This window comes from Tetrao urogallus, assembly GCF_951394365.1.
Source record: "Tetrao urogallus genome assembly, chromosome: 1".
NCBI classification, from domain to species: domain Eukaryota; kingdom Metazoa; phylum Chordata; class Aves; order Galliformes; family Phasianidae; genus Tetrao; species Tetrao urogallus.
This window is the reverse complement of record NC_136813.1, coordinates 137,989,450-138,111,345: the sequence shown is the minus strand read 5'-3', so window position 1 is coordinate 138,111,345 and position 121,896 is coordinate 137,989,450. Positions and strand designations below refer to the sequence as shown.

Below are 121,896 nucleotides of genomic sequence, written 5' to 3'. Positions count from 1 at the left end.
TGAGGGACATGGTCAGCAGGCATGGGCTGATGGTTGGTCAAGGTCATCTTAGAGGTCTTTTCTAACCTTAATTCTATGATTCTGTGTATTTCCTACCAAAAACAAACAAACAAAGAAAACAAAAAACAAACAAAAAACAACCAACTTGGAGTAAAGGTCATTTCATACTAGTTCTCTGAAACAAATGTGTGTAAGAGTGTATCTGATTGCTTCCACACCAGACCAGAAAACTCCTTTGCTGTACGGTTACTAGGGTGGCTTTATGACCCTCCAGGGGTCCAGGGGTTTCATGATTAAATCCTGTCCTTCTCCAACAGTTACGGTGGATCCCAGTAGCAGCTGAGATGGCCGCTGCACCAAAAGAGGCAGCAAACGTTATTGCCTTGGAGGAAATCCACATGGAGGGACAAGAACCCCCCAAAGGTGTGTTTGTGTTGACTGGACCAGAAATGCTGGCCCTCATGAAGCAGGGTAGAGGGAGGCTTCTGGCACTCCAGTTACCTGGACCTCAGACATCAGCTTCATACTTCCTCTCTCCCACTACAACTGCTAGGCTGCTAGCAGTGGCAGTGGGAGAGCTGCTTGTTTTGTTTTTTTTCAGCCACTTTTTTGTGTAAGCGATGCATTCCTCTGGTAATTATTTCATTTTAGCTTATTCTTGGGAAAAATGTATGTATATTATTCAGTCCCAAAAGCATTTTAAAGTAAAAACTTCAGTGGAGAAGCATCAAAACAGAAAACGCGGGGAAAAAATTAATGATTTTCTCCTGAAATTCTGTGCAGTCTCAGGATTTGTCCAGAGTTAGTTGGGAGATAAGTGTTCTGATGGAAAAATTTACATAGGTCTGACTTTACTTAAATATGATGTTGAAAGTAGACACTGAAAGATTTCTGGCAGCTCTATTTATAAATCCATCCCAGCACTGGACTTGCTTTGTCCCTTTAATGGGAGAAAAAATTTAGGAAGAGACAACACTGAGCCCAGAGCCCATGGCTGTGCTTACTGCAGTGGCAGTGACTCTTGTGGGTCTGGGGAAGCCCCAAGCCATAGCCCACACCACCCTCACCAGGGCAAGCGAGAATTTCCAGCCTTTCTCCTGGCACAGCCCCATGGTTGCATGTAAAACATTCCCATTTCATAAAACCTGAGGGTGTACTATTTAATAACTTGTATATATATATATATATATATTTTTGTGTGTGTCTTTCTTTCCCATTTGTGTTCAGGGCAGAAGACATTTACAGTGGAAGAAGCTGTGGAAACCATTGGGTTTGGGAGGTTCCACATTGCACTTTTTCTCATCATGGGAAGCACTGGGGTAAGTGTTTGCAACCAACACCACCAGCCTGATGAAACACTCCCCTCATTTTCTTTATTACTTTGCAATAACAACTACAAATCACCACAAAAACATATTGCAGCACATTTTTTTCCCACATATACCTTCTCAAGCAGGATTCCTGCTTGTGTCAACTTTGACCAAAATCAGCATTGGCCAACTCTGATATTGAACCTGTTTCAAGGCAAAAGCAAACAGGTTGACCCAGGGCATCCTGGCCTGTCCCCTGCCCTGGGGTTCCATCCCTCGACCACAGAGATTCAGGGTTACCTGGACCAAGTAACCAGGGTTACTTCCCAACTAACGACATGCGAGGGTGCTGAGTTAACAGTAAAACAGTGGTAAAACACCTGGTTTGGAAACTGGAGCCAGGCTAGGGTGAAGCTGTGATGAGGACATAGCAACATGATCACCACAGCTGAGGCTGGAAGGTCTGTAACTATGAATGATGGGCTTACTTCTTAACCAAAGCCAGCTGCCAGGAACAAACAGTCAGTAATTTTATTATTATTTTTTTAATAACAATAATTTTAAGAGATTGTTCTAGATGCCCAGATTCACAGACAGGTACTTAAAATAAAAGCAGCTTGCTTTCCAGTACTTTCCATCAGCACATCTGGTTGAAAGTCCTTCCAGACTTTCTGGGTACAAGCTTGCTCTTGACAGTGACCAGAAAGGAGGTTATAGTAGGTAGGTGTCAGCCTCTTCTATCAAGTCATAGAAATAGCATGAGAAATAACGGCCTTAAGTTGCATCAGGGGAGATTCAGGTTGGGTACTAGGAAGTAGTTCTTCTCCAAAAGAGTGGTGCTGCACCATCACAGGCTTCCAGGGAGGTGGTGAATTTGCCATGCCTGGAGGTATTTAAGAATCATGTAGACATGGCACTGAGGGGACACAATTAGTGGGCATGGTGGAGATGGGTTGGTGGTTGAACTGGATGATCTTAGAGGTCTTTTCCAACCTTAATGATTATATGATTCTGTACTGTACCTAGATATCCACTCTCTAGGTGCAGCTTCCTTCCATCCTGTCTCCTCTCCCCATCCCCAAGTGGGAATGTCTTGCAGACCACGCTCAGGGCTGAGACCACCAAGGCACCACAGCTTCACAGAGCCTGTTGCAGCATGTGACACCTCCATGACTGCAGGCTTGGCATAGCTAGGGGCCTTTCTCTCATAGATCCTCACAGCTTCCCTTCTTGTTAATGTATATACTTGTCCCTAAAGGTGGCTGAAGCCATGGAGATCATGCTGATAGCTGTTGTGTCCCCTCTCATCCGATGTGAGTGGCAGCTTCAAGACTGGCAGGTGGCTCTTGTGACAACAGTGAGTGACTCCTCCTCACCATGCAGGTCATCCATCGCACGGGGACTGCACATGGCACCACCCCAGGCTTAACAATGTACATTTCCCAAAGGGCCAAATAAATTCCAAGACCTCCTGTCAGGGACAAGAGCAGTGACACAACTGTAGAAACCAAGAGAACAATATGACATGAGCACACAACCACAACAAGAACTATAATGCCAGTACAGGCTCCTATTTCCTGATTCTTTGGAAATCCCTATAACCCTTTACTTTGAGGACCATGCATGGCTCTGGCAGTGCAATTTATCTTCTTGTTTACAAAGCATTTAACAGACACTTGATTTGAAGAGCAAAGCAGCCTGATGCTGCTGGGAATGAGTACCCCACAGCTGCTTCCAGTTCTCCATTGTAATGCTATAATGTGATGGAAAGTACAGCAATAATAGCAGAGTGGCACAATCCTAGGCTGCTGCAAAAAAGAACAAGCCCAAATGCAGCAGCTGTAGATTCAGAAACAAGTGAAGAAAAACTACTTACCTCTAAAAGGCCTCTCGTATGCAAGGATCTCCAGCAAGACACCCTCATTGCCTCTGACAACTCTTAAATGAGGTCTGGGAAGGGATGAATCCTGACTCTACCCGTTCAGGTCACTCAGGTGCACTGCATGTACCTGAGTTCCCCCTGGGTTAGCTCTGCCTTCCCACCAGATGCTCAATCATTGTTTCAGGCTGTGACTTAGCATTTCTACTACATCCATAGATGGTGTTTTTTGGCTACATGGTCTTCAGCATAGTGCTTGGGCTTCTGGCTGACAGATATGGCCGCTGGAAGGTAAGTGGGTTCAGGGGCTGTATGTATTCTTCCTGAGCCCTCTGACAAGACAAATACAGGACCTGCTATTGTCTGTCCCCTTTATCTCTTTGCTGTGCAGTGTCCTAGTAACACTGCTGCCAGGAGGAGTTGGCACATGGGGCACAAAACCCTTCCAATATACCTGAGCTTCTAGAAGCCAGGAAGCTGCTCCTCCCATGAAAGAATGATGGGCCGCACAAAAACAAACTTCATGGTGCCCATTCATGGCACTTTTCTTTCCCCTTGAGCTCAGGGCTAAGCCAGTCTCTCTCTTACCTTGCACCCTGGCTTCTGAAAACCTTCAAAATATTTGTTGTGCTGTCCCATACAGAGAGGACCCTAGACTATATTATCCTAATTTTGTCCTTTGCAGATTCTGCTGCTGTCCTTCCTCTGGGGAGCCTATTTCTCCCTGCTGACCTCATTTGCCCCCTCCTACATCTGGTTCGTCTTCCTGAGGACCATGGTGGGAGGTGGTGTATCAGGCCACGCACAAGGGTAAGGCCATGCTTCATGCCTTATGGCAAGGACAAGGACAAACTAGCCTTCATGGGGAGGTTAGCAGCTTTTTCCTACTCTGGTGGGAGCTGTTGGGGGTCAGAAGAGCACAAAGTAGGAGGGGAGGAGGGAAGAGTCCTGAAGCACAGAAAGTCAGGTTTTTGAATGTGTTATTTTCTTTGCGGACAAGGGGGAAATGTAATGAAAGCAAATGATTCTGAATCATCTGCAGTCAAATGGAAGGAACAGGCAGGCAATATTTGGTGCTTGGTCCCCACTGCTTATCCTAGATCGTCTTTATTTAAGACTGTTTCTATAAAGTGAGAGCATGGCTCTGCTTTTCTTCCTCCAAGGAGGCATCCAGGGGCCCAGAGATCCCACAGCTCATTTTGGCTGACCTTGGCAGAGCGCCCAGTGCCTCGTGCACTGAGCCTGATAAGCTGAGGCTGCGCAGAAACCTGGAGGAGACAGCCAGGAAGGGGCCTCTGAGGGGGCTGGAAGTGCAAGGGAGAGCAAATTCTCACATTGCCTTAAAGCAAAATGCTGTCCTGTTCTTTCATTGAGTTGTTGTCCGTCTACCTAAATTGCAGTTCCCAAGGACTCCTCAGCCCTGGGATAGTGGAATGGGCTGGTTTGCATTAAGCCAATGTCAGAGGTCTTATTAAGCACATATATTATAAAAACAATTAGACAGGTAACAGATGAGCAAAGACTGCTTCCTTGTAAAAAGGTCACAACAATTCTGCTTAGAGTAGCAAATTCTTCTTGAACTGATGTAAAACCTTCCCACTTAAATTAAACTTTCTGCCTTGTCAGGGTGAAATTGTGGAGATGTGGGAGGGAAGGAAAAGATCACTGTACTAAATGCCACCTCACTAGAAGGCTGACAAAATAAGTGATTTCTTTTGACTCTGTCAGGGAAACACATGCAGTATTTCAGCATATTCTGTAGTTCCTCATAGCCTGTGTTGAAATTCAGGGCAAGAAGCTGTGGGCTCTCCAGGAAGTGAGACAGTGACCTCCTATAGCAAACCTCTGGTGGCCTCTTCTTCACCTCCCGTTGAGACTCTGTGAAGACTTGTTTGAATGCACAATTTTTTTTCAAACCCACTGCCTGTGCAGGACAGCACAAATCAGCTTGCACTGACTGAAAAAGCCCTTTATCAAAGCAGAGTATGGGAGGCTGGTACTGCTGGAGGCCAGGACAGGGCAAAGCAGGCAGGAGGAACTTGCAGTTCCTCCCCTCATTGGTGTTGCATATTTTATAAGGCACCTCAACTGCTGAGATGATGGAAAGGGTCAGTGTGGGTCTCTACACCAGTGATGGTGTTGCTGATTTTAAATTTCCCAAAACACATTCAAAAAACTAAGTGTTTAGAGAGGAGACATTGCTTTATTTCTGTGCAGAGCACAAGGTGAGATATCCCCACAAATCAAGTTCCCCAAGTCTTCACATTGGCTTCTATTTAAGTCACGAGTTTTCATTATATGCCTACCTTATACATAAGTCACACCTACCCATTGCATGTTATTATAGAATGTTAGAATCATTTGAGTTGGAAGGGACCCTTAAAGGTCATCTAGTCCAACCCTCCTGCAATGAACAGGAACATCAGCTCAATCAGGGTGCTCAGAGCCCCGTTCAACCTGACCTTGAGGGTTTCCACAGGTGAACATCCACTAGCTTTCTTGACAGTCTGTGCCAGTGCTTCACCACCCACTTATTCAATGGTATTATGCAACTACAAGTTTATATTAACATATTTGAGTTTTCTGTGCTTGTGCAGAAGTCTTTAGTTGTTGTTTAGGAGGTATCCCACTACTGACTTTATACATGGCTGGGTTTTCTAAGGGCCAATCTCTACTGAACTGTTACTGTCTTGGACGTGTGCCTCTATTTCAAGGATGTCTGTTCTTACTGTTCTTATTTGTGAAAATCTTGAAGAGGAACATCAAGTCTCAGGAGGGATGTTCACCATAGATAAGCAGGACATCTGCAACCTAAAAGCAGAGCTTTAACCTTCAAGAAATACCTCAATCAGAGAGAAATATCAAATAATTAGTTTCGATACATCAGTGGAAAAAGGGTGGTCCCTCTGTCTCCAGGCATCCAGCTGGATGATGGCTGAGCCGGACAAATTGTTCTTTGATTGGTACAGAAATCGTTGTTGTTTCTGTCATTTGCCTTGCTCTTCTTTTCGTTAGGCTTATCATAAAAACAGAATTTCTGCCTACCAAGTACCGAGGATACATGCTGCCCTTATCTCAGGTAAGAATGGGCATATTACTGTTTCTTCTCATTTGTATTCCCAGCAGAATTGCTGTGCTGCTGTTTGGAAGGCAGATCTCCAGCAAGCCAGAATATCCGCATTTATCATGGGTTGAGTGAGTGCCTCCTGTACCATGGAGCACGTGCTGTGCATTATTAAGGATTCACACAGACAGCTGTGTGCAGAAGAGAAGCTATTTCTTCTCTCTTAATTGGATCATCCCAACACTGTGGGGGGACTTTGAGTGACAGCTGACATCCGCCCTTTTTGTTACCTTCTGATAACTGTGCTGCCTGCCTTAATGGGGTCGGTGCCAGTGGGCTGTCACTCAGGCTGCAGCAAGAGTGTCTGTTTTCTCCACTGGGAAGTGGAATGCAGTAGTCAGTGAGGAGCTACTCGAGGCAAAGAGTGCTTATGGCTTCTCCTGCACTCATCTCATCTTCCATTGGAGTGCATCAGGCTCTCTCCAGCATTCACAGCAAGAAAAATGTTTGTGCAAGCATGAGCCAAAAGGAAAATGGGCTGAGGAGGGGTCTCTGATCAGGGCCACTCAACATCTCCAGCTGGGTTGTGTTGGAATCTCACATAAGGTAAATGCAAGCCATTGGGACTGAATTGTGGTAATTATGTGTGATTAATGAGGTGGCTCCTGGATGAGGTCCTGGGCTGTGCCTTGCCTTGCAGGCCTCAGTTAGGCCTGAGATGTGCTGGAAGGGCTGTGACCATCCTTCCAACATGAGTGAGGTGGGCCCTTCCTCTAATTTCTGCCAGGAGAACTTTATGCATGCACAGATGATCTGTGAAGGCCTCACTGAAATTGTTAATGCATCTGGCTGTTGAAACGAAAATGTTGGTATACAGTCTTGGTGGAAGTGGTAATTTGCTTTTCATTAGTGTATATGATCCCAGGGATTTATTGCCAAAGTGCCTCCAGAAGATCAGAGATATATAAAAAGGGACAGTCTAGCATCTCTCTCCACGAATGTATTGTTTCTGCCCATAGATTACTCATGAACTTGCTGTGGCTTGTGGCGTGTGCTGCTGGAGCTTCTTTGTATGGTGCCCTGAAAGGGGCTCTTCTCCTGATGGTAACAAGGGAACCTGCAGATTTGGGGCCAGGTTCCCCATTGGTACAACTTGGAATTGAGTCCACTGGAAGCCCACCAACCTCCAACAGTGGAAATCTGTCCCCGTTTTGCCTTTGGTACTTATACATCTGCTGCATCCCCAAAGAGGTTCAAATGAGAAAATTCACAGGCATGAGTGTTAGCAGAGATGTGACTGGAAGGACAAAAGAGGCTTTAAGTACAATGGCAACTACATGTTACCTGTTTTTGTCCAGAGCTAATTAAGACTGTTCTCAGACATCCCTCCCCAGACTCTGATCTGTACTTTTCTCTTCCTTCATCCCAAACTCATCTTTGCAGACAGCAAGGGAAGGGATGAAAATAAACAAATTTTTGACATGTGTTCAAGCCTTTTAACCCTTTTGTTTCCCTTGGAAAGGTGTTCTGGTTGGCAGGATCCTTGTTGATCATTGGCCTGGCATCAGTGGTGAACCCAACCGTTGGCTGGCGGTGGCTGATCAGAATCGCCTCCATTCCTGGCATCATTCTCATCATGGTTTTCAAGGTAGGGAGAGCCTCTCCTCACTTCCCACAGCCACTGACCTGGCATCTCCCCAGTCACCAAGAGGCATCACCCTTCATCTTCTCAGCCAACTGCAGCTTCCCTGGGGGACAGCTGGAGAGAACATCCCAAGGAATGACTCGTAACCTTGCACTGATCTTGTCAGGCTCCTGGGCAGGATAGGGGATGTGGACAGCACAGGCTGCTAGGCAAGAGGCAGGAGGGCTTTCTAATACTGCTCCACTTTCAGTTCATACCTGAGTCAGCACGTTACAATGTGTCCACGGGGAATAACGCGGCTGCCCTGGCCACGCTGCAGAGGATAGCCAAGATGAACCGGGCAGCTATGCCAGAGGGAGTGCTGCAGGAACCTCCCAAGGTAAGCTCAGCCTGCAGCATTGCCTCGCTCCATTGTCCTGTCCCATCCCATCCCACCTCATCTCATCTTGGCTCAGCCCCTCTTATCCCATCCCATCTTGACCCATCCCATCCCACCCCTGGTCCACCGGGCACAAGGATGTGAGCAAGGTCACCAAGCACATTTCACTCCACATCTCTCCCTCACGACGCCTGGCTTCCTTCCCAGCTATTGGCAGTGGTTATGAAGAGGCCATTTTACTCTGGGAAAGACAATAATCTTGGCTTCCAAAAAGGAATCAGATTTTCCACTTTTTTTTCCCCCCATGATCTTCATTTTCACAGGATGAATATCATGCAGAGAAAAGATTTGCTGCTTTTAACACAAAAAGGGCTCCAGACAAAGTGCTTCTTTCCACCACTGCCTGCTCTCAGGATGTCTGCAGCACCACAGGACCCTGGTCCTGCCCATTGGGGTGTACCTGAGGGCTGTGGCCATAGGACAAGACCCTTCTGCTGGTCCCAGTGCCTTCCCCAACCACCAGTTCCACCTCTTCCAAGCAACTTGGGAGCTGAACACTTACACTGTCCAGGGCCCAGCTCTTTTAAGTCCCTTTCCTGGACCTTTTTGCTGCTTATTCAGTCCCACAGGCACCAAGCATTGTCCTCAGCAATTCATGCAGGATGGTGCCATTGTACTGGAATTAATTAGGATTAAGGCTTCCCTGTCTTTTAATTGAAATTATGTAAGGGAACCACATTGGCTACACACAGGGTTTTGCTTAGACATGCACCCTTCCAGGCTTCACCAATAATGAATAAAACATAGAAAGGCAATCCCATACCTGTCCCTGTGAACTTGAAGGGGTGTGTGGGGTGCTCTCTTCTCCTCCCTCTTTGCTTTGCAGCATGACCTCCCACAGCCATCTTCTGAAAAGGGGCTTCCTTTCTGAAGGGTGCAGTGCTATCTGTCCATCCATCCATGCCAGGAGATGGCCAGGGCAAATGCACTGAGGCCTGGGCACCAGCTGCTGCCACAAAGCATTTGCCCTGATGTGAAAGGTGCTTTTCTACCAAATTATTTGCAGGAAAGAAGAGGAAGATTCAAAGACCTCCTCCACCCCAAGTACTTAAGAACCACTCTGCAGATATGGATCATATGGTAAAGAGTGTTTCATATATATATTTATTTATTTGTTTATTTATTTATCTTGCTTATCATTCCCTCAGGACTGGTTGGCTTGGTCTACCCACTATGAACACGGTGGTGCCCTTGGTTTGCTTTCACTCCTTGTTGCCAGTTTGTTCATTCTGAGAGAAGATACATGCACTGCCCTCAGTGATAGAGGGCTCACACAGAAAACCTATGACTGGTACCGGTGCCACTGGCTGGGAAAATGTAAGATTGCAGAGAGATGGGCTTCATTTGCCTTGTTCCCTGTAGATGTATGCACGGGTAATATATGTTTCACTGACTTTGCTGGCTGGAATGGATATGTTTGAATAATAGGTCCGTGGGAACTCACTGACCAAAATCTTGCTAAACCAGGCCTTGAATATTTTATGTTTTTCCCATCAACTTGCAGGACTATTATGAAATCTCTTCTTGTTTCTTAATCCTCCTTTCTCTCCTGCTCACCCAGGAGGCACTGGTGTGTTCTCAGGTTTGTGTCCCTGTCTCTTTGTGCCCTCAGCATCCCCATGTCCACAGGCAGCTCATTTTGCAGCCCACACTCTGCAACTTGTTTCCGAAACTGCCAGCGGGGATAAAAAAAAAAAAAAAAAAGTGAAAATTACTTCTCAGCCTGCTTATGATGAGGCGTATGCTGAATTATTTGATAATGACACAGTGAGGCTGCCACTACCAGTGCCCTGTTGTTGGCAGCAAGCCTGGGTGCGGTGTGAGCCTCTCCAGCTGGTGAGAACTCCTTTGGAAAATTGCTGTACAGAAAGAATGGGGAATAAGACACCCAGACAGCTCCTACATTTGAGCTGTAAGAACTGGGGTCTGGTTTAGTGGCTTGCTGCAGGAAAGGGCAATATGGAAATGCCTCCACCTACATACAAGTGATCAAAGGTGCTGTCTTCTGCATGATACAGCACTGCTACTTCCCAGTCTGGAAGTATCAGGAGGTTGGGTGAATGCTGGACAGCACATAGAATCATACAATGGCCTGGGTTGAAAAGGACCACAATGATCATCTAGTTTCAACCCCCTGATATGTGCAGGGTCGCCAACCACCAGACCAGGCTGCCCAGAGCCACATCCAGCCTGGCCTTGAATGCCTCCAGGGATGGGGCATCCACAACCTCCTTGGGCAACCTGTTCCAGTGCGTCACCACCCTCTGTGTGGAAAAACTTCCTCCTAATATCTAACCTAAACCTCCCCTGTCTCCATTTAAGACCATTCCTCCTTGTCCTATCACTATCCACCCCCGTAAACAGCTGTTCCCCTTCCTGTTTATAAGCTCCCTTCAAGTACTGGAAGGCCACAATGAGGTCTCCCCGGTGCCTTCTTTTCTCCAAGCTAAACAAGCCCAGTTCCCTCAACCTTTCCTCATAGGAGAGGTGCTCCAGCCTATTCCCAGCTAGATCACTGCATTTCTTGCCCAGAGGCAGCAGTGCTTAGTGGTGCAACAGTCTACAATCAGCTCTGAAGGAGGAGCTGAGGCATGCAGGAGCATTTTCCTCTGTTAAAACTGGAGTGAGAAGGAGGCAGTGTCAGCAGTGAGCATCTGGCCAGTGCAGCAGTGTTATTGTCAGAAAGGATGTCAGTGTGTTAAGACTTACAAGCAAGCTCTTGGCATTAAACTTTTAATGAAAGGTTGTAGATTTCATGCCTTCTTCACTTATCCTTTCCTTTCTTGGAGTAAAACAGAAATGATAGGAAGGAGAAAAAACCACGCACACATGCAGCATTGCATGGGTGAGCTTCATAATATCATAGAATTGTTAAGGCTGAAAAAGACCTCTAAGATCATCTAGTCCAACCATCAGCTTATCCCCACCATGCCCACTGACCATGTCTCTCAGTGCCACATCCACACGGCTCTTGTGACATTGGCTCCACCACCTCCCTGGGCAGCCTGTGACACTGCAGTACCACCCTTTCTGAGAAGAAATATTTTTAATATACATCGTGAACCTCCACTGTTGCAACTTGAGGCCATTAACTTTTGTTTTGTTGCTGTGACCTGGGGGAAGAGGCCAACCTCCACCTCACCACAACCTCCTTTCAGATAGTTGCAGAGAGCAGTAAGGTCTGCCCTGAGGCTCCTCTTCTCCAGACTGAGCAACATCAGTTCCCTCAGCGGCTCCTGATCAGGGGGCTTAGCAGTCCTGTCTCCTGCTGCACAGCACAAACCAGTCTTAATGGCCAAGCACACAGTGAGCTGGGAGCTGGGATGGGCTCCTCCATGGAAGAAGTGCATGGACAGAGGTGGCAGTGCTTTGCTGTGTGCTGGGTGACCGCTGATTTGGTGGGTGTCATCAGGCTCAAGGTGATAGATGAGGGTGCCAATCGTGCATCACCGTGGCACTGGTGTGTACAGGGGGTTCCTAGGGCACCCCAAACCTGCTGCATTCCAGTGCCATTTTCCTTGCCTTCCCCACCCACACCACACTCCTCCCTACAGGCTTGGCATAGCTTTTGCTTACTACGGAGTCATCTTGGCCAGTGCTGAGCTGCTGGAGCGGGACCTGGGCTGCACCTCAAGGACACCTCTGAGCGAGAACCCTGGCCCTGTCTCAGAGGAAAGCCGCAGCCCCTGCTACTGCCGCCCCTTTGGCCCTTCTGCCTACCGGACCATGATCATCAGCACCGCGGGGGAGATCGCATGTAACCTCCTCTCCCCTTCTTGTGCTCACTGCAGGACTGAGAGCCCTAACACCTAACGTTATGATCTCTTTTCTGTCTCAGTAAATCCCCTGAACATTCTCGGCATCAACTTCCTCGGCAGGCGCCTGAGCCTGTGCATCACCATGGGATGTACGGCACTGTTCTTTCTTCTCCTCAACATCTGCACATCCAGGTAACTGCTCGCTTCCACCAGAGCCGTAGTCATTGAACTAACCTGGGGAAATTTCTAAGAAGGGTCCCATTCGAGATGGCAGAGGTAGACATCTCCTGAAGCCCTGTAAATGAGCCCCTGTCAGGAGGGTTATAGCTGCTCACTTAGGTACCAGCTGCTTTGTTGCTGTTATTATAATTTCCAGTTTTTTTCTGCCTTATGTCTAGCTTAAGCATGGCTAGCTAGAGATCTGCTTGCAGTTTCTTTATAGCAGTAGCAAACATGCACTGTCAATGGACTAAAAAAAAACCACTATACTTGCCAACAACCAACTTTCCCTTACTTCAAGCTTGTAAAAGCCTTAGCATAGTGAAAGCCTACCAGGCTGTGTCTCTGTCACTGTTCAGTGACACTAATGCTTTGCTTCACACTGCTTCTTTTAGTGCAGGTGTGACCGGCTTTCTCTTCATGCTGCGAGCCTTGGTTTCAGCAAACTTCAACACCATCTACATTTACACTGCAGAGGTGGGTCCTGCTGAAGGTACTTGGAATCACAGCAGCATTAAGATTGGAAAAGACCTCTGAGATAACTGAAAATCCTAACACCAGCCCATCACACCATGCTCACTAACCATGTCCCTCAGTGCCATGTACTTGAAGTGCCACAGCACTTGAGCCTGCTCTGGGGCATGGAAGCCCATTAGCCAGGAATGCTGTTGTATGCATTGACCAGCTAAGAGTCAGCTTCCCTGAACTGAGTATCTCTGGCTTCCTGACCACTCTGTTTTCATAAGTGAGATCAGAAAACTAGCTGGAGGTGACACGAGCAGCCAGGAAAGGAGTGCCCTTCTGGGCCACTTGTTGGTCACTACTACTAAATGTTATTTCTGAGGATGTTATACACTATCACCTTCCAAAAATCTCCGTTCTCTCTCAGTCCCGTTGAAGTTAGACAACAGACTACCACTGAAAGGAACCTTTTCCAGCACTTAAGGCTGGCCATTGTAGCTAGTATAAAAGTTTTTTACATGTATATGCTCAACTAATGGAAATTGTTGTGTTGTGTCTGCAAATAGTTTTAACCAATCAGAGAGCATCTCCTTCACACATCTTCAGAATGATTAGTCCTGTGGGTTACTTACACGTTGCTTTTGTATAAAAACAGAGTTGTGTGGAATTCAGTTTCTTCCTTTTAAGACTGAGTGGTAAGTGGTAAGAAGCTGATAGCAGTAGTTAGCTTGATTGACCTGATAGTGTGCCATACTTCTTTTTATAGCACACTATTTTTAAGCATGTACCAGACTTTACTAAATACCAGCTTTTAAATAGTCCAGAATTGGATGCTGTTGATGTGAAAACTATTGCTGAAATAGCCATACTGTAAACCACAAATACACAAGATTTAATCAATGATCAAAACCAAACTCGGAAAAAACTCTTTCCAGACACATCCCAGACTTTTCTGGAACTACATCACATCCTCTGGCTTGGCCCAGCCTTCTTTAAACAAACACTTAAATGACAACACTTGCTAAAATCTACTGACATGAATGGGACTTAAATTAAGCAAAGCATAGGGTTAGGATGTTTTCTATCAGGATTTTCCCACAGCACTGAAGCAAAGCATATACTCAAGTGTTTTACTGACATGGGTGTCAGGGAGATGTGAAAAATACACAAAGCACATTAGGACACCAAGCTGTGTGACGTGGCTGGCATGCCCGGGGGACAAGATGCCATTCAATGTGACCTAGACAGACTTGAGCAGTGGGCCCAGCTGAACCTCATGAGGTTCAACAAAGGCAAGTGCAATCAATGTCTTGCACCAGGGTCATGGAAACCCTCACTACCAGTACAAGCTAGGGGATGTAAGGATAGAGCAGAGCCCTACAACGTCTGTTGTGATAGGACAAAGGGAAATGATTTCAAACTAAAAGAGGAGAGATTTAGATTGGACATAAGGAAGTTTTTTACAGTAAGTGAGACACTAGAACAGGTTGCCTGGAGAGGTGGTAGATATCCAGTCAAGGCCAGGCTGGAGGGCCTCTGAGCACCCTGATCAAGCTGTAGATTCATGGCAGGGGAGTTGGACTAGATGAACTTTAAAATTCCCTTCCAACTCAAATGAATCTATAATTCTATTTCTCTAAGCCTGGATGTTTCCTATCAGGATTTCCCTTTCTTTTTCCTCCTTCTAAACAAAGGTGCTGCTGATGTAAGTAAGTAGGCTGTCTTGAAGGCTGCAGACAATCTCTTTTTCTCCTGCTTTCCAGACACATAGTCAGACAATATAAATTGAATTCTCTCTTTAGCACCAAGCCTATGGTCTGTGACTTTGGCCTGAGCAGCCCAGTGCAGACGAAGGAAAGGTGTCTGTGTATATGTTGCCTTCAACTTCTACTTTGGACATGAAATGGCAGAATTGCGATGGAATGAATGAGATGCAAAGGAATCTTTAAATCTTTTTGCATCTTCTCCCACTGACTGCTCTTGATAATGCAAGGGTCTACATGAGGAAAGGAAGAAAATAAAAAAAAAGGGGAGTGGAATGAGAACACATATCACTGATTATTGTTACACTAATCTGATTTCTTTCTAACCTGCGTCAGGTTTATCCCACCACAATGCGAGCCTTGGGGATGGGAACCAGTGGGTCACTGTGCCGTGTTGGAGCTATGGTGGCACCATTCATATCACAAGTAAGAACACTGTTGACAATGCCGGTAAGCCTTGAGTCTAACATTACCGTCAAATACACAGGGATGTCCCTGAAGTTAATAGAAAAGGGGGAGACATTCAATCTCGGTGTCTGGTTTGCTTTTTCAAACTGATTTGTTCTTTATCTGATATTTATGCAGAGCACTTGGACAGTCTTTGCCAGACGTGGATCTTGCTATTATTTGCTGCTTTCTGAAAACTCATAGATTTCACGAGTGGCATTTTCTGGATGTTACTGAGTCCCCCAGGCATTTGCAACCCATTGCCCACTCTAATTCCTAATTAACTGGTGGGCTCCCACAGCATTGAACAGACGTTTGAACTGTTTCTTTCTTTCTTTTAATCTGCAGGTTCTTATGAGTGCATCTTTCCTTGGGGCCCTGTGTCTTTTCTCATCTGTGTGTGTTGTGTGTGCAATCTCTGCCTTCACGCTACCCATTGAGACCAAGGGCAGGGCACTGCAGGTTTGTATGGACTCTCCAGGAGCTTCTCCCTGCCTACAGGCTACCTAGAAACAGTAAATCTTGATTCAGCCAGAAAGGAAACCAAAATCTTCTCAGGGTTCATAAGCCAAAACAAGAACTGAGAGATAAACAGAGGAAGATACTGTCATAACAACTGAAAGCACTGTTACCCCAGTTGCCTAAATTCATTTCTCACAGAAGAACAGCAATGCCTGTCCTAGCCCTAGCTCCCTCACTATAGCATGTTAGCTTAAATTAGTGCAAGCCCTCCTTTGCTATCTCTGGTCTCCATCTGAAGTTGCTGCAGGTATTCTCCTGCAGGCAGAGAAGATAGCAGCCAACAATTAACACCTTAAAGTACTAAAGCCACTTTGACACCAAATTCAAGTAAAAAGCCCTTGCTCCATCAGCCCATTAACCTAAACCCTATGGCTAGTGTTTCCTATAAGGCTCTAGAGGCAGTGAGACAAAACAGTAAGCCCAAAAATCAAGAAGGAAAGTCAGTTATAGGCAATTTAGCTGTAAGGCCATGGGAATTTTCGTGTCATAGAAGAGGCATGTCCTCTTCCTGCATGTTCTTCTGCAGTCTCACCCATACAAACCAGAAAATCATAGGATTGGTAATCCAGACTCTTTAGCAGCCTAGGGCCAGACACATGTTTGATTAACCTGATATCAGATTCAGAACCAGACTAAAAAAATTGTATACAAACACATACATACATACATCATATATGTATACACACACACAAGTTCATTGGGCCACATCTTAGGCTTCCACAAGGTGCATGGGACAGTTAGCCTTAGGGCTTTTGAGAAAGCAATTTATTAATAATGGACTGCTTCTTTAAATGAGTGCCTTTTAAAAAATAAGGACTACCATTTATGATGTTTTAAAACATCTATATGAAAACAAATTTAAGAAAGGAAGTGGAAAAAGCAACTTCTTCCTTCGTGCAGAACTATTTGTGTACCAGGAAAAGCTGGCATCAGATCTAATATTCAACTTGCAAATGATCCTCTAGTCTGCCTTTCAGAGATCACTGTGCGTGCAAAGCCATACAGGCATTGCTGAACTGTGGCTAGTGGACATATTGTCCGAGGGTGTCACACAGCAGTCATTCAATTCATGTCATAATTTAAATGCATAACATGGCAACATTCAGTCCTATGGCTCCAGACAATTGATGCATGTCTCAATATCAGGTTCAAACAAAACAACTGAATGAATCTTGTGGAATCTAAAATGAAATGTAAAAAGCATACAGACCCACAGTCTGGCTGGCATTGTTCTCAATGAGTGAGGAGCTGTGACCATCAGGGTTGCCTATTGGGACAGATACGATTCACTGGCGACACTGGACCAGGTGCGCTTGCAGCCCAGGAAACCAACCATATCCTGGGTTGCACCAAAAGAGGAGTGGCCAGCAGGGTGAGAAAAGAAAAACGGAAGATTCAAAAGCTGTGGATGCCCCCTCTTTGAAAGCATTCAGTCAGGGTGGATGTGGCCCTGGGCAACCTGATCTAGCACAAGGCATCTCTGCCCTTGCAACCAGCTGATCTTTAAATCCCCTTCCAACCCAAACCATTCCTTGATTCTAATCTCTATCTACACCTATTTCAGTTTATTAGGACAGCATCAGTTTATTCTTGAAGTAGCTACAGGAATTGTCAATCAGAGGCAAAATATTTTGGACACATATTCAAATGGATATTATTTTCCCTCTGTATTCATTTCTGCTGTTTTTCATGTGCATTCTGTTAATTTTATGGTTTTTGTGTTGCTTTTTTTTCCCCTCTCTTAGCAAGTAAAATGAAAGCGTTTGATGTTGGATTGGGTACAAAAGAAAAAGAAACCTTTGGAATCCATCATTTCCTGTGAGCCACATTTGATGTTGATTGCTTCTCCATACCATTTCCATTATATAAAAATGGAACCAATCAGTGTAAGAGCTATGATTTGCATAGACCAAGGGTAGCTTCCTCAAGTAGGTTCCCCTTCTTATGATTCAATAAAAATGTTTTCTATCCCTGTCATGAAGAAAGAGAAAGACTCTTTGCTAGTGCTATTTCTAATGTTATGCCACACACACACACACACACACACACAAAAAAAAAAAAAAAGGAATGAAAAACATCATCCCTAATTGATTAAATGGACAAAGAAGAAAAAAATACACAAGGACAACAGGATTTTTGCCATAGCAGCTTGGGAGGATGCAGTACTTACTTTTAAAAAACAAAAGAACAAATGTTTGAGGAATGCTATTATCTCACCTGCATCAAAAGCTAAGTTTAACATCTCAAATGTCACTGCAGTGGTAATTTCAGAAGGTCCTTAGGGTGACATTTAAAACCACAAGATGAAAGCTGAGTCAGATTTTTTCCCCATGGATTATTTAAACAAACAGAGACAAGATCAAACAGATCACTGAAAAAGTTGTCTTGTCCTTGTGCCTGATGGTAGCATCCAAATGAGGCTCTCAGGAAGCATCTGGTGAACAGGTTAGCAAATTGAAGTTCTTTGGTGACCTGTTTTAATCACTTTCTGTACTGAGGCATTTGTGATGTCGCAGGCTGACAGAGCTATCCCGATCCATCTTGTTTACTCTGGCTTGCCATCTTAAAGCACACACATCACTTGCCCATTCAAATCTAACCGTTTCAATTGTCAGCTTCCATGTCTCCACAGTTGATGCAAGACTCAGCCAAGTCGTTGGCTGGCCATCAGTATTACTGATGATTATTATTGGGCAAGTGGCACCTGCATTGTTTATCACAATCTCTTCCTCCAAGCTAGTAAAGAACTGTGTAAAACAAGTCTTTTTCTTTTTTCTTTCCCTTTTTACATTTTTCCTATGTATACACAACTGGTTCTCAATGACAACAGGAAATGGACTGATGTAAGGTAATTCCTTTTAGCTTCTGTCCCACCTCCATCACGGGAGATATCTGTTTTGATCTATAGTGCTGCAGATTCTATGAACTGTTGCAGTACAAGAAGAAAAATGTCCGAATGAAAAACAGACTGCAGAATAGTCTTATACTCTTAACCACATTCCCCAACAAAACATACTGTGACTTGTGAGGGGGGGGTTCTTTCTGAATAAATTATTTTCAATTTGTTCCACTGTTGCTGTACAATCATTTAAAAAAGTTTTCACTGTTATGAGGGGAGAATCAAAAGAAGAGAAAGCAGCAACTGGACTGCAAGAGTACATTAACATTCCTCTCCAGTATCTCTCACTGAGAGAACAACTTGTAGATGAAGCTACATAGATGTCAAACTTCACCTCTAAGTGCACCAAGCATTCTATGAAACTTCTGCTTGCAGCTTCAGGTCTAGAGAAACATTCATCAGCTTTCTCTGGAAGCATAGCTAACTTGACTTGGGTATCTAGGACTTCTGTAACATTAGATGCAGCAGTGACAGAGCCTCTCATTTCTTAACTCTGTGCTTCTGCAGCACAGTGTTATGCCTGTTATGTTAAAATGGTCTCCCTCACCATCTTGTTCAGCTCCTTCACTTTCACTTCTCGTTTTTTCCTGGAACTCTGGGATGGTAGAGCTCCTGCTGCAAGCAACTCGCTTCAGGCAATTAAAAATAATAATTTTTAAAAGGATAAATTAATAGTTACTCTAGGAAGCTCAACACCCAGTCAAACCATCACAGCACTTCAAAAGCTGTATTGACCGTCAAAGGCCAGCTGCGAGCACAGCTGAGTGTTCTTTTGAAATGTCCACAGCATTTAAATATGCAGGGCCACTCTAGGATAAAGGCAGGTGAACAGCTTCAGAAGGTAAAAGAAAAAGATGTGCCCTTTTGCTGAGGGTATATGTACACAGCAGGGAAGAACAAGCAGCACTTCTGTTTAGGCTTGCGAGGATCTATCCGTAGCACCCATATTAGTGCTACATAACAAGTAAAAAGCAGGTCTGTGTAAACACAGATGTCTTCATAAATCCATCTGCAAAACTCTGGTGCAAATCAGCTCAATTTATCCAAGAGATTGTCTGCTCTTCCTAAAAAAAAGACAGCTTCCACTTAAGATGACATACGTGAAGAGTATAAACCAATAGCTGAGGCAATCATAGACAGGTACTTTCAATCTGCCATTGCTGAATGCAGAAACAGCCATCTACATTGTTATCACCACATCTGGAAAGCAGAAAAAAAAGTAAATCCCAACATCATTTGTCTTTAGTTTCTGGTGATTTTAACAAGGACAGATGAAGGTTCAAGGAACTGGATCTTTTTTTTTTCCCTAAAGCCCTCCCCTCTCCTTTACACTTGTTTATTTAACACTGGCTGCATTCCCACAATAATATTTAGAAATTTGGAAAAACAATAAGATCTTGTGGACAGAAAAGACACTTTTCTTTCCCCCCTAAGCTTACCAAAAAGCTTGATAGTTGCAAACAAATGCTCTTTCCCTTGAGTCTTCCCCTCTAACATTGAAGTCCATTAAACAGAAGTACATCAAACTTGTGAGGCACCTTTTAAACAACATAGTGTATAGGAATGGCACTGTTTCTTGCTGACTGTGGGAAAGTGGTACACAAAACGAAGCACTATGTCCTTTCCTTTCTCTATTAAAAACTCTCAAATTCCTTTTTTTCTTTAAGTTATTTTTAATACGCTCTCCCTCACATTTTAAAATTAACCAATAACTTCTTTAGGGGCAACTACACTTTCATTGTATCAGTCAGTATTGCAGGACAACAATATTACAACATCTGTTTTCATGGCTTGTGTTAAATACAGTACAAAGAAACCAAATCATGGCCAGCCACATGCCTTTGGTAAAATTAAATGTCTGGTGAGATCACATTTTCTTCAAACTCAGAAAACCATATGTTGAACCTATGTAACATCTTAAAGTTCAGTTCTATACAAACTTCTTTTCTTCTTCAAAGTAAAGTTAAACAGCTGTCATCCCATACAAATCACAGTTTCTGCGCAGTTCCAGAAGTATGCTGCAAACTTGGAACTTCAAGGAAGCTCTCTGCAGCTCTGGATCTCCCCTGGAATTGTGTTTCAGATAAGGGGTAGAAAGTCAAGTAAATGTCCACAGACCTCCAGGTCAAAGCAGTCACGACTCTTCCCCTTGCAACAACTGTCAGTGATAAATACCCTTAGTTTTTAAAAAACGTTCCACATGCGACTCATTTAAGCAACTGACGGTCTTCTCCTTTGAGACGTTTTTTCCGAGGCTGTACAATGTCATCATCTGAGTCATCACTAAGTTCTGCATTATCTTTTTCACTCTGGCAGTTAGATTGTACAGGGAACTTCCTCCCAGGATAAAGGCTCTTTAGTAGTTCTTCAAAGTATGCTTCAAGTTTCATGCCGGCATCAGCCACTTCTGAATCAGGCTGTTGGGTGAATTAACAACATCAACACGTCATGAAATAGCTTTATACTCGTGTTCTTCAGGTGCTCTTACAAGCTACAAAAGTCAAACAGCATTGAGAATATATATAGGTATGTCTCAAGGCTGCTAAGAGAACGGCTACATGAAATGCTGTAATTTTTCTAGGTTACAGACCTAGCTCTAATTATGGCAAAAACATTACTAGTAATGGACAATGACTGCATCTCAGAAGACCAGGCAGTCCTGAAGTCATTCATACCCACCATGGCTGACCTGTTTCCTGAAATGGAGGTCACCATAGCAGTAAGTATACCCAGCAACTGCCCTGGATGAGAACCTAAGTGAAGACACTTAGAGAAACCTAATTTTCATTGTTAATTCTCTCTCTTTTTGTCCACTCATATCTGCACCCCCTTTTCAGCAAATGTTTCCTTACAAACAGTGAGGGTTTAGACAACAGTCTAAGTCATTTAGTCTCAGGGTAAATAAGGGTAAGACTTCTGAGAACGAAAATTCCAACAAATTTAAGATATAATGCAATGAGGATTAAACCAAGTTTTCAATCAAACGCTCACCACTAATATCTATGATGAACAATCATTTTCTCCTTACCTGTTTTCCTGCCATTTCAGTTAGCATGTTTGTTACAGCTCTCCTCCCTTCAATAGAAGGATCTCATTTGCATACTCATCTAACATCATTGTAGTCTTAAATGTGATCTACATTTTCTCTGGGCTCTTATCATCAATGTAATTTAATTAAATAAGTAAATTCTAACCCCCCGTAGTTTTCCTGAAAGTATATAAGCCTACAAAAATAGATAAAGTGTCTAATTGTCTAACCTCATTAAATTCAGCACAGTTTTGGAAAATCAGTCTGAAGTCGGCCACAAAATCTTCTGGCTTTGTGTAGAACGAATCGTTCACTTGAAGTCTATTCTTGATGGTTGACAAGTCCATAGGCTTTTTGATTATTTTGTAGTAATCAGGAACCTAAACAAAGATGAAAAGTTTTACCATATGCAGTCACGTTTGTTGCATGTTGTTTTTACAGACCTTTACATCTGAGGGAGAGGGGAAAATGTAGCCTCATCTTTTGAAATATGATTCTAACATACAAAAACGGTACCTTTTACAAATACAGTTACTGGAGTAGCAGTGACACATGCTAGTTTTACTGGCTAAAATACATACACCTCTCCCAACATCTCTTTTAAAAGAAAAGCAAAATAAATAATAAAACCAACTACATTTACTACATAGAATAAAGCAAGTGATGTTGACATTGTATGTCAGGTGAACCATCCATTAAATCTCACTCTCAAGACTGTCATATAACAAATCTGGCAACCCATTCAGAGGCAGTAAATTTATTGCTTAAAGAGCCATTCAGTGATGAAATATATTCTTAGAAATGGTGGTAAACTACAGAGAATTATTTTGGCATTTCAGATGTACTTTCTTACTCAAATGGAATAAGAAGAATGTATTGGGGCATTATTACTTATTGATGAAATCTTTTTCCACTGACATGTCTTGAGGAACATAAAAGAGGCACGTTCATTGGACTACACCAGTAGCATTTCTGTGCATCCTTGAACTACAGTTTGCTTTTTTATTCCACTGCCTGATGAACTCAAGTTGTTTTTAGCATTTTAAATTCATAAACTTACAGCTAATAATAAGGAATTCTGTTTCTAAGCAAGACTCCAATCTTCAAAATTGGATATTTTTTTAAGAAATAAATATGTCTTCCAATTCATTTTTTAGTGATAACACTCAGCATTGTGAAAACAGCTGACAGTGTTAAATATATTTCTTGTGTCTATTTTTGAAGTACTTCTCAAAGTAAGACAAAACAGATCTTGGGAAATTTTGCTATTAACTTCCTTCCAACCCAGTGCTTCATCTTTCATAGAATCTTAGAATGGCTTGGGCTGAAAGGGAACTCTAACATCATCCAAACCTGCTGCCGCAGACAGAGTTACCAAGCCTCTACATCAGGCACCAGCTCAGGCTGCCCAGGGCCCCATCAAAGCTGGCACCTCCAGGGATGGGACATTCACAGCTTGTCCGTGCAGACTGTGCCAGAGCTGTCCAACTGCCCTTCAGACAGTTTTAATAAAATTAAATACGTTCAATACACTTAATGTCCACAAAACTTGACTTCTGATCATGAGCATAACAATGCCATTAGGACTGTGCCAATTATGCAACTGATTAATAGAAAATGCAAAGGAGTAGAGTACGTACTGTAGAAGGAACTGGATCCTGAAAAGCAAGACTCATTTCATGACAGTAGAGGTATAGCAGCAGTCTTTCACACTTCTGTGTCAAGAAAAACAGATACACAAATAAAAAGCTATACAATCTATTCTAAAATAATGACTATATAAAACACCGAACAGATGCTCAGTACTCCTCCAGTCTTCTAAGCAGAAAAAGTGAGCACAGAAACTGTATTTGGAAACAAGCCTGTCATAACTAATGGTCTACAGCATTCATTCTCTGCAATAGATACTCCGTATTTTTATTAACACTCAAATACATGTTACAAACTTCATATAGTTACTAATAGTATTATTTAGCATTTCCCAAGTGCAACAAACATTCAATGGGATAGAAATAGCATATGTAGCTGTTAGTTTATTATAAACATTCAGAGAAATTAGTAATATTTTTCCTGATTGGTGCATAGCTGCTCTGTGCAAAGCCCACTGTGGTTTTTGTTAGCAGTGGGGAGAAATCAGTTCTGTGTGTACCTGAGCATACTGAATGGAATTTTGAACCTTGAAAAAGATTCAGAAAATAGTTTTTCTGAATTTATGCTTGATGATCCTCCACCGGGATATTTATGGGAATTATAATTTGCATTTAAAGCCAAATACTAACCCAGTAAGTTATTCCCTTTTAGAGTGTATCAAATACAAATAACGGCTCTATATGTAGACTATAGACCCAAATATAGTCAAGAGCCAATCTATACTAAATCTGGAAAGCAGAAAGAAAGAAAAAAAATTTCTCAAGGCAAGGTCACTGTGTATGAGGTCAGTGTTGGAAACAGTGCTTGGTAATTCCTAGAACACATTCCCAGTCCACAGCATGGGACAACCACTTCTCAGTCTTTCGAACGTGTTGTTTCTATATGAAGGCTGCTAACTTCTCAGAGTCTACTGAGAAAGATACTTCTCCATTTTACTAACTTTTTTTTTTTTTTTTTAAATGCATACATTTCTCAGTAAAAGAAACAACAGGACTCATCCTTACCCTACGGTCTATTGGTGCCAAGCCCACAGTGTCTTCCAGTTTTCTTTTTTCAGGGTTGTGAGTTGGTTTATCACAATCATATTCAACTTCTGGCTTAGACAAATCCCGACAGAATGTACAAATCCACTCTCCACTAAATAAGACAGACAGATATATTAACCTCAGTGAAGAAGCACATTCTTGACAGAAAACTTTCCACAGACTTCTGGAGAAGTTTTTCATGTATGAGTTGGTATTTTTGCTGCACCATGCCTTGTTTTGTTGCTTTTGTTTGTTTGCTATTTTTTTTGTTTGCCTGTTAAAACTACAAAAAGCAGAGACAGGCACTGCTGGCAAAAATGTTTCCTTAGACCCTTCTTTCCTTTTAACGGCATTGGTATTATTAGTGGTGTGACAGTAGGAAAACGGCTTGTCATATCAGACCAACAGTGACTACTTTGGTTAGTGTCAAAACTTCTCTCTTGACCTGATAGAATTCAACTGAAGCATTAAGAGCTCTGCTTCCTAGCTACAGAGAGAATGGAGGATTCATTTGCAGACATTGGTCCAAGAGAAGGAAAAGTATTAGAGTTACATAGCAGAAACCGTATTTTTTCTTTACGTGCTTGACTGCAAGATATTTCTGCTCTACACAGATAACTCTGGACAAGATTTTTTTGAGCTGTTCCATATTTTATCTAGGAAAACCCTGTAGATTTAATTGACAAAGGAAGAAGCAGAAGACCAAGCAAGTTCTGGAAGCTGACTACATTTATCGACTCTCATTCAGTTTGTGAGCTTCTGTAGGTTTTAGAAAAGCTATGAATAGTAAAGACTTCTGGGGAACTTGCACCCTTGCAGATAACCACAAGAGGGCTGAGTTGTACTTCAAATAGCAGACACAATTCAGCAATAACTGTTTATGGGAAGCCAACTGCATGCATTTACTCCAAAATCTTATAATAAAATCTTCACAAATGAAAATCAGTTTCCACAGCAGCTTTCAGTGCATTTTGATAGTAAAGCAGAGACTTTCAAAGTTAATAAAACAAGCCTGTCTTACTGGTTCTCAGAGTAATTCAAAGATTTCCATCCTCTGCTAGTTTTAACATATGGTAATGAATAATGAGTGCTTCCTTTCAAAGAGACTTAACTTTCAAACAGTTCAGCTTAACGAGCTATTTACACGATACTGACATTTCTGTGCACGGACCAGCATCAAAGGTGTTATGTGACACAGACAAAAATAGATAAAAGTCATGACCTGAAGATCTCACAATACAGGAAAGGCAGAAGATGGAGGAAAGGCACATTCAAATATACGAGAGTAAGGGAAAGTACAATGGGCTACAGCGAAGGAAAGAAAAGATGCAGTGACCTTGTGAATCTACAGGGGAAAGTGTTCTGTCTACCCGAAGCAAGAACAGAAAGCAATCACGAAAGAAGTTGCTGAGACCACTGAGGTAATAATTAAGGATTTTTTTGTGTGTGCTTTTGAAGGAACTAATGGTTAGAGACCAACGTTTGTCAACTATTCCATTGCTGCAGGAAAAAACAAAACAAAACAAAACCAAAATAAACAAACAAATCACCATGAAGATGAGAACAAAAACGTGATACATTCTGAAGCCAGGAGGAAATTTAAGCTAACTATGGTTCTGAAGTCCAGGAACATATTGCACTTGCATTAATATGCACCTTTACAAAACTGAACACTTCTCAGAAAAGTTCTTTCTGGCTCTGTTGTGCCCTGGACATTTCCATTTTCCATTGAACAATCCAGTGAAAATGAGAACTTATAAAGATCTATTTTTGAAGCTTTTATTTTAATAGAAGCAAAGTCTTGTGAATAAGTAGTAATCTGCCTACCTACATCCTCACAGATTTTTTTCTTCCTTTCAGAGAGGCACAAATGTTTATTAGCTTAAGTGCATACTGCAACTTTGCCGAGTTTTGCTTACGGCACAAAGCTGCAATATAACATCATTTTATTTAAAGAAACAGCCCTATAATTTGAAGTTTCACAAGGTAAGAGAAACATTTTTATGTGCCAATTTTAGAGACACTTAGAAGACATGCTTGTAAAAATATGCACATAAGCAGAGATGAGCAGCATACAAACCAAACTTGTTATCCAAATGTTTTATCCCAGCAAACTGTGCTGGTATTGAAGAAGAAAACCCAATATTTACATAAAAGTATTAAACAGTGAGCATGTTATGACAGATGTCCTGTCCTTTAATAAACTTATTGCATGGCATTTCCAAGCTGCAACATTGCAAAATGCTATTTATCCTATCAAAGACACAAACTCAAGAAGCAAATGTCAGTAATGTTTATAATGATATCTTATGTAAGACCGAATTTTGAAACTCAAGGAGCTGAGAGTTGTTTTCTATCGTCCACTCAAGAAACCCTACTGCTTATTTCAACACAGAGTGCAATGTTTCTAGAAGATGTCAGGCACTACATCCCACGCTTGGATTGTAGCCATATTTAGCATTATAGTAAATGATATATTTAACACAATTTTTCCTGTTGCCCTTAAAAGATTCTATGATAGACCAGTAATTTCAAGGCCCACTTATAAGACCACAGCTAATAATAATGGGTGCCCTAGATGTAAGTGATTGCCAAACAACTGAAAAGTTTTATTACAGATTTTGTGGCTGCAATTAAGTTAAATTGAAGTTTCAATGCAAATTCCCGTTTTCACCAATTAATAAAGCTGCAGACTTCAAAGACAACAGAGATTCCTTTGAGGCTCAAACTCCTATTGAGTTTCACAATGCAGAACTCACATCTCTTAATGCAAGTTTAGTTGAAATTAAAGGGATCTTAATTACCTTGGAAAGTTCATCAATGAAGGGACATGACAGGAAAGATGGAATACTTTGGGACATTTCTCACAGCAAAGGAGCTCCCCACCATTTTGACATACTGCACACCAGTCTTCATTGGGATCATCCTCTTTTCTGCCCTCTCCAGTGTGTGAGGGGCCTATCCATCCTATCTTGGCACTGGTTGTATTCTCCTGCAGTATCCTTGGCCGATCATCTGTGCTGTCTGGGGCATCTGTTCTTAAAACAGCTTCATCAGAAGTTGAGTTATGATTACCATCTAACAGCAATGAAGTCAGTATGCTTCTTGAAAAGCTGGTCTGTAAGAAGAAACAAGGGAAATTGATTATACTGCTTATTTGAATTTAGGTGTCCCCAGCAATGACTAAACTGACCAGAATAGCACACTCATATGCAGGCAGCCATACAACACGTAACATGTATGCAAAAATTACAACTGTTCTGTAACATCAAGTACATAACCACAAGAAATTAGCTATGAGAGGCATTTCTGGCATTTTAAATACCACTCCACTAATAAAACAAATTTTTGACATCCCAAAGTCTAGCAACCTTATTACTACACTATGATTAGAAGAACTTCTTAGCACCACATGAAAATTCGATGTTTGTATTATCACAGAAAGGCCAGGGTTGGAAAGGACCTCAAGGATCATGAATCTCCAACCTCCCTGCCACATACAGGGCCACCAACCTTCCCATTTAATACCAGACCAAGCTGCCCAGGGCCTCATTCAACTTGGCCTCAAAACACTCCAGGGACGGGGCATCCACAGCCTCTCTGGGCAGCCTGTTCCTCACCACTCTCCTAGTAAAGAAATTTGTATTTGTAAGCTATTTCCTGCTTTCCCAGGTTTTCAACAGATAATCGTTTGAGTGCACCAGCTAACTAAACTAGTGAAAGAAATAGTTTGATGCCGACTTTTACTTCTTCATTTTAAATCACTACCTTCAGCTTTTCAGTTCTTTTCTGAAAAAAGTCCCCAACAAAACATATGTAAATTATTTTATTCCCTGTAACACAAAACACCCTCCAAAGGCAAAGGTGATTTTTATTACATTCCGAGGCCGGGATTCCTCCTCTGCTTCTTGCTTCACAATAACAATTGGGAAATCAAAGTTCTCATTTGGTGTACTTGACTCCTGCTTAATTCTGATAGGCTCCAACATAACAACTGGGACTTTGTGTGTAGAATCAGCTCCCGGCGGCCGGCTGGAAGAGCTAGAACTGTAAATGACAGAAAAAGGCAAAAAAAAAACAAAAACAAAAAAAAAAACAGGAAATACAAAGTCAAAACTGAAAACTTACTGTATGTTGATGCCTTCTGAGACTTCTGAATGCTAATCCATTTTGCTTCTTTGAGCTATGAGCAGTGCAGTACTAATTTTATAGAATACAACATCCAAGTTCAATTTTTTGTTTTGAAGTGACATTACAAAAACGGAAAACTTGTAATAGCTTGGTTTCAGAACTACAGAATTATTTCCAACTTTATTTCCTGTTAGTAAAAGGTTTGCAAGTGATCTCTGTCTCTTTTAGGTCAGTCACAAAAGCACTTTCACTGAGCATCATCCCACCTTGGAGGAGATGCAGGTATGTCTTGGGGAAGGGAAGTGTGTCCCCAGAGCTGAACTCATCATTGTAAAGCACAGCAGCAGATAAGGGAGACAAAGCACACACTGGACTCTGTTTTTATTCACACAGTTAGTCATAGTAGAAAGAGAGTGGATAATCAAATTAAAAAATACCAGCCTCCTGTTTTTTTTATTGTATAATAATTTGATATCTAACAAATGAATTCAAATAACAGCAGATAAAACATATTTTAAAGTAATACACTTTTCTGAAAAGCATTTAAATAGCTCTCATGTTTGTACATTTTGAGTCCTTCAAAATATTTGCTACGTAAAAGGATAGAGCAAAATATATTGTATATTTTAAAAAAGCAATTTCATTTTCAGTTCAAGTAGGATCAATGTCATCTGATTCCTCTCTGCATGAAAAATTAATCTCATGTCAGATGTGTTCTCTAATTTATTGGAACATGCTAATGGAGCTGCTGTCTTCAGACAACACTGTCTCAAGCCTATTTGTTCATTTATATTCCATCACTAAGGAATAGAAACATTTTTTTCTAGACTCTCAGTAGACATCTAGTGCTCATTTAACTAACTGTTTAGTACCAGAAAATTCTTAGTAATTACTTTGTAACATCAGTTCCTTAAATGTGAACTCATTTATAGTTCTACAAGGAACTTCTAGCACACAATCAGTTCCTTTAGCTGATTTTTTGAATTTAAAACACCATTCTTTTAATAATATCAATCTATATATCATTCAAAGGGCAGATACATTATTAGATGTGCTATCAAAACATTACAAATGAAATTCAGTAGATTGCTCTGAATGTGATGCCTCCTATTTATTTCCATGAAAACGACAACAGATACAAAGAGCAAAATAACACTTTCTGATAGAACAAATTCTCAGCTACGAACTGTAGAACACACCACCCACCACCTCACTGTACTCACATCCACTGTTTGGTCTTTGTAAACGTTCATCACTGAATGTCATTGGGTGCCATTTTTTTCAACATGGAGGAATTCAGTGCCACACCTTTGCTTTATATGCACTTGCATGTCAGACCATTGTGTCAGAGTACCTCTCTGCTGCCATCTCTCGCATGGCAACAAAATGGAATGGAATATTGGTGGGAAGGTTCAACCACTATTGCCATACCACCATGCCTCTGACATATTGGGCCAACAGAATAACACAGGAGATCTTACTTTCAGAGCAGCCCTCATACTTTCAGACTGCACTAAGTACTATAATAGCTGCCATACCTGTTAAGAGAGAAGCTTAAGTACATTAACATCTCTCTGCACTAACAATGGAAGAGTCTGAGGCATTTTCTACGGATGTGGAAGTCATACATTCTTTCTCTCCCACACCTTCCTTACCTCTCTCTGCTCCCAACACTGGAGGCACTGGGTGAACGTATTGGAGGATGTATGTTTGTTACACTGACACCTCCTAGGACAGAAGAATCAGATTAGAATGTAACGTATATCTATGACAAGTCTGATCCATTATTTGGAGAAGTATGTAGGTCTTTGTTCAAATTCCTCTTGCCTTGTTATTTACTTAATTGATATCTCATTTAGTACTAAATCATGAGAGAACAAGAAAAGAATAACAGAGTAAAGAACTATTTTTAGAACCCCACTGCTTGTATGCAGGCTGATGATTTGGTACCTTTGCCTGGTTGACGCCTGTACCTGATCACTGCAGTTTGTTTTGAAGTATTAAAGTCTAAAGTCTAGTATTAAAGTCTAAACCTTATTAAAGTCTATTTCTAGCTTCTATTTCTATGATTTACTATAAAACTTCAAGCCATATTAGCTGGTCAGTAATATGAGGACTCAGGACAGGAGATATGCAGATATGAGAGAGATCCCTGCAAAGCTTCTGGGGGTCAGAGAGGAAAAGACTTGTGAAGGGTGATTTTCCTGAGCAAAAGTATCAGGCTGTTTGCACTGTCTCTGTTTATGAGAGCATCTGTACTCATCGTCCTCCTTTCTGAGCTAGTCTGTCCAAGTGTATGAACATCAAGTAAAAACATACTGGGAATTCATGCTCACAGAGCCTCATTACAGGCCAAATCAGGAAATGGCCCATAAGGTAAGAGTAAGGAGCAGCCACTGATTCTACCAGGCATGGTGTCAGGAATTCCCTGGGTCTTCCAATTCTACCAGATTTAGCTACCTATACCAATAACCTTTCTGGTCAATTTCTGTCAGTACTACATTGCTGGTAAAAAAGATTTTGTAATGTTCAAATTGAGCTTCGCGAGTGACCACTTGCAGCCATTGTCTCCTGTTACATACTATCTTGCTTTATCAAATACTTGTCTCTTACTAAAGCTTCTAGGATGTTATCTGATATACCTGGAGTTTTCCACGGATACACTTGCATTTGCAATTTTCTTGTGTCTGCTATGTATTTACATTTACCTATGTTTTAAAAGTCTGCCAACTTTGTTCACAATGCTAAAACAGTCCCAACTTTAACTCTTACTAGGCTTTCTACCTCTTTGCCTTTAATATTTCTTACTGTCGATATAAAATAGAAGCAACCCCTTCTGATATCCATGTTAACGTTGCCATGTTACATTCTACCATTACACTACTTAAATAGAAAATCATATCACAGTCCAATTACCTGAAATGCCTGGTGATGGTACCGATGAATTTGGTGACTGCACAGTTCTGTTTGAAGGGGGCTTTGGGTGGTTCTGCTCTGCAGTGACATCATCCTTCCTCGCAACAGTATCCAGTGTGATGTTTCCTGAACAATCAATCTACAAGATGGTTAACAGAGGAAAAGCAGTTAAAAGTTAAAATACAATGCCTCTGCCATACTTTCTGTTTTTGGAGATGAAGACTGAGATGAAGACCATCTAACTTTAGCCAACCAAAAAGTAAAAGTAAAGTGGTTACTTTAAAACAGGTCATTTCACTTTCTCTAAAGAGAGAAGTGGCCAAACCCAGTGTTCCACATCATTAGTTCATGCTGAAGTGATTATAGAAGTGCCATTTTTTCCCCATCATCTATTGAGATAGCTTACATCAGACACATAGCTTTCATACACTGAAGAGGATATGAAATTTTTTCTCTTCCCCCTCTTTCAACAGGTTTACATTACATAATCTAAAACCAATAAGCAATAGACAAACTCTCCACTAAACCATTAATTTTGAATGGAACTGGAAGAACCTCAAAAGACACTTAATTCTATCTGCCTCACATATCTTCCAGGTAGGAGGCACACATATTCACTCAAAACACAGACAACAAGACATTTGTTCTTTTTATTCATGGTCCAGGCCAGGCAGCAAAACTTTCTTTTAGGAACTGCAAATTTATCAGTCTAGCTTTCTGTACGAACTATATATCCTGATTTGGTAAAGAGAGATAACATTTTGAGATGTTAGTTAGATGCTGCATTTGTTTTGTTTGTTTAATAATACGTGAGATCATGTTTGATCAGAAAACAGGTCACTTTGGTGTCAGTTTTCTCAACTATCCAGCCAAGTAACAAACCTACAGGTAGCAACTCCATTGGCCACTCTTTACATGCTACAGTTCTCAGCATTGGATGCAGAATTCTCTGCTAGGTCAGCATACATGCAGTGATTTCGGCAACACATCTTCATAATACAAACTTAACCATGTGCAAGTAGAAGAGTTTCTAACAGTGGTGTGCACAAAAATCAGTGTGCTGAAATGTCTCAGATTCTGTAGTTTTATGATTGTGTTGTGCACTCTATCTTTTTACTCACAGACACTGTAATATCAATGCATTCTTATTTTTAAAAAAACCAACATTTTTATCTAAGAGTTTTTTGGGGAGATCAAAAAACAAGAGGGAAACAGCAAGTTATGATTTGAAAACTGTGACGTTTCAGGTCTCTATAAACATATATAGGCTCTGCAGTTATTTGAAAGAAGAAAATCAACCAAACAAAGCTCAACATCTAATATAGACTTCTAACAAATAAGGACCAATCAGAAGAAAAATGAAGAACTTACGATACTCCTCCAACACCTGCTCACATGCATGCTAGAGGTAGTATGAAGGAAAGAAGTACCAAAAGGAAGTACTATAAGGAAAATTTGACTCCACTACATCAATAATAACCACCCACAATAGCACTTTCAACGAGTTATAATGAATTCATTGAGCAGTGGATGGTGGTAAAGAGTGCAATATGAAGCAAGCACATGAACAAGCCCAATTACTGTTACAACCTGGAATTTTATTTTTCTTAGCATTCTTAATGGCTGTTTCCCAAAAACAGTTCTGAATACTGCCAAAAATATGTAGGCAATCCTGCATCGCTTTCTGGAATTATCTCACTTTGATAACCAGCAGAAGAATTTCAAAACAAAAAGGATTTCTACTTTTCAAAACCATTAAAGCATGCTTCAAAATAGAATCTGTAAAAGATTGGTACGGATGGTACACTTACATCAGGAAGAGATGGCAGATTGTAGGAGCTACCCACTGGAGAACTCAAATCTATCACAGGAGGACCGTATGTCTTCCCATCACATCCTGCAGCACTAGTGACTGTGGGGCTGGATGGAGTAGAAGTTATGCTGCTTGCTGTTGAAATGGCAGTTGAACTTTGTCCATTACCGACCTGCCACTAAAAAGATAAGATGATAATCCACAAGTCAGTATTTTTCCCTCTACAGAATACATACACTACATGTCCTTGCTCTAACTCATCAGCTAAACAAGCAATCTAGTACAGTAAGTTGAATTCAAATTTAAAATCCCAATTTACTCTGAAGTTATCCAATTTCAACAACCAGTATTACAAGATGAGGAAAGATGACAAGTGTTTAAAAACCATGAAAAGAAGAAATGAATGTGAATTCCTAAATTCAAAGATGTTGAGTATCTATTAATATTTCATGCTGCACTGACAGCGTTGTAGGAGGAATGTAATGATTTTAGTGAAATTAAAGCATTATAATATGATGAATATACAGCTATCCAGTACTTCTATTAAATATCTACATTGTACTTGGATGCAATCAATAATTTAATGCTTTCTTTAACAACTTAAGGTGATTAAGAATTTGAAATGCTGAATAGATTTCCACCTACCTATACATTTAACACCATGATATAAAGTGTACAGTCAAGTCAAATTAAATTTAATTCTCATTTAGACATATGCAGTTTTCAAGAAGTGAAATGGAATTTCATGGCAACTCAAGGCAAAATTTGATTCTGCTCAATTCCTTTGGTCAGTCACTCTATTCCCTGGTTTCTGCTTTGAGAAAGATGCTAGTAGATAATAAAAATAGTTGAAAGAAAGGCCTGCAGACAGGTCAATCTTCTTTTGAAATGCTCAAATGGAACTGATATAGTTCTTGTTACAGATTCTCTGCGATATCATGCAGCCTTCTTCAATTCAGTTAAAATTAGTTCTCTGACTTCGTAAGCATTGCAGACATTAATGGTACTACTCCACTTTTCAGGTGGTAGAACAGACTCATTTGATTCTACCCTGCTTGTCTCTGGAAATATGATGCCCTCTTTCCTTTAAAATACCAAAGAACACATTAATGTACTTTTTAATAAGGACTTGGCTTCCCAAATAGACAGAAAGCTTCTGAAGTATTCGTTCCTGCCCTAGTTCAACTGTTGATCAGGTGGGCATCAACCATTTTTACTCAGCAAAGGTCACCTGACTGTGGGGCTTTTTTTTTTCTTTTTTTTTTTTTTTCTTCAAATCAGTAAGGTTTGGCATACTCCAGAGATGCTGGCAGCTACAACTTTTCAGTCAAGCTTTTACCTGGTAGTAAAGTCACTAACATTATGACGAACAGGAGGATTTGCCAATCTGTTTATTCACTGTGGTGTGTAGACTACATTCTCACATACGTAAGTGGCCAGAAAGCACAGTAATAGCAAATAACTTAATGAAACATCTACGTATTATACACAATGGCTCACTTCTGTAACAGTTCAGCTGCTTAGAACCGTCAGAATGAAAGAAACTTGACAGTTCTCATTAAGAAAACTGTGGATATCTTGTCACAGAGAAGAAAGCGTTCTCTGTTCCAATTGAAAATCACTCTTGAAACATAACATAAATGATGATATAAAGCACATTTGATGCTTTATTTTTACACAGTAAGTGAAATGGGAAAGAAACTCTACCTGCTTCATAGCTTGCTGTGCCAAGAATGCCATCTGCAATGGGTTGAGCTTTATTGCTTGCCTTGGTAGGCTCTGATTTTGGGGAAATCTCATCTGTTGCGCAGGAGGAGCTGCACCATTGGACTTGGAGCTATGATTCTGAAAATGAATCAAACGTGGAGGTGCCTGCATGAAGAAAAAACAGTTCTATAAGTTAGATGATACTGATTCAATGTTCCAGTTTTTTTTTTTTACTGCACTTAACTCTTATATTTAATGCAAACAAAGAGTATCACCTAATTTATCCAAAAATTAATGCTAAAAACAAGACCTAGCATGTGGTTTTGAATTACTCTGATATAACAAGTGCAGATGCACTGAAACAGCTAGTGAGAGTATTTCAACTTTGGAAGTTATATAGGACAATCACAGTATCATGCAAAAAATAAAAATAAAAAATGACAGATTCATTTTATAAGCATTTGAAAGAAATTCAATATATATAGCTCAGTACTGTATATCATCACATACCACGTCATATATTTTTATCAACAATAACAGGCTGAGTATTACCATACATTCTGCCAGTCAAGTATAGAATGTCCATTCAATTCTCAGTAAAGAAAACGTTCTCTAACCCTTCAATATAACCACCAGCTAAAGATGAAAATCTGAAATTCTATATTTAAACATCACTGTTTTTAATTTTTTTTTCTCTTTCTTCACTTTCTCCCTCATCAGTGAAAGGCTGCTTAAGGCTTCAACTCTAATTAAGCTTTGGCCACACAGATTTTCTCCCTACAATGGTGAACAGCATCTCCATAGTCCTTCCATGTCATCCAACCTCACGTCCAGTGACCATACACCTTCTTTTTCCTCCTAAGCTCTAGAAGAAGATCCCTGCACAGCCCAGCCAATCTTCTGCCCCATCAACACAACTTCCAGCATTTTGGGATTGACTGTTCCTGTGATCTTTAGAGGAGGTGGTACTTGAAAGTGACCAGCACTGACATGACCCCAATACCTTCAAAAGCATTTTCATGCAGTTTCCCTTCTTCCTTTGAGTAGAGAGAGTGGTTGTGGTGGAGTTCAGCTGCCCACCAGGGTGAAACCACCATATATGAGAAAGAAAAATCTCTGGAAATTGTCATAGCTTACCTGATGAGAAGCAGGAGGCTGCTGCACACTTCCTGGCATTCTTGGATTTGGCAAACCTACTGGACCTGCTCTGCGCTGAGCTTGCTGTCTCTGAGCCATGACTTGTTGCTGCATGTGCTGGAGACGGAGCTGAGCCAAGTTTATTTGCATTGGGAACTTAGATAGCTGATTTGAAGGTAAGCTGCCTGGTGGCTGCAAACTTGTTTCTGTCCCAGGGTTCTTGGGCATGTGTGGTGGGGTTTCTTTATCTTCAATTACCAGAGAACCTGGTTTAAAAAACATAAATTAAATGAATACTAAAATACTGCAGTTAGCAGAAATGCTATTTTTACAGTTTTAGATTTTTTGATACCATGAGGCTATCATTAATTATTATAATGCAAAGAATGGGTAAACATGAGACAAAGTACTCACTTCATATTGTTTCCCTGCAAAAACATGGCTGTATTTTATAATGAAAGAGAAGGAGATATTAGCAAACTGTCTTATGCTACAGCATGCTCTAAGAGGTGAATTCTAGACAGCTGCCCTGGCCCCTCCAAAAGAGCAAGGAAACAAAATTTCATTCATAGAGATGAGAGCGTTGTGATCCAATCATTTGATTTAAAAAAAAAATTAAAAAAAAATCATAAGTATTTTTATTTTTAAGTATTGTAATACTTAAAAATTCTGTGGTTTTTTGTTTGTTTGTTTGTTTTTTGTTGTGTTTTTTTTTTTTGCCTCTGAATCACCACAATGAAATATGCAAATGATACACAAACCACCAATTTTAGGATGTAATGGCACCTCCAGGATATGTTTCCTCTCTGTTGATTTAGAAGGAAATCAACAGGAAGGAAACTAGAGAGGAAACTTCTCTACACTAATGCTGGTTGAAAGGCTTTACCCAAAGAGACCAACAGGGCAATTCTAAAAAGCTCTTGGGTCAAAAGCTGGCTACCACAACCACAACCACGAAAGATGAATTTCAACAAAAATTGAGTTTGCTTTACAGTCAAGGGAAGAGTATGCTGATTATACGGTGGGGGGGGGAAGAAAGAAAGAAAGTTACTTAGTTTAAAAAAGTGATATTGTTGAGCTTGCTAAGTCCTGTTAGTGGATAGTCCTCTAGAACTCTAGTAGAAAACAGGAAGAATCTATGTCCTTGTACAGAGCAGATAAAGGAAGTTTTGTAAAGTCCTTGCATCAAGTAGATAAGGGAAGTTCTGCTTTGAATCAGCTAATTTTGTAAAAGCAAGTATTGTGCAATCAAGGTAAGAAGCTAACTGAGCATGTGTGAAGATTGGGTTCAGCCAGTGAACACAGTGAGGAAGGGTCCTGGGACCACCATCACAAAAAAGACTCAGCAAGTGCAGGGAGGCTGAACCTAAAATTAATGATTTTGGGGGAAGTACTGGATACACGTGTACTGCCAGGGAAAACCTTTGCACACGTAACACAAGTAATGTATATTAGCTGAAGATCTTTTGTTCAAGGCAAGCACAATTAAGTGGAAGGGTCCCCTTCTGCATCCGGTGCTGAGAATAAAGAATGGCTGCCTTCTAACATTTCAACTTGAGAGTTTCATGAGGGACTGATTCATGGTAGCAGTCTGATAATCCCCATCATGGTAATATTTGACATCACCCTCTGCCACTTCTCTCCCCATATCTGCACATCTCTACAGATCCTGTGCAGTCTAGCCTGACTCATTTTTGAAATGGTTATCCAAACGAGGAAGAAACACACTGTGTATTATATATTCCATTTTTCATCCCAAGGACCAGCAACTATGAAAAAAGCATCATTCTGATTCCCTAGCCAGGCACGTAAAGGAAAAAAGATGTGCATGCACACAGAATCAGTCTAGGCTAGCCAAAACACTGTAGTGGAGAACAGGACAGAAAATTAAGATCAGTCATACTGTTTTTGTATTAACACTTAGTAAATTTAGCGTTGCATACACTTTAATTATGCTTCAACCACATCAGAAACATTAACAAAAATATTAATGAAAATGAAAAACCTTACCAACCTATTGAGTAATACCCCTTATTAAGCCTATAACAGCTTTAGGCAATTAATTTCCCATAAAACAGGCAACTTGTGGAATTAAAAAATATTTCATTTTTTAATTACCCTCCAAAATACTTAGTGCACAGATGTCATCACACTGTCAGTAGCATGCAGCCTGACTAGAATTCAAGCCATTCCTGGAGTAATTTATTTACTGTCCTTGTTTCAGCTGAGATAATCTTTTTCATAAAGGCTTGTTTGGTGCTGTGTTTTGGATTTTTGATGAAAATAACTTAATAATACAAGGATTATATACTTGTTACTGAACAGTGCTTACACAGTCAAGAATTCTTCTGCTTCTCATGCTGCCCTGCCAGTGAGGAGCTCAGAGTGTACAAGGAGCTGGGAGGGGACCCAGCCAGGACAGCTGACCCAAACTGGCCAAAGGGATACTCCATATCATATGCTGCTGTATGAGACTGAAAAAGTGTTTGATGGCTCAAACAAACAAAAAGGCGCCTTACAAAATGGAGCCTTCATGACTGTACAAAGAAGTTGCTGACTCAATTAGTCTTAAGGGCTGTCTGAGATCAAAAGAGCAGACCCCTTCATGACTCAAATTGGAAGCTGTAATATCTACAGACACTCACTTTATGGAGGCAGATTGATGGGATGCTTATCTTCACTTCCTCTCGTGGTCCCTCATCTCTGATAAACATCAGAAAAGGAAAGCGGGGATGCATAACCACCAGAGATCCTCTTGGAAAACTCCTGAAGCTTCTAGACACAAGGGTTGTCACCCCAAGGGTAGTCTCAGATGGACCGACTACATCACCATGAACATGTGCATTAATGTCTGTCAACTCACCACCCATGGAACAAGACACTAGTCTTAAGACAATGCTGAACCAAGGGGTGGTGAAAGATATCTATCTTTAAATCTCTCTTTCTTTCTTTCTCTTCTTCTCTTTCCTCTCAATCTTCTTTTACTCGCTTTACTTTAGTAGCCATTGTCTAAATTTGCCTTCAAGTAAACTGTCTTTATCTCAACCCACAAGTTTCCTCACTTTCACCTTTTGGATTCTCCCCATCCCACTAGGAGGGAGTGAGTAAGAAGCTACGCGGTGCTCAGCTGCCTACTGAAGGAAAAATAAGGAGAAATTTCGGGAGAACAAAGGAAGGATAGGGGATCCCCACAAAACAAGATAAAGTTGAGAAGAAGGGTTTTGGTCACAAGGATCTGGTTAAACAAATTTATCTTGCAGGAATATGGCAGGAGATGCTAGCTTAGCACCTAAATCTTGTGTTCTGGACAGAACAAAGAGAGATATACTTTATAGGACACAAAGATAGTTCTAGCTGGGCAAAACAACAAACTCTGGATCCAGGGGCTACACACTGGGGGGATGAGCGGATGATAGGCAAATGGAGAAAAATGTGAACCTTGATTACCTTAACCAATGAGAAATGGGGGAAGGGCTCACAAGCATTGGGGTACCTAGATAAAAGGGTACCCCAGTACTTTGTGAGACTCCACAAGGGTTTGCCCCAGTGGACTCTCCCTTTATTCAAATAAAGAAAGCTGAAGACTCTCCTTTGTCTCTTATTGGAATAAAGAGCAGAACAGAAATTTTCCTATCACTACTGTTTGAACCTTTATACATCTGTAGAGCTGATAGAGCTGATGAAAGGCAGAAAAGGTTCAACAGGTATCTCCCAAAGAATTCTACACATAACAGAAAAATAAAAGGTGGCCACTAAGGCAGCAGTAGAGAAAGATATGGCAGACAACAGGAGTAAAAATAAATAAATAAATAAATAAATCCTAGGGAGATCTTTGAGCTTCAATTCCTGTTCCCAGTCTGATGAGTTCCTAGGATGCTTATTTCCATTAAACATAGAGGCTTTCAGGTAATCATATACATGGACTACCTGCAAAGCTTCCAGATTTTGGTGTTCAGTACAGTCATAAAACCCTAGCAGTTTATGGTTATAAGACAAAAATAAAAATACTGATTTGGAGATCAGAGAAAACTTCCCAGAAGGTATTAGGAGTACAGATGCTAAATTTCTACATTGCAATTCTGATAAAAACATGCTTTCTTCTGAAGTGCATTCCTAACTTCAGGAAAGAATATCTTAAAAATAGACAACTTGCCAAAACTATTGTCCTCTTTCCTGTTCTATTTTTCTGTTGCATTCACCCCTTCTGAAAGGCTTATTGCTTATAATGACAAGAAATATGGGTTTTTGAACATGTTATGCTGCTGCTAAGGGTATCAGTTTAGGAAGATTGGATTTAATTAAAAGAATGTGCTGTAAGATGCAGGATGAGACTGTCTTTGGGAACTCTTCCTTAGGTTATAAATCAAGCTTATATAATGCGTTTTTGGCTTCAGAACCTAGATAGCATGTGCACTGTCCAACAAACTGCAAGTTGCTACTTTCATCAATGATGGAGTAAGGACCTCGAATATTACAAGCATCAGTATTTGGAGGGACCATATGTATTACCCTGAAGATAAGGCAGGAAAATAAAGTTAAATTGAAGATGGATGGGCCCTATCAGGTCATACCAGAGAAACCACATTTAGAGAGGAAGTAAGCACCTAACTGAGCATGACTAGGGTCAAAAGTTTAGGAGCAATGAAGACTGTCAGCCTTCCTCCCTCAGTCCTCACAACCACCAAAAGGACCCCAATGCTCTAAGGGAGAGAGTCATATGTTAATCAGCTCTAAGAAAACAATGACTAAATAAGAAAATATTAAGCATACGCATGAAATTCTGGGGATAAATATGAGTATGCATGAGCACGACCAATAAATGTAATCTGCACATAAGCCAAGGTGCACATATTGGTCGGAGCCATCCCCTAGATGCCCAGTGATGCAATAAAGAAATACCTGCTTGCTACAACTCACGGCCAGGTTAACCTACCGACATTCTCAGCATCAATCATCATCACATATCACATTCAAGCAAGGGACGTTTGTTAACGTTTCATCGAAAGTATTCATATATAATACTTTTTCCACACAACATCTTAAATGTCTTCTGCAGTTAAGTAGATGATTCTAAAAAAAATAAAATAAAAACAAAGAACTGACAAAACTTTATCACACCTAGATTGAAAATATTTTGAGCCCAGAAGCTAGGATCACAATGAAACTGGATGGTATTGTTAGTCACTGGTGAAGCATCACACCTCGCTCGGAGAAGATAGCGTAGTCGATATGTAATCTAGAACAAGAACAAAACATAACATTTTCCTCTTCAGTTAAAGCCATTAATATGAACTACTGAAAACAAGCAAACAAAAAATCTTCAACAATCCCCCAGAGAACTGAGGTAAAAGAGAAGTTTGTCCAAACAAAAATTTAAAAGGATTTAAAAAACCCAACAAAGTAATCAATTACTGCATAAAGGCAAGTATTTTTTTCCCCTCCATAAATGCATATCTTTCCACAAATTCAGCTTTACATAAAATTTACTTGCAGACAAATAATGAATTAATTGCTTCTTTTTTTCCTCCAAATCTAAGCTAACCCATTCATTTAAAAAAAAAAAAAAAAAAAAGTATTCCATCCTCTTGATGACAAGCGTCATCAAAAGAGAATTTTCCTTAGTAGCAGATACAAGGTTTTTTTCAGAGAGCTTTGTCCATTACAGGCTTATCATATTTTCTTTCATATATTTCTTTGAAAATTCTCAGATATTTTCACACTCTTCAGACTTCTTGGTTCCAAAAGACTAGACTATGATTGGGATACACAGGCAGAATGCTGGAACAAATCTGAGTTTATCTAGCTGCTAGAAAGAAGATTTTTTTTTTTTTGCAGATATTTCCTAGAAATATCTAACACAAATGTTAGAGTAACACACAGCAGATACAGAAAAAGCTTATCAAGTTCCACGCTTCTTTTGTCAAAATTTCATTTTCCTTTCAAATATTTTTCTTACGGACTTTTCCAGGAAATCATTACAAGAGATACATTTGGCCATATTACCTAAAAGGACACCAGTTATCTTTCACATATGAATTTTATATGAGTTTCCACTTTGCTCCTACATTTTGTTTCATTTAGGCAGGTTGATTCTAGACCAGATACAAAACATTTAGCAAGACTTACACATCATTTTGTATGCTTGTTTTTAAATCACTGTGGAAAATTTAAAGTGCACTTTGAATATAGACCTCCTAGTACTTCTGTACACTGCCAGAAACAATTATAATACGCTTGAAAATTTCTACTCTCTTAACTCATCACAAATACTAGTTGCAGAAAAATTTTATCATAGCTTATTCCGTGTATTATTTCTGTGTGCAAACATATATTACAAATAAACTCAGAGTTAAGTTATCTCCTATCAGTAATGACAGTAGTCAAAAATGTTTTGTTTATGACAGAGGACTAGGCAAGGAAATTGACACCTTACTGAACTGTTTAGGTGTGTTATTCCCTTGGAGTACAGGTATTTTCTCAAAATTATAATGCTGAATTTAAGTCTGCTGGATATTCCTCCTATGTGTTACATGTGGTGGGATATCCCTCAGTAGAGGCTTCGTACGCTCCTCTATGAGTAAATGTGTGTTCCTGAACAGTTCAGATGTCCATAGACATAGCTATTCAGACCCCAAATAACTCTGACCTCCAGCAAAAATCTGAAGCTGAAGTTTCACCTGTTCCTTTGAAAATTCACTCTCATTTGCAGAAGCTTTATGGGCTAGGATGGTCTTTTTCTTAGGATTTATAACATTTACAATCTTAAGACACCTGCAACATAAAATGTTTTCTCACCCATATAGCAGAAGTCTATGTGGCAACACTAGGCAATTCTAAACAACATTACTTAGTGTGCTGCCCTTTTTTCCATTCAGCTAAAAAAAGTTACTTGCTAAGGATGTATAAGACAGGCTCAGTGAATTTAACCACTTGAAATAGGTTGAGAAAACAGCCTGCAGCATTTTAATGGGTATCAAGCAAACAAATGAACTCATACACACACCAACAGATTCTCAAATAGGCAGTGAGGCAACAAAGACAAAATGAAAACTTGCGTTCCAATTATAAGAAATTGGGAGACGATCATCTCTCCTCAACATTACCACAGCTATAGAAAACAGCTATAGCTATTTTCTTAATCTGGAAAGTACAATCTAGAAATCCCTGGATAAATGATTGATTGTCATCTTTTTTCTTCATTTTTAATTTCATGGGCAATCTTCTCTTTGACTGGTTGGTTGTTACTGTTTTTCAGGATTCTTCTTCATCACAAGCAGTCAATGAGATCATACACGTGTCCTTACAACACTGAAATACTTAGTTCCATAGCAGTTTGCATAAGAAAGCACAAGCCACATCTTCACTTTTATCATCTTAACAAATCAATTTTTGAAGACTTTTCACAGAAGATGGCTCTAACAGAACAAAGCAATACACTATATTAAATGCTGGATATCAGGCTTTACAATATATAAATACCTTCTTTATCTAAACTCAGAAGCTGTAATATATACTAATAAGAATCTCATTAATAATTTAGGACATACAGTAATTTTGCCCAGTCTTTCATGACTTCAAGGTTTTCACTTCAGAAAAAAGGAGTTTAAGGCAAATTCTGAACATCTACAACAATACTATGGTAGCACAACAGGAGAGAATCGTGACGAGTTAAGCTAAATTATAATAAATACATTTATGCTTTTGAGAGAAAACCAAGAAAAACTGATATACAAATATTCCAAGTAGTATGAAGTCATTAAAACGCCTAATTCTTTGGTGTCAAAGACAAATGTGTGCACGCATATGACCTAACTATAATATTTAAGGAAAAAAAGAAATCTATCGTCCTCGTCTTACCAAGCGTTTACTGTAGAGTAGAGCTGTGCTGCTTCCACTGGAAACTGCCCATTTGGAAAAATTCATGGCATGTTCCAGCTGTTTAGAGAGACCTGCCACTTCCAGTTGTTGTTGCATAAGTTTCATTCGATGCTCTTTTGCCAGAGTCTGTAAGCAGAAAATTAGTTATAGTCAAAGCATTCAACTTACAGCTGAGATACATTTAACTTACATGTTTGTGACTCAATGATCAAGAGATCTCTCTTAACTCTTCTAAAAAAATACTCCCCTACATCTTGACTATAGCTATCAGTCAAAAAAGCCATAATATTTATTCAAGATATCAAGGTTTTGCATGTAGATCTTCATTTTTTCTTATGACACATTTTCATATATATATATATATATATATATATATATATATATATATATATATATATATATATATATATATATATATATATATATATATGCCTATATATACAGTTTTTTAAGAACTCATTTTCTAGGCATCAATTTCAAACAACCTCCTTTGATTTTCTATTAGATTGCAGAATTTATGGAGTTCTGATGGAAAGACTTTTCATGCACGGTGCACAAAATAACGACCTACAAAAGCATGGAGGAAAAAAAACAGGTTCAGAGACAACTTTGATTATTAATATATATATGCATATATATATATACACACACACACACACACATATATATATATATAAAAGACACGATTTACAAAGAAATAAAGGAACATGAATAAATAAGTAAACAAATACGCTTGCTCAAATGGCTTGTGTGGGACTTCTCTCTGCTTTGGAACTGCAATAGGACATGTACAAACAGCTAATACTAGAAATTGATTTCAACCATCACCAGAAGAAAAAAAAAAAAAAAAAAAAAAGGAAAACTGGCTTTTTTTTTTTCTCATGACAGAAATGAAATTACCTCCAACTGATGCAGCAGAGCTTTTCCCTTTTTGTTTATTTCTACCATCAGCGTAAATATGGCAACTTTAATATCCTGTTCCACCTGCTTTTGATTCTGATTCATCTCAAGAATTCTGCAAGTAAACAGTATAGAAAATTATATTCTTTAGGTCACAAACCCACCCTTCAAACACAGAATTTTATACTTCTGTGCTACTGGAACTAGAATATTCCTTGATTATATGCACCAATTAATACATAAACAATCAGACACTTTTAGTCAGGAAAATTACTAGAAGAAACAGAAAGAACAAGTACCAGTGAACTACAATAAAATTAATCCACTGATGGCAAGTTCTAAAGACCTAAGTCTGTAAAACCTTTATCAATGACACAGATAATGGCATCAAGTGCACCCTCAGGGAGTTTGCAGATGACACCAAGCTGAGCAGTGCAGTCGATACATTGGAGGGATGGGAAGCCATGCAGAGGGATCTGGACAGGCTGGAGAAGTGGGCCCATGAAAACCTAATGAGGTTCAATAAGGCCAAGTGCAGGGTGCTGCACTTAGGTTGAGGCAATCCCAGGTATTTATACAAAGTGGGGGAAGAGCTCCTTGAGAGCAGGCCTGCAGAGAATGACTTGGCGTTCCTGGTGGACGAGAAACTGGATGTGAGCCAGCAGTGTGTGTTTGCAGTTCAGAAGGCCAACTACATCCTGGGCTGCATTAAAAAAGGGGTGGCCAGTAGGGAGAGGGAGGTGATTGTCCCCCTTTACTTGGCTCTTGTGAGGCCCATCTGGAGCACTGCGTCCAGGCCTGGGGCCCCCAGAACCAGAAAGATGTGGAACTCTTGGAATGGGTCCACTAAGATGATCAGAGCACCTCTCCTATGAGGAAAGGTTGAGGGAACTGGGCTTGTTTAGCTTGGAGAAAAGGCGGCTCTTGGAAGACCTCATTGCGGCCTTCCAGTACTTGAAGGATGAGTATCAACAGGAGGGGGTACAATTGTTTACAAGGGTGGATAGTGATAGGACGAGAAAAATGGTTTTAAACTGAGACAGGCAAGGCTTAGGTTATATACTAGGAGGAAGTTTTTCACTCAGAGCGTGATGACGCACTGGAACAGGTTGCCCAAGGAGGTTGTGGATTCCCCATCCCTGGAGGCATTCAAGGCCAGGCTGGATGTGGCTCTGGGCAGCCTGGTCTGGTGGTTGGTGACCCTGCACATAGCAGGGGGGTTGAAACTAAGTGATCATTATGGTCATTTTCAACCAGGCCATTCTATGATTCTATGGTAAAACAAGGGTTATTATAGTTATTTAGTTAGTTACATTTAGTTATTTCAGTAGTAATGCTCAAGTTGGTAACAGGGCATACTCTTACATCGTGAAAAGCACTGCTAAAAGACAGGGGATAATAACACTAAGATGCTGCAATAGAGGAGAATGGTTTCTGCTCTGCTATCTTAAAGACAGGCAAAGAGAGGAAGACTTCAAGTTACACTCAGCATCTTCTACTGTGTTGAATCTTCCTGTAAGTGCTGAAGAAGCAGATACAAAGGACTACTGCTGCATGAGTTTTACAGATTTATTCCTCTGCTAGATTTGCAGTAGAGTGAATTCAAGCCCAAAGAACAAAAGTATTACATAAATCTTCAAATGTGTGTCACAAGCATTATGAAAACATGAGTCATTATCTCTCACTTTCTAAGGGATCTACACTAACAAAAAGAGCGCACTGATGATGAATATAAGACCGCCTCCTGCACAGTTTATTGCATAACTTGTTTCACTGCACCCAAGTTATTGTTCCCACGGGTTTGAGCAGAAGAGTTACTTAACATAAGCAAGCACATTACAAAGACACCCAACGCAATAAAAAACTGAAGCTTTTGGAAGGCCAAGAAAATCTTACAATCTTTCTTTCTGGAAGCCTATAAGGACTGAGGTGCAAAATCTACTAATCTAAACATTTCAACAAATTACAGTGTATATTAAAGTTGCAATCTGTCAGTTTCAACCTCAAAATCCAGTACATACCTGTTCTGGATCTGCTTCCCTGTACATTTTATATATTTAGTCTTCTCCATCAGTTTAGTGATTAGAGTCTCAATGATCACTTTCTGGTTCTGAAAAGCTTCTTCTATAAACTGGTACCTGTAGTAAAGAAACAGTGAGTATTTATACATGCCAAAGGTAGGATATAATAAAAAGCAGACTGCCCTACAAAAGGCTTTGTAACATGAAGAAAGATGCTGTTCAGGTCAAAAATTTAACTGCCATTATGGAGGTATACGTCAGGAAATGTTGACCTATTTTATTTACAGCATATTCCTTTTAATTTTGACTTTAAGTTTTTAGAATTATGTTTTTCATAAAATTGAAGGGATACTGTGTGACCTTGTCACAATTCTATTGAAAGAAAAATTAATGTTGTGCTGTAGCTATTACTCCAAGTGAAAGAGCACATAAGCTATTACTTCATGCAAGATAAGGATGTAGAAGCAGAAGAAAGAAGAGATTGCTGAGTCAGTAAAGTCAGTAACACTAAATCAAGGAATTGAAATCAGCAACAATTTGTGGGGAAAAAAAAAAAAAGAGGAGACGTTCTGAACAGGATATAAATTGTAAGAGAAGGAGAATTTAAGAGGAAGACAGCAATTCAGCAACATGAACATTTAGTTGGTTCCAAGAAGCAAAACTGGACAACACTCCTCCACCTACTGATGTCTGTCTGCCTTGTCAGCCAAGCAAGTTCATTGGGTGGTTACATTTAGAACAGTGAACATATTAATGTTTAACCTATGAGCACATCTGTCCCAGGCCAATACTGTTATTTGTTAACAGAAAATTACTGTCCTGTACCCAGGAGTTGTATATTATTCCTCTTTTCATCTTCTACGGCCAGTAGGAAATGGCCAAAGAACAGAAACCTAAAATTTGAATGTTATTAAACAGCATTCTCAAAGTACAGTATAGTTAAATTTCAGATTTACTTTTCTTTTCTGAAGAGCTCTTCATAGAAAAATCGTCCATTTGCTCCATTCTAAATTTCTTGGGTATTGTTTGGTTATATAAACATCTTGTTGAAGGACAAATGGAAAAATTACACATAAGCATACAGTTACATAACAGCCTCTGTGCTAAGGTCTCTCTGAAAAACTGCACAGCAACAAATTCCATCCAAATAAATTGTCAGTAAATAAAGGTCTTATTCTTAAACCACCAGAGTAAAAACTGAAAGAATTAGGTTCAACTCCAAACTATCACGCATTTGCCAGCCACGTTCTTTTCGACACAATCTCAATTTTTTCCCTGATCAGAAAATTTAATTTTTCACCCAATTGAATTGTATACTGCTACAGACACAATTAACTTCAAGTTGTCTTCCTGCAAGCAAGCTGTATAAAACACTGACTTTGTTTTCATACCTGTGCTCTTTGTGTTCTAGTAACTGACAATCTCGGCAGGTCAACTTGTCACACGTTTCACAGTACAGCTTCAGCTGCTCCTTTTTGTGGAAAGGGCAAAACACAGGTCGCTGACTGGTCACACCAACTGCCTCTATTGATTATAAGAAGATGTCAGTCCAGACTCTTGAAATTGTTATAGATTTGCATTATCATGTTTTTCCTTATTATGCTCCTCATCTATATGCTAACCAGAAGTTACTTATGTTTCCTCAGAGAAACTAATGTTTCTCTAAACGGGTTGGAAGTCTCAGTTCTTGAAGTAAATACAAATGAGCATAGGAAACATCATCACATATTAAAAATGATATCTGTTCTTCTATGCAATGTAACGAGAAGAAAAAATACTTTTCTTATGACTTGGGCTGTATACTGAGTTCGTGAGGATTATACAGCTTGTAATGACACTGCAGCCCTTTCTTCACTGCAGACCAGGAAGGCCACTTTTCTGTACCCATTCATTTGCTTATCTTAATAAAAATCTGCAGCGTGATTTTCTGATCTATATTTCACCAAAATTATTTGAAAATGACTAGCACTCAGAGGAGGACTGAATATTCCCATTCATTCCCTTCCTATGGCATTTTTCTCAGCAAATTACGCTCAAAATAAGTCATACACTACTCTTATCCTTTCCACGTACATTCAGCAGTCACTTCTGATTAACTAGTATGAAAGTGGGATGTAAATATAGCACCCAAAATATACTATACTGGAAACTACCCTTTGAGAAGTAGATTACAGAAATGATAAATCCTGCCACATATAAAATCCACAGAAACTGACATTGAGGAGTGAAAAATAAATACATGTATTTATAATAATAGAAAATAGTTCACAATAAAATACATAATTACAAGATCATCTATGTCCAAAGGACTTAATAGAACTTAGACTGAGTAGAACATTTGTCAGCACCCTATTACTTTTGTAAGTGTCCTAATGTTGCTCGAAGACGAGACAAAATGAGCATAAACTGAAACAAAGATGGTTCTCTGTAAATAAAAGTACAACCTTTCTCACCATGAGAAGAGTCAGGCATTCACAATGAGAACACTCAAAATTTCTTATAGGCTGTACTGTACACTGAAACAATCTTTGTTTTCAAGGCCCAAAAGGATAAAGCCTGAACAACCTGATGTGACCTCACAGCTGAATTGTTTTAGGCAGGAGGCTGGACTAGATATTCTCCTGATGTTCCTTTCAACCTCAAGTTTCCCAGATCCTACTGAGGAAAAACTCCTAAATTCATAACATGTTTTCCTTGAATTTCTAAAGCAAAACATTTCAAACTTAAAATATACTTAGCTAAAATGTGAATTCTGGCACACTCCATTGCTAAAAAAACATGTCCTTATTATCAGTGCAGAAAGAATTTAATTTATTAGTTCTCCCTTTGCTGTGATATTACAGTAAATTAACATAACTATCTGGTAGATCTCTAGAAAAACTAGAGGAGCCAAATACATGAAGAAGTATTTTCTGTGGTTAATCTGTAAGCCAAGACAATAAAGTGCAATCACTCCAGATGAAACATCACTTTTATATTTATACTGGCTTTATATTCATATTGGTATGTATAATGTTTAAAACATTTCAACATAAAAATTGTAATTAAATACTAATCTGTAGGTTTTCTCACCACTATGTATCATATCTGATAGAAGAAATTGACTATTATACTTGCAGCCATGACAAAAATTTGTCTTTTCAGTAGCTACATTCTAATGAATCTAATTCTTAACAATAACAACAAAAAAAACCAACAGTTTTCTTTTGTTAGCTGAGCCATTTCAGAGATTCTCTTAAAGAGTTTAAAGTGCTTCCAAAGAAACACCAGAGTTAGTTCAAATGGTTGCAGCCTTCAGAATCAAACTGAAATAAGTGAATGGGAGGCAGGAACCAACACTTCCTGATCCAATCAGAAAGTAAAACTTATTTTGTTAGTATTCATATGTACCAAGAGTTTACACCGCACTGAATCTGTCCTTTTGCATTTACTAAGATTAAGGGACAGTATTTTTGAAATGCATCATTTTAAAAATTAAATGTGTTGACTTAATTTGGTTTTCTGATGCATTCTTTGTGATTAACACACATCCTTTGCAAAATTACAAATCAAGAATGTTACCTGGAGATACTTCCTCTTTCTGTCTTACAGTATGATCCTTCGTGAATTTAACCCTCTGGTGAGCTCTGATGCAGGTCTTGCACAACCATTCCACACATTCCACACAAAACCCATGAGCTTCTGCATTGTCTTCACAACTTGTGCAGACCTGACACGAAGAGAAAAAAAATGGCAGCTATGAAAATAAATATAGCATATGCATACAAGCTATTATTCATATATAATCAATGTACTTCTGTAGTTTCCCTACAAGAGTAAAATGGGAACGGAAAACTGCCTGAGGTACAGGAACACTATAAATAACTATATAAAAGTAATTGAATGTGACTTGTCAAAGAAAATGGTCATTTTATCAGTGCTACTCTAGAACATTTACCTGACATCACAGAAGTCAAATCATTACTTTCCACCTGACACTGCACACTTAGGAGTTGTATAATGTTTACTCTATAGTAAATATTTCACAAGAGCATATTGTAAAGACAGAACACAATCAGCACTGCTCTGATTTTAGAAGACAGAAGCTTTAGTTTTAGTTTCTGTTCATCTACACAAAGTTACAGGAAACACACAAAGTAAAAAATAGCAGGGTTCCTCTCAAGAAACTCTGCATTGCTACTTTGAGACAGATTACAGCTTATTAGTAAAGCTACTCTTCAAGACATTTTCAGGAATCTGTAACATTTTTCAAACTGTGGCCTCTGGACTACACCCAAGTGATCTAGAAAAAAAAAAGTAATTTAGGATAACACCTGACAGCCCAGGGCAGCCTGGTCTAGTATTAAATGAGGAGGTTGGTGGCCCTGCATGTGGCAGGGGGGTTGGAGATTGATGATCCTTGAGATTCATGACCCTTGTGGTCCCTTCTAATCCTGGTCATTCTATGATTCTGTGATAGCAATCAAAATGTCCCTGCATGAAGTCAGTATCTCCGTAAGAAAGATTTCCTTTCGACCAACAATTTCAGCAACAGGTTGAAAACTAAGAGTGATAGACAACAACAATTTACATGCTCATAAAATTATTTCATTTTTAAGTCCTCCTTTACAGTCACATAACTCATCCTTCGCGTTCCCCTCTCCAGTCATACCTTGAAGCTTTTAAGCAACTATCATCCATTTCTATCAAGGTTTAGCACTGCTGCAAACAAAAGATTCAAGCTGCCTGATGATCACCTCTATCCTAGAGATCCCACCAACAGAATTAATGCTAACAGGATACAAGGGACAAAATTTTAGATCTTGGTTTTCCTTTTAGTTCCATTTTTAAAAAATTCAGCTTCTGCACCCAGACAATATAAAGAGATTAAAGCAGAGGCAACAATTTTTATCCTAAGCAGATATGTACAACTACGTCCCAGTTTGCCCCTTCCAGAAAATGAAGAATATTAGCTGATGAGGTGAACTGACTTGCCTCAGGCCACATAGCAAGTTACTGACAGAACTGGAATTTGAAAATACGAGTCCCAGATTCCCAACGCTGTACTTATTCTTCTGGATCGTGTTGCCTCTCACTGTAAATATCTTCTGAGAAATTATGTTACAACACAAGAGTGGGAGACCCTTCTTGTTCTCAATTGGAGTATGAGGCAGTTCATGTTCATAAAGGTGACCTGAAAAGGAAAACAAAAACTGGGCTTGTGCCCCTTTTTCTGTTTCTTTACAAAAAGGAGGCCTGAAAGTCTTACTAAAAAACCTTCTTAAAAAAATATGTTCTGCTTATTTTTATGTTTTTTCCCCATCATCTATTCAACAACAAAAATTCTATTGCTATCTAGACCAGTTAATTAGGGAAAAATATAAAAGGCATAAAAAATGTTCAAGAAAATGAAAACAATTAAAGGAAGTTAATTATAACTAGGAAGTTAAAAATTGTACTTGCCCTTAAATTTTAATTTCTATGACACTTCGGGGGGGGAAAAAATCATAAAGCCATACTGAATCCTTAGATAAGAATGTAAAACAAGTAAATAAGCATCGCTGAGGCATTAATTCAATGTTACATTTTCTCTGGCTGCAAAACCCATGAAGGAAATTCTCTGCCTCCTTTTCCAGTTTCTTCTCCTTAAAAGTACTGATGCAATCCTTTGCCAGGCTGGTGTAAAACCAGATTGACTGCATCACTGCTGCCCAGTGATCAGTTACACGAGCACTGCTGACTGAGCAGAGAACTTCTGCAGGCCAAGAAGCTTTTAAAGAACTTGTTGGCATAGAAGTATTACCATACTATGCTCCCAGATTGACTAGGAAGAGGTTTTGCAAATACACAGAATGAGAAGTAAGATTTTTCTTTAAACTAGAAAGATAAAAGAAATGAAAAGAAGATAAGCAGGAGAAGAAAACAGAAAAAAAAGAACACCAATCTTTCAGGCCTTTTCATTATTATTATTAAATCAAAAAAGCGAAACAAAACAGAAAAGGTGAAAACCCACTTAGTATTAAAAAATTAATAAATACATTATGCTCTTTCCAGGTCACCTTTAGCAATCTCAGGCAGGTAAGCTTGATATGTGTCAGACCATTCAAATGAGTTCAAAAGATTTCAGAAAGTAATCATTCTTCCTAGATTCCAAGATCTTTGTCTACTTTCTTTTTGCAATGTGTTTTAATTTTTTTCTGTCTGTTTTGACCCGTTATTGTTAGAAAGAAGACTGTGATTCAATAACCAGTCAGGTGGTGTGAAATGAACTGAAACTCTTTGTAGTGCAAAAATACATGTATTGCAACTTTATACTCCTCAAATCCACCAAGTAGAAGACAGACAGATTTATAAACTTCTTCATAGACATTATAACTCATGCTGTCAAAATAGTTCTGCTCTGTAGGTAAAAACTAAATTTGCTTCCACCCAGTTCTTATTTGAAAAATGCATTTTCAGATCGAGATTAGATTTTGCTAGAGCTCTGACTTATTAGAAGAAATTGTATACCTAAAGTACATGGAAACATAATTACCAGAAATATAAGCTATATTCTTACAAAATCCAAAACTATGTCACACTTATTTTGACTCATACAAGCATTCCTTTAGTAATTTCAAAGAAAACTCTCCCTAGTTAACTTGTAAGTCTTTATTCTGGTTAGATAGATTTATTTTTAATTGACTTTTCCTTGTAAGTATGTCTAATTCAGTTACTAGTTTTAGTATTTACAACCCTGGGAAGTGTTCACTCAGCCTTCATTCAATTTTAATGTAAGCTGAAATTACTCAGCATGTTCCAGGAAGGTTACGATATTTTCTGTTCTAAAAGCTTGTTTGTTTACTTAAAGACAGATTTGTATGCACGAGCTGAGGTAATAGAGCTGTCTTCTCAGCTGCTACTCTGTACTACCTACTCTTCCAATTAGCTTTAAGTATCAGAGACATTAAATAAGCAAAATTTTCGAGTTTTGAAGGAAAAGAACTCAGTAGCATTCCAGAGAAATATTTGTTCAACTAATATTCTGAATAAAAATTACTCCAGGCTAAATTAAATGCAATAGTAACCTTTACTTCAAAAAACACCGGTGCCAAAATTGATATTTCTTGGCACATACAAAAGCAGCAAGGACAACATCTGCCTTTTGGGACATACTCACCCATCTGTACTTCTAAATATGAATCATATCCTGACATCTTAAATCACGAACACTAAGGAACATATCCTTTCTGCAACATCCCATTACTGGCCACCTTGCTACTAAGCACATCACAACTATATCAAGACAGCCTATTATCCACTGTTCTAAACTAGCAACTTTCAAAGATGTTTTCATCATGGCTACAGCTTTGTTAAGGTGTTTAGCATACTAGTTCTTCTTTGGAAGAATACACGGTAGCTACTTTGGTATCATGTAAGTGCCTGACTTCACCCTGACAGCACTGAGTTTGGTGGATACTCCAGCTGTTGATACCCTATAGCTCAGAGGAGTATGCCCAGTTTTGCATGGTTACCATCAACTTCCAAGAATAACGAATCCTTGAATTTTCCATTCCTTATCTAAGACACAAAGGTCTCAATTACCCCCCACCTTAAAGTTTAAGAAAAATCTAGAGGAAGAAGAATGAAGACAAAAACTCTTCTTTGCCATCAAAACCAGTAGAAATAATTCTGTTTCTATCCAACTCCCCAGAGCAGTACGTCACAGGACACGTTATATAACTTACCCAGAGGTTATGACACAGGCCCCAAAGGAAAAAAAGAAAAAGAAAAAAAGGAAAACTGGAAAATGTCAGGACTGCTTTTGCCTAGCAAAGCAATTTGTTATCTTGCTTTTCTTCCTAACTGAAGCAATAAGGACTATTTTCTTTTACTGGCAGAGTAATCAAAGGAAACCAAAGGAAAAAAAAAGGAAAAAAAAGAAAAACCCCAAAAAACACCTTCAAACAATCCTACATCAACAGAACACTGAGATATTGCTTGTACTTCAGAGACTTCCAACTAAATTCCAGTTTCAGGTAGGGTATATAATTTCTAAGAATCAGAGCTGCAAAATGTCCTACTCTCTGAAGACAGCTAAATGGCTTTTGGAGACATAAGTCTAAGTCCTCCTTCTTGGGGATGAGGACAAAACGTATGCCTTTAATAGCCAGTGAGTCAGCATTACAAACCTGATTGGTACTTCCACTGACTCTTGACATACCCATTCACACAGGTAAGCACAAATTCCAGCTAAGCTTTCAAACAAGCGGACTAAACAATAAAGGACTTCTAAGAAGACATCCTCAAAACAAATAGATCGAAAGCCAATAATACATTTCCCTAGAACAAGATGAAAGGCAATTTCCAAGAAGTTCTTTAAGGCCACAATCCAAGTGACATTGGATTAGCTTAAAATTGACATCACATTGAAACAGTAATCTTTTTTTTTTTATTGTTATTACCAAGAATGCAGCAACATAAAGAAGCTGAATCATTTCCAAGAAGTTCCTGGAGTTTAATAAAATCTTGAAAAGATACTTGGTCTCTCTCATTAGTTGACAGTGAAGACATGTTATTTAGTGCGGTGTTTTGCCAGTGATAACGAAAAATAAAAGCTGACTGAAGCAGAGGATTGCATTTTACATTGGGATCTCCTGACATGGTGTCATTTAGGTCTCTGGATCAAAGAGTGCTGAAAGTGTCCTGTCCAAAGTCTAGAAATTTCCATTCTAATATCTATTTCTTGCATTTAGTTTTTATTATCACAATGCAATTTTAAATTGATAATTAAAAATAGCTTAAACAACCTTCTTCTTCACGTGCACTTTCATATATTTCAACTGATTTTCTGGAGTAGCTACTTCATATGATGACTAAGTACTTCAGGTCTTTTTCTGTATATGAATAGCAAAAAAGGCCATGCAGCAAGAAGCCAAGGACATGCATACACATCCAACACGTGTTAACTTGATTACATGTTAATGCACTTACCTGATTTGATTTTTCTACTGTGCTACTAGGAACCTCTGTGGTATCCTTCACAAAAAAGTTATCTATGATGTGTCTCTCTGCGCATTCCTGACCACAAATTGGACAGCGGATAACACCAACTGGGGGGGAAAAAAATCTAATTATGCTTGCGCAACTTAAGATTTATCAAACAACTTCAAAGACAGCTTGTAAGGATAAACACTTTGAAAGTCAACATTAATACTGTTCTATCCATTATGTCTGAGTAAGAAGCTTGTTCTCATTCGTCACTGAAGAAACCTTTTACCTGTTATTCCCTGATGATATGTTCCCTTAACCAAGGTCAAGTATCTCCATTTCAATCCTACTTTAGATTTGCTTTAATCTTATAGAAAATAAATTCCTTTTCTTCTAAAAGCAACGTATTCCATTGACAAATTGTTACACAATTGATTAAAGCAAACATTTATTAACGTGGAGTATTCATTAGTGAGAGTGAACAGTTCTACACACACCAGTAGCATGACACAACTGACTTCCAACTACAGTAATGAGAGAAACTGAAATGCAATAAATTCTAAGAGAAATTGTATAAAGGAACAGACCTGCATTAAAATAGCAACTACCTTCATAAAAAGCAAGGATATGTTAAGGAATAAATGAGCAAGGTCCTCTCCCTCTGTTCTGCAAGACACACTGGAGAACAATTCTAAGGTAGTACCTGCAAAGTCCTGTGGAAAATCTCTAAAACTGTTTGAATGTCTCAGTCATTGAAGGATTGCTTAGCAGTGAAGAAGAAAGGGAAATAGTGTGTTTTAGTTTGCAGCCGGAACAGAAACCAAAAGTGCTCTGCTGAGGAGGACGCAGAGTATGTCTAGAGGATGGATGGCACTACTCTCCCATGCAAATGTGGGCAAGGTTCCCTGCTGCAAGAGGTGCTAATGTGATTCATGTGATGTGAAAGAGTCTCAATGACACTGATTTCAGCTGGAGTAAAGGGTAAATGCTGAATTCCAACTACTCCCACCTCACATGCAAACTACAGATACGCATGCAATATACTTTTCTTACAAATAAAAAGGACTATAATGGTCAGGTGTGCACCTGCCACCTGGGTATTACTAGACCAGAGACTATACTGGAAGCAAGGTAATGGTAATCTGGATTTTCCTTCCACGCCTATCCACTCCCTCTTTTCCTCTCTCCACCTCTGTTCTCTCTCCCGCTCTTATTTTTTTTTTTTCCTCTCTCTTTTCAAGTTACATTAGAATGTAACACAAGGCATACATTCATGGCTTGTCACCAATGCAGTATAGAAATTTAAATATACGTATTCTCCATGTCATGTGCTAGGTATTGTAGTGGGATACAAATAAATATTTAACCAATCTTTTGGGTGTCATTTCACCTTAATTTAGCCTGAGGTAATCATGATCCAGTTGAATCACGACAGTAACATAATCCAGGTTGAACACAGAGCTGACAACCAGTAGCACAAAGAGTTGAGTTATCCCTCACAAGGAAAAAAAAAAAAAAAAAAATGGACAAAGTCATTCTCAAGACTTGGAGCTTAACAGTGAGTAGACCAGGTTTAAGCAAAGAAGACCTGCAGAAACATTTTTAAAGACACCTCTTCTACATGCCAAAACAACAGAATGCCTTATTAACACCGCAATTTCTTTATCTTCCGAGAAATCTCTGAAATGCTAACATTAGTGTATTGCTTTAAGGAAATTATCTACACTCACAGCTACCGAAAGGAAATGAATAAAAACTAAGTCAGGCTGAAATAATCACTTCACAGAGGGGCAGCACTGAGCTCTGTTCGCTGTGACAGCAACAGGGCCTGAGAGAACAGCACGCAGCTGTGTCAGGAGAGGGTTAGGTTGGGTGTTAGGAACAGGTTCTTCACAAAAGGGTGGTCAGGCTCTGGAACAGGCTCATCATGGCAATGGTCATGGCCCCGTGATGCTGGAGTTCATGAAGTGTTCAGACAAATCTGTAAGACATAAGGTTTCTTTCTGGCTGGTGCTGTGTGGAGCCAGGGATTGAACTCAATGATCTCTGTGGGCCCCACCAAACTTGGGATATTGTCATTCTCTGATCTAGGATGTAGGATCATGCAAATCCCACAGCACAATAGCGATGCAAGACCAAACCAAGACAGATTCTAGACCTACAGCTGTTATTTCAAAAGAAGCATGATTTTAAGGATTTAGAGAAGCTTATAGGTATAGTTTAATGCACCAAATTTAAAATCAGTAAATAATTCAGCACCTGAATATTTAACTAAATTGGTATGTGCTTAATTCTGTTCCTGTTTCACTTTTAAATTAAAAGGCAGAAGTGCAGAAATCATTAAAATATTTTACTTTCCATAAAAAAAAAAAAAAACTGAATTCCTTATGTTTCACACAACATTTAGATAACTTTTCCATAGTGTTATTCCAATAACATGCTAGAGATCTAAGCACATTATACTCAATTAGCTCTTCATTCCTGAAATTTAGCCAGCAGCTTCCCCCTTGTGTGCAAGGCATTTCACTTTCATCTGTAAGGCTGTGATACTAAGCCTGCTTCAATTGTAATTGCTATTTTGCAAGTCTGTGTTTCAATACACATCTCTGTGGCTTCCTTTGATAGACACATTCTATATTTTGGTTAAAACTTTTGCAACTTTTTTATACCATTTTCATGAAGGATAATAAAAAAATAATCCAATTCAGGTATGTCAGGTAGGTAATGCAACTCTTCAGTTCTTATTTTCTTCTCTTATTAAGCAAATCAATTTGCCACAGACAATAATACTCAATCCACACACTTGCTGGAAACACTTTTTGTAAAACAGAACATTTCATTACAGTGATGGTTACAAACAACCCTGTGTTCCCTCATTGCTCATTCTTGGTCCAAGCAAGACACAATTCTCTGGGAAAATGCAAGCAACTGAGTTGGTCCATGCATGTGTTTGGGAGAGGGGTACAGAAAGAACAGCAGCAGGAGGACAGTGACAAAATGGCGTCTGTCACTGACATGTGTATGAAGCAAAAGTGCACCACTGCATTCCTCTGTTTGGAAAAAGGGCACCCACTGACATTCATCAATGCTTACTGAACATTTACAGACTCCAAACAGTGGCTGTGAGCACAGTGAGGCAGTGGGGTGGTGTGTTTAAGCGCTGGTGACAGCAACAGTGGGTCACCTCCGCTGACGACTTCTATGAGCATGGCATGCAGGCCATGTTAATCACTGGTGAAAATGCACAGCTAATGGTGGTGACTACCCTGAAAAAGCGTTTTGTAGCTGAGAATTTGCTCTATCAAATAGCATTACTGTGCTTTTTCTATCTGTATTCGTTCTCATGGAAATAAATAGAAGGTATTATTTTCAGTGTAACCTATATAGTATTTGTCATTTTTGACACAGAGAGACACCCACTATGCACTTCAGCGCTGAAACCAAACGTTCCACTGGTCTTTTCACAGACTGAATATGGCAACAGTAAGGCTGAGAGACTGTGCAGATACTAGACTGAGATGGGAGAAGGAGAAAAAAAAACTGCTCAAACCTCTCAAAATCCTCCTGAGAAGTTTTTCTTGAATCCCTTATGCTGTCTAACCCACGAGCTGTTGGCATAATTTAGAAAAAGCAAAAAAACACTGCAGGGCAGCTTTAAAAGAGGGAGGAAAAAAAAAAAGGCTATCTTAACTGGCAATAAACAAAATTAATCTTCCCAAAGTCAGTTGCATTTTGCCTGTGATGGTAACAGTGAGAAATCTCCCTACTTCCATCTCAACCCATGAGATTTTTTGTCTTATTTTCTTTCCCCATCCTGTTGAGGAGGAGGAAGTAGTTAGCAAGGTGTTTGGCAGACAGCCACAGCTAACCCACTGCACATGAGTCTTACAGATCGGTCTTATTGGCTGATTTTATGCTTTAAACTAGAATTCTAATTCAGTTCATATGAAATCTGAAGAAGCACCTAGAAAGATGCTGGTCTATACATAATTTAGCAGATTTTATATGGAGAAGACACTGCTTTATACTATTACAGCCCTACAGAGATTTGGAAAATACACAACATGCCTATTACAACAGTCACGTGGCTTCACAAGGGCAAACCCTACTGCCATCCCTCTTTTGTTGCAGCCTAGGATACAGTTGGCCTTCTGGGTGCAAGAGCACGCTGCTGGCTCACATCCAGCTTTTCACCCACCAGCACCCTCAGGTTGTACTCTGCAGGACTGCCTCCAGTCTGTAGACATATCTGAAATTGCCCTGATCCAAGTACAACACCTTGCACTTGGCCTTGCTGAACTTCATTAGGTGCATATTAGGTTAGAGGGGGTGCAGAGGAGGGCCACAAGGACAATGAGAGGGCTGAAGCACCTCTCCTACAAAAACAGGCTGAAAGAGCTGGGGTTGTTCAGCCTGGAGAAGGCTCTAGAGAGACCTTATTGCTGCTTTTCAATACTTAAAAAGTACTTACAAAAAAGGTGAGTGACTTTTTACAAGAGTATAGCCACAGGACAAGTGGCAATGGCTTTAAGACAGAAGAGGGTAGGCTTAGATTAGGTATTAGGAAGAAATTCTTCACAGAGGCTGCTGAGACACTGGAACATGTTACACAGAAAAGTATTCAAGGTGAGGTTGGCTGCAGCTTTGGTCAACTTGGTCTACAAAAGCTGTCCCCACAAACAGCAGGGGAATTGAAATGAGATAGTCTTTAATGTCCCTTCCAATCCAAACCATTCTGTGATTCTGTTCTATAAATTATAATATATACTGCATGTACAGCGAGGATCCATAGAAGAAATTGGAAACATGCTTTGAAAACCACCTTCCTCATCCAGCTTTCAAGTATGGAGGCTTAACTAAAAAGACGGACAGGTATTCCCTTCCAGTCCTGACAGTAGTAACAAAATAGGACATCACAGACATTAATGATTCTTGCTTTCATCTACTAATACACCTGCTGCCATACTTTAGTGTATGAAAAAGAGGCAGATTAATTTAACAGCATTAAGTCAGATGGCTGAAGTAAACATAGGATTGCCCATGCAATCCTTTTGCTAACAATCCAACAGGTGGTGTGCCAAGCAGCTAATGCCTTTCTGAACAAGCAAACAGGCAATGACATTTTCCAGAGACTCTCTGGCTTGTATTTCATCAGTCACAATAATATACATTAAGAAGGAATAAAGTAAATAAAGACACACTGATACAGTCCAACCTTTTTTTTTTTTAGCCACATTCCACATATGCATGTTCATTGGTGCATCATTTTCCCATAAGCATTTAATTACATTTTAAGCTTTTTCTTAAGCTGCATAGAATGCCACTTCTAAATTAACCTCTGAAATAATTTCCTCCATTGAGTCCCTCTGCAAGATACTCTCCTAGTACTAAAGTGAATCCATTCAATTTTTTTGTGTGGGGGTTAACATTTTGAGGTAATCACACAATAGATTTCTAATCGTGCTTAGTTTTAATGTCAATTCTTCCTTCCTCTTGTTTCAAGACACTTCCTAAACTGTGCCATAAGTTACTTCATTACTTTCAGACCAGGAACTCTAGCTTTATACAACAATCTGTTCAAGAAGATTCAAGTTCTGAGTAGTAGGATATTAAAAGTTATTTAGCTGATTTTCTTCTATAAATTAGTAAGAAAAATAATTCTATTGAAACCAGAGGAGAAATAGACTACGCCACAAAAATGGGAACTACTTCATTGCTTTAAAGGAAAAAAATCCCAAATTATTTTGCTGCTCCTTCTCCCTTTAAAAAGTCCCATAATTTTCATTAAGGCAATAAGGGCAAAAGAGGAAAGAAAAATCTGGAGAGCTGGAGCATTACATATTATTAACTCACATAACATGGAATAGAATTTTTCAGATAAGTGGAAACTCACATTCCTGAATGGTGCAGCTCTGCCATTTATCTTGATTAAATTTGGGATAGGAAGAAATCTTTTAAATTCCATATGGAAGTTCTGATGCTAAACTAATTCTTGACCCAACCAGTTCTAAAGAGCTTTGAGATACTTGTGACTGAATTGAATATTGTGACTGAATTGAATAGTCAAAGACAGAAAGCAAACCAAAGAAATTCACTGCCTATCAGGAAAGAAAAGCTTCAAACTGATTCTTCACTTGTCTCCTTACATTAATACAAGCAGAGGGAGATCCTAAAAGGAGACAGGCAGGCCACTGAGAATTGAGACAAACTAAACTATTTTCAATGCACTCATTTGCTTGTGTCTACCATGACATTTTTGCAGAGAGAAAGATGTTTAAAACCTACATGCATGTTTATTCTTGCTTGGAGAAATTAAGTTGCCCCATGACAGATTTTATTTTTGTCAAAGTAATCCTATAAGATTTTTGTTGGCAGTGATCTTTTTTACTGAATGGAACAAGCATTTGCAGAGTGCTCAAATGGGCAGGTGGAAGCATATTACTTAACTTGGGAGGTGCTCCATAATCACCACTATGATTATCATGAGGATCACAGTAAGTGATCATAACCTGCATTTTCCATCTAGTCCTCTGTGCCAGGAGGTGCTCGTGCAGCTACACGGCGATCTGGATCAAGAGCACATGACTCTTCAAGGTGGTGAAGTAGAGATGAGCACTCTTTAGTAGCAGCATCCACTAAAACTGTGGAACCTTACACTCAGACCCTGCTTGAACCAGGCCTGGACACCACACTCCTAACAGAAGTAACAATAATGGCTGCCCTGCTCATTTATTTCTACCCTACACCAACCCCTCTTGAGCAACCACCGAGATTCATGTTGACATGGGTGGACTGGGGAATACAACATGGATTCATTTGGGGGTCTGGGGAGAGAAGTTAGTTTCCAGTGTACCAGCCCTCACTCTCCACAGATTCCTGGTGCAGTGTGCCTCTTCAAGGAATACTAGCCTACGTTTTATGCATGTAAGGCAAAGCATTCTTGTGCTTCTTCACAAATTGTATACTGCATCCATAGGAAAGCCACCTCAAGCCATTCAGCAAAATGGATTTAAGACATACATTGTATTATTTCCAACTCAACTCTCAATTTCCTGGGAGTAATTCGAGACTACCGAAGCATTCAGAGACAATAGGAGGAGACGGGTCTGCTCTGACCCAGTTTCAGCTCGTTTGTATCTCTACTGCAACAAACAGTTTTCAGAGCCAATTTCATTAAGCCACTGGACAATCAGCTGCAAATACAAAGCTGTAGTTTTGGTTGTAGATGCAAAGTGTTTTGCTAAAGGAAGAGCGAAATTAACAGTTCCCTTCATTCAATACTGATCAGTCCTACTCAAATGCATACAAATTTTTGACACGAAGCTCCATGTAATAAATAGAAGACCTGCAAGCAACTGGTTGCTAGTTTTGCCTAAAATGACATAGTCATTACAGAATAAATTAATTAAGCTTGCATAAGGCAGTTTTTCCTCAATTGTATAGAAGTCTTTATTGAAATATTAACTACTGAGATTTTAGAACAGAAAATACTAAGTGTGACTTACAGTTTTGTGTTGGTTTTTGCTTTGGTGTTTGTTTTCCCCCCTCCTCCCCCCCCCCAAGCATGCAGAATAGTTAATATTAAGGTATTTTAGAGACTGAAAACAGTGCCAGATAGAAGATTTACTGTATAACCACACAAAACATTTGGGCATTTCAGTTACAACCCACAGATTTCTTATCCTCTCCTTGTGTGGATGCACACCATTCATATTTGCAAGGTTTTTCATTAGAAATGCACAGGGTTGAGGTGAAACTGGATATACATACACAGGTTAGATTCTGCTGTTAAAAACAAGCACTTAAAACTTGAGAGACGGTATCATTTGCAATAACGTCTGAATCAATTTTAAAGGTAATTGCTGCTTTCCTCTTGTTTCTCATTAAGCCAATCCTGGTGCTGCAAAATTGGCAACTTCTTCAAACCAGTTTGTTCCAGAAAAAGCTGCTCCTATCTAGTTGTGACAGCCTGCTGCTGCTAGTGGAGGGAGGTAGGTTAAACCAACAAGCAAACAGTCCTCAAGGGAAAACCAGCACCTACTGCCAAAACAGAAACATTCCAAGCAACCACAAATCTAGCAGGCGAGTTTATCAAAATCCAAATGCTCTATATGCCACCTTCTAAAATGTAAATAAGTGAAAAACAGATGAAGAATACTATCTGTAATCCCCCCTCTGAAAGTGTTACAGGCCAGTTTTTATGCTGCAGTGCATTGACTTTCTTGGAAAGCACTGCAGAGCTGAATTAAAATATTTCAGCTGCTCTGTGAAATGGCTCATTGTTTTTGCCGTACATGCCCAAGCTTCGAACATTTCAGATATCACATACTGGACTTCATCTCATTGTAGAAGTGGACGTCAGCCTTCACAATTTTAAAATACCTTAGCAAATTCTGCATGGAGAGTTCACATTCACATCCAACGCTGTCCAACGCATTTTCTTCAACATTGTAATTATAAGAAGCATCATAATGGTAACAAAGGGAAATACTGCTATTGCAGGATAGGCAGTATTTAAGTACTAGATTATTAACAAAAAACACCTCACTGCCTTGCAATGAACATGCTTAAATGATGCAGAAGCTTCCAGCAATTATGCCAATTTTCATTGCTGGCTGTGGTGAGCATTTCTTTCATCAAAATTAAAATACATTCCTTCCAGTTCTGAAATTGTCAAGTATTTCCAACTTGAATTCATTACGTATCTCCTAAATCTAAGTACACAAGATGAAGCTATAAGCGAGGATTTTTAATATTCAGAGACATTCTCCTATCATTCTCTCCGAGCAGCGCAGCAGCTTGACAGTAACATGTTGAAAGAGGCTTCAATGCAGTCCAGATAGATACATTCTACTGAAATACCTTTACTATCCAAAAAAGAAAAAAACATTGGAATAAGAAAAATCGTTTTGCCAGAAAATGCAAATGCCAGAAAAGAAGATGTATCTCTCACTGCAGTTGTGAGCGTGACACTGCTAGTAGTCATTCGCTTTTACAGAGAAATTTCATACAGTCTGATCTTATCTTTTAGATTTTTCATCTACTACTGGTTGACAGTTCAGTAGATGCACAACAATGCCTCTATTATCAGAGAGAATACTTAGAAAGGAGGAGGCACAAACAGATGATCATTTGGGCAGTTGAAACCAGTCACACAAAGCCCTTTTGGAAGATGCTGAAGAAATTGGCTCTTTTAACCCTTTGTTGAAAAGATAAAGCTTTTACTTCATTACAGGACATAACTTATTCCATTCAGCTCCCCCATTTAGTCCCAACATTGATTTACTGTTTTAGAAAATACCATAATATTCTCATAAACACTAAGCAGATATGTTTTTTAAAAAGTAAGCCTAAAAAGAACTTTGAAGAATCTGAATCAAATTAAGGGAACCAAGCTGGAAGCTATAATGAGGACAATATATAAGTCTTCAGTCAGAGTACTTGTGAGAAATGTCATCAAAAGCAAAAACACTAATACAATTAGGGATCTTCAGCAAGTTTATCTTACTTTCTCTTGAATGCTCAGATGAAACCATGCACTTCTTTCTTTCACAGCTTTCCTCCCATTCTCAACAGGATAGGATCACCATCAAATAACAGGAAGCTGCTGATCAAGACCTGAGAGACCAGCCTCCCCGGCCCTCGCTTTCTGAGCCAGTAGCCTACGGCAAGCAATTCAGGTGCCTGAACAGATGTAACCTGATCGAGGAGGAAGGATATCCTGCCTGGCTTCCAGATACTCTTCCAAAAGGAAACCAGCCTCCTGTGGATTGTGCAGTACATCTGCTGGCCCTGGTTTGAATATTACAGAGATTCTAGAAATTCACAAGTGGCAGAAGTGATTCTAGTTTGGACAGCTGGACCTCACCCTGTCTGCTCTATTTCACACTGCTTTGCTATTACAGCTTCTGCAGCCCATTTCAAATCACCAGTACAAAAGGCTGCCACGAGGCATACAGAAGATAGCTCCGAACAAACTGCAGTCTGCAGCTCCAAAAGAAAACACAATTCAAATAACTTTAATTTCAAAACACAGAGCTATCAACTTCATTGCAGTGCTTGCTGCATCCAGTAGTATTCTGCTAAACTGAAAGCTGTTGCAAAGTTCTGCTCAGTTCAAAAACTCCTCAACACCTCTCCGTTGTGTTTCCTTCCTTATCACTGAAGCACAAAGCCCAGGAAGCAGATTCCTAACAGAGAAAAAGAGGGATTTAATATGTACTTACCAATAAATCCTGAGTATTTACAAAGGCACACTTCCAGCCTGCACTAGAATTAATGCTATTATGTAACAAGCACTGCCATTATTAACCTGGTAATCTTTTAAGGATTTCTAAATTAATTTAAAACAAAAAACTTGCTGTTGACAGAGGCAATGGAAAACACAAACAGTATCTGATGAAAATTCCCACTGACAATTTTAGTTAATAAGAGGAAAAAAGAAGGTACTTGCTACTTCCTGTTGTTACCATCAGGGAGGTATTAGAGCTCAGCAGGAAGTCAGTATTGGAATAAAAAAGTAAACATTCAAGCCACTTATTTGAGCAAAATGACTATAATTCCTAATTTCTGTCTATTGTGACTACTTCCCATATTCAAAAGCTTTTTCATATTAAAGCTTGAATGTCACAAGCAGGATTTTTGCATCTATGACAAAATAACTCTTAATAGCAGCACAGAAATAATACCAATTTACTATACCAGATTAAGTCCATAAAGTTTAGCTTTGCACTTGAAAGAGGTATAACATTTCTTCGGAGTGTTGCCAACATTTTAATACCTTGGGTGAGATTCACCCATCTGTGTGTCAGTTTACATGAAGAGCCCTTTGTAGTCAGTGTAGACCTAAGTAATGCACGTAGTTAGGTCATGACTTGTCTCATCCTAAAAGCAGGTATCTACATACGGCCAAGTGAATTGTATCTTAGAAATGCTCTACTTCTTTCAAATAATCACAAAATTACAGTATCATAGGGGTTGGAAGTGACCTCTGGAGATCATCTAATCCAACTCTCTGTTAAAGCAGGCTCAAAGCATACTGATACAGCCATCCACTATGGAGCACCCAGATGAATAGCAGGAATCCCTCCAACAGGAACTACAGAGGAAAATACTATGCATATTTACTAAGCATTGCTTATCCAGGTGCAGATGTACAGGGGAAAAAAAAGTCAACCCAATCTAAGCTAACTTCTTTGTGTTCAGTGTCCCATGGCACTGCTTCAAGGCTTCAGAAAACAAGATGACCACCTTTTCCCATACCCTCATCACTTCAAAATGATGAAGCTAAAAACAACGTGTATACATTGAAAGCCTCATGCAGACTATGCAGTCTCCAAGAACCAGCATTATGACGCACCAATGCTCCTGCTACTTGGATAGTGCATTAATATGAAAGTTATTGAAAGAACTAATAAAAGTGATCCCTTCCGAGTCAGAGGCACTCTTGACTGATCAAGGAAGAACAACAGTGACTTCAGAGCCCATGGTACTACTTGTGGTCTTGTTTCATACCTCCCGATATCCTCTCTTGGTGCAATCTGCCATGCAGAACTGAAGCATGAACTAAACTCTGTGCTGACAGATGTTAACATCTATTGCCATTACAGAAATCTAGCCTTCATATTGTTCTCTCTGTACAAAGAACAAAGCTTAGGGAAATGAATCTCCTACCGTAAGTGGCCTTCACAAACATCACTTACCTATTCTTTAGTCTGATCTACTTCCACCCTCTAATGCAGTGTTGCCTGGTAGGAATGATCACCTATTAGTTTAAACAATAAAGTTCTGGAAATAAGAGTTTTGCCTCCAAAACCAGTTTGGGAATGAATGACGAGTATGTATATACATTACTATTCCTGTTTTTAACAATCACAAGAGTTCCACCACAGTTTTGTGATCCTTAACCTACCTGACAAGAATAATGACAAATGAACAAAATACTCTACAAAGTAGAACAGCTATTCTGTTAAAGATCTGAAGTCAGATATCATACAAATGATAGCACCTATACTGTATTCTCAGTAATTTAAATCAGTAGAAAGGCAGACAAATAAAAGCCTTATTAAATCCGGTCTCATCTGAATGGAACTGGGGGCAAGGAAAAAAAAAAAAGCCACAAGAAATACCAACAAATTGGAACACAGTACAATCCTAAGGGTTGCTAAATTAGCTTTAAAAGGATTTTGGATTACCATTTAAAAAAAAAAAAAAAAAAAAAAAAAAAACAAAAAAAAACTTCCAAGACTACTCAGAGTACACAGATCTCTTGTACAAAAGGTGGAATGGAAGGAATAGGACAGTCAGTCAGTTCAAGCCATTTGGAATGCCCATAAAGTCTTCCCCATGTTGCCAAAAGAGCTGCTAGAATAATTATTTCTGGAATTTCACATATGTAGATTTTTGATTTATTTATTTATTTATTTATTTTTTTGAGATAACACTCGGGTAAGTTTTAAAGCTAATCCATTTTTTACTTCTTGCATAGAGAAGGGACTTAGGAAAAGTTAAATAGAGAACTTCTCAAAAGAGAAAAAGTTTCTTTAACACTTGATTGAACTATTCAGTTCAAGCAGGGTGTTGGTTCAGAGAACAGCTTTCTAGCCAATGGGTTATAACCCTCATGGTCCCACTGATGGAAACAGAAAAGTAGTTAAGGCCAAGCACTGGGCAGCTGGTATGGCCAACAGTTCACAGGCATGAGTGAGAACAACAGCTACTAATACACGTTGAAAGACCCCCTGAAGTAAGGAATTAAACTACTGAGGGCTAAAATTCAATTGCTTAAGCAAGCAAAGGTGTTCCTGGAACCAGGATTATGAACACACCAAAGCACTGTATCTGCCCTTGAAATGTGTTCCTGGAAGCCTGGAGGTAGCACATTACCAAGGTCTTGCTGTTAGATACTACATATCGTGACAAAGCTGTATGCTCTTTTGGCAGAGCTTGTCTGCTAAACAGGCCGTCTTTATCTCAGCTGACCCACTGTCCACTATAAAGATGATTCAAAGCCCAGTATAGATAGATTTGCATACATATACACATATTTCAAATCACACTATTGCTGTATAGGCTGATCTTGCACCCTATTCATTTCCAGGATTGGGCCTGTCAGCACTGGTCTGTTTGACAGAAGCACTGTACCTTATCTTTAAAATCAGAACCTTACTCCCAATTTATAATCCCAATTTTCCTCTGCCAGCAGTTCTACAGCTTACTGCTTTTCCTTCTTCCACCCTACTCAGTCCCCAGCTGACAGCAGTCCCTAACGAGCATCAGTGTCGCAAGTATTGGTACTGCAATTTAGCAGCAGTGTCACCTGATCTTCCATTGGGTTGGCTCACAGCATCGCTTCAACATCAACCCTGCATATCCTTAGCCACAGTGGCTCACTAATAGATGTCCAGAAGTGAATGAGGAGGATAAAATGAACTTTTAAGTTTATTATGTGCTTTCTGAACTAAAAGTAGGTATTCTAGAAAATACAGATGTTTTTTCCAAGCAAATATTTAAAAACAGTCCTGATTCTTATTGTGTACAGTACAGAGGTGTGTTTCAGCTCACTGGGAAAAACATCCAGCCACATCTCAAATTAAGTAAGCCTTTAATTTCAAATAGTATTTCAGCTACAGTTGAATTTTATTTAAATAGTACTAGATTCACCTAAGAGACCAGGCAGAAAGTGGAATGCACCATTAAAAAGGAGAAGTAGTGAAGTGCCACTCACTCACTATCAGAAGTGGGAATCTTCCTACAATCATCAAGCAAATGGCTCAGCTCTCCTGTCCGTGCACTCCTGCTTAAGGAGAGTTCAGCTCTGGAGTTGCAGAGTTCTGTTTTTGAAATGAAGATGTGCCTGTGATCGAAGTCCAGAGAAACAAGGGCCCCAGAATCCAGGAGTGCAGTTCCAACTGCTGAACTCTGCTCGCTGTCTGGCTTTTTCCACAGCTCCCTGAGAAACAACGTCACCCCCAAACTAACAAAAACTACACAGTTGGTCTGTCATCAATCCTCTATCACGTTAACAATGAATGTGTGGCAGCATACAGTCTCGCCACATAAAATCTTCAAATAACTGTTTATATAAATCCCTATTCTCCATTACTTTACACAATTATTTCCTGCTTTGTTGAGAAACATTTGTTTTATACTCTTTCTATCCTTTAGAAAAAGGAGTTTAAGTAGAAATTCAGTCAGCTCAGCTGTAACAGTGAGGTTCAAAGGGTACAACATGTAATGGGATATTAGTGGGAAGGTTCAACCTCTACTGCCATCCCATCGGCATCAGCCTCTGGTGTCCCAGGCCAGCGTCGTAAAATAGGAGGCGTTACTTTCAGAGCAGTCTTTGTATTTTAAGCAGTAAATGGCTCCACAGCTAACTAATTGTTGAGGTAAATTTCAACAGCGTCATTGGGACATTTTTATGACCTTTAAATTAGCCAAAGAGACACACACACACGCATACACACAAAAGCACATTTAAGCTGTTACAGCAGATGAAATTTAAGTAAGAGGCAATAAATCCATTAAGAAATTTTAATAGGCAAATGTTCAGCTTTAAGTACTATGGGAAACATCAGTAGGAAACTACTCAAGGGAGTAACAGCAAGTATTTTCACTCCAGATCACGAAAAGCTGGCAGAAATCACACTGCCATTTGCTTTTCCTGAACTAACAGTGGATGTAACAACTCCCTGCTCCCCTAGTTCATCCAAATCCACAGACAGCAGTTCCTTCCACACCACTGGAGCAGATTTGGTTCACCACTACACTGCAGGAAGGAAAGCTGGTAATCAGAACTTACACAGAGGAACTGCCTTTTAACGTAACTGTGATCTCAGAAGCAACACAATCTTTGGCTTGTTCCCTCCTTCCCTGCACATTATTCTGTATTTTCACAGGGAATTCCAGCTGCATTGTCAAACCCACTTCATTCAACAGTGCTGATAACCAAAGCCTAAGCAGCTACTAGAACTCTACATTTTGACTTCTTTTTCCATTAATTACACAGTAACCAAATCTTTGTTAACATTAAGAAATGATGGTATTATTCATAATTCGGCTGGATCGTAGGTTCAGCACATACACTACAGGGCCCAAATTAAAAATACAGTCACATTGAAACTTACTTTGAAATTCAATTGGTCTTGGTTTTCCCCTGCCTCATTTTTAGATTAGGCATAACAGGGAAAGTACCGGCCTCACAAGTTTACTAGAGATGGGAAATTCCATTCAATAGCATGGAAATTCCTTATAGAGCATTTTAATACAAGCTTGACACCACTGGCTTTCCCTGCACAGAAGAATGTCTTCTTTGACAATACTACATTCAGAAGAGTTTCCATGAAATTTCTTCCTTACATGTAACAAGCTGGTTAAAGTGGAGTGAACAAGGCCGTTCTATGGCATAGATGCAAGTCAGCAGGCCAATTCAAAAACCCACTGCACAACCTGCCAGCTCTTCAGTATGCTTCTGTAAAGAATAAACTGAACTGAATTAGGTTTGTCCCTGAGGATTTAAACCTTTTTTAAAAAAAGTGTCTCAAATTGGACTATTCAGAACTTGGTACAGTAACTTCTAGACAACTTCCAACTCCACTGGAGTGGCTACACGACTACAGAGGTTTTGATGCTCCTCTGATGTATCTGGTGGCTTCAGTGCTCCTGTCACCCATTGGATAGTTAAGGAAAAAAAGCAAGAGTATAAATGCACATCTATAAAACATGTTCTTTTCAAAAAGACTTACTCCTAAATCTCCTTAATTTTGTTATGAGTTAAAGAATTTATTTCCTGATGGTGCCACAATGGAAGTAACACTTGTAAAAGAATGCATAGAGGCAACCACATATGTGTATGTCTGTGGGAGTATGTGTATATATAAATAAAATATGTATTCTCTGTAGCACTGAAGATGGAGAGAATTCACTTTAATCAAGCAGCAATATGTGAGATGAAATGGAAATAAACATATGTAGCAGGCAGATCAAGACGTCTTAAGTCTTCCTAGACTATCAAGAGCTGGAAGAACAATAGAGCTTCACCGTAAGAAAGCTCAAATGAAGCTATTATGTCCTTCAAACTCACTAATAAGGATCCTAACTATCAAACCTAAAAAGGGAAAGATCACGTTACATACAGAAAATTAAGAAAATATAAGATATTTCAAAAGCTATGTCTTCATTATAAAATGAAGTGATGGCATCTCAAAGTCCAGATGACAGCAGATGCCAAGATCAGCTGAGAGTCTGAGGGTTTAAATCTATCCAGAGAAAGACTGAGCATGGCACATATCAGAACATGGGATGCCATCTGCATACATGATGGGATATCAAGGGTTAGGTCTTCATTCCACACCTTGCAACTTGTATCGGTAACCAAGTATCTCTAGGCATTAATCAGCTAAAAAACAAAACATGAACAACACTGAAATCCTTGTTTACTACCTGAAGTATTTATTCCTTAATTAAGAGCAAGTATTGAATGTATTTGAGTTGTTAGTCTGGACACTCCTCAAGAATTTATATCCTAGGAGTGCCCAAGCATTACATGCTTTAACAGCTTCATATAGATTAGTTTGCTAGTTGGTTTGTCTACAGATAAGGCAAAGAAGAAACACTCCCCTCTATTATTCTGGTTATTGACACTACGCAGATTTAATTAGTACGATTTAATACCTGCATAAAATTTCATATGCATTTCCATGCACAAGTTCTTCTACACATTAGGTCTTGATTTTATTTTTTTTTGTACAGGCTGAGCAAACAACAAGAAACAAACACCAAAACATATTTACAGCATGAAGCAAAATTAATAGGCTTAAAAAGAAATAGAATCTCAACCTAACTTTGTGGTTATTATGGACCACTGAGAGAATTTGGAAGAAAGCATCCTTGTCTCAAGGATTCTTCAGCAGGACCTGCCCAAGGCTACGATCAAGACAACAAGAGGAAGTTGTCTGGTTGAGTGACCAGAAAGAATCTGCTCTCAGTTAACATTTGCAAGTCATACTGATTTCTGCAGTTGTTTTGTAGTAAGTGACCACCATGCAGCCAGTATGCATGCTCAACAGCCTGCCAGGTGATGGTAGGCGTGTGATTGTCGCATGATCTGCAATCACCCAACAGCAGACCAACCAATGGGGGAGCACATGCCATTGCCCCAACCAGAGGTACACAAGAGCAGAACAAAGAGCACAAAAACCCAAAGAGTTCAGAGGTAGAACAGGTAGTCTCTCGCCACCCAACCCAGCCGTTAAGATCAACAAGATGTCACTGATCAACCCGAAGCCCCCAGGGGCTATCAGGACATTCCGGGACCCATGGTACTGACTCTCCCCAATTCATGATCCCTTCACTAGAATTCCTCTCTTCACTATTGCTAACTTCCCCATCTTCCCCACATTCCTTAACTCTTCAGACTTTGTAGTTATCTAGCTGGTTAACATTTGACCCTGCTTATGTCTTTATCTCCCCCTCCAGGTGTGTGTGTACATATGTGTGTGTGTATCAAATCATCTACTCCAACAACTGGAGTGAGACAAGCCCTCACACAAAAACAGTTCCACAGAAGCCCAGTGGTGTTCAGACACTCCATTATGAACACTCTACTACTTGGCCAGTCATTAAGCACCACTCAGCACAAAATTTGGGTAAATGGTGGATTCCTAATCACAGCTTCCTTGTATACACTGATTATTATTTGCACCATCAAACAATGAAGAAGGGTCATTTGAGAAACAAAAGGGAAACGTACAAGAAGTTAGCCAAGACTCTTAACAGCAGACAAGCATCACATTTGCAGACTCACTCTTGCAGCATTCCTCCTGCTTCATGTTTGTGCCCAGCAGCCTGTAGTTTGGCAGTGCAACCACAAAATACATCAACTACATCAAATAAGTTGCCAGTGGCAATTCAGAAAGCAAGCCGAGAGTTTTCCGGTGCTAACATTCCTGAAATCACGCAGTTGTCTTTGCAACACTCTATACCTCAGAAATACCAGAGACCAGAAACTCCCAAGTATTCTTTTCTATAGAAAAAAAAATATTTTATTTCCAAATGGAACACATGTGACAGTACAGAGCATATCTATGCTGCAGGTGGCCTCACCACCAGGTTACCCCTGTGGGAGGAACACCGACTTACATATACCACAGGAAACCCCTTGTGTCTCGACACCTGGCATTGCCGCTGTGCACACTGACCTGTGCGTCAAGTGTGCAACACCACAGCACTCAACTCACTCAAGATTCTCAGGTTTGAAAGATTTTTCCTCAGCACGCCCTTGTTAGCTGTTAATAACTTTGCAGGGAGTGAGCCAACAATCTCCCAGTTGTCTTTCAAGACCAGTTTTAGTAAAGCAAAAGAGCGTTTCTGCTTGGAAGTAGTACACTGAAGACAAAACGCTGATAAACAGGAGCCCACACATCCAGACTATACTCGAAAATCGGTTTGTTTTTAGCTCCCAGTTTCTCAGTTGATGTGGATATTAGCACAGCACGACGCGCCTTCCCAGAGCTGGCGCACTGAGGCATTTGTCAAATCAGAGCCTTTCCTTTGTTCAAGCCTGACTCCCTCCTGCCAGTCTTTCTCCAGGCATCTTTTTGTGCCTGGTACTACTCGGCACACGTGCATAAGCAGCCTTTCTGTTTACCTTTCAGGAGTTTTTCATAGTTTGTTATTCTGTTGCGGCTCTTACATCGGACACTGCTTCTAGCGAACAGCTTCCTTGCTGCTTATTTCTTCAGTGTAGTCACAGTATCTTATAATTTACATAACATGAGGAATTTATCGTCCAGCTTTCTAAGCTTATACTCTTCTGTTTATTACTTGAGATCACTTCTCATACACATTTCGTGCAACATATTACTGGTTGTAACAGATTTACACTGTTTTGTCCCTTCTTCTGTATTCTGAGACTCTAGGACTTCCTCCGTAACACATTATTCCTCACCATAATCAGCTTTATAAGGTGATACCATTTTTTCAGAACCTAAAATAAATTTACAGCTGCTTTATATCAGTTGGAAAAGAAAACAGCCAATACACACATAATTAGCTGGTATACATTCACTTTAAGGTAACCAAAACAGCAACAAGACCTAAGGAATGTGACAAAGACTGTGAGATCTATACAGGTTTCCTTTTCCCATTGGACAACTAACAGTAGGGTGGAAGCACATAAATAACTAGAAAGAAAGTAGGATAAAAATTTGGTATGGCTGTATACTTGAAGAATAGAGAGAAGTATACATTGCACTATTCATTCACACAGAACCAACTCACATAATCAAAGAGTAAATGGAGGTATCAGTTCACTGCTGCTACAATTCATTGTTTTAGCTGTCCTTTGTCCTCCTGTAAGCAGACGTTTGAACGGCACTCATCTTTTTATTCTTAAGATGCAGCTCACTTTATGCTCAACGACATACTTTAATTTCTGCTATATTTAAGCATAACATCTGGGAATTGAGCTATGCTGTTCATGACCTCGAAACTCCTAGGATGATTACACGCTCCCACAACCTATGTTGCAACTCCCGAGCTGGCAGCATCTCTGCCCCCATTTCTCATTTCCAAGTCCCATCTTGAAATATTCCATCATCCACCAAAGTTTGAGCTTTTCACGTTCCTCCTATGCAGGAGTTCACGGCTCTGCTCTGAGATGTACAAGCAACGGCACCTCCTGGATCCGACAAGTTTAAATACACCAGCTTTGAGTCTCACCGACTTCCCCCATTCTGGAAGTTCTGATGAGACAGCCTGACTCCTACCTAAATTAAATGTTAAAATTAAAGGCTGAATGAACATACTAACGCAGACATCCACGTCGAGGAAGAGGCTCAGCACACCCTGCTAACAAACATCCCAGGCCTGACTTTCTCAGGTAAACCCGAGCAAGGCTCCAATTGTCCCAAGCATTCAGAGGTTTTTTTTTTTTGCATACAACCGGAAATGGTTCAAGCTGTACTCCTTTGTATCAGATGTGCTAGCGGGATAGTAGAGACAGAAGCCACTGTGCCTTTAAGTACAGGTACTTAAAAGGACAATAGGCCAATACTTTCTTAATAACAGCAGTCTGGAGTTCCTGCTGCCTTCTGCAGGTAGAATTTTATACTTGAGCTCACAGTGCATATCCCAAAAAGCACAGCCACATCTATCCTATTAACTGCTATCATGAAAACCGAGCTTCTTTCTGCCTCCCCCTCTGCACGCAGCATTCTCCAGGACCTTTCCCGCTCTGATCAGAGGACGCTTGCGGGTACCCTTCCCTAGGATACAGCCGCAGGTCGGAGCGCTCCTCAACCATTTCAAATGCACTCGTAACACGAGCTCCCACAACGGGAGAGGAGCTCCCCAAAACTTATTCACTGTCCACTGAGACACGAACCAAGTTTCCCACGGCCGGGGGGAGCCGCCCGCGGCGCGGTGCGGACAGGTGCCACCCCGCCGCCCGGCGGAGCGCGGCGCAACGAGGTTGACATCCGCAGGACTTCCCCGGGTCGAGGTGGGAAATTCGAACGAAAGAAAAGGAACGCCGCCCCAGCCCCCTCCCCCCTCCTTCCCCGCCCACCATGCTCCCCTCGCAACACTCCGTCGCCTATCGCGACACGCGCGTCCCCAGCGGCCTTACCTGGCGTGCAGTGCAGGGGCGAGGGGCCGGGCGAGGAAGGGGGAGGCGGCGGCTCCTTGGTTGGGGCGGCGGGAGGCAGCATGAGGTAGCGGTCGGGCTGCGGCAGGCAGCGCTGGCACACGGAGTGGAGGCAGGGCAGCAGCTTGGGCTGCCGGCTCTGGATGGGCTGCCCGCACACGCCGCAAGTGTCCAACAGGTTGAGCGGGGCCGCCTCCCCGCCCCGCTCCGCCGGGCCCTGGCGGCTCTCGGCCTCGTTCTCCCCGCTCAGCGTCGCCGCCCCCGTCCGATCTACCGGGCACGGCCCCCCCCCGGCCGCCGCCGCCGCCGCCGCCGCCGTCGCCGTCGCCGCTACCGTAGCCGTCGCTTCTTCCATTGTCCCGAGCCGGTCGCCGGAGCGCCGAAGAGATGCGGGGCAGCCCCGCTGTCCGCCGCCGTTCGCCCGCCTTCCCGCGCCGACACCCCACCCGCGCGCGGCCCGCGCTGTTTGTGTGCCTGCCCCGCGAGGAGGCTGCCCCGCCGCGCCACACGGCCAACGGCCGCCCGCGCCCCGCCCCGCTCCTCTCCCCCTCCGCGACAAGCCCCTCCCTAGGCCACGCCCGCCGGCTACGTGCGGCTCGAGCTTTCCCGGCCCGCCCTCGCAAGAACCAGCCCCCACCCTCACGCAGGCCCCGCCCCCACAGCGCCCCCGCGCCACATAAGCCACGCCCCCATAAGCCCCGCCTGCTGTAGGCCCGCCCCCGATGGCTCTCATCCGCTTTGCCCTGGGGCTCGGCTCTGTGCGCGGTCCTCGCCGCCCAAAAGAAGCCCTGCACCTCAGCGCCCCACGTGCACTTTGTTAAAGACTTTCGACTGATGCAGCCCACGTCTCCTCGGCTACTGATCAAATGGCTACCTGCTCATGTGGGGCAAGTGGTCGGGCCAGAGGGGCCTCAGTCCTATCAGAGAGATTCTTGTGGTGGTCATACTTCAACCCCACCCGATGTGTGGATGCTTGTGGAAATTTTAGCCTGTGTTCAGTTTGGCGCATGGCATCAATGCCGCTGTTCACAGGCACATCACCCAACTGAATAGGCAATCAGTAAAACTTAAAAAGTACAGTTCTAGTTTGGACGCACCGTTTTGCTGAATCAAATGCTTGAATTTAAGTACACACACAGACGTAAAACATCATCTACATATTGGTCATGGGTCAGTCATGGGCTGATTCAAGCTCATGCCAGATGACTCAGTAGCCCACTTCCTGGCAATCCCTTCTAGATCAGAGATAAATGTCATTCCTGCTTCCAAATACCAATACAGCTATACCCTCTCAGCTCTTATCTTGCCAACACGCAACACCAGCAGCACTTCTCCAGAGCACCTTCTGCCTCCCAACCCAGCTCAAATCCTGTCCTCCTCTCCTCACTGCCATCTTCGCTGTCCAGCACTGTATGATGGTGTTCTGCTAGGTCCTTGTGACGGGAGCTAATGTGCCAAGAGTGTGTAAATGGTGAATGATGAAACAGGTTCAGGAATTAAAACTAATGATGACAGCATGAGTTCTGTAAGGTGAAGAAAAACAACAAAATTGCCACTGGGATAGGCAGGTGATCACTGAAGTGCATTTGATTAGTTTTAATGGCAAACGATTGGAAAGTCAATGAATAATATATTTCTAATGAGTGACAGGAAGCCATAAGTTAATCAAACATTTCTGCAACTAGAATTAGCTGTTTATCCAGTAGAAGGCTGGACAGCAAAATAGAGATTATCTAAAGGTACAAAGGCCACCTGCAGAGGATTTGAGCAGGTGCTTTGTTGGAAATCATATCCCCACAAACCACTTGTGTCCCAGTGATTAGTAATATATATACAATTTTGTTTCCTGCAAAATTTGTTTGCTTGGAATGTTTGCAAAGCACACTTGAACTCTGCTGTAAAATCTGTAATCTCATGACATCCAAATAGCATCTGTTATAAAATAAATGTTTGAACTTTTATGATTTGAATGATTTGAATGCTGCTCTCCTTGCTGTTAGTGAGGGAATTTTACTAGGAGTACTCAGGGCAGGAGCAAAAAGCGGTAAGAAAAGGCATCCCAATATATGCAGCCATTCGCTATAGGAAGACAACAGAGTGAAGAGAAAAGCCCTGGAGTGTAGAACTGCATTTCTCAAGCAAAATCTGGGAACAGTTATTAAGATGCTGCACCCCTTTATGCCAGCCTGGCTGCATGGTTTTCAGACCACAGCCACACTACACTGCCTCTGGTCATCAGGGTATGAGATACACTCTTTCTACCTCATGCTGGCAGGTTTTTGGTTCAGGTACTGCTGATAAGCAGACCTAATTGGAGTTGAACGAGTACGGAAAATTTGCAAAATAGTGCAGAATCATTCTATGTCAGCATGAAGAGACATGCCATATCAGGAACTACACCAACTGCCCAAGAACGTGAATGCAGAACAGTTGTAGCTGGAAATCTACTGATAAGAAAGAAAAGTGGCACATACTGTATGACCATTAAAGGAAGAAGTTGGACTACCAGCCAACTACTTTACATTATAAATATTTGCAGCTGATAGAGTTGGTTGAGCTCTCCCACATGGCAACGGGCTGCATGGTGGCAATCTCTCCTTGAGTACGGACACCTTTCAAGGTTACTCCTCAGTGTTGAGAGATCCCTTATCTGATCCTTACAGTGAAGCAAGAGACATTTCTATGCGATACAACATTCATTTATATCAAGCCTAAGTGGCATTGCATACACTTCAGGCTAGCTTAATTATTAGGCCTGTAGCAAGTAGTAGAGGTTTCAATGCCAATTAACCATCCATCATAGAGTGTTTGACTGCCACTTTTGTTTAATCAGTAATTCTGTTTAAATAGTGGCTAATAAATTCTTCTGGTTAACTTCACAAGGAGAAGTTGTTTCAATAATTCACCTGTGACAAAGATCAGTGTAGCTGGCAAGATGGCATATTCAGTCACTGAGCACTTAGGGATGCGTGGAGCTAACCCTTTGTCAAAATTCTTGGAAGAATGGGCACGTAAACATTGGGATAGCTAGAATAAAGTAGAGGAATGGACAAAACTCACAAGAAGGAAAATGAAAGACATTAACAAAAAGGGAATCATATGCAAGATATTGGGAACACATTTGGAAACAGCAAGTCAGGTAAGGAATGTAAAGAAAATGAAGTGAGAATGTTATGCTATAAGGTTGAACAAAGAAAGCAACACAAAAATCCTACTATTCCTGCAAATAGAACAATTACAGGAACAAATAGGGAAGAAAAGGAAAAACAAACTGCAGAGGGCAAGGTAGAAATAATGATAACTTGTGTCCACAACCCGTCAGATCCTTTAAAGATCCTGTTCATGGGAGGTTAGGATAAGGATATTTGGGATGACTCTGATCAAGAAAATGACAAGGATGAATTGGATGTTTCAGAATTTTTCAGCAGCCTCTAATTCATGTTACTCATTTGTGTTGAGTGAATTTATGGTAGTTCCTATTACTAAAACTGAGTTATCTGCCAGACGCCAAGGAGGTGACCAAAAGGGCCATTCCTTGGGATTCCCTTCAGCTGGCTAATTTGTGCGGAAAATGTAGGCATAAGCCTGGTGAAGATGTGATTAAATATCTGTGGCATGTCTGTCTAACCAGAGGAGATTGTATTGTGTTAGAGCAAAAAGAGGTAGATGGCTTCTGGGCACCGGGAGTGTTTTTAAGCAAGGGATCAGGCCCTAACACTAGATCATAGTATGTTGGGCAGGGGGCACAGATTATAAGGAATGAAAGGAGCCCACCAGTATACAAATACAATCATTAAGCAAATTATCTGCTGCCATGACAAAGGTAACCTGCATCCAGGTTATGAACAACAGAGGTGTACATGGCAATTACCCTACAGACCTTTAAGACATTAAACCACTAATAAGAGGAGTCACTGCTGTCCTGAAACTATACATCATTGCAAAAAGAGATGAGATAAAGAAAAACATAGCATGTAACATGCAGGACGACTAGCCTTGCCTTTGACCCAACCCTGACCTGGGCAGAACTGAAGCACAACACTGCTAATTATGGTTGAGAAATGTGATAGGAAAACACTTCAATTGGGCGACCCCATACTGAAGTGGACAGCAGATAGGCTAAACAAGTACAACAGGCTCCTCAGAATCCCCAGCATCCTATCTCAAAAATCCTCTAATAGAATAATAGATTTCTAGGATAGATGTAGTGAACTGTAGAGAAAATCCTTATCATTGAGTCTACCTCAGATAGATGTACAGGGCTGATCACCTGGAACTATACTTAGTCTAATCCATACTTTTCATAAACAAGGGTTACCGGAAAATTCAGAGAAAATCAAATAATCCTCTGCTCTGAAATGCCCCACAAGTAATCCTTTTACCTCTCTTATGGAGGAATGCCCAACTTTGCAGGAAAAAAAAAAAAAGAAAAAAAAAATGGAGGAAATCCTGAATGGCTGCTGTGCTGTCCTTCTGGAAAACTGAAGTTTGTCAATGAGATAATACAGGTGGCTTTCACATTTCTGTCCCAGCCAGGCCCCAAATATAACTAGTAAAATTTTTAATTGATGCAGAACTTCACATTTCAACATTTTTTCCCGTGACACAGATGTCCCAGACTGAGCTGCTTGGTGCTGCTTTGAAAAAGTCTGAAAAATGTCTTTGGTCTTAAAGCAGCAGACAATTTGGTCTAGTCATTGCAAGGAGCAGGCCATGACTCATTTGGCTCCTCAGTGCTTCACCGGGGTGACAAATCAATAGAGATAAAATGAAGACTGTGACAAGCTGATACAGAATCAGCTTAGAAAATGTGTAAGTCATGCTGACTAGGTGGAGGAAACATCCAGAAACAGATTCCTTCATCTCTTGTACCACCTTCCGTATTCAAAGAAGAATTTGAGAGTTTGCTATGCTACTTATTCTGTTCACAGTGTTTCGTTATATCCTTTGCTTGTTCCAGACACCCCAGTTAAAGCAAATTTTAGAATAGCTGTTATTCCCTCAGCATCTTGTCTTCTCTTTAGATATAGACTTTGTCACCATAGCCTAGGCCTTTGCCATTTTCAGTGTAGGTTCCTGCAAATTACTGTACAAAAAGTATATTCTGGAGCTTCAGCTACAGAATGTCGTAGCCATTGACTACCCATCAGGACTTCTCAAAAAAGGGCTCATCATTAGGAGCTCCATTCACTATTTTTAGACAATTTATTTGTTGACTTTGGTTTCTTCCTTTTGTCTTTGGTTCACTGTTTGCTTTCTTGCATTTCTAGATTTTCTAGCAGTCATGAATCCTTCCTGGATTACCACCAAGTGTTGGCATGTACATTTCCTCCTCTTGAGACAGCCATGTGACAGTAAATAATCTCTTTCCAAAGTTTTCTCATAGCCCAAAATAAAGCTCTGATGCTGGCAATGTGATCTGTACAATTCCATCCTTTTTGTGGCAACAGGGAAGGAAGTGGTAGAGAAGACTCAGCACTCAATCTATGTCATTAAAAAATGCTTCTGCCATTCTGGTCATCCAGGAGGTGGACATAGCAACTTTTTGGCCAGAATCCACAAATAGCAACACAAAGCAGTCGGTGGGGAGTCTTACTTCAGAATATACAGCATTTTCTATTCCAGCTTCTCGTGGTAAATGAGTGTTTTAATATATGGCTGTTTTCACTGATGAATGAAAAGCACAAAATATAAAAAAATGTTCACTGGAGGCGAGATAAGTACATTAGAAATTAATTTAGGAAGATGTAATATAAGTCTTCCCAGCAACAGTGATCAAGGAGAACTTTACTTACCAGAGCAGCTAGAATAAGCAGTGAATGAATATAATTCCTCACTAGCTAAGATGGCTGAATTAGATATCCATCTACAAAACGGCTTAGGCCTGTAGGTTGCTTTTTTGAATTCCACAATCACAAACCCATAAAGCTACAGTAAGCTATGTACTTGTCCTCTCCATCAGGAACAAATGAGAAAACATTGAAAAACCTGGCTCAGTGTTTTTTCTTAGGATTTTCAGTTTTATGTATTCCATGCTACAATTACCCAATGTACACACGCACAAAAAAATGTTTTTCCCTTAGTTAAGGAATGGTTTCTTAGAAATCTTCTTTGCATCCTATTATATACACCATTTACCTGAGTCAAATTCAGCGTGTGAAAAATAAGCACCAGCACTCAAGAATTGCTTGTCCAACTTCATCTCAGTTGGAAGCTCTCCATACCTGGGTTCAACCACCAACCAGATGTTCCCAGCACTCGATTCAACATCCTGTAAGCATAAACTGTGGATTAACGATGTCACTGCACAGCTTAATATTAGTTTAATGTTCAGAGATATTGCAGTGCTTTTGTAAATTAACCCTAGGATCATCTGATTAGGTATTATGATCCCCTTCACAGAAAAGGCTTTTTCCTAAAGGAAAGGCAATGTGACAATTCTGAATGTCCAGTAGGTAAAAATCACTAAATTGTATTTTTAGGGTTAACCTCCCCTTCCATGACAATTCCATGAACGCATGGAATGAACTTGGCTAACCATGAAGACACCGTTTAATGTCTCCTAGCAACTCTTTAGGCAATTACTTTATCAACCAGTGACATGTCCCATCTCTAAATCCCAGTGGACCTCTGGAGGTATGAGTAGGATGCTAGGATTGCCTGTGCAGAGATGTGGTGGCACAGAACTAAATCTGTCCCTTGCTTAAAGCCCCTGTGCTCCCTGTCTGTGCAGCCTCTGCATAAGCGGGGCATCCCAGCATTGCCAGTACAGACTGTCCCAGAGAGAATTTAAGAATTCACTTGCAAGTCCATCCCGAATGAGTTTTTAGATATTCGTCTAAATAATCAGGCCAACAGACCTCATTCCTAAATTATCACAGGGCAGCTCCAAATCCATCACATCCAGTTTCTTTTCTGACACATAAAATGCCAAAAATAGCTTTCTGCTTCAGCACAAGTAATCCTGTTGGGCATTAGACTCATTTCAAGGAACTTGGGAATTATCCAGTGGGGGCCACAGCTTCTGTTTGTTAAATTTCCGTAATCTCAGGAATTATAGGGTAGGGGGTATAGTTGTAGTGCCTGTGGATTCAAAATGCAGTGATAATTGAGTGCTTAGCTTCATACCTGTCTAAGCTCTTCCCTAGTCTTCATCTCTTTCTCTGATGAGGATTCCTACTAGGATTCTTGTTAGCATTATTTTTGTTGCTAGAAAGATAGAAAGTGTTGTAAACTTTTGTTAACTTCCTACTGTAAGTATAAATAAGTGTAAGCGCATTCATTCCAAAGAGAATTTGGATCAACAACACAGTTATATATCTCAAGTCATCTGATTCCACTGGGAGACTGCAATCTACCAGGTTGAGATACTGTCTTGATTTCATTCCTAGAATGGAAAATTCTAAATTTCTTTCTTAGGAGGTAGAAGGAGGAAAAAATCATTGCTTTAACTACCATTTTAACATCAGTAACAACACTAGTGGGTGAATGCGTGTGGAAGGGGAACTCCATGCACCATCTTTTTTCCATTACTCTAATGTGAATACTGAAAGCAGCACCTCCAGTACTGCCATCTTTATGCAGAGAACAAATATTTTGTTTAACACTAGATTCCTAAATATCAGAATATGCTTCCATTCTAATTAGGAAAAAGATGTTTTCCCAGTTTTGAAATACTTACTAAAGAAAAGATTTTGAGACATAGTTTGGAATCAATTAAAAAACTATGCTTTCACTGAAATAATTTGGTTTGAACTTCGGTCTTTCATTTATTATTACATTAAGTAAACATTATATCGCAATGGAAAATCTTTGGAATCTTTTTGTTTCAAAAGTTCTTAAGAGTCATTTACCAAATTTCCAGAAATTTTGTGCTGAAGTTAATTTTTAGCAACTTCACAATTTTCTGGAGCATTTCTATTAAAAAATTAAAGTAATAGTAATAACAATAAAAACAAATTCCCCGCATCCTTGCAGACTGCAAAGGAAAATGCTCACTCTTATTACTGGTACTCATATTATCACCTCACTTTCTGACACACCTGATTTTCAGCATACTTTCACAAGCTGTGTGATTTTTTCCCATAGATCTTTGGCTGAATACCCCCAGTAAGGTACATTTTGTTCTCTTCTTATTCTCACTGACTGTGAGAGGTTTGTTCTTTTTGTTGGAAACAGATCACGCTAAATTACTAAGAACAGCCCAGCACCAAAAATACATCCATTTTCACTTTGGTTCTGAAAAGTAAGTGTAAAATGGAGCTATGCAATCTCATATTTATTTTCTCAATGATTTTAAGATCAATTGTGCTCTTTTTAAATATAAAAGTTGAGTGGTCTGTTTGTTTGTTTTGTGCTTGTTGTTTTCGTTTTAATATTAATCTGTTAATCTACAGCAATATGTAATCTAAAGATATTCCTTCCTCATCACCGATATTGCTAATGAACACTCTTGGTCAAACTGAGCCCTTATTTTTGACCTGTGAGTCTCTTTTCTTTTATCATGGGCTTCCAGGACCATCTATATCCATCATGCTGAGGAGTCTGTTGAAAAGACTGAAATCTCTGTCTTTTACTTTGCTTTAAATACTGTGTGTATTCAGCAACATCCTGCTTTGCACACAACCATCATATCTGTATGAGGAATTTGCATCAGTGTGACTAAATTGATTTTGCTGCATCATTGCACGTTTGCTTTATGAAATAAGGCCCTCACTGTTAGCTGTGCTGAACTAACAAGAAGGAAAAGGCAACAAAAACTTTCTCTAAGGTTATTTGAAGATAGAGTTCTTAATACGCACACAGGGAAAGTAAGAATGGTTGGATGGTTTATACATGCTGTTACTCACAGAGTTGATTTTCAATGAAGCCAAGCTCATTAGAAAATGCAGAATCAGTTAATTTAAGCCTAAGAAGCATGTTGCAAATTTCCTAGCAGATATTGCCAACCTTATCTCATTTACTGAAAATTTTATTTGCAGTAGCAATTAGCTACCAAATAAAATTTACTTCTTAAAAAGCTTCTGAGCTACTTAGTTTCCCTCTCATTGTGTCTCAGGTCTCATTCACAAAACTAACACAACCTGCACTGGAAAAGCATCAGGACCAGCTGGAGCCGAGCCAGCTCATTGGTTTTATTACGCAACTTCTCTGAACAACCCTGGATAGATGGCAGGTCAGTGAAATACAGGATAAGCATGTCACAGACCTGGCTAAAAGCCACAGTAGATAGACACAAGATTGTCATCCTCGGAATAATCTCTTCTAAGCCCTTCAGCCATCTGGACTGAAGTCAATGCTGCTGCATGCGTAGGTCAAGGCTCTCACCTGGCCTCTTGGCTCTGAAAGCTGTCTTTGCTAGGGGAAACACTGCAGTCTGACTTGTGTAAGTCCCAGGACTAATCCCAGTCCTCTGCACAATTTTTTTTTCTATTGTCACTGAGTTATTGTGTTAATTAGGAGAAGATTATATGGCAATGAAATTACAGGCATAGATTGTATAGATAGGAACTTTATATAGACAATATCTAAAACTCACACATTTTACTCTCGACTAGCATGAGGCATTGATAGACTTTGGCAAATACTGAAAATCTAAGATTATTTCATTTTCAAAGTTTTTGTGTACACTTAGGATCTGAGGAAGAAGGATGGAAAATAGATTTTGCTTCACATTTCCTCACAAGATTTCCATCTATAGGCAAATTCCTTCCTTGGGTTAGCGTTTGATATACATCTCTTTTGGCAGTAGTATCAGCTGTTGAGTGATGCCACCATAGCTGCTCGAATGTTCAACCTGAGGCTGCAGAGACATAGAATGTTAAATGAGAACTATGAAACCTTTTGTCTTCCAATTTTCTTTCCTTTTGTTGACAACTGGAAAGAAAATCAAGAAAGTTAATCAATCCAGAGTGGATGTTCCAAATGTGCTGTCAGAACATGCACTAAAATATAGAATATTCTTTATTTCTCCTCATTACAATATGAAATCAAGGGATGCCAAGAGATTGAAGACCCTGGACTGTGTCCAACAAAGGGCAAAGAAGCTGGTGAGGGGTGTGGAGCACAGGTTGTATGAGGAGTGGCTGAGGAAACTGGGATTGTTCAGTATAAGGAACAGGATGCTCAGGGGAGAGTATATTGCTCTCTACAGCTACTTGAAAGGAGATTGTAGTGAGGCTTGAAGTGGGAGCTTCTTCTCCCAGGTAGCAGTGATATCAAAAGAGGTAATGGCCTTAAGTTGCACCAGGGGAGGTTCGGGTTGGATACTAAGAAAAACTTCTCAGAAATAGTGGTGAGGTGTTGAAACAGGCTACCTTGTGGTAGAGTCACAGTCCCTAGAAGTGTTCAAGAACTGTGTGGATGTGGCACTGATGGACAAGGTTAGTGGGCAACCTTGTGGGGGATGGGCTGATGACTGGACTAGATCTTGGAGGTCTTTTCCAACCCTAATGATTATGTGATTGATTTTCTGATTGACTACGCCAGCAGCAATTGTACTGTTCCATTACAACAGTTATGGAGTGCTGATGATATCTTACTGCCTACTGTTTCAGCTTCTAAGTCATAGTCTGCTTTTGCTTTAATGTAAATAAGTTATTCTTATTAATACTTACAAACAGTATTTTACAAAATAAAAAAAATAATTCATACGGTAATGGAAATATTCCCCTAATTATTACAAGCTCCAAATGCCCACCTGTGTATCCTGGTTCCACCTAGCCTTGCTCTTATTAAATACCCCAATAGAGTGGCTGTTGCAGGAGGGGATCTGCAGTGTCCCACCTAGTTAATGAAGCACCAGCCACAGGATCAGAAGCCCTGTGATTCACATGAATTTGTGGAAGACTAGAATCTAAGTGTTACATGACTCTGAGGCAGGCCCTTCTGGCAGATCTGAGGGCAAAGTTTACATGCTGGATGTGGCTCTGGGCAGCCTGGTCTGGTGGTTGGCAACCCTGGCCGTGGCAGAGGGGTTGAAACTAGATGATCATTATGGTTCTTTTCAACCCAGGCCATTCTATGATTGTATGATTCTATGCTAAAAAGCCATATTTTCTGCTCCTTTTCAGGAGGTGAAGATTAAAACTGGAAGCTTAATAATCCAAAATGCTGTGTGCTCACATATTGGCAAAATCGAAGATGTTAAGACCAATGCCTGCTTTTGTGTTTGTTGACTTGTTTTAATCAGCGTTCGTAATATTAATGGAGGAGTCAAAATGAGATTTCACTTATATTGATATAAACCTTCAGAAATACTGACAAGGAGAGAAAAATAGCATTATGCCTTGATTCAATTATATTTCCTGTGAAACCAAGCAAGTGCTGTTACACCTCTTAGAATTGTTCCTACCAAACACTGTCATATTTTGCCCCTTTTAGATTAGTACTTCAGTCCATATATATGTTTTTAATTTGGAATACTGTCAGTACTGTGAAGCCATATAATATTGCGACAAAAACTGCTTGTTCACTCACATGCATATTTCATTGTAGATCATACATACAAGTAAAAAGATAGCAGAGTTTGACTATAAATTGAAGAGCTTTGTAAGCAGAAGCTATCTATTACAGTCATAGAAATCTGACCTCCAGATCTGTGGAGCTGCATATTTATAACTTTACAACGCTTCAATAGATTTTAAAATAAATCCAGTCTGTAAATACAAGGAGAACTCTAACTGCAGTGTTGTGAAGTTGTGCAATGCAGCACTTTGGATCGGTTTTCTTCACAGAAGTACAATTCTATAGAACCATGGGCAGTACGTAACTATCTACATGTCTAATTTATTTCTTTTGCTTCTTTTTAAACAAGCCAACTCACAAAGGAATATCTTAGTCATCTGTAGTATCTTGAATGTTAATGTATTTTTGAAGATACCATTTGATTTTACAACTCAGATCAAAGATGCTGGTTCCTCAATTATACTCTGGAATTAAAGACAACCAGATAGACTTTTTCATATAACACCTACTTCTCTGAGCAAATTAGTGAATCTACAGTTCCATTTGCATTTGCACAAAAATAAAATTTTCCTGTCCCATGGGCATGTTGTGAGGGACCTCAAAGACTCACATACCATTGTAATTAGAAGTCATGTAAAATGTTCCACAGGCAGATATCCAAAATGATAAAGTGAAGTTAGAACTCAGAAGTAATATCTAATTTGCCATTATTGTCATTCAGTAGAAGATTAAAGCAAGGAAGAATATTGCTAATTTGCTTTTGCTCTCAAATAATGATTGTGTGCATTTTACTACATCTTGGGAAAAAAAACCTCACAGCTTAATGACATGATTTTCATTTCAAATACAGTCCAAATCAAAATTATTCCAAGTTATATGTATTTGAGAGATTATACTACATTAAAAAGAACATAAGAATATATAAAATTCATTCTATCACAGCTCCACTGAAGTAGCCAGAACTAGATCATGTTGCTTCATGACAGTCTGTCCTAATGTCCCTGGTCATGGTTTTGTAGAGAGACTGAAATGTTAGTTCATCTGTATAAAATATATTATTTCTTAGCTTCTACTTGACTAATCACAGGACAGTGCCAAACTGAGAAGGATTAATGTGAAAATATGCCTGAGTGGAATCAGTCTTGATATGGAAGCATGACAACTCTTTTTCCTTTGAGATAAGTAAACAAACAAAATAGGAGTGCTTAAATAAGATGCATGTGTATTACCTTAAAAAAAAAAAAAAAAAATCTAGTAAAAGAAGGTAGCTATGAAAAAGATGACATAAAGCCAGAGATACCTGTCCACTCGATTATAGGGGGCAAGATATAATTTGCTTTGAATTATTGATACTTGTCCAATAAGGCAGTAAAGAATTTTTCCCTTCAGCAGTTTTCTACAGGTTTGCCCAGATGTAGATGCTAAATATCTGATGTTACAATTCCTACTTTTCACCCCTGGAATATGATGCCACAGTCCAACTACTTCCATAGTTTTAGATTCAATTCTTTAATATTGTTCTTTTGTTTTCTTTTCTCATTTTCCCTATGTACATTCTTCTCTAATAGGAAAAAATACATATACTGTCTCTTTGTCATATCTTAATTTCTAGTAGTTCCAGAGATTACCAGTCTTCATCCATCAATATTTTTTCTTAAATGTATTTAGTGTCAATACTTCCTTCCATTTTAGTCTTCCATTTCTTTTTTTTTGCCACACTTCACTGCATTCTTTCCAATTTAGTGCAATCCTACTGCAGTCTTTGTGCTTTCCCGCTAACACCGTGCCAGCCCTGTACTGACTGTAATATAGCAATCAAGTCCCAACAGCATTACAGCAAGATCATGTCAGATCACAGTCATGCAGTAGTCATATCAGATATACCACACTGTTCTGATACAATTATCTGTGATGTACTGTAGCCAAGGCACAGGGTTATATTAAGAAAAATGCCTAAGGAATTTCAGAGAAAATGTAGGAAGCCAGAAAAAAAGCAATGTTTCAAATAAAAGGGAAGACTCTCCTCCTCTTCAACAAGGTAGAGGAAGAAATAAATGTTGTTAGTGATATTGCAAGCCACTGACAATTCAGTGATTTAGACTTACAAGTAACCAACAATTACCCCTCATACATCAGTCTTCATAAAGGCAATATTTCAGTCATTCCTTGTTCAGGCTGCAGTCCTGTGAGCATCACAAGCCTGATGCAGCATAGAAATCCTATAGTAGGGCAGTGTGAGGGAAGCACGGCAGGTAGGCAGCTCTGTCTTATGTACCTCAAGAGCTGGTGTGTTGGAACCAAAGAATCTTGAGAGCTTTGGGGCTCTCTCTGTAAGATGTTCAGCCAAGAAGGTTGCTGTATTTGGGGCTGAATAGGTTTAGATGAATGGAAAGAAGAGAAAAAGAAAATGACAACCCAGATAGAAACATCCTGTCTGTTAGGCCAGAGCAGGAGCCTATATAGCAAAAAGGCTGGACACATTTCAAGCAGATTTCCATGAAACAGAGAAAAATGTTTTATGTCTTAAGAAAATTGATTGTTGTGTCCAGAATCTAGCATTTAACCCCAAAAATGGGGGAGAAAGGAGCAAAGAGTAGAAAAGAGAAGAAAAGAGTAAAAGTCTTATTTAAAAAGCTCTAAATTATTTTCCAATGGACTTGTAGTGTTCGATTCAAAACAGGTCTTTCATAGACTGATCATGGAAATAGATATTATTTTCCTACAGTGGTTCACTCTAACACATTCTTACACAGCTGATTTCTGTTTTCCTTATTTGATCCTTTTTTAAATTATGTAGGAACAAAATAAAGACACAAAATCTACATAAAAGAGTACATAGCAAGACAGAAAAGTAAACCCTGTTGACTAGAGAATACGAAGTAACAGGAGAAAAATATTTATCTCTGTAAATTTTATATTTGCAATCATATAGCAAAACCTTTCAAACTGAGAAAGTACCATCTTTTAGATTTTGCTTCAGAATTCATCATTACAGAACAGTTTCTCTCATATCAAGTTAAAACATGCCAAAGAGATGGATTGCTTTATGCTACCAGTCTACCACGCTACCATTCTCTTGCAGAATAATATTACCTACGCCAAGGAAATGCAGTGCTAGTAGATATAGTAGGGAATACACCCTCTGTTGTTCTGATACTCATCAAGCATCCTCTAGAAATTAAATGCATTTCTCTAAAGCCATTGCAATTTGTTTTTCCACTCAACTGCACTGGTGCTAACAGGGCACATTAAGGCAGGTATTGATTACATGGCTTATGAGGTGATTGGGTTTGTATCCAGACATGAAATGAGTTGTCTTGAAGCACAATGTAGGGGGATTCAACTTTGCTGAGTCAAATTTCAGTAAAATAAATGGAGCGTCAGTGGTATTAGAGCAACTGTGTCACTGTACAAAATTGTATTGCTAAACATGCTTTGGGATAGTGTTTGGGGTTTCAGATGCATAAATCTTTATTTATTCCTATGAATATGATGTGAATCACAATGTGGTTCATGTAAACCACACCAATCTTCTAAATCCTTTAATAAAGATACAAAAGGATAAAAAAAAAAAAAAAAACCACCAACAGCAAAGAATAGAAACATTTGGAATGCAAACATTGAGGGTTTCAATCGAAAAAAATCTAGGAAACACCACTGTTTAACAGGCAGTTAAACAGACAGTAAGAAAATCTACCGTTGTTGCATGCTTTGGAAAATAGGGTTATTAAGTTCACTGTGAAGGGCTGGAACTGTTGCTGGAGATGCTGTTAAAATCTAGTCCTTCCCATAACAGACAGACCTACAAACTAGAAGGTACAAGAGCTGCAAGGGGAGGGAACTTATCATCTCGTTCTGGTGTTGGCTCTAAATAGCACGTTCATTGCTAGAAAATCTCAAGCACAGCCAGCTGTCTGTTGGTCACATGGAAACAAGGAAATTGTAGTAGCACCCAGCTATTATGGTTTTCTGAGACTGTCTATTAGGGGGCTCAGGGCAGCTCTCCAAATGTCAGAGATGTCAGAATATCAAGCAGACTCTTCTTAGATAGAAAATAAAATGAAGTATAGGTGAAAAAGAGAGCAAGATAGGGAAAGAAATGCAGAAACACTGCTGTGGGGAGACTGTGACAGCGAAACCCTAATCCCATTCCAGGCATTGCTCAGGATTTAGCCAATACAAGTGGAGGTATGAGGCAGCTTGGATTCCTCTTTCCCCCCGATGGTCAGGTCTGTCCATCTTTTGTATCAATAACTTCACAGTACATAAGAGCCATGGTGTACTGACTGCAGAGGATGTTAGAAGCAGAGCTGTACACTGGTAACCTTGAACTATGCAGAGCATAAACCTTGGCACAGCAGAATCTCATTTTTCTTGTTTGCAAGTACATTTCTTATCTTCTCTATAGAACAGAAGGTTGTATAGTGGTCATTAAAGATATTGGAATGCTTTTTTTAGAAGATTAAATGTATCAACTCTATTGTCCTATCTAAATAATATAAAATTGTATAATTCAGGACTTGCTGTTTGACACGTATTCTCAGGGGAGCTAGTGCAAAACAATTCAGACACATCTGACATGTCTGACAGGCCGTAGAGGAAAATATGCTATGCTTAAACATTCTGGTGACTACTTTGACAAAACCTAGATCTCTCTCTCACTTTGGTGCTAGGACTTAAAAAGTGACAAAAGATAGCATTTGTGTCAAGGGTGTGCTGATTTTATCCTCATTAAATAAGTGTACAGGAAGGCATATTGCATGTTTAACAAAGATTTAGGGTTTAACAACAAACTTTCGCAAAGGTTCCATTTACTATGAATAAGTATTTGCTACCACGAGCCGTATGAGCTCTGGGCACACAAGCACAAAGCTTGGGGGCTGCTGTTCCTTGGGTGTGAGCAGCCCCACCGTTGGAATCCAGACTGCAGAGGAGGGTGTTGTTCAAATACACCATAAAGAAAATCTCACACAGATATGCTGTATCTCAGAGCTGTGTTGAATGAGGAATAAGGCATGGAGGAAAAACTGAGGAGTTTGGATGGTCCAACCAAAAAGACTGAGAGCAAAGGATTTCACACTTGAAGTGAGCGGAGACAATTGGATTGTGACATCAGAAACTACGATCCACTGTGACTTGCTGCATGAAGAGGCTGGGTCTGAGATGAAGTGCGGAAGGCAAAGAACACTGATGGTTAGAGGCTGGAGGAGATATGGCAGATGAACTTATGTCTGGAGTATTCATCTACCTGATTACTTGTCACACCAGCCAAGAAGCAAAGCGTCAGTTCATGTTTCTCACCAGTGCTCATCAGCAAACCTCTTCTGGGAGTGTTTCACTCAGAGGATGACAACCCATGACTGGGAGTGGCACTCCATTAGTTCCATTAGCAGAAATCTGTGCTATTATGCAGTTCTCATTCTGCTGAGGAAAAAGAGGTATTGAGATGGAGTTTGTCCCTTTCCAGCTTGTTGTCATTCTTCCAGCTTTTTTTCTGCTTAAGAAAATAAATAATTTGCTAAAGAACATTACTAAGATTGCTAAGTCAAGCAATTGAAATAAGGAAATAGCAGAATCAAAAAAATTATGTTTATTCTGTTTAATTAATTTTTCCTAATGTGATGTTAGGAGCTTATCGCCCCTTCTTATCCCTGTGTGGTCTGATAAGTAATTAGCTCAAGCTCATTTACAGCAGAGAATATGCTAATACAACATAAATATTTCTTCCAGCACGCCTTCTTTCATATGTCTTCACTACACTAAGCAGGCTTGTTTCATGCTCTCTATGAGTTAGCACAGCCAAAAAATAAGAATGCAGCTCTGCTGTCATCCTGATTTATCTGTTGTGTGCAGCATGGCTCTGCCCTTGCACTGAATCTTGGCTGTTTCTAGGCTTTGTGCTCTGCTAACAGGGTCTTTCCCTGGTGGTGAGGTATCTAGAACATTTTGAAAGTGACTTATGGACCAATAACATTGAAGTAATTTCTCCGAATATCTACAAAATAGAAAGGATCCTTTGCTCACCCTGGGGATTAGCCTAACACTGCCTAAGAGGAAAATAAAAAACTAATCATATTTTTCAAAAGAAAATAGGAGCCCATATTTGTGCCTTGGCTCACATTCTCTCTTTCTTCAAAATAACCCTTAATGTGAGTTTTCATGAGCTATGGCTAAACCTTCCAGATTAGCCTAGAGAGATGAGTCTAGTATCAAAACTCTTTGTTTTCCCAGAAATAAAATTAATCCAATATCAACCCAAAAAAATGACTGAAACTGTTGAAGAGCCTTATCCATTCCCAACGCCTGCAGCCACTCCTCCCAATCAATACCTGGCACAAAAGCAGGGCAGCAGTGGGAATCCAAAGGAGGATGCGTTTATTGACAAGAAATAACAAAGAGCCCAACTGTCTATTGTTCCACACCACACGGGAGCCATGTTAGTGAGGCTGGCTGGGCAGGCAGCCCCAACCACTGCTGGGATTCTTATCTCCTACTATTATCTGCTGGGGCTGTTAGGGAATTAGCTCAACCTCATTCGCAGCAGAGGAGGTTCTAGTAGAGTGTGTGTATTCTAGTCTATTATGGAGTTCTCTGATTATATAACAAAACCGAAAGCCATCATGTAAATACTGCCTCATCATCACTGTGTTCTTTGACCCGCAGCTTTCATCTTGACATTTCCACTGTATGAAGGTCAGGGTACTTTATGGCATGATCTCACCTGTGCAAATGCTGTCTGATGAAGTGCACGCTTATTACAGGTGAGGCAAGTGTGAGCTATGGTTTATGCCTCAGTGCTGCTGTCAACCTTGCTAGCAGCAAGAGATCCAGGCAGTAACATTTCAGAGAGGGCTTTGATTCCAGAAGCCTGTTCTTCAGGCATTCCCATTCAGAAAAATGTGTTGGATATTAGGAAAATCTTCTCCAAAAGAGCAGTGAGGAGTTGGAATTGGCTAAACATGGTGGTGGTGGAGTCACCATCCCTAGAGGTGTTCCAGAACCATGTCGATGTGGCACTGAGGGATGTGGTCACTGGGCATGGTGGGATGGGCTGGTGGTTGGACTGAATGATCTTGGAGGTTTTTTCCAACTTTAATGATTCTATGATTTTAAATGCACACTTAGTTTGGTAAGAGCTTAAAAGGACGATGCACATTTATAAGCCACTCCGGCATAAGGCTCTTTACTTCTACTGTTGTATACGTATAAATACATAAGAGCTTTAGTGGGCAGATTCCCAGACTTACATATATATGTGTATACATATATTTAGTTGTTAAACTTGGAGAACAAGAACAACTTCATTTTGAAAATGAGGTTAAACCTCTGTGAAAATAGTGAATAAATTCTCCTTATGAATACATATAAGAAACGTTGATTCTCCTTTATGGAGGCAGATACCTAATATAACAGCAGTCTGTGCTCAAAACATAAGCACATACTGCTGCTCAGGACATAAATATATGTATAGTACAAGAAAATGGAAAAATTTCCCCAGATCTAATTCAGGCATCTGGGCTATATGTGGGTCTGATTTTATGAGAAAAGATTAAAAAAGCCATGAACAGACTGCCAAGTTTGGCTTAAAAAAGAAAAAGAAAAGAAAAGAAAAAAAGCATTGAAATTGTGTTTTTCTGTTAAACCTTAGCTAGAATGTGGCTAGGAATTGTAGCATATTCTGACTTTGGAATCTTCCTGTATTCAGGGCAACAGGAGTCCCTGTCCCTGGAGGTATTCAAGACCAGGTTGGATCGGGCTCTGTGCAGCCTGGTCTAGTACTAAAAGGGAGGTTGGTGGCACTGCCTGTAGTGGGGGGGTTGGAGATTCATGATACTTGAGGTCCCTTCCAACCTGGTCCATTTTGTGTGTGATTCTGGGTGAATCTGTGTGCCCTCTTACACTGACAACACCTCAAAAAACTTATTCAGATCTCAGCTTGAACTGAAGCTGGAACAACTGATACAACCTGACTGATAACTCGAATAAAAAACAACTATTTGTTTTATAGATGTTAGTGACCTTTTAGATAAGCAACAGATTGTACACCCAAACACTAATGATTAAACAGCAGAACTGTCTCTAAAACAGATAATATAGAGAGATGCAAGGTGGTTTGATTAAAGATCCCCCATTCAGCCTATTTAATAGAAAACAACCATCATTGCTTATGATGCCAGCAAGAATCAGGTACCCTTGAAGATACATGAAAGTCAAAAACCCTTTAATTGAGCATCATGTAATCTCCACTGTGGTATGACTTACCTGAGTCCTACTCCTGCCAGCTCCTCTTGGCATGTAGACTTTCTCCCCAGACTATTATGGATGTAGCAATCACACAACAGGCTCCTGGCAGAGTGCTTTAGCCTGGACGTCAGCTGCCCTCTGCTTCTCTGGAGTGAGAGTTTTATTTTCCTTCCTTTCAGTAAGGTTTGCAACTGCTACCCACAATGGCAGCTAATAAAACAAGGTAGCTAACGCAAGTAGTTTCATGGAGAAAACAAAGCAATTAGAGGGAATGTATTTGATTTTCTAGCAGCTCTTACCTTACTCTTACTGTCTTCTTTCTACAGCAAGACTGTAATACACAGTGAAAGCTAGTGTCTTCCATTGCTATCTATCACTTGTTGGTGTTTCTAATGGACACAGTTGAGATGATTGATCACTGTTCTTCCTGCAATGTTGGACTTTTTAAGATCTCTTATGAGTGTCTTCTTCACACACACTGGTCTCCAGCTGATCTTTTTATGAGGCATTCTTGGGGACTGCCATTCAGAGACTGGACACCAAATACACTCTGTGTTCCCTGCTGACTAATGAAAGATGGTAGGCTGTTCAATTCCCTAAGCTGATAATAAAGCCCAATATTTAGACTTTCGTATAGGCACTTTTTGTCTCGAGGCATCTATTTTCCTAGCACTTACGATGTCTTCACCTTTCAAGGTCTATTTTAGCATTAGAATTACATGTAGGTAATAATTCTAAAAGTCTTGGTTTTGTTCTGGTTCTCAGTATCTTTGACTTCCACATGTTGAAACGAGGTGAACAGTGTAGGATCTTCCTAGCCTTGCTGTCAGTTCCTTCCTTATTATTCATGAGTAGGATATGGACAAGGCAGGCAAGCTGTTCTACTTTCCTGGATCTGTATTTTTCTAATATGACTTTGATGCTTAGAACTAAGCTTCCAGGAATGCTTGCTTTGATAACTGATTTTTAATCCTGCCTGGCTTACTATCTTTTTGCTAGGTTATACATCTTCACAGCTGTTTTTCTTCTTTTTTTTTTTTTTTCCCTAGGTCTATGTCTCAGTAACAAAACATTATTAGCACAATTTATCCTTCCAAGATATGTGTAATCCGCCCATGGTTTGCTGCTACTTCTGCTGCCTACATGTTAGCTATGTATCATAAATGCTTAACAACAACAGAAAGCAAGTGCAGCCCTCAAAGTGAAACTGTCTATCACCTAGCTGAACTCCCAGACAAACCATCCATCCCTCCCTACAAGGGTGTGAAGATGGAGAATGAGCTGAGTGCTCTAGTTCCATACGGTGTTCTGAAGGCCACTGTTAAGTAATCTCAGAAAATCAATGAAACTGGTGATGAGCAAAGCCTCTCCTTGCATGTAGTCTTTGAGGATACTCTTTTGTGTGATTATTCAGTTTTCTGGGCCCAAGTCCAGAGACTGTTCTCCAGTTTTACGTCTATTATCTGCATCATCATGTATGGCATTTCACTGTGATAGACCTCCCCTATAGCATAGGGAAGAGAAAGAGTTTTCCGGTCTATTTTTTTTTTTTTTTTTTTTTTAATATTCTAAAAACTTCATGTTCTCCCACATCAAATGTTGTCTTTCCTTCAGATTTTATTCAACATCTTTTACAAAATTTATTTTGACAGTGACACTGTGGGCTTTTAGCATTTCTGCTACAAGCACATAATCTGTCATTGCATTGTTTCTGCTACCTATTGGACTATGACTTGCTTTACTGATACTACTGCTGAGGCCAGTAGCAATCTCCTGTTCTTTGAAATCACATTTCAGCAGAATCTAGTGTCAAGGTTGGGCTGAGTCCCATCGAAGACTTTTTGCCCACCTGTTTTATCTCTGTTGTATGCATTTCCCTATCTTTGCTTCTGATCAGACCATTTCCTGTTTAAACTAGCCACACAGGATTTTTGTAACTCGGTAAACAAGATCTGTGGTTTCCTAACATGGCATAAGATTCAGCTTCAAGAGCTAGGTCCCATATATTTCTGTTCGTCTTTCCTTGAACATTATTTTTCACTGATTGCTATGTTTCCATGCTCCGTTTTGCACAGTTCCACACTTTTCACCATCTTAGAAGGAAAGAGTTTTCATTTCTGAGTTCTTTACTTGATGATACATCCCTGTTTGGACTTACTCAATTTGTTGTTATGCCTGAACTGAAGCTGCTGCAGATATATCACATTGTCTCATGAGGCAGCAAGGAAAATTTAATGGCTCACTCCCACTGAAAGGGCCCTGCCCAACCTAAACTCCTTCCAATCTTAGCCACACGTTCCCACCTCCTCCTTGTGCTATGATGCTCATCTGTCTCAGTGAAATCATTCAGCTAACTAAATCAGCAAAAAGCCAACAGTTCCAAAGAAACTTATCAGCTTCTGTCAGGTTATTGAGCTGAAACAGCTCACAGGGTGACTGGATGAGGGCCAACATTACTAGCTCAGAAGAGAAGTTAACACCGCCAGAACAGGGCTGGTTGAGGGGCAAGGTCACCTTGCAACAGCAGCTAGATCTTATAGAGACTAAGTTGTGGGAAATGTTACACAGGCTATTCTCTCAACATCATTTCTCCACTTCCTTGGGCTCCAAGGGCAACTTAAATCACAGAATCACCAAATCATGTAAGATGCACGGGGCCTTAGGAGGTCTCCAGTCCAACAACTCCTACTCAAAACAATGTCTGTGCAGAGCATGGAGGCGCAGGCCATGCAGGCCATGCTGCTCAGGGCTTCACTCAGTTGCATCTTGAAAACTGCCAAGGATGGAGCCAAAAATGCTCTGAGCAACCTGCGCCAGTGGTGAATTATCCTCATGGCGAATTTTTTTTCCATATAAGTCCGTGCATGGCTAAAGTCAGAATATTGCACAGCACTGTTTGGTTTTCAGCTCTGCAGCATTGATTTTTAAATTGTTTCCCTTTTGAAGTCCATACTTTCTGACTTTTCTGCTTGACATTTCATAGACCGCCACTGATACCACCAGCAATGCAGCACACCCTAACCTCAGCTGGTGTTCATGTCAGCATCTATTTCTCCAAGTCTTTCTGCCATCTGATAAGGCCTACATTTTTAAACCAACAAGGTGCTTAGAAGCATGTCAAACAACAAGAACACTCCAGTCTCTTTCCCACCGGTTTGGCGGATCTTTCCCACACAAACTATTTTAACGTGAATCCTAGATCAACCTTATGACCCTGTCTCTGCATTAGTAGCAAAATGGTTGCTAAGCTTTGAGTGATAGTGCACATAAATTCAAACCAAGCAAGATCACATTTAAAAAAAGATCTGAAATGAGGATAGTAGTGAAACTGTTGAGTCAGTAGAAATCACTCAGGGACTGAAGAAAAATTATTAATTGAAAAAGCTATAAGACCTTGAGAAGAAAAAAAATGCAGAAGACAACTCAGCAAAACTGACGATCAGCTTATTACAAGGAGCCATGGAGACTGACACTTCTCCATGCGATTACCATCTGCCTGACCGGCAGAAACTCAGCAGGTACCTGCATCAGAGATAGTAAGTGCATTAGTGTTTAGGCTAATAGCATATTAGTCCCTGACATTTACTGCATGTATAACCCAACAAACAGCATTAATTGTTGCATACTCATAAACTGTGTTTGTGATCCTTCGTTCAAGCCTCCATGCATAAGAAATGACACACAAATAAAAGTGACCAAAATGCTGAGAGGTTTATACTATACCACTACTGAATCCATTACTGAGTCATTATATATTCATCTTGGGTGTTAAAGGGATCCAGGAAAAGAAATGGGCTGAGTTTTGTTCTCTCTTTAATTTTTGTTTTGAAGGCCACTGTGAATATGCATATTTGTACTCTTCTCTGCATTTCTTTGCTATAGCACAGCACTGTGCAGTATCCATTCTGGCACGTGGAGTGCCATGCATTGCTTAGATCACCTGTTTTGCTGGCACACTTCCTTCTTTACTAACCTAATTGACGTATGACATCTGCCTTCTCAGGATGACTCAGCCTGCAATCAGGCTGGCTCACCTTGCATTCCCCTGTCCTCTGCACACGAATGTGTGTAAAGGCAGGATATGGGCGGTGATGGAAATGAAGCCCAATTATGAATCGAGAATGCAAGAAAGAATGTCTGAAATTAATATTGGTAGAGTGCAAATGCTGTATTTCTTCCTAAAATCTTAAACTCTGCTCACCCCTTAGGACACCTTGCAGCAGAGCAAAGAACTGGGCTCACATTGCTCTATAGGGAAACACTTTTCACATAAATATAACAGATTCAGGCAGCTCACTGTGTCATCCAAAGAAGCTAGTCACTGAAGCTGAGCAGGAAACAGGAAATAGGAAAAATCATAAATAAAAGTTTGTTTTTGAAGTTGAAATAAACTACCATTTCATTTAAGATAAGCAAGATTATTGAAAGAATGTAAACAGGGTTGGGAATGTCAAGGTTTGGGATAAAAAGAGTGAAAGAGGCACTTGGCTTATGAAACCCTCTGTTTTCCTATGGTGAGCTCAGCTATAATGCTAAAATACTCATCAAGGAGACTGTCATACTGAGTATGGGGAAGGAAGGAAGAAAAGATGAGCTCGCTGGCCTGCACGTTTTTACTGTGTGAGCAGCTGGTAATGGGAGCAGCAGCCCTCAGTGATGGGCCAGCACCTGGTGACTTGTGAGTTGTCCAGTAACAGGACCCCAGCAGCTTGCCAGCACTTGGTGATTCAGCCCAAGCACATTTCTGAAAAATGTCTTCTTCCACTGATGAATCTATACAGATGCATGCATGGGGGGGGGGAAGGGAGGGCTCATTTAAGCTTAATCCAAAATCAGTGGATATTCTATTGGCATGTGCACAGTTGCTTATCAAGGCATAAAAATGTGCGATGCCACTATTACCTTATATCAGCAAAGTTAATTTTAATGCACATGAAAGTTTCCTAGAAGTCATAGAATCATAGAATTTCTCAGGTTGGAAAAGACCCTCAAGATCATCAAGTCAAAGGAAACTATGTTCCAATTGAAAATTAAGCTTAAGTCTTTGGTGATTCTGAACTTGTACACATGACTTGATGCCTGGCGTTGCATGTTTTCTTGTTTGCAACCACTAAAACATTCTTTCAGATCTACCTAAGCTACCCAAACTCTCATAACACAAAGGGGACTTTTATCTTCTCAGATGCTAAAAAAAGTCTTCTGAACAAAATGTGTGAGTTATGAATAGGTGCAGCTTTTCAGAATTCACTATAGTGTTTCAGAATCCAAACAAGATGACTTTTCTGTGCTCATCGTTAACCTTAATTAACCTAATTAATTCCCATCATTAATCATTGATGCAAATGAGCGGCTTGTCTAGAGAAGAGTGCGTCTCAAATCACTCACACAGGATGCTGTAGACAGGCTAAGGACTCAGGGAAACCACCCTCCAACACGACCGCTACTCCCAAACCAACTGATTAATAAACTGTTAAATTGACTGCCAGCAATGTCACCTGATGGGAACATTTCAGACCAATACATAAGAAGCAGAAGTAATTCTATCACTCACAAGCTAATGAGCCCCACCGGCATCATATTTAGAGTACTAGAAGATGTGTTGAAGGAAGCAATAACTCAAAGATAGATAAATGGAAAATGAGATTTTAATACATTGATGACTTAAAAATAGCTCATGTTGGAGACTGCTTTCATTGATAAAAAATGGAGACAAACACGATTTCAGGTTGCTTGAAAAAAAATAGCAGGTGGTGTACATCAACCCTTAATGAAAACATTAAAGGGTGCTTGCATAAATATGGCACACTGGTCATGCTATGAATGCAATACATGCTATGAATGCAATACACATCATTATTTAGGAATGTATGACATAGACAACCAGCAAAAAATAGGCCAGTGAGTAACGCTGACTGTGGTCCCTCTTCCTGCTTAAGTCCTCAAGTCCGTAGAACATATTGTTTGGGTATAAGTTTTACAGTTATGTTTCACAGCTAAATTGTGTTTAGTGCGTGTGTGATAAGTCACGTAATGGTACTTCATGACCTTGAAAAAACATGGGACCAGTTAAACTGAGGATTCTGGGTAGATAACCCCGGAGAAATTAGTATATGACCCCAGAAAGTGAGATGTGTGAGTGAAAGATATGAAAGAGAAAAGCAGAATGTTCCTAGTGAAGAAGCTCATAAGGGAACTACAGCATAAGGAAAACAAGATGGTGCATGCTCAGATCCCTCAGCAGAATCCTCAGCAGCAAGCATCACGTCAGCATGGGTACTTGAGTATGTCATCATCACAGCCTTAGTTATTAAGATGGTAGTGAATTACCGCTAAATAGTGGCAGCTCTGAAGACATTGAGCAGCCATTCACTGCTACGCTACTGTACCATAGTTATTTCAGCCCTGAGAGATTACCAACATAAGAAGACACATTTGCCCACTTTTCTGGATAGCTATCCCCAGACTTTCTCCTATGGCCTTCTTGAAAACTATGAAATGCCAGGAGATCCAATTCTAGCCCATTTGGTTAGCTGATGGAAAAAGAGATGGAGGTGGCTGGGGAAGACAAATAGCAGCAGAAGAGAGAGAAACAATGAACTAATCAGGGGAAAGTACACTTTCCATTATTTTATACAACACTGTTGCCAAAACATGTCAATATCAGTTGTCTGTATTTACGCAGATTCTCAGCAAGATCTGCTGTGGCCCTGTAGCTCCTTCCTTCCCAGCGATGGTGAAGGAGGCACAGCACACAGCCTCTTTTTGCTCAGCTGGCAGGGAGCAGTACCATGGGGCACTCGTTAAACTCCTAGAGCAGTTTAAGCAGCTTAAACTGCTTTATAAGCTTAAAGTGTCTAAGTCTTCAAATCTGCTTAAAGCTATTTAAGCTGCTTAAGACACTTCAGGCTGCTGGCATGTGCTTTGGACTGAATACAGCATCCTGGCCTACTAACCAGCCCATTTGGCTATGGTTTTTCAGGCCTGAGCAATGAGGCCACTTCACTGAGGCTGCCATAAGCATGCTCAGCTCAAAGATGAGCTCAGAGATGAGATTGGTTCATTTAGGTCTGTTTGTCTCTCTTCACTTCAGGACTTAGCCTGCCCTTGACACCTGACAGGCTTGCCCGAGGACCTTTGAACTACTGCAAAATTTTGCTCTTCCACACGTGATGCAATGGTAGACCTGAAGCTAGCCAAATTTGTTAGATCAGCATTTACCCATTCACACAGCAAAATTCACAAGTTCTGCTGTTTGTCTTAAGAGATAACCTTCTTGTGCACTATAAAATTGTTATTCTGATGTCTGAAAGTCGTATCTATTTTTCAAAGAACAAAAGGGCAAGCAGACATATGCTGAAGCATGGCTAACCAGTAAACACTAAACCCAAATATTTCTGAATGTCTGGAAGGTTGCGTTTGTCCAGACCTTGACCTTATGTTTGGAGATAATGACTGCCTTCTACTAGACAGAAGCAATGAAAACAATGAAAACTGCAAGCACTATGGGCTTTCACAGCCATGTTTGGATCAACACCATAGTACATTGGAAAAACACTTTGGTAGGTTTTTTTGTTTGCTTGTGGTTGGGATTTTTTGTCCTTTTTGTTTGTTTGCTTGTTTCTTTGGCTTTTGTTTTAATACGAAGCAGTAACTAGAGTTTATCAGAAGTTTTACATGGGTTTGGCTTTCTGCATATTTTCTGCAGGCCTTTGTTCTATGTAGTTTTCCTCTGGGAGTACGATCTTCAGATTTATTTTGAGGTAACACAAAATGTATCATACTGCAGGATGCTACTTTATTTGCACTGTAATTCTGTTTGGCATTTTCCTGTGCATACCAGGGTCCTTGGAGGGCTGTGGCTTACATAATGTTCATCATATTCCCCTGCCTAAGGTTTATGTGTGGTGTGCTGCAACATTTTGGTTTTTGAATGTTGAAGGGTTTAGCCGCAATTCAAGACTTCCCAATTCTCAACCTTTCCAAAATGCTCAGATTTTTTTTTTTCTCATTCTCATTTGTCTAATTTTTCAAATTAAAAGAAATTCTAAAATTTTGAATAAAAACAATTACTGAAATTCAGAATTTCTCACATATTTAGAGGTCCTCATTTGATAGTTCTACTGAGCTCTATATCTGTGCTGTTGTTTTGCAGACCCACTGGCACAAAAACAAGATTTTGTCCTTTTCCATTGGCAAAGACAATTTAATCTCTGTTTATATTGGATATGTTTGTTTAATTCCTCATTTTAGCACTATCATAAATTATTAGGTCATAACTGCCCTGGGAAAAGAGCTAGATTAATAATTAACTTGTGCTTGCAAAGCTCTTCAGCAGCTGAAAAAAATACTGTAGATTACACATGAATCATAGAAATATAGAGTTGGATGGGAACTCAAGGGACTGTGTAGTCTGTTATTCCTCAGAATTTTTAATCAACACTGTAACTATCCATCCTGAGTTTAGTTAGAACAGATCAACAGCAACAAAAAATCTAAGGAAAAAAAAGTCTGGAGAACAATCTGTGCAGTCACCTAATGATCCTATCTGGCACTAAATGTGGAATTTTCAAATGCTGTCTAAGCCCAATCTTGTTATGGATTACCTTGTAATAACTTGAACACTCCATTGTAGTTCTAGGTATCTCACCCACCAACTGAAATATTCATCTCATCCATCTTCTCTTTATGAAAAAAAACCACAAGTATCTTGATAATGGTAGTTGGCAGTCCCTCTGATTTATACTTAAATACATTAGTGACATGGGATGTACACCTTCTTGGGCAATATATTTTGGTACTAATCTTTTCTTCTACATACCGTGTCATATAAAAAAATACTCTTCATATTCTGTCCACATATTTAATGTGGAAAACGATATTATCACTCTCTTTCTAATAGTTTTTCATGTACTTGAAAACTGTTGAATCCCACATAATCTTTAACTTTCTATATTAAAACAAATAATCTTTCAGTTTTTCTTTAGGAATCCAGTTATCCCAAACGATGTCCTTGTTGATTTTCCCTGTTGATTTTCTCTGTTTCCAGTGTATTGGCATCCTTGTTAAATTATGCTGCCTCAGATTAAAATACAGTATCCTAGCTGAGTCCAGTGACAAAAAGAGCATGTTAATTATCTCCTGTCTTACATACAGTGTTGCTAGCAGACAACTCAAGAGAAGCTAGGATTACATTTATCTCTTTTCCTCAACATCACACTGTTGACTCATGCATGGCCCTCATTAATCACTAGATCTTTATCTGCAGTGGCATTTTGTGGTTGTGCTTCTGTTTTTGTCCTCCTCAGTGTAGTACTCTGCAACTGTCTTTGTTCAATTTTTCAATGCTGGATGTCAAGAACTTTTCTAAATATATTTCTAAAAATTTTAACTTTAATTCCGTCCAGCATATTTTACAAATCTTTACATGATGTCATCTAGAGGCTTAAATGATGGAATCTGGTATATTCTTGGTTTTTATTGGAACTTTTAACTTCCTGTCTTCCTATCTTAGGATTAGTACAAGACTTCTCTTCAACACCCTCCTAGTGCAAGTACCAACAATTGAGTGCAGGTTCTTCTTTAACTGTGGACTGATTTAGAGGTTGATTATAAACAGGACAGTTTTCTCCAGTCCATTTATGAGCACACCAATCACTACCAAAAGTTTTACTTGGGTCAAGATACATCTGGATTCAAGATGCAGTCACTTCTTTTTGCTTTTCCTTATCTACTGAACTGGTTGTCTTTTTCAAGAAGAAAATTAGATTACTTTGACAAATTCATATTGGCTGTTTCTTATCACTGTATTATTCTCATGTACGTTTTCATTTTTAGGTAATTCATCTCACTATTTTTCTAGGTATTGAAATTAGGCAGACTTCTCTGTAATTCCCTAGGTTTCTCATTCCTCATTTTTAAAAGCAGAAATGGTTATAACCATGCAGTCCATGGCCCACAGCCAATGACTCTCAATAGTGCCCAAATCTGAGCCTGCAACGAGCGTCACATTGAAGAAACCTTATTGAACAATTTCCATTAGATTTTTCTCTTTTTCTTTTTTAATTAATTTGTGCCACAATGGAGAAAAACATAAGGAAAAGCAAAGCTTTAAACTGAATGGGTGTTTTCTTTAACATAATTTGCAAAACATGTGTTGCAATATCAGATCTCTCATCATTACCAAAAAATCACAAGTGTGATCACATGCACATTGCCATATTGGGCTATTTTGTTGCTGCAGGCTCCTGTGACTTCACTGCTCTTCCAGGAACTCTCAGAGATAAGTGAGAGTTCAGTATGTATTGAATGAATTTCAACAAGCTCTAGAGACTTGCATATATCTCATTTATTCAAAAATCCTTTTACTTGTTTTTTGTTTGTTTTTTTTCATTCTGGCATTGTGCTCATGAAAAACAAAACAAAACAAAAAAGCAGTGTTGTTAAACATTTATCATTAATGTTTATTTGCATGTAAAGAATGTAGCAAAATAAATAGTAAAAATTTTTACTCTAGTCTGGGTATCCATTACTCGTGCCTCTGCCCTTCTCTTCCTCTAAATTCTTGGTATTTATAAAACCTTTTTTTCTTCCATTTTATGCTGGAGGAGAGATGTATCTCATTTTGTGACAGTCTTCTCGGTTTCATCCCTAGATGCTTATACTACTGCTTTATTACTCATCTCACTTGTATGCCCTTGCTTTCACTCTTTGTAGGATTTCCTTTTTGATATTCAGGTCACTGGAGAATTCTCGAGGCAGGCATCCTGGCCTCTCACCACTTATCTTCCGTCCACATCAGGATGGTTTGCTGTTGTGCCTTCAGCACTGTTTCCATTATTAACAACAGTTCCCCTAAAGAGATTTATTTTCCTAATAACATCTTCACTTGGGACAATTCCTAGCAGCACCCTCAATGACTGTGTTAAATCATGGACATTATTTTTTAAATGATGTCTTAAAACTTTTAAGGAAAAAAACAAAACAAAACAAACAAACAAGCAAACAAATTAGTACATTTTGTCTACACTTTTCACTCACCAAAAAAAAAAAAAGTCTTAAAATAGATAAAATGCACCATAAGCAACTTAATTATGTCTCATTTTAAAGAACTATTTTGCCAATGAAAAAAGGGCACGTTGGGATTTCAGCACAATGATTTACGATTCTGTCATAGTGACAGATGCTCTTCGTGTACCTCTGACATCGTGATCTGGAATCACTCTGCTTTTTTTCCACGCTTGCTGGAAAAAAGAAGTGCAGTACATAAACACTACTATTTATCCCCAAGGCCCTGCCCTGTGTTGGCTCAGAAGACCAATATGCTTCTGAGTTCTGCAGTAGAAGTCACATAACTAGTGAGACTACAGCATGGAAACAGCACTGCAGACCTGGTTGGGCCCCTTACTGGATGCTTACCAGGCTGATATGCTCACATCCAGAGAGGGTCTGGCATGCTGCTGTGCTCCTCTGAATCTTGGCAGACTTCAGCCACCATCTCCACCTTCCACTTCTCAGTTCATCCTGTGGGCTGAGATTCCCAATCCTACACACCCTTTGTCGGTGTTTGGGATTTATTAGCCGCACATTTTGGCTGCTGAGATGCAGAATTTAAGCCTAGTGGGATAGAAAATAATTGAAGCAGTAACATAGAGAGGAACTGACTCATGGAGGAAGAGAGATGTAGTACTGTACCACTAAGGAACTTCTTTTGCAGATCACCACCTCAGCCCCTTTCCATGTCTTTTCCAGGAGCACAGGATACTTCTCTATCACCTCTCCTTCCTTCATACCACTCTATTTCCCTGCCTACTAAAGTACAACCAGTCAAAGCAGGCTTCATCTTTCGTTAATTTACAGGTGGCAGGGGAAGGAGACTATGGCAGCCTAATGAGGCATTGGCAATTTGCACAGTTCACTGCTGGTTTGCTGGGGAAAGCTTCCTACTAAATGGAAGATCGCTCTAATTCAATAACCCTCCATCTCTTGCCCTTTCTTGGTACAAGAATTGTTCCCAGCACCCATGCCCATGCCTCTGCCTAAAGGACTGCTGAGAGAAGCTGAATGTTCAAGGCATTTCTTCAGCAAAGGGATGAAGTGACACAGATATGTGATATCTATATACTTCATGAAGTTTTGCTGATGCAGTGATGTTACACTAAGAGTTTCTACCAGCACAGCTGTATCAACCAGGCTTTGCACATCTTCACAGTCTCAACACAACCATGTTGGTACCAACTTGTGGGATAAACGCAGCTGAGGTTCAGAGGTACCCCAAAATGCATCTTATCTTGGTGTGTCAGGGACCTTGCTAACAAAACTCTGTTCCTGTTGATATCTTACTATGACAACATTGTTCCGCAGTCTACAGTTTTGCTATGTTATCTTTACCAGTTAGTAGTGTTCATGTTTGAGTTCTTAGAAAAAAAATTCAGACTGGCGTCATATCACAAAAGGAAGAAGTTCTGCTGGATATGTTACAATGCCATTTCCTCACTAGGGGAAAAAAGAAAGTGAGCAGATACATTAAACGCTTTGAGAAGATGTAGCAAACTATAGATCTTGTAGATTAAATTTATTCTCCCAAAAGTATGTTAGGCTGGTATAATTCCCTTTCCAAAACAATTATTTAAATAGTTTTTATTCAATATTGTTCTGAACTTTAGAGACCATACCTTGAATATTTTATAAATGCCACCATTTTCTGTCACTCTTTATCCTTTGTTTCTTACACACAGGTCTAAATCCTTGGTCTTCAGCCACATAGCTGTTGGGGCTTTGGTGTTCGGTTTTTTTTCTTCTTTTTTTAATTTACCTTGCAGTCATTTTTCCAGGGTTTAGTTCTCTCTCTTTTTCCAGCTGTCATAGCCAGCAGAGGAATGGACTTCTGGGATCCTATCTAGCTTGAAAGATCTATAGTCACATACTCTATTGACCCATTACAAAGTAATAAGTGGAATAAATGTAGTAGCCTTATCTCTTTCCCTGCTGGATAAGACTCCAAATCACAAACACTACTCTATAACTGAGAAGCCTCAGAAGCTTTTCAGAAAAGTTCAGCTGTGGAACAGTACAGGGCAAAAGATTTTAAAATGGAAACATAAGGTCTTGCATGTTCATTTCTTCACTGTGCTCTGCTTTAGTCAGCCCTGTTAACAGCCAAATGATTTTATGAGCTATAGATTCAGCCATTATACAGTGATGAAATATTGCAACAAAGAATACTTATTCAGTTAACTTTCCAGACTGGAGCCGTTTTTATATGGACAATTTGAAAAGCACTGAAAACTGAGCCAGGCTCAGATTCAAATAGAGATAATAGTTCTGCACTCAGGGAGCAAAAGATATTAATGCATCTTTCTCATCTCTACTTTCTATGAATAAGTTAGCAAATAGGTGTAATTATCAACAAGCAATCCGAATTCTGAATTTGAAGGTTAACTTCCTGATGATTAGCAAGGGAGATTGATGTTGCTGCATTCTGGGGCTTCCTGAGTACTACATCACAGGTGGAACTAAACCAGATCTGTTCTGCTTATTTTTACCATATGGCTAGTAGTAGTTAAGATGCCTGACAAATGGAAGGATATCCACTGCAGATGATGTTTGAAGCTTTCATGATGGAGTTTCATAACAAAAGACTCAGCTACATAGATAAGGACTGAGAGAACCAAACTCAACTGCATGCACTCAGGATTCAGGCCAGACTGGCAGCTACAGATGTGGAAGAGTTGCTCTTCATTGCTGCTGATACTAACTAGTTTTCACTTAAACAGTCACACGGCTCCAGACCGTGTCTGGAGTACAGAATGGAGTGCAGAGCAAGGTCAGAGAAGCTTGCTTCTGCCCATAACTGCCCATGAGACCATGGTTTGAGATATTCAACCACTAGATAAATTTTACAAGGTTGGAACACAAAAGAAAATAACTTCTATGAAAGCTACAAAAGTGCTTGTTTACAAAAAGGTGAACTCACGACTATCAGTTCTGCAGAGCCTGAGCTATCAGTAAAGTTGAAGGTTTAGACTCTGTTCTTTAGAGTTTAGGAAATGAACAGGAGTTAACCTTCAGGCAGTAGACATTCAAATAATTCAGTATTGTGGTGCATCTATGGAAATTAAATTTCACAGATGGCTACCATTTCTTCCCTTCCTCAGACCTGCAGATGTTTGAAATTGTTTGGTCTTTCAAAAATAAAAAAGCAAGTGACATTGTTCAAAGATTTATATTTGCAAAATCAATTTATCTGTCAGCTACTACACAAACTTATTTGAGCCTGAAGTATTTACAACACAGCAGAAAAGCTAAGTATGAGTGGAGTTTGTTATGTTATCACAAAACCGCCCTCCTTCAAAAACAGTTTTTTTCCTTTTCACTTTTTGCAGAAAGCCAGAAATGTAACACTAGAAGCAGTATCACGTTGTTCCTTCTTAAAGATATACCTTTAATTAAGGAAAAAAAATCTTCTTCTGATAAAATTTCTTGATCGTACTCAAGAGCAGATACTGCTCATGTACTTTTAAGTCACAATCATTCTGCCTACCTTAGCAATTGGCTTCACAACAACAGGTAGCTCTCCATCCCTCTCCTTAGAAGAGGGTAAGATGGCACGTTAATGTCTTGGGAAACTTTTCTTTTTCATTCTTCTCATTACAGGCATTGCAAAAAGAATTTACTGTTTGATCACTCTTTGTTCCACTCTATGTCTCCTCATGCCTAGTGCAAAAGAATGTCCAGGGCACCACTGCTTTCCTGGAGCATCAGTAATCACAGAGATAGCAAGATGTAAGGGTCATGCATGTAGCCACCATGGAGACTGGTCTCTACTGGTCAGCTCAGATGGAAGGGCTCACCTGTACTCACCTGAAGTTCATACAAGGCTCAGAAAGCAGCCATAACTGGAGATTATTAGGAGTGATGGCATCAAATCTGTTTGGTTTGCAAAGCTCATCACCTGGTAGCAAGGTCCCCAAAAGCACCACCTAATTCCAGTCTATGTGCAGAAAAAGCAAAGTTAAAACTTGAAGGAGCACTCTTTCTGTTAAAGTATGTCTTTATGATCAAACAGTGTAGGGCTTTTTCCCACCAAGAACAAACACCGTGAACTTTCCCTTTTTGGTAACAAGGTAACCATATCCCCACCATGCCACATGCCACATCATGAGTCCACTTGCTGAATTCTGCTGAGAAATCTATAAAACATATTCAGAGCTCAATCAAAGCCTTACAGTGTATGTATTTGCATATGCAATAGGCTGGAAAAAGGAGAATATGAAATTTGTCAGTCACCCCTCAGTCGAGGAATAAAGAAAACCAAAGGCTTGGAAAGATCTGGAATCTTGGGAAGGTCTGGAAGATAAAATCTCCATCATCTCTTTGCCCATGGAGGACTTGCCCTACCTAAAGAAAAAAGTGAGCAAGCAGTAAGAGTCAGTGGCAGCTGCTCATCTGGGCAAGGCGATGGGCTCCGAAATGTCATGTGAAGATAGTTCATATGGTGCACCAACTTGCAGAAGAGGACCTTGTCCTTCAGCATCCAAAGGTCTTGCATATGCCACTGGTTATCCTACCTGCCAGTCAACATAGTCCCTCATGCTAAATTTACTTGAAGATTCCTATCCTAAATTTATAAAATGCTGCAATATTTGATCCTCAAGAATGCACCATGGAAGGAAAGAGACATTTTTATATTTTTCCAGATCAAATGTTCAAATGAGATCTCAAGAGAAACTCTCCGAGAAAAATAGAACTTAAAATGTTGTCATTACAAGACAGGATCAGACCCGTGACTGATCTGGTCCAGTAGGTCTGAGAGTTCAAATATGCACGAGCGAGTCTGGTGACTCAGCTGCCGCTTAGATAACTGGAGGTGGGTGAATAATGTTTGGAAATTAATCAGGCAGCAATGATGTTTTAGCACACATCTGTAAACTTGTTAGCTCTGACACAGTTAAAAGTATTAACAACGTTATGCCAGATCATTCTTTCAGCTACAACAGCTCAAATCTGTTATTGCACTGAAGCTCTGCTGTTTTCCTTTTTAATTACATTTAACCCATCAGCTGCTTACTGTTAACAAAATCTGAGAAAATGGCTACATTAAAGCTTTTTAATTTTTTGCTTTTTGAACTCAGATGATGCTGATTTAAGAAGACAGCACACAGCAGCTTACCAAATGTCTTCTTTGATCACTTCTGTATCTATTTGTGGCTTCTTTCTCTGGAGAAATGGATGTGTACATTCACTGGAAAGGCTACACTCTACTCCAGCCCCGCTTCAGGTGAACCTTCCAGTTCAACTGCTACTACAAATACAAACAACATACACAGAAGATGTGTAACTGAGGCAAAATGACAATTTTTGTTTTCCTGAAGATTGATATTTTTCAGCTAGATCTGAATCTGAGACATTTGAAAAGGGAAAAGAGGTTTTTGTTTATCATTTGTGTCATTTTAAGAATATTAATATGTCCCTCCTCTGTCTTTCCCTCACATTTATCATTTTGTGATTATGAATGAGTGGAAATATAAACACTTCACTCTGAGAAAATTAGTGCCATTTCCCAGCCTGATTCCTTTTCAGGGCTCTTCATTTCCCTTTTACCTCAGCCAACCTCTGCACATCTTGCCCCTCACCAAAATGCAATTTTCTCTTCGTGCCACACCACACCTGCAGTGTATTCACCTTCGAATCAGGGTATCACACATTGCTTCAGCAACCTCTTCTGCATGTACTACCCATATCTACAACGAAGTCTGCCATGCTCTTTACATCCTTTTCTTTCTCACCTTTTGTTGAAGCCTGCATTTATTTTCAAAGACTTCTCTACTCAGCCTTTTATGTGCTGTGCTTTAAGCCCTTTCATTCCCCTGAGCATTGCCAGCCATCCATTCTTGCCCTGAGAGGGAGGTGGATCTTCCTTGAATTTATTATTCAGGGAAAGGAGACAGGCCCCATTATTTGAAAGGCTCTGTTTGATTTCACAAGTCATTTAAATGAATGGTACATATGTGCAACTAGACAGTGCTTGTTAAAATGGTTAATTTGATCCTTTCTTTTCAGAGATGGTGGGAGAACCTAAAATCACAAAATTAGTAACTGAGTAAAAAGGCAAGAATTACGTTTTGTCCTGCTTTCTTTGTAATAATATTCAATAATAACATAAATCTTACAGAAATACTTATAGGGTATTACTATATCTACCGAGAGTTCATTATGTCTTACTTTATCAGAATGAAAGGCAGAGAAATGAGTGATTAGATTATGACATTAAAGCTGCGCCATTTTTATTTAAGCAATTGCATTACTTGCAGAGCAGTCTGCCAGAAAAATGACTGCCTCAGTGACAGATCTCTTTTTCTATCACAAAGCCCCTTTTAAAATAATTAGCAACGGGACAAAGTAAAATACAAAATATAGGAAAAATGGGAAAATATTCAGATGTTCTAAGTTAACCTTACTAAATCATCCGCTCAAATGACAAAATCACTGCAAGAATTAATCTAACGTTGTGATATTCAGGCAGGAGATGCTGAGCACTTGCACAGGTGTCAGTTAGGACAGGAAGGATGGTGCCAAAGCCCTTCAAACAAAATGTCCCCGAGATGTGCCTCCTCACCTCTGGTACTGCCTGAAGCAATATCTAAGTCCTACATTTTACAGAGGAAATATTTTTTTTTCCTAAAAATAGAAGTGTCTACTATCAACTTATTGAGAATGTAAGCAGCAACTTCCTGGTTATAGGTCAATTAAAAGACACTGGAGAAATTGCTGCATTGGCTTCAAGGGAACAGAAGGCTGAGTTTCTGTTGCCAAATATTTGGGAATGATTTCCAATGGTTTTATTGGGAATTACACCTGTAATCATTTAATAGAGAGAAAAATATGGCAATAGCAGATAGAAATTCCATAGTCCTGTCTTTCAGCATCTTCAAGTAAGCCTGTGGCAAATGCTGAAGTGTGACTGGAAACCACACTACTAAATTTTACCATGCAAGTGTACTGGTGACAAGCATCCTGTGTTTGGAGCTTTCTTCAAGGCATATAAATATTTATTAATATGAAGGCTTTAGTCTTAATGTTTTCATTTCTTATCAGTTTGGCATCTGTTAGGCTCCAGACCTGGTCCCAAGATTGTCTCCCTTCATTCAAACAGAATAAATGGGCTGCACTTCTCCATGGCCAAGGATTGCTCTCCAGCACATCTCCAGAAGCATTACACTCAGTGTAGTACCAAATCATTTACCATCACTTTTTGTAGTCCTGTCCAAGGAGTACTTCAGAGACAGCATCTGTACAGAAGTCCTCAGCTTCTAGAAGCCACATGCAGAAAAAAATAGAATCATTAATATTGGGAAAGACCACAAAGGTCATCTAGTCCAACTGTCAGTCCATTCCCCCCATGCCCACTGCCCACGTCCCTCAGTGCCACATCCACACGGCTCTGGAACACCTCCAGGACGGAGACTTCACCACCTCCCTGGGCAGCCTGTGCCACTGCAGCACCACTCTCTGAGAATAAATGTTTCCTAATATCCAACCTGAACCTCCCACGGCACAACTTAAAGCCATCTCTTCTCATTCTATCAAAGGTACAATATTATTTTAAAGATGAGATGAACATTTTTCTGAAGTCATGTTGCAGTGAGCCAGAGATCTGGAGTGCCATAAGGCACCCTGTTTACTAGCATAAACTTGATACCCGTGAGGAACTGATCCTCTGTAGCTGTTAATTCTTTGATGGTGTACTCTCTATGTCTGTAATATTTTATTTGTATATATATATATAGCCTTCTAACTGAGTTTAGGAAGCACCTTCAAGCTGGCTGCTATTAGTCCTGTGCTTATGTGCCATATTGCCTGTTTGCTATCACCTTTCAGACCAGACAGCAAAGACCCTTTTGTTTCAAGCTAAGCCTTGAGCTTGTCAGAGCGATGGTAATGAGTCCATTGCATGTGTGCTTGTTCCTGAGTTGAAATTCCCTACTTTTTTCTGAGGAGTGCTGGAGATAGTGTCTGCAGTGAGAGCTCAGTTTTACTGAAGTCTAAAGGAAACAGTGATTGCTGCAAAGTAAAATCCCTCATATCATAAGCACCTTCCATATACCAAGCAACACCAGCATCTTATATGCATGCAGACATACGCTTGCATGGCTTCTATTATTTATGCTCTTAGACCTCATCAGTTTCCCATATTAAAATGTAATGATTTCATATTCACTCTGTGGCAGCATATGCTGATCATCTTGGAAAATATTAATCATTTTTCTACAGTTTCAATTCTAAGGAGTCATTGTTCTGCCATTTCTATCTTCACAGTGGATGAAGACTTACCCACTGGTGTCACTGCAACATGATAGACTGTTATCAAGTCCTTACGAGGGGCATAAAACGTGTTTAGAGAATTAAGTTAATAAAAAAATAAGAACTCAGTGGCAGGAAATAGCATTACAGACTTCAGAAAACCAGAAGCATAATTAGTACTGTGACATAATGAGGAAAGAAGGCAATAAAATTATTTTACTTCATTTTGTATTTCTTGGAGCAATGCAAATTAGTTTGTCAGCAGGGAAGGGTTGGTTTCTTTAAATTTCATCTGTATGCTGTCTTAATGTTGTTTTCTTTTTAAAAGATTTTGCAGAACACAGTGAATACTATACAGCTGAATTTTGAATTTGCATGATGCATGAGCGACTCTCCTTTTTCAGGCTGAGAATCTCATCTGCAACACAATTAGGAGAGCTCACTGTGGCTGGAGAATCAGTAGTGCGCTGGTCCCAAGAAGAACAGAAGGATATGAGCATTTGATCTGTGATCTCCGCAGAGCCATGAAGGCTCAGGATAGCAGAGATACTGGCATCTCTATGGCACTCCTATTCAAAACAAAGAGATATCATGTTGGTGGCAACCTGGAAAATTCAATGAGGCCAAAACAACCAACAGGTGTAATTACATACATTTTGTGATGCAAGAGCAAGAGACAAAAGATACCCAATGCTTTCTTTACATTCAACTGATGCCCATGACAAAACTTCTCCTGCACTACTTGTTATTTCTCCTATACATTAAAAAGTGATTATACAAAATACTGACTAGAGAGGTAAATTGCAGTACTGTTTTGTTCTCTTTTTAATTCCAGTCTTTACACTTTTTGTCTCAAACAGAACATGCCGAGTTTCAGATTTCTTGAGGAAGAGAACAGTCACTATGAGTTTCCATATATAGTTAGTTTGCTACTATTTCATTAAAACCTAATTTAAATTGAACTAAACACTTCTCTGAACTAATTAGTATGACATGGAAAATTGCAGAATATTAAATCTCTCATGGTCTCATTTTATACTAGTAAATGGAAGCAATGTACTGGTATGTTACAGATTCACCTCTGTGATGTGAAAACAGAAAATAAAAAAAGAGAAGGAAAGGCAAGACCAAGCGAGAGCATAAGTTTAAGAGAATCAAGGTTGTCAAGAAGAAGCACTAAGAAAAGTACTAATTCTTTTATTAGAAAAGTGGACAGGAATTATAGGCCCAAGAGACAGGATTTGGAGATGAAACTGAAGAAGCCATTTAGTTTGCTCCAGGCAGCATGAGAGAAGGAGCTTACTGCCAACTGTGGTGAGACAAGTGGGAGATATATAATATTTAAATCATTTCTATTGAATTACATGAAAAGCCTACCTTAAAAGTGTTGCAAAGTTAAGAGCTCAGAAGATGGGAAATGCCTGATTTAAAGTTTCCCAAACAACTAAAACTTGTAACTCATGTAGGCACTGTACAATCTTTAATTACAGGATCACATATACCTTTTTACACAAGACCTTTGGCCTTTGTCTGTGCACGGAGGGCATACAATAATGAGCAACTATTTATTACTTTGTTTTATCCTCATTGTTAAGTGTGTGGCCTCATGCCTTATTTACTACATGGTATTCAACCTCTGCCCTGAATACACAGTTAGTAATATCCTCACAGGATCTCCCATGTAATTTATTGCTATAGTACTTAGTGCTTCAAAACGTTAATTAATGTCTCCAAACTCCTGGCACAGACAGGTCATTTTTCTTAGTTTTATGGTTGGGAACAGTATGAAATGACAAAGTCTTTGGGTAAAGTTTTTTTCAGGAAACTTGCATCTCTGTGTATCTCCTTGAAGAAAGGATTGTTCACCATTTTCCCTTTCTGTCCTCATGTCCCTTCCATATATTCTGCAGGAATACCATGCTGGCTTTTTTGACATGCCACTGAATCTCCAGTCTATCATGCTGGGCTGCCTGCAGTATGAACTCTGATATTTCACTGGGCAGTGGGGACAGGCAGCCAACAACAACCTATCCAAACCTACTGCTTGAAGGAGAGAGGACCACATTGTGACAAACATCAGTGAAGTGGTCCTTCAAAACAGCAGCACCATGGGAGATGGGAGATGCCACTCTCACAGCTCCTCCAGTTTCCCACTTTTCTCCATGCATGGAGCACGACTGCTGCATGTAGCCATAATAGTATTCTAAAGAAATAAGCCTCTTGTGCTTACTTGGCATGTGCCTATAGCCCTAGCACTGAACTTGCTGCTAAGAAGGAAACTTACCTCTGTGCCAAGGAAAACGTGTCCCTCCAGCAGTGACTGTTTACTATGGCTTTCCTGGCTTTACTATGGCTTTCACCAATCTGGTAGAGTACCAATACCGATGTATTCACTGGGATATTGCCTGTGGTATGGAGAGATGCAGGTAATCCATCTGATTTCCCCACACTTCTAGAAATATGAGCAGCAGTACACAGAAAAGAGTTTGATCTCTCCTATGGCTCTCATTTTGACATTCCTGGCCACGCCAGTGCCTGTATGTACAAGCTCATAAAACTTATAAAGCTGTCCTGGATATTACAGAGGTGTGAAGCTCTAGTTGTTTTGATGGACTCCTCACTACAGATACCCCAAAAGAGACAGGTGTACTGACGTCCTGTGAATTCACACAAGCTATCTTTAAATTTACAAGTTTATACTGGCTTTATTCCCGGTAAATGAGTTACAAACATGAGTTATTTCCGTAGCCAATAGGAAGTTATTCCTGTAGGAAATCGCATCAGCCACATTCCTATGTCCTCTGCCTACCCAGCCCCAATAGACTGTAACCTAGGAAGATCATGGAATCACAGAGAATCCCAGCTTGGAGGAGATCCACAAGGAGCACAGATCTTTGGATCATCTCTCAACTTTGATCAAGGATCAACTCTTGGCTCCACACAGGACTACCCAAAATTCAAACATCATTTTAATGGAAACAGATAAAATGTTTAATCTTCCACTGAAAAATAAGGGGCATTGGTTATGTTTAATCAACATGAAGGTAGAATTCTTTGATCAAGTACTGTTTATACTGAAGTATGGATGTCTTGGCCACTGATGTTATCTGATTAATCAAGTAATATTGTTCTTCATGGAAAGGATAGAGGGAAGTTGACAAAAGGAGAACTTTCAGCTTGTACTTAGGTAATGTGTGACCATATTTGAATAAAAGGAGAAAGGGTGCTCCACTCAAAAGGACCACTAGAGACCACTAAAGACCCCCCAAAGAAAGGAGGAGATGCACTTAACTGCTTGAAGAGGCCAAGATAGATGATTCTGCAGTGTAGATGAGGATAAATAGGTATTAGATGGGTGGAGTACTTGTGAATTTAATGTTTAAATATGGTGAAGAAATTTGCATTGGTGTGCTTATTTTGTGGAAACTTCCACCAAGCACTCGGGCCTGAATAACAGGCATCTCTCCTGAGCATGTGGGAATTGGCTCATTGCACACTGGTAACAAATCCACTTCATAGACAACACTATGTCTGAGAGTGTTGTCCAAACTCTCCTTGAACTCCAGCACTTGGGGCCATGACCACTGCCCTGGAAAGTCTGTTCCATGCCTACTGCCCTCTGGTGAAGAACCTTTACCTCTTGTTCAACTTGACTCTCCCCTGATGCAGCTCCATGCCATTCTTTAGTGTTCTAGATCAACAGAGGATGATCAGAAGTAGAAGCATTATACTTATTTCCTCCTCTTTTGTGAAAAACTGTAGTAAATTTTCAACTTCGATATGGATGGAGTTCAGTAGGAATGCCTCTGTGTGAAAGAAAAGGAAGAAGTAGAAGAAAAGTTAAAAAGGATAGTACTGTAATGGCACTTAAGTTAGTAGGTTGTAAAGTTCCCAGCATAACTACCTTTAATCTCTCTAAACATCCAGATTGACAAAACAAAGGGCAACCTAAATAGGACAGCCTACACCCAGAAAGAGAGACAAAAGAGCAATGAGTTAATCAGTTATTTTTGCTTGACTCACAAAGGTAGGACAGCTGTAGAGACAAATGATTCTCAGTCTGTGACTACTGGTACAAAAGGTGCAAGAAAATCCCCCACATTTGAAAACCAACATGGTTATCAGCAATGACAACAATCCAGAAGGCACTGTGAAAACAAAGTAAAAATGTTCACTCATTCTCTGTGTCACAATAAAGGATCGTGGACAGACCATACACAAGTAAATCTTTGAGAATCTTAGTATGAGTGAGTGAGCAAAATCGATCAGAGAATGACTGTGATCGAGTTAAAATACAAAATAAAATCACCTTTCCCTCCCACACTGCCTCTTGTTGAGATTTGCTCCACTACTTGAGCTTGGCTGAACAGTTCTGGGTGTTGGACTGCTCCTGTTGTCAATCAAGTAAGAATTAATCTCTGTACAAGTCTTACATACAAGATATATGGGTACTCTTAGATACAGCAAACGTGTTTTTATCTACAACAGAAGTCCATCTTGAAACTGTTAAAAGTGATTAAGTAAGGGAATTCTTAATCACAGTTTGACTACTAAGCTTGCCCTTGAAGATGGGAACATCTTGGGAGTATGTGAATATGAATTTAATCAGTATGACTAGAGTAGTCAGGAGAAAGGAAGATTAGCCCCTATATTTAATAGAACTGTCCTCATTATAATACTAAAAATCACACCCATTGGCTTGAAGATTCCATCCCACCTGGAGATCTTCTCCAGTGAGCATGCACGATATCTAAGAGTATTATAACATGCAGACTATGTAACCATTCATAGAGCCAGAGCCTGTATCAAGCAGTGGTCAAGTTACATGGGTATGTATTAAAAGCATCACAGAAAATCCCTAGCACATAAATTTGTGCAACTTTGCAATAAATCAATATTTCATCTCTGTGTTTGAGACTGGCTCATCACATACCAGGCAAGGAATCCATCTTTTGGACAACACTCCCACCAGGTTAGTAAAGCTTTTCCTGCCAGGCCCCTGCATGCTCTTGGCCTCTACTTGCAGGTCAGCTGTACTGGCCAAGAAGCAGCACGTGTTCCCAGGTGTGATTTCCTGGTGAAAATCAGTTCTAAGCCCCAGTTGATGAGGGGCAGCACACAGCACAGGCTTTGAGGACGAATGTGACTGACTCTCACCAAGGGACTGAGTGTACTCTGCCCTCTGGAGTCCAGCACTGGAGCACTGCAGTAGGAATACTACACAAATTGCTGAAAAGGATCTCACCTGTCCACTGTCCCACTGGCACAGTCCTCTCTAAGCACAAAGAAGCTGTGTCTGCTGTCTATAGAAGGGTGCTATCTATCTACACTGCTACACGCCCTTCTGTTGCAAGAGAAGGCTGTTTTAGGCTATCAAGCACTCCTACCTCACTCAACTTCACAGAGAAGGGAGGAGATCTTAAATACCACAGCTAACACAGCCTTTACAACTGAGTCACTCCCCCTATGTCTATTAATGGCTTTGCAAACTTCCACAGCATATAGACAGAGTACAGAGTACACATCTTTACATGTTTTACGAGCTTGTGGTAGTCACCCATTCATCATTCATGGTAGAGCACTAAAATATTTTGCAAGAAATTGTATCTAATTCTAGAAACTTAATTAATATCAATTATGTCGTAAGTATATAAAAAGTTGCAATTCTTGTACCTTCAGCACAGCCAGCATTTGAATTTTCAAAGCACTCTAAACAAGCATGAATCTGTAAAGAATCCTCTTTGCAGAGGAAGCTACTGCATAGAAATTAAATCTATTACATTTCTGTGCAGTACTGATAGCATAAAGTTGGGTTACAGTCTCATGCCATCAAAACAGGAAGCTCCACTGACATGTACATAAGTAATATATCCCACAGTGTATTCTCTTGTATACACTACTCTGCTTTCCTTACAGGTGATCTTTCAGTTTGGACTAGGTCTATATAGAATCGTAGAATGCCTTGGGTTGGAAGGGACCTTAAGGCCTCAATCCCATCTCATGGGCTGGGCTGCAACCCAGCAGCTCTGGCTGCCCAGGGCCCCATCCAACCTGGCCTTGGACACCTTGAAGGATGGGGCACCCACAGCCCTCTGGGCAACTGTTCCAGTGCCTCAGCATCTTCTGGGTAAAGAATTTATTCCTAATGTCTAATCTAAATCTACCCACTTAATTCATTATCCTATTGCTACACTCCCTGGAAAAAAGTCCCTCTATACCTTCTTATAAGCTCCCTTTGTTATTAGAAGGCTGCAGTGAGGTCTCCCTGCTGAACAAGTCCAAATCCCTCAGCCTATCTTCATGTGACAGGTACTCCAGCCCTTTGATCATCTTTGTGGTCCTCCTCTGGACCCACTCAAACAGCTCTACATCCATCCTGTGATGGAGGCCCCAGATCTGGTCACAGTACTCCAGATGGGGCCTTAGAAGGACAGAGCAGAGGCAAACAATCCCTTTCACATGCTGCTGCTACCATTCTGCCACTACAGCCCAGAATGCAGTTGGCCTTCCAGACTTCAAGTCCATGTTGCCAGCTCACGATGAGTTTTCCATTCACCAACACCTCCAAGTCCTTCTGCCAAGTAAGAGTGATAGGATGAGAGGGAATGGCCTCAAGCTGCATCAGGGGAGGTTCAGGTTGTACATTAGGAAACATTTCTTCTCTGAAAGAGTGGTGCT

The 121,896-nt window shown here is 39.9% G+C and overlaps 2 protein-coding genes across 2 annotated transcripts; one reads left to right on the top strand and one right to left on the bottom strand.

Moving 5' to 3' along the window:
- Positions 1 to 344: 344 nt before the first annotated feature.
- On the top strand, positions 345 to 15,496 carry SVOPL (SVOP like; the record flags this gene model as incomplete). The annotated part of the gene is made up of 14 exons (XM_079544841.1): positions 345 to 423; positions 1,228 to 1,319; positions 2,569 to 2,667; positions 3,409 to 3,480; positions 3,875 to 3,999; positions 6,205 to 6,268; positions 7,776 to 7,901; positions 8,149 to 8,277; positions 9,344 to 9,417; positions 11,892 to 12,094; positions 12,176 to 12,287; positions 12,710 to 12,791; positions 14,876 to 14,965; positions 15,335 to 15,496. The coding sequence occupies 14 exons, from the start codon at positions 345 to 347 to the stop codon at positions 15,494 to 15,496; spliced, it is 1,509 nt and encodes a 502-aa protein (XP_079400967.1).
- Positions 15,497 to 20,614: 5,118 nt separating this feature from the next.
- On the bottom strand, positions 20,615 to 76,564 carry TRIM24 (tripartite motif containing 24; the record flags this gene model as incomplete). The annotated part of the gene is made up of 19 exons (XM_079541819.1): positions 20,615 to 20,824; positions 21,666 to 21,815; positions 23,076 to 23,150; positions 24,090 to 24,222; positions 26,915 to 27,228; positions 27,989 to 28,157; positions 29,897 to 29,969; positions 31,158 to 31,296; positions 32,969 to 33,148; positions 34,678 to 34,842; positions 35,815 to 36,080; positions 40,933 to 41,050; positions 43,672 to 43,818; positions 44,593 to 44,707; positions 46,614 to 46,730; positions 48,005 to 48,137; positions 50,175 to 50,322; positions 55,566 to 55,684; positions 76,192 to 76,564. The coding sequence occupies 19 exons, from the start codon at positions 76,562 to 76,564 to the stop codon at positions 20,615 to 20,617; spliced, it is 3,144 nt and encodes a 1,047-aa protein (XP_079397945.1).
- Between the last annotated feature and the right edge of the window lie 45,332 nt (positions 76,565 to 121,896).